Source organism: Chrysemys picta, chromosome 23 (assembly GCF_011386835.1).
Source record: "Chrysemys picta bellii isolate R12L10 chromosome 23, ASM1138683v2, whole genome shotgun sequence".
Lineage (NCBI taxonomy): Eukaryota > Metazoa > Chordata > Testudines > Emydidae > Chrysemys > Chrysemys picta.
The window spans coordinates 14,680,048-14,823,173 of NC_088813.1; the positions used below are offsets into that span (position 1 = coordinate 14,680,048).

General features: G+C 50.3%; 2 protein-coding genes across 9 annotated transcripts in view; both read right to left on the minus strand.

Moving 5' to 3' along the window:
- Positions 1–1,061: 1,061 nt before the first annotated feature.
- Positions 1,062–77,391, minus strand: KCNQ4 (potassium voltage-gated channel subfamily Q member 4). 4 transcript variants are annotated; one of them, XM_065576794.1, is made up of 15 exons: positions 77,239–77,391; positions 35,965–36,055; positions 34,182–34,308; positions 32,313–32,488; positions 31,277–31,402; positions 31,057–31,167; positions 30,231–30,326; positions 28,230–28,318; positions 23,913–24,068; positions 16,935–16,991; positions 11,095–11,312; positions 10,356–10,458; positions 6,802–6,933; positions 5,206–5,338; positions 1,062–4,427 (listed from the first exon to the last, which is right to left on the minus strand). In XM_065576794.1, exons 3-15 carry the CDS (start codon positions 34,297–34,299, stop codon positions 4,209–4,211), a joined length of 1,734 nt encoding a protein of 577 aa, XP_065432866.1. In that variant the 5' UTR covers positions 34,300–34,308; positions 35,965–36,055; positions 77,239–77,391; the 3' UTR covers positions 1,062–4,208. The 4 variants fall into 4 exon arrangements, with proteins under 4 accessions (XP_065432866.1, XP_065432864.1, XP_065432865.1 ...); XM_065576792.1 differs by lacking the exon at positions 77,239–77,391 and adding an exon at positions 76,283–77,180; XM_065576793.1 differs by lacking the exons at positions 23,913–24,068; positions 77,239–77,391 and adding an exon at positions 76,283–77,179.
- An 18,904-nt stretch (positions 77,392–96,295) lies between these two features.
- The window catches only part of NFYC (nuclear transcription factor Y subunit gamma), a 60,608-nt gene continuing 13,777 nt past the window's right edge, over positions 96,296–143,126 (minus strand). For 2 of the 5 annotated variants that reach the window (XM_065576897.1, XM_005298411.5), the window contains exons 2-11: positions 140,868–140,969; positions 125,742–125,854; positions 120,869–120,940; positions 118,204–118,317; positions 113,681–113,776; positions 107,523–107,696; positions 105,150–105,308; positions 101,048–101,155; positions 98,561–98,620; positions 96,296–97,222 (exon numbers count right to left, since the gene is read on the minus strand). In XM_065576897.1, coding sequence (XP_065432969.1) covers positions 97,103–97,222; positions 98,561–98,620; positions 101,048–101,155; positions 105,150–105,308; positions 107,523–107,696; positions 113,681–113,776; positions 118,204–118,317; positions 120,869–120,940; positions 125,742–125,846 — 1,008 coding nt within the window. In that variant the 5' untranslated portion in view covers positions 125,847–125,854; positions 140,868–140,969 and the 3' untranslated portion in view covers positions 96,296–97,102. The remainder of the gene's footprint in view (positions 97,223–98,560; positions 98,621–101,047; positions 101,156–105,149; positions 105,309–107,522; positions 107,697–113,680; positions 113,777–118,203; positions 118,318–120,868; positions 120,941–125,741; positions 125,855–140,867; positions 140,970–143,126) is intronic. The other 3 variants (XM_005298412.5, XM_065576898.1, XM_065576899.1) reach the window with 2 other exon arrangements.

A 143,126-nucleotide genomic window follows, 5' to 3' on the forward strand; every position in this document is an offset into this window, starting at 1 on the left:
TAGCAGGAGGCGGCGGGGATGGGGTGGGGAGAATTGGTCCAGGTGCCTTTGCACCTGGCCTCCTGGGGAGGGGGGGGGGTTCACATTCTTGAGATTCCTCGGCCCAGCACAGCTCCCTTGTGGCTAGTAGCTCAGACGCCTGCAAGCCCCGGGGGATGGGTTTGGAGCCCTCCGTGCGCTGCACCAGGGGGCCGTGCTTCTGGGCTTCTGGCAGGGCAGGGGCTTGTCAAACAAGCCCGAGCAGCTCCGAGTTACGCCACCAGCTCCTCAGCCGGGCGCTGCCCCCCTACCACAGAGCCAACGGCGACGGTGTCCCAATCCCAGCAATGGTGAGTGTCCCCCCTGCGGGCGTCGCTGGCTTCATGTCTCCTCTCCCCTGCCAGTGCTAGAAATACCCTGACGGCGCGCCCGGCCGACCCCTCAACTCTGCCACCGGCTGCGTCGCCCCTAGGGAGAGAGGGTGGCCTACCAGAGCAAGACTCCTGGGTTCCATAACCAGCTCTAGGGCAGAGGAGGGTAATAGTTAGGGGTTAGAGCAGGGGCTGCTGGGCTCTATTCTACCGCTTTCTCGTGTGACTTTGGGTGAGTGACGCTCTGTGCCTCAGTTTCCCCATCTGTAGCTCAGGGGACTGATGCCCCACAGGGGAGGGGCTTGGGTGGTTAAACCAGCGTCGGCAAAGGGCTTTCAGCACCCCAGGCGGAAGGGGCTATCATCTAATAAATACAATGCCTACCGTGGTGACGGGGGCTGGGAGTAGCTCAAGACCGGGGGCCTGATTCTCCGCTGGCTCAGGCTACCTGTGACTTCCCTTGAGCTGATGACCGATACCCTGCGGGGGCGGGGTGGAACTGGCCTGGGACCCCGAAATGTTGCCCTCCAGGGTGGCTCCACTAGCATCATTCTGTCCAAAAGCAGTACACGGCCGCAGTGACTCTAGCGTGGGTCTGGGGTGCCACCTACTGGGGCAATGAAGAAGCGACTGAGGCGAGTCCACCCCAGGTCCCTTACGGTCCGGGGCCGCCTGTGGAGGGATCGAAGAGGAAGAAGGAGGCAGGCAAGCAGCCGTCTACGTAAAACTTTAATGAAACAAATAAGTTAATAAGTTAGTAAAGTGAGGTAACTATCTTCGTCTCGGAAACAAGGGTCGCTGGGAATCACCTGGAGGGGTTTCCTACTTCTTCTCCTTTGGCCGAAGCCTTGGCCCCCCCAACCCCGACCGCATCCCCATCCTGTACAGACACGAGACATGTCTGCCCCGGAGAGGGGGCCGGCGGCTGCCCTGCCCCGCCGCAGCGTGATGGGTGCCATGCTCGGGGCAGGGGCCCGGGGCGGAGGGTCTCGGTGCACAAGTCAAGACAATGCTGGAGCATGCAAGCAGGTTGGGATGAGACCAGCTCCGGGCAGGGGTCTCCGCGGGGGCGGGCGGCATGCACTACCTAGGCATGGAATGCAAGCAGGACGCAGCTGAACGGGGAGGCTGCCCCCCATGCCCTAGCTCCGGTGCACGGCCCTACAGCAGGAGCCTCTCCCACCCCGCCGCCGGTTGATCCGGGGAGTTGGCTGGGAGCTGGAAGGCGGGGGACAAGTTATATTGTACTCACATCCCCCTCATCCCTTTAGAGACCTGCTGGGGCGGGTGAAGGGAGAGGGAGGTCCTTTTGACCTGACCTGCACCCCCACCATCTCAAGAAGGTCAGGGAGCCCCCAAGGGTGGTGAAAGGAGGCATTGGTGGGGCCAGGGGAATGGAATGGCACAGCAGCACGCATGCGTGGGAGGGCACGTTCCAGAGCCAGGCTCTCTGCTCCGCACTTGCAGGCTGGACAATTGCCCAGCCATTCCCAAGAGCCATCCCTTGTACTAGCCTCCTTGCGGGACAGAGCTGGCCCTCGGCAGCCTCCCCGCCCCGCCCCACATCCCTCTCCAGTGGGGGTGGGGGGGTAGGATGCCAACCCTTCATGTCGAAGTTCAAGAGCTGCTCTTGGCCACCCCGGAAGGCTGGTGCCGGATGCAACTTAACTGCAGGACGGGGCAGCGCTGCCCGGCTCTGCAGGGGTTTGCCTCGGACCGAGGGGCAGGGGGACAGAGCGCGCACGGTGACCCTGGAAGACATTTAACTGCATAGAAGGGGTAACGCGCAGGCACAAGAAACACATCCCACCTCTCCTTCCAGGCAGAGATCCTGCGTTAGGGGAGATCTATCCCCCACCCACCCTCTCGGGAGCACCAGCAGATGTGGGGAAACGGTGGTGTTCAGCTTGGGAAGAGGGCTCCAGGGTCAAAGCCAAATCCGTTCCAAGATGGATTTGACGCCGCTGAAATCTCAGGGCTTTGGCTACCTTGGGCCAAAAATATCCCTCTTATGCCAGTGACCGTTCCTGTTGGATTTCAGTCACAGCCCCACCAGGAAACAGGCCGGGGAAGGGGTTCTGAGTCCAGGTCTGACCCAGACAGCTCCAACGGATACTGAATAGTCCTGACCGCAGAGGATGTGCAAGGGAAATCAGGGCTCTTTTGGGAGCCAGAGTGGGGGCTAAGGCCCCCATCCTGCAGTGAACTCCCTTATGGCGCCCACGGGGGATCGGGGCCCAGGGTTTGAAATGAATGGGCTATCAATGGGGGGGGGGGAGGATGAATGGGTAAAGCACCAAAGTGCTGAGACGCACTCGAGCTGGGTGACTAAGGGCAGCAGGTACCCAAGTGAAGCCCCGTGCCCAGCTCTGACGGGTGAGGCTGTAGAAGGGGGCAGGGGAGAGAAGCCATCCAGTTGGGGAACCACCTCTGGGAAAACGAGGTCTGGAGATATCTGGTACCCTAAGCTACCAGTGCCTCCCATGCCACTAGGAGATGTACGGAAGCCACAGCGGGCAAGCTGGGCCGCCTCAACTGGGCAGACTAGACATGGTGGGGGGAGGAAGAGCTAACGCTAAGCTACAACATCCTTACCCTCCTCCTGGCTGTGCCCACCCCCACGTATGCACCCCCCACCCCCACCCCCCAACAGCCACGTGCAACGGACCAGATCCAGGCCTGCTGTTAACTCCACGGACTCGTGCAACAGGGCTGCATTTGGTCCAATGGGCCAGTTACCCCCTTTCAAGTCAAGGGCTTGATCCAAAGTCTGTCCGAGTCTGTCCGCCAGGCTCCAAAGGAGCAGCGTTTGCCCCGTGAAACCCCACTGACTCGAGCAGCCCCGGATCCGGTCCCAGGGGCGTGGGGTAAACAGCTATTGCCTAGGCAGATGGGCCACTCATCCGCCCCGCCCGTCGGGATCGAAGGTTGCATATTGAAACGCTGCCGTGCAGACGGTTCCGCTGTGCCTACTGAATCACAGTCACGGCTGCCGGAATCGGAGCCCCCTGCTCGCTGGGAGACAGGAAACACCCCCCGGGCATTCCCCAACTCTTTCCTAGGTCCGCAAGAAACCACATTCAGTCGAGTCACAGTGCCCCTTGTCTAGCACTGGACAGTAAAGGGTTATCTAGCCTTGCATAGCTGTTAGTAAGAATCCTGCTCTGCCTCCCTGGAGGGGCAATGGCGTAGAGCCGCAGGGTGAAGAGATCAGAACCGCCAACCTTGGAGTTCAGAAGCTCTCCGTCATTCCATACCCTGTGTCAACGCTCATTCCGAGGACGGTTCCCGGAGAGGCGCCCAGAAGAAAGACCGAGTGACAAGGCGCGCTGGCCCGTTGCGTCCCTGGCCAACTCGCCCTCCCGCTGCCCTGGGGCAGCGCCACCCCAACCAGGGATGTGCCTGGAGAGGGGGATTTCCTCCGCAGAGAAGACTGCCTGCAGAGGACAAAGTCTAGAGAGGTTGATCCTATAAATAAAAGAGCTTCTTAGATACCAGGCATTTCTCTCGTCGGTTTTGTAGGTTTAACGCTTTAAGAAACTCTCACCGCTGCATCCCCCCGGGGGCCCGGCCCCAGCTGGCTCCCAGGTGCTGAATACTAGTTGCTTAATAGTTCCTGCTTGTGCACGGTCAGAAGGAAGACTTGTTCAAGTAAAATCAAGGTGAGGCTCATAGTGCATCAGGACGAGTTAGACGAGGCCACGTGGTCCCCAGCCCAGAACCTGGCTGGGTTCACGGGTCGGTCTTCTTGCCTGCTAGCTATCAGTGTGTCTGTCTACAAGAACGTTCACCACCAGGCTTACGACCGGTCCCCCCAGCTCTCCCCCGGGACCGCCCCACCTGTGCTGGGAACCCCTCTCAGTCCATGTTGGTGCTGGCCGACCTGGAGATGTTTAAGGTCTGCGCGGACACTGAGATGTCCTCGTGCTCTACGGGGCTGTGGTAGTCGGAGGTGATGTCCGGGTCAAAGCTGGGGATCTGCATGCCGGCCAGGGCAAAGGAGTTCGTGGAGCCTTTCCGCAGGCACTGGGAATAGAGGCCCAGTAACAAGTCCAGCTTGTGCTCTATGGATTGCACCTGGAGGGGACAGGGAAGAAGAGGAGGATTGAGCCAAGCCTGGTGTAATCGGAATGGGGATTCAGCATGTGGGGAAGCAGGGGCTCCCCAGATTAAGGGGGGAGCAGGTTGCATGGTGAGGCAGAAGAGGGGGCTGGAGGGCACAGTAGCTTTTCACTTCTAGCCAGTTTGGGTCCAAATCCCGGTCAAGTCACATGTGAAAGCATTTTACTAACATGATGAACTGAACCTGTGTAGGTAGAGATGGGGCCCATTTCATAGCTGGGTAAACAGAGAGATTAAGTGACTCTCCCAGGATCACCTGGTGAGTCTGTGACACAGGAAGAGGACCTGAGGGTTTTGCTCCATGTGAGCAACTTCTATGAAGAAGCTCCCTGTCCGCCCCAGGAGTCCCAACTCCCAGTCCTCTCATCTGTCCATTGGACCCCCCACTCCCCTTCCGGAGCTGGGCATAGAACCCAGGAGTCCAGGCTCCCAGCCCCCCTGCTCTAACCACTAGAGAACACTCCCCTCCTAGAGCTGGAGATAGCACCCAGGAATCCTGGCTCCCAGCCCCTCTGCTCTTACCACTAGATGGCTAAAGAAAAAGAAAGTAACGTGACCTATGGTCTAGCTTCTCTTTCAACCACAACAACCCCAGGATGTGGATGGCCAGACAGGCAGCCAGCTGGTTTCTCTCCAGCTGACACACACACATACAGGCATAGCAAGCGTAGGGGCCGGGCCGCGTGTTCGGGTGCGTGCACGGTGCTGCACGTGCCCCCGACTTCAGCCTTACTTGTTTCTCCACTTTGACCACTCGGCCCATCATGCTGAGCTCGTCCACCAGGTCGGCCTCCAGTGACTTTTCTCCCTTCTCCCGGGTCTTCTTATCGACAGTGATGGCTCCTCTTCCCACGATCTGGTCCACGCTGTGGGCGAGAAGAAAGGATGGAGAGGCGGAATGGGGGGGAGCAGAAGCTCAAGGCCTTATTGCCAGCAAGAATCAGGCCCGGAGACGTAAGGCCCAGCAATCAATGGGAGTTCCGCCTGTACGTACCTTGGAGGGTCTGGGCCGCCTGGCCTCCTAGTCACTGTCACTACAGGTTGGGGGGAACCCACCTTTTCAGCCCGAGGGCCAAACAAATCATTTCAAGCAAAATCAATAGGGAAGCCTATGTGGGCTCCCTGGAGTCTCTGCAGGTCTACCTTTTCAGGGTCAAAATTCTGCTTGACGCAGAGGGGTTGGTTTTGATTTTATCCTTTTTTGGGGGGGGGGGGTTGGGGTTTTAGGGGTTGAAGGGGTATCAGTGTAGGGGTTTGTTGGTCAGAGTAGGGGCTCAGGGTGGAAGGAGAGGGCAGTATTGGGTTTTGGGGTGTCAGTGTTTAGGGATACAAGGGGGTCAATGTCAGGGTTTAGGGGTGTCCGTGTTGGGTTTAGGGCAGAAGGGGTCACTGTCAGGGTTTAGGGGTGTTCGTGTTGGGTTTAGGGGTGAAAGGGGATCAATGTCAGGGTTTAGGGGGGTCAATGTCTGGGTTTAGGGGTGTTTGTGCTGGGTTTAGGGGTACAAGGGGGTCACTGTCAGGGTTTAGGGGGACAATGTCTGGGTTTAGGGGTGTCTGTGCTGGGTTTAGGGGTGCAAGGGGGTCACTGTCAGGGTTTAGAGGGTCAGTGTCTGGGTTTAGGGATACAAGGGGGTCAGTGTCTGGGTTTAGGGGTGTCTGCGTCGGGGTTTAGGGATACAAGGGATGCGAATGTGACCCTTCTCCAGCTGTCGCTGGCTCCCCAGATGGGCCATCTCCTCAGGGAAAGCACAAGCCTTCTCGGCCTTCAGTGAGGTTCGGACATGGGCCCTTCGCCTCTCAAAGCGCCAGCCTCTGCTGGTTATGCTAAAGGGCGAAGGCCCAGATTTTTAATGGTGCTTTGGCACTGCCTAAGTGATTTAGGCATCCACGTCTCACTTTCAACATGATTTAGGTACCAAGGAGCCTCAATCCCATGAGCTGTCAATGGGCTCTTGGCTCCTAACGGCCTACCCCACAATGCACATACCTTTCAACGGCTGGGCCTAAGGGCTCAATCCAAAGCTCACTGACAGTGGGTGGCCTTTTCCCACTGATTTCGAAGGGCTTTGGGCCAGCCCAGGCTGGGAGCAGAGTCAAAGTCAAACCTCTTCTCTGGCCCTGCCCTGCCCTGCATGGGGGGGGGGGTCACAGAGTCACTCTCCCAGCGTGCGTGACGTCAGCTACTGAATTATGCGGCACCGTGTCCCGCCTGGCTAGGGGCTGCGGAAGCAGCTATGGGACGGGTCCCTGTGGGCTGGGAGTCGCTGTCCCCTGCAGTGGCCCTGGGCAGCAGGAGCAGCTGGGCTGGGCCCTTCACGCGCCAGCTCACCGTGACTGGAGGCTCTTGATGCGGCCCAGCATGTCGAGGTGGCCGGCTGAGTACTGCTCGATGACGTCCTTGACATCGTAGGGCCGCAGGGTCTCCTTGAACTTCCTCTTCGCAACTAGGAACTTCAGGATCCTGCCAGGGCACAAGCGGTTGCCTCAGAGAGGGGCGGTGTGGGGACGGGTCTGAGCAACAGACGTGACACGGGTCACGGCCCAGCTATCTCAGAGGCCCTAGGACCCACCGGGACGGCTGAAGTCCAACAAGTCCCCAGCGCTCTCTTTAAGCCCTGGTCCCCAGGGATGGGACAGACTCTCACCTGTGGAACTCCCCACCACTGGAAGTCTGGATGACCCCCCAGGCCTTACCACCTTCAGTGTAAGGGCGACCTCTTGGCACAAGGGCTTTCCCCTTGGAGACCGTGACTACAGACTGGTCTGTCATCTGTTCCAGCTGCCTCAGGGTGCAAGTTACACTCCTTGAAGTGACACGATTGCACCCCTGACACCCAGAGGTTCGGTGTGCAGCCAGCCGTGTCTGTCCCAGCCGCACCATTTCCAGAGCCTGGGAACCAACAGGCACACTGCAGGTGTTGGGGGAGGAGTGGGGACGATCTCTCTGGCCTTTGCAAGATGCCGAGAGCAGTTACTGGATCTCCGCTCCCCTCTTGCCAGGGGAAATAACCTGCCTGCCTGTTTTCCATGACAGTGAAACCTGCTCTGGGAAGGAAGCAGAGGGGAAGAGAATAACCCAGCCTCTATCTAACAGGCTCCCCGCACCCTGACTCTTTAGTCCTTGTCAAACGACTAGCAGCAATGCTGCTAACGCAGCGGAGGGAGAGATGCCGGGGGAGAGGGCTCATTAGCAGGGCCGTGATGGAGGATTTCATAACTCCGCAGACGGGGGTGGGGAGGAACATCTCTTGTGCAAACAGGCATCGTGAGCCAGCGCAAGCCACTTGGGAACCTTGAGCTTGTGTTCTTCCAGCTTGTGTTAAGTGGTTTCAATTAGCTGGCGATGTTAGACATGCATACGCTGCAGGACCAAAGGCCAGCGCTGCGGGAAGGGATGGTGGCACGGACCGGCCAGGGCTAGGACATGTCCCAGCATGGAGGAGCGCCTGCTGCTAACTCAGGAAAAGGGAAAAGGCCAGGGTTAGATTTCTCCAAAGCTGCCCCCCGTTCAGTGCCAGCAAACTGCAGGCACAAGAATCCGGTCTGTGGGTGCAAAGGACTATTGGGATGGTCAGGTCAAAGCAGCTGATCTTGAAAAATGCACACAGAATTGCACCCGCAACTGTTTGCATCCATGATAGAACCCAGGACTCATGACTCCTGCCTCCTCCCCGCTCTAACCCTAGACCTCACTTGCCTTCCAGAGCTGGCAATAGAATCCAGGTGTCCAACCCTCTGCTCCGATCATTAATGATCTGGATGATGGGATGGATTGCACCCTCAGCAAGTTCGCAGATGACACTAAGCTGGGGGGAGAAGTAGACACACTGGAGGGTAGAGACAGGGTCCAGAGTGACCTAGACAAATTGGAGGATTGGGCCAAAAGAAATCTGATGAGGTTCAACAAGGACAAGTGCAGAGTCCTGCACTTAGGATGGAAGAATCTCATGCACTGCTACAGACTAGGAACCGAGTGGCTAGGCAGCAGTTCTGCAGAAAAGGACCTAGGGGTTACAGTGGATGAGAAGCTGGATATGAGTCAACAGTGTGCCCTTGTTGCCAAGAAGGCTAACAGCATTTTGGGCTGTATAAGTAGGAGCATTGCCAGCAGACTGAGGGACGCGATTATTCCCCTCTATTCGGCATTGGTGAGGCCTCATCTGGAGTACTGTGTCCAATTTTGGTCCCCCCACTACAGAAGGGATGTGGACAAATTGGAGAGAGTCCAGCGGAGGGCAACGAAAATGATTACGGGGCTGGGGCACATGACTTACGAGGAGAGGCTGAGGGAACTGGGGTTATTTAGCCTGCAGAAGAGAAGAGTGAGGGGGGATTTGATAGCAGCCTGCAACTACCTGAAGCGGGGTTCCAGAGAGGATGGAGCTCGGCTGTTCTCAGTGGTGGCAGATGACAGAACAAGGAGCAATGGTCTCAAGTTGCAGGGGGGAGGTCTAGGTTGGACATTAGGAAAGACTATTTCACTAGGAGGGTGGTGAAGCACTGGAATGGCTTACTGGTGGTGGAATCTCCATCCTTAGAGGTTTTTAAGGTCAGGCTTGACAAAGCCCTGGCTGGGATGATTTAGTTGGTGTTGGTCCTGCTTTGAGCAGGGGGTTGGACTAGATGACCTCCTGAGGTCCCTTCCAACCCTGATCTTCTATGATTCTATGATGTGTTCTGTTCTCACAGCATCTACTTCACTCCTCTTAATGCCCCACTTCACCTCCCCGTTAGAGAGCCAACATGTTGTATGGGGGATATTTCAACCTATCTTCCCCCACCCCTTCTCCCAGTCTCCCCCACCATGCTCTCCGCAGACAGGAGCATTGCTACAGCCTTGGTACCCCAATCCAGCCAGAAGAGGTGACTAGAGATAGCGAGGTCCCTGTTCCAGTGGCACTGCCGTTAGCAATGGCTTTATTCAGGACAGTCTCTTCAGATGGGTGGCGAGCGGCCAGGGAGGCCTGGCTTGTGTCTGCAGTATGGCACGTGCAGACCACAAAAAGAATTAACCCAGACACATGAAAGCAGGAAAGCTCCTGTGACCAAACCAGCGTCTCCACCCACCCTGCTCCCTGTCCGCCTGCCCCTTCCAGTCCCGGTGCTGGATAGCTCAGTTCCCCAGGCTCAGATGGCTACGCTGAAGCCAAAACGCACCTATTCAGCAGAGCCATTCATTTGTGTCGGGGACCCTTACCGCGGAACAAAACCGTTGGCAAATCACTGAGACAGAAAGAGGGGGCGAGACTGGCCAGTCCTCAGCGTGCACAGAAGCTGCCGCTCTGGCACGCAGGTGCAGGGAGTTCCGAAGATGGCAAAGCCCACCTGGGCAAGAACCTCAGCCCTCCCGTCCCTGCCAGAACCTTGACCCTCTGAGGCTCGGAAGGAGCAACGGTCGGGCTGGCACGGAGACGAGGGGAAATGCCATTTGCTGTCGGCACACATTGGACGCCACCCTGGCTCAAAATTCCCAGGGTCTGGCTCAAAAGGGGCCTGGGCTGGAGCACAAAGAGTTGGACGCTGCAGAGGGCTGGTGCATGGACTGTGGAACGGGCCACTCTATTGTTTGAGGGTTTCAGGGCAAATTGTTAGCACAGCCTCAGAGGCTGGGCACAGAGCTTGCCTGCTCTCCTCCCCCATCACCCTCCCCTCTTGCTGGCTACCCCGACCAGCCCGAGACCTAGTTTCCCCACCGCAGCAGCCAAAACCCTAATGAAGAACCTCCGAGAGCCCACCCAGGGGCAGCTGCCTGGGAGAGGCCCCAACCCAAACCTCCCGCAGGATGGAGGTGGCCAACGATTGCCAGGCCAGCTCCCTGCCATGGGCTGAGAACGGGTACCGGTGGGCGGGTGGGTGCAGGGATGGCTGGTGAGCTGGACTCACCTGACAGCCCGAATGAGCGTTTTCACAGCTGGCATGATGTCCTCGAAGGTCAGGTCGCACTGATAGCCCTTCTCCTCGGTGCTCTCCTCCACCAGGCCGTCAACTGAGGACAGAAAACAGGGACTTCCCATAAAGGGCTGGGGACGTGCTTCCCCCTTCCCAATTCAGGTGTGTTACATGGGGTGCAAATCTCCCTTTGAGCGATCCTCACCCTAGTCCTCTTTCCGCACATGCTTGGGTCTGGGTTTGAGGTCTCCTTCGGTTCACCATGAATAACATGGGCTCTACACAGTTCAGCTGCGGGTCCTGTGGCATTTGCCACCAGGCTCCTCTCTAGCTCCTCCCAACTGATGACCTCCCAGCATTTCAGCATCTTCACAGGCTCCCCATCCCCCTCTTGGGCAGGCCCGTCCCCAATCCACAGAGGGGGAAACTGAGGCACAGAGCGGCGGGTGACATTCCTGAAGTTGTGCAGTGGGTCAGTGGCCGAGAAGTCTGGCATAGAATCATAGAATATCAGGGTTGGAAGGGACCTCAAGAGGTCATCTAGTCCAACCCCCTGCTCAAAGCAGGACCAATTCCCAACTAAATCATCCCAGCCAGGCATCCTGGCTCCCACTCCTGTGCTCTAGCTACACAACTGCCCATGGAGGGGGGGAGAGTCCATTCTGCAGGGCAACTCACATTCGAAAGACTTGGGTGCAAAATAGAAATGGAGGGGGGAGAGAATGGGACTTACCCTCCACCGGTGGCCGAGGTTTGAGCCTCAGCGATGCCCGGAACCTGGTGCGGTCGTTGAAGCTCCAGCTCTTCTGCACCTTGGTGGGGCTGGAGGCCTCCTGCACGTTCTCGGTGCTGGGGGAGCGGCGCATGGGCGGGGCCAGGTGCTGCTTTCCCCGGCTGCCCTGCCTCTGCGAGTTGTTGAGGCGGATGCGGTCCTTGATGCCCATTTTGTTGCTGCGGGGCGGGGGGGAAGGACAGCCGGCATTAGCCCGGGGAGGGGGAGCTGCCGCGGAGGCCGGGAACCTGGAGGGGCACGTGCGGCTTCTTCCTACTGGACTGGGCCAGACCCTGAGCCCCTTGCTCTGGCCCTCTCCAGTGACGCCACATGGAAGAGCTCAGGCTGTGCGCTAGTGTTGGGGCTCGCCTGGAGCCGGCCCCGGCCACAACGGCACCACGAGCGCCTGGCACAAGTGACAAGTATCAGCGGGGTAGCCGTGTTAGTCTGAATCTGTAAAAAGCAACAGAGGGTCCTGTGGCACCTTTAAGACTATCAGAAGCATTGGGAGCATGAGCTTTCGTGGGTAAGAACCTCACTTCTTCAGATGCGACTTGCATCTGCGACTTGCATCTGAAGAAGTGAGGTTCTTACCCACGAAAGCTTATGCTCCCAGTACTTCTGTTAGTCTTAAAGGTGCCACAGGACCCTCTGTTGCTTGGCACAAGTGAGAATCCCTGGATTGGGCGGGGAAGTCGGATCCTTGGTGCAAACTTCGCAGCTCGGGTGCTGACTCCAGTAGCTGGTGCAATGAGCAGGGTGTGTGTGTGTGTGTGTGTGTGTGTGTGTGTGTGTGTGTGTGTGTGTGTGTGTGTGTGTGTGTGTGTGTGTGTGTTTATAGGAGCGTGATTCAGGAAAGCACTTTACCAAGCGCTTAAGTCCCATTGACTTTAATGGGCTAGAAGCCCCGTGCTTCAGTGCTGCTCTGGATAAGGGGCCTGTGTGAATGCGGATGCTTTATGGTGCCTGTATGCCCTGAACTGAAGGAATGATTGACCCTGATTATCCAATAGGGGAAGGGCGCCTGGGTATTTCAGTTGAAACATTTTTCTGACAGCAAAGAGAGCGCCAGTGGGGCGGGGACAGCGGATGGGGTGGAGGGTGGAGAGAGACACAGACAGAGCACATGGTAGCTGGGACAGAAACCACCTGGTATGAAATGAAGCTAGACGAGAGACAGCAGGGAGGGGAGGAGACAGACAAACCCCGAGCCGAGCCCCGAGGGCGCAGGGAAGATACTTGTGTCTTGGCTGCAAGCAGCTTGGGGAAGCAGTGGCATTGGGCTAACTCCAAGCGATCAGTAGTGACTCCCGCCCCGCCAATGCCCTGAAGCACGTCCAATGGAGTAAGTCACCTTCTCCATTGCCTCGCTCAACCAGGGCCTTGCAGCCTACAATATCCAGCTGATTCTCTTGGCTCCACCTTCCCACCTCTCACCCTGGACTAAGAGGCCGGGTCAAGCTCTCAGCAGAGGACTAGATAAAACGACGCCATGTGCCGATGGCTAAACTCTGCCCAGCCTGCGGAGGGGGAAAGAGACCCATTGGCAATTCTTTATTTAGGTGGGTCAGGCCCTGAATTCCCTCCACTGGAACTATCTTCCAAATTCTCAACTCTTTTGTAGTTGTTTTTTCAATCCGCCCCTCCGTGGAAGGTCTGTAATAAAAACAGACCTCCTTTATGTAGGACCTACACCAAAACAATGTTCTGTGCTCACCCCTTGTGGCTGGAGAGCCGCAGCAGTTAGCTCACCCTCACAATCCCAAAGGCCACGGACAAATGAGGAAATACAACAAGAGAGACTTATGCTTGTTGCCACGGAGATGGACAATTAATAAGGGCCAAAATGAGGGTTATAAAAGAGACACAAATCAATAAGGAAACACGGTCCAGAGAGGGTGTTGGCAGACAATGGAGGGCGAAGACAAGGAGTCTGATTCGTGTCTCTGACACGGGGTTAGATCAGCTGCTGAAGTCAGCCGAGTTCCCCCCCAGCGCACACAAGAAGAGAATCAGGGCCTAACTCTTTCTGGTTTTATTATTCGTCATCATTTGTACTGCGGTAGCCCTTAGGAGCCCAGGGCCCAACAGTGCCAGGCACTGTCTATGTCGAATGGCGGCCTTTATAATTCATTATGTGGACGATGTCTGGAATTGTCATCGTTCTGGTGGGTTTCCAGACCACAGTGGCATCCGCATAAAATCCAGCAGGGCCAGAAGGGTGGGTGGGGTAGTAAAGACAGCAGTGGAGGCAAGTATGGAGGGGAAGTCAACCAGGCCTCAGTTCAGCAAGGTACTTCAGCACGTGCTTACGTGCTTTGCTGAATCAGGGCCCGAGGATGGAGCGAGAGGAAAGCAGAGGGGCGGAGCCCACAAAGGCCATGTGAGCAGAATCTCAGAAAGGCTCATGTCTGGGGTTTGCTTATAAGACAAAAACGTCATCAGAATTGGGGAGGGGTAAGAACTTGAAGGTGCTAAGGGACAACGGGCGTTTGCAACACAGCTGGACCCTAAGCCCTGGACACAACCTTAGTACTTACTGCACAGGCTGAAAACAAAGGGAAGGATGAGAATGGCGACAGATGCACGTGACGTGGAACGGGACAGGCATGCCTGGCCACTGGAAACATGGCGAGGAGGTGTTTGGATGTGTCGGTTTGGAGGAGCGGGCCTGGCCCAGCCATAGAGGGCTCAAATCAAACAGATCTTCCCATGAGCAGCAGCAGGTTCTGACTCCAAGCAGCTGGCTCCCCGGCGCACAGAACATCCGTCACAGGGAGCAGTGTGCAGCAGCACGCCTGGATCCCAAGCCCATCTGGACCGCAGTGGGCTTGGGATCTGGCTCACAATGCAGAGCTTTAACCGAAGCTTGCATCCCTCTCCCACAAGCCGGTAGAGAAAGCTGCGTGGACGACCGACCGATACCCCGCAGGCATCATCTGCAGCTTCTGGAAGCCTGGTGGGCTCTAGAACGTGTGGCATTTTGTTAGGTTCCGAACCTAGAACCTTTTAGAACTTTGAGAGGCTCCGGTTCTGCGCTGGGATCGGGGAGCGGAGAGAGAGGTGGAGACACAAAGTTCTAGAAGTTCTCGCTGGGTCGTAAACCTCCAAAAGCTCTGCCCCGTTCTAGACCGTCTCTTGAATCCCTTTCCCCACCCACCCAAACCTGTCCGAGTTCTGCCATCGCGTCGCGGGCAGATCCCCAGCATGCCAGCAAGCACGACCGCCACATACCATGCAAAAATGGAGGCAGAGCCCTACAGCCCATGATCAATACTGAACAGGAGGGGCGGGGCCTGGTGGTTTGTCATCAGCGATCGGTTCGGTCTCTCGATCGGCCCTTTCGCTGTGGAGAGAACAACATGACCATTTCCGCTTCGGTCTCTTTCGAATGGAAAGGCAGGGGGAGGGACACTAAGTTTGAGCCAGAGATGGGAGACAACCCCCAAACATCCCCCAACCCCAGAACATGTCAGAGCGTGGCCCATTGCAGGATTCTGCAGCTCACAGAAAAACATTTTCAGGTTTTCATCTGGACCGGGGTCAGGGTGGAGGGTCCTGATCATTCTTGGGGAAAATAGATCACTTTGCACACACACACAAAAATAAAGTTTGCAACATTCACTGCCACTGTGCCCTCCCTTAGCACTTTTCATCCGGAGATCTCAAAGCACTCTACTGTTAATTTAACCTCATCTCTCCCCCTGGAGGTAGGGAAGATTTATTACAGCTGGAGAAACTGAGGCACAGAGCCATTAAACAGCCTGGTCAAGGTTATAGAACAAATCAGGGCTGGGAATAGAACCCAGGCGTCCGGACCCGCTCTTTACTCCACTAACCTTCTGAAAGGAGGGACAGTTGAGCCCTGGTGGTTGGAGCATCTGCTCCACCAAGTGCCCAGCAAACGGGAGTTAAGATAGAATACCAAGGTTGGGTCTCCAAGCCCTCTGCCCAAAGGCCCCAGAACTTCAGTTCTCCCCGACTCCTCAAGACCAGCTTGATCCCCAGATAGGAGTCTGGATCAAACACGGGACAGAGCACCCTTGGCCCGGCCCAGCGCAGCGGAGATTAACCACCCCTGTTCAGATTCATCATGGATTTGGCCACGGCTCGATGGGCAATTCACTAACCTTCCCAATGGCAGCATTTGGCCCCGGGGCGCGGGGTTCCCACTAGTGATGGCATGACCTCTGTCTGAGGCCAGACAACCCCCGAACAGGACGCCCCCCTCAGTGGCCAGGAGTGGGCCTATGGCCAGGCAGGCAAATTCATTGCACATACGCAGTTCAGTAGCTACTCCGCTAGCACGGAATAAGCCCGGCCAAAGAGACGCTGGTGGCCCAGGGCTTGGCAACCTCTCCCCCGGCTTCTCCACCGTCCTGGCAATAAGCTAACGTCGCCGTTATCCTCGGACGTGAGCTGACTCACCCTACGTTACACAGGGTGTAACAGGGAAAGGGGCTGGTTTTTGGCCCAGCGTCAGCTGGGGGGCTCAGCTCATACAGTAACTGGATAGGACAGCGCACACTCTTCTGGTCATTGGCTCCCAGCCGGGTGGGGAAGGGCAGAAACTGGGGTTAATACGGCTGCTCTGGGGAGCCTAAAACCTCACGAGCAGAGTTGGCTCCAAAGCAGAATTTCCATCCCTGGGAAATTCTGAGATTTGGAAATGTGCTTTCATCTCAACGCGGGATGAGAAGCTGAAATCTCGGAATTTTTCGCCCAAGAAAACGTTCCAAAATGTTTCATTTCCACCAGGCGAAAATGTTTCGTTGCCACTTCATTGTTTTGACTTTTCTCGCCGATCATGAATTATTAACATAAAAGCGCATACATCTAAATGAAAGGTCTGGAGACTTTCCTGCTGAAAGGTCAACGGAATCAATAACGTTCCCACAGAATGGGTCCGTTCCGCTGACCCAGCGTTTTCCAATGAAAACCGATTCCACTGGAAAATTTCCCACTGGCTGTGCTTCTGAGGGTCCATTTGCTAATCCACGAGGGGGTGTGATGGGAGCTGAAATTCAAGGAGCTGTAGTAGAGGGGCAGATTGCAGAGAGCGGGGGCTCCGGGTTCTCATTTCCTCCCCAAGCAGTTCAATGAAGCAATCTAGAATAGCTAAGAGTCATTCCAGAAACGGTTTGTATTCAGGCACTCACAGAACCGCCGCGGGGTAGATTTTCAGCACAGCATTTCATGGGGTTATAGGCAGAGATGGAGAACACACCCAGACAGGTTTGGAATTTGCAGAACTTCATCAGGTTTTGATCTTTTGCAGAACAAAACCCCAAGGTGGTTGGGGTGCAGATTTGGTTTTTATCCAGACGCCCAAGGTGTATTATGGGGGTTGGATAAACACTTGCACAGCGCTTCCAACACATTCAGCTTATCCACTGTCATGATGCCAGTAAGCAGCATCCCCATTTTACAGATGGGGAAACTGAGGCACAAAGCAGTGACGTGACTAGTCTAAGGCCACAGAAGGGGCCAGCATCAGAGCCTACTCTGTACTCTGATCACTAGAGCAGAAGCCTCTTCCATTATAATGCTGCAAGCTTTGATCCATCTCTACCCATACACTTAATTCCCCCATACAGCTGCACTGGAGATGCACCAGTCTACATACAGGAGAGCAGGCATATCTCCATTACCTCAGCCCTCGTTGCAAGGCACAGAGGGACCATCATGCACATCCCCGACAATCTGTTGCATTCCACACGGGCTCTGCCCCCAAAGCAAAAAGAGCCCCCAACACCTGGCCCCCAAACAAGTCATGGGAAGCGTATCCAAGCACGCGATACCTCTGTTTCCAGCCGGCGGGAATCCGAAAGAAATTCCGCTTACTACTAAAGATCTGGCTAGAGGGTGGAGAATAAAAGATACAGAAGAAAAGAAAGAGAAAGTTAGTGAGACAAAAAGGGGTGTGGTGCGGGGGGGTGGCCTCGGAGCCCGGCTCTGCTGAGGCCTGGAGCAGTGGCATTGGGTGTGGACATCGCCACCTTCCGGCTGGGAAAAGGAGAGCAGCGTCCAGCGAGGAACATCCCCCGGCAGTAAAGCCAGCAATGCGCGGTGTGGCAGGAAGACTACAAAAGTAAAGCTGGACCCTGAGAATCTTGTTCCACGCGGGCTCACGTGGCTAAGAAGAGCGTTGGGAGGCTGCTCTGTCGACGAGAGAGGGCTGTGTACATGGAAGGAGCTAGTTAACAGAGACGGTGCCAGCAGGTGGCACTCAGGACTACATGGCATCGTCTGATCCTACAGAGCCCAGGCAAACGGATTCTCCCCTCTGAGCTCTTCACCGTGGTATCAGTGGTGGGCTCTGAGCCCTCGAGGGCCCTGCCCATACCCTTGTCATGGTTTGATGCATCTCCCCTAAAGAGCCCCATTTATCGAAACAAAACGCTGCTGGTCAATTTGACTGGCGGGCAGAGCCCTGGGCCAGAGTTAAACACCATCCGAGGAGAGAGGGCCAAACAGCAGGCACCACCAGCTCGGGCACACCTCTCCTCACCCCCATGAGAGGACACGCAGAGACCTCTGGCCTTCCGAGGCAGGCGTGGCAAACCACCCGAACTGCAGCCAAGTGACCCACGGAGGCCGTGACCCCGAGGTGTTTGGGGCGGGAGTGACCCCACCGGTGATTGCGCCGAGGAGAGACAAAGGGCTTTCCCTTCTGACCTTACCCTGAAGGGGGCATCATGGCAGTTCCCTAGATTTTATTTCAAGCCAAGATCTTACTGATGGCGTCGCGCGACCAGGGCCCCCTAAGGTGCGCTGGGAAGGTCCTGTGGTACAGTTTGGAACCGGCTAAACTGCACCTGTTGCGTGTAAAAGGCAAGGAGCACAAAGCACTGTAGTTTGTGTAGGTCCTACATAAACACCACCACATTTCCCCCTCAGGAAGGAGGGGTGTGTGTGTCAAATTTCTTAGCAATGGAGCTCTCTGTAAAAACAGGTCGTTAGATGGATATTAAATAAAAACAAAAACATTTTGAATCTGAGCAACTCCCCTCCGCCCCCGACCTCCACCAGGCTACTGTAGCAATCTTAGGACAGATCAATATTTTGATCACAAGCTACTTGGCAGCATCTCTTTCAACACCACACAGGTTATTTTCCGCTCGTACCCCCCCAAATGGGTTCCCTGGCCCCGAGTACATTTCCTGGAGCAGCGGGTGAAGAATTTCAAAACACCTGGAGGGAACCTACCATATGGTGACTCTTTGGGTGGGGGAAAAAAATACAGACACTGTGGCTTTAAGAGGAAGGTTACCTGAGACGTAAACACCTTGGGGGCGGTGCGTCTTCCTCTTTCCAGCTTCTGGGAATGAATGGGGATGCAAGAGGAATGGCAGGGAGGTGGAGATGGGGAGGAGAGAAAAAGAAGATGATAATGTCATGAGAGGTGATGTTAGCACAGGAGACGAAAGGACCAGGTGGGGGGGATATATGGACCCTTCCAACAGCCTCTCACCTTAGGCCCAGTCCAATCAGGTGGCTGAATGCTATGTTGGACTGGCCCATCGAGATTGCAATACCTGCAGACTTCCAGACACCCTCTAACATGCCCCAGCCCGAGGCCCCACCGCTGGGCCAAGCACTGGGAACGCTGGTGTTATAGTGATGGGGCGATTCTCATCTCAGCGCCCGTGGGGTGGGCAGCAATTGACTCAGTGCCCCCTGGCCCCCTTTGATTCGGCAGCCCAGAGCACCCAGGCTTGTGGGACCGCAGTGCCATGCTCAGTTCCTGTGCATTGCCTCCAGGGAAGCAGGCCAGGAGTGGGGGAGGGCTGGATGGCTTCTTCTCTGGATGAGAACATGGACAAGGAGAGAGATTCATCCTGCATTTCGCCCTAGGGCCCAGGGAGCTGGCTCCATGAGAACAGGAACGGACTCGCAGCGTCTCCAGAGACTCGCAAACGAACCTTCTGGGAGGTTTGACCAAAGTTCCGTTTTTCAACGTTGAGTAATTGTTCATATTTGCCGCGTGTTCCCCGCCTGGTGAAGAGGGAGGGAGCGTCACCAGGTGCTGGAGAGGTTCTAACACAGGTATCTCCAGCCTGAACAGAAGCAGGGTGCAATGATCATCCCAGCACTCAGCCCTTTGCACCCCAAGATCTCGATGCTCTTCACAGATGTTGGGGGTCAGTGTCATTCCCCCTGTTTTCCAGATGGGGAAACTGAGGCTAAAGGCAATCCAGGAGCAGAATTCTTATTGTCCGACCCCCAGCCATGGGCTCTAACTACACCGGGCTGCCTCCCGGAAGCTTTCCGCGAAGGAAAAGCCAGTTCTTGTTAGGCGTCCGTCTAACTTTGCAGACCGCTCTGAATTCCAGGCGGCTAAGCCAGTTTGAACCACTGCTTTGGGGTTTGCCTGGGGCTATTTAGTTCTTTTTGTGTTCTTCCAAACACAGCCTTACTCTGGGACCGCAGGTTTCCTGGATGCTACCTTCAGACACTGCATCCGCTGCAAGTGAGCACATGGGCCAGAAGGCAAGGGCAAGCCCCGGCACGCAGACCTCATCCTGAGACCCCACTGTCTCCTCTACTGCAGCTCCTGGTCACAAAGTCCCAGGGTCATTACGTCACCGTTAGGGACTGATTCTGCATTCACCGCACACCCATGTCAGAAACGCAGGATTGGGCCCATTCGGTGTCACCACAAGGCAATTTCTGTCTTTGCAGGACACTTACCAGAAGGATCCTTCAGTGTTTTCCCCAATTCGGAACTGGAGGGCCGGTTACGAGGCGGTTGTGCTCGGATCCCTGCTAGGCACAGTTGACTGCTGCAGAAGCATGACACAACTACGGAGTAGCTGAAGGCGAAGCAGGGCCTTGTAATTATGGCTCATGGAAGAAACCGGAACAGAGTTAGCTGAGCCCATGAGCTCAGAAAGGTGAGAGGTCTGCGGGAGCTAAGCGGTTGGGATAGTCTCCTGGCATCATGCATCAGCTCTAATGAAAACTAGAGCAGTCCGGTGCTCCGAGAGCCAAGCCAGCTTCTCTTCATTTAACCGGTTCGCCCCCGTTCCTCGGAGTCCCACGAATCCCTCTGGGACATCATGATGCACTGGGGCAGAAATGGACGAGCACTTCGCACCATCCAGCCGACACATCCGCCAAGGGGCCGAACCCAAGAACCGGCTGGGATTTCACAGGCTGTTTGACACATACCTGGGTGCTTCACAAGCATCGTAGACTAGCTGTGTATTGACCAAAATAGTGCTCTGCTCTCAGAGGCCAGAGCCTCCTGCTCCATTCTCTCCCATCAAGCTGAGAAACCGCTGGCCAGCATCTTCCACGTTGCATCTCCCGGAACCTCCCGTTGCCCAGGAGAAAGTTCCAATATGGGCATTCTGGGGTGGGTTTCTTCCAGCTTCTTAACCCCCGGAGTGGAAGACAAGTCTCCAGGAAAATCTTCCATTCACCAGCTTTTACATTCATTTTCATCCTAGCTGGGGCTCTGTAGTGCTGGTATTTACTAGAGACGACCAGGGGACATTCTGGAAGCTCAGAGTGCCACCTAGCTGGGCCCCACAGCAAACGCACAAGTCTCCGTGATTAGCCTGATTCCACTTCATGACGCTAATGGAGTTAATAGACCTTCCAGCTCTCCGGTTCTCCACATCCCCGTCACGGTGGGGGCACCCCTTCTGTGGACTCTGGATTTATGCTCATCAAATGCCCCACTCCTAATGGTGCTTTCTAGAGAAAGGCACCTGCCCCCTTTAACCAAAGCCTGCCTCAGACGAGCAAAGGAAGAAGGCCTGGCAAAGAACACCCCCCCGCCTCCCCGCAGGTCAGCTGGAGTCGGGGAAGAAAACTAGGAGAGGAATTAGGACCCGGTAGGAGTAAAGCCCATGGGAGTGTGTATTACCCTGTGGGGACACGAGAGAACAGCAGGGGAATCACATGCTCGGGATCCGTGCGACCCTAACCCTCGTACCCAGCGTGTGGGGATGAAACACCCTCGCAGGCGACCTGCTCCCCCAAGACCAAACTAGCTCAGGACACTTGGGAGAAGCGATTTCCTTGTTCTCGGGGAACAGCACCTCCAGTCACACCGGGAGGGGCTCCCCAGAGCACTCAGCCCCGCCTTCCCAATTTCAATGGGAACAGAGTTAGGCTAATGCCGAGTGCTTCTGAAAACCCCTGCCGGCCTGTCCTCCAGCCTGCGTGCATAGCCTACCAACTCAGTGCTCTGAGCCCAGCAGGTCCCCTCCTCCTCCGTCCCGCGGAGCCACTGGTCATCATAGCTAGCTGCCTCTCACTCCGCAGAGCCAGCGTTAGCGCCTTCCTGCTGCGATTACCACAGCGCTTCGGGCCCTACCTCCGTATCCACGCGACTCCTAACCCAAGGAGAAGCCATGTCGCCAGAGGGGGCGAGCCTCCTTCCTTCCTTCCTAGCACCCCTCAAGAGACCACTCCTGCTCACGAATTAACCTCCACAGAGCATCCCTATGTACACACCATTACACAGTGTCTTAAGAATAATACATAAGCAACCAATTCATCCCAGACTGTAATTCCACTGGGGGGTCATGGAGACATCACAAACCACGAATACCTAGCACTTTTAATACCTAGCACTAATATCACCTAGCACTTTTAATCAGATCTCAGAGCGCTTCATAATCTTTCAATGTATTTATCCTCACGGCCCCCTGTGAGAGAGTCCTTCCCACTTAGCCCCATTTTCCAGATGGGAAACTGAGGCACAGAGAGACTATGTGACTTGCCCAAGATCACAAAGGAAGCCTGAGACATAGCAGGGACTTGAACCAGGTCTCCCAAGCCTTCCTCTAGTGCCCTAACCTCTGCACCACCCTTCCTCTCTGCTGGGAGTTTCAAATGCAGGGTTCCATTCTGCAGCACACTGGAGCTGACCTGCCTCGGCATCTGTCACTAGGAGCCTCTTTGAAGAGAGGCTGAAGAGACGTTTGGAAAGGAGACAAGCAAGAGGAGATACGTGAGCGGTAAAGAAAGTACAGAACAGCACAGTGCACAGGGCAGTCTAATTTACCCTTTCCCATAATGCCAAGGCAAAGAGGCACTCAGTGACACGGAAAGGCAATGTGTTTAAAAAAACAACAACAACACAGATGAAGGGAAATTCTTTTTTTTAAAACCCAGTATTTGGTTAACCTGGGGAACTCACTGCCACAAGACAAGCTTGAGGCAAATTCCTCAGTGAAATTCAAAACAGAATTAGGCATTTCTATGAATCAGATCACTAGCTAGGATTAAAGTGAGAGAGACCCGTCCGTTTCTCCTACTTCAGGGTTTTGCCATCTCGGGTGGTAGCTCATGAAGAAATTTACCAGCGAGATATCATCGCACAATTAGGGGCATGCTACAAAATTAGATGCACGTTGGGGCATTTGCTTTTTCACCTGCAGCATCGGCGTTGGCCATGGATAAGGGAGCAGAAGGGCCAGCTGTCTCTTACGCTGTGTTGACACATACAATTCCTGGAGTTAGCTAGGATACATCACATGTAATACACATTTATTCAGGGTGTGCACCTAGGCATATGCTCAGGTCACCAGTTTAAAATGTCCCGAGTGATGTTACTGCACAAGAGGTAGGTTTGACCGTTATGAGCGATTCTGAGCATATGACGCTGCACGGACTCTCAGAGTCCGTCTGCAGGGCAGTGTGAGGTGTGGCTGCAGCTGGAGCAGACAGACCTATGTTAGTTTTAATTGCAAGATGCACGGGCGTGGGCTTCAGCAGCACGAGTACCCATAGGTGCCGACTCCGTGGGTGCGGCGGGGTTGGAGCACCCATGGGGAAAATTTAGCAAGTGCTCCGCACCCAGTGGCAGCCAAGCTCCCCCCTCCTCGCCTCCTTCTCCCACCCCCCCTGAGCATGCCGTGTGCCCGCTCCTCCCCCGCCCTCCCAGCCCTTCCTGCCCCCCAACAGCTGTTTGGCGGCGCTTAGGACTTTCCGGGAGGGAGGGGGAGGAGCGAGGACGTGGGCGCGCTCAGGGGAGGAGGTGGAGATGAGGCGGGGACTTGGGGGAAGGGGATGGAATGGGGGCGGGAAGGGGGTGGGGACTTTCGGGAAGGGGTGGAATGGGGGTAGGGTGAGGGTAGTGCAGGGGTGGGAAGAGGCGGGGCAGGGGCAGAGCCAGGGGCGGGGGGGCATCGAGCACCCACTAGGCAGAGGGGAAGTCGGCACCTATGTAATTACTCAGGCTCCGGGTGCACTTGTACAGCCCAGGTTGCCACGTCAACATTACGATTTGTAGCTATGCCAGCCTGGGTGTGTCTATCTGAGCTGCAATCGCGGTAGTGTAGACGTACCCTAAGAGCACCGGCGCACTGGGAATCCTAGCATTGGGATCCTAGCACCTCGGGCATTGGCTTGGGATGCTGGATTCCCCCTGGGTGCTGGAGAGCCCCTGGGAACACAGAGCACAGCCAGGTGGATTAGGGGTGATCTGTGCACGAGGGTGTGTCACACCCCTGCGCGAGTTGTCTGTGGGGACTGAACCTGCCACCTTTGAGTCTGACAAGCAGAATCTCTAGTGCTTGTACTAAACGACTAGATCCATCAGCAGACACATAAACCTCTATACATGGTCCAGCCACTACAGGGAGACCAGGAGCCAGCCAGGGGTTACACCTGCCACCAACACGGACAAAAGCCAAACCACGCTCAGAAGACAGGAGGAGAGCAGCGCCAGCGACACACACACGCACAGGGCCAACACTGTGGGGAGGGGGGGGAGAGACAAAGGACACACCAAGGAGCGGTAGCTGGGGGCACCCTACCTTTCCCCAGAGCAAAAAGCAGGGGCGATGGTTTTCTGGCCAGAGGTGAAGGAGTGATATGGCGGTGGGGCTCCGTCAGGAAACCTTTTCACCTCTGAATTCCTAACTCCTCCGTTGCGGACTCGGTGCAAATGCTCAAACATAAGGACCAGCTCTCTGGGGGTGGGTTCAAATAAAAACATGGAGAAATTAAACCTTCCAAGGCAAAAAGAAATCACAGCCACATGAATGAACAAAGCAGGGATCCAGGCAGGCGTAAAACAACTCCCCCCCCCCAACTTTAAAGACAGTTTCTTAGCAGCTTTTATCAGGCATTTGTAGGGGTCGAACTGGGCCAGCTCATGATAGTTTGGGGGGGCTGAGGGGGGCTGGTACGTTCCTGTGCTCCACAATCTCCGCTTTCTTTTTTTTTTTTTTTTAAATAATTAAGCCTCTAGCCTTATGGCAGTGAAGATATCCTTCAAAATAGGACATGAAGGAATGACGTCTGTCTGAGTCTGCAGACAGCCTAAAACAATAGCTTTGAGGGAGCTTCCCCATTTAGCTCAATGAACTGTTTACTCTGAAGCCTAGTGATAGCAGTTTAAATGTCACCTTTGTTTGGTATATCACCAGGGGCGGCTCTAGCTTTTTTGCTGCCCCAAGCACAGCAGGCAGGCTGCCTTCGGCGGCATGTCTGCTGGAGCTCCCTGGTCCCGCGGATTCGGCGTACCCGCCGCCAAATTGCCGCTGAATCCGCAGGACCGGCAGACCTCCCGCAGACATGCTGCCGAAGGCTGCCTGACTGCCGCCCTCGCAGGGACCGGCAGGGTGCCCCCCATGGCTTGCCGCCCCAGGCATGAGCTTGGAGTACTGGTGCCCGGAGCTGCCGCTGTATATCACAAGAAAGAAGAGGAATGATCCAGTCACGAAGATTTTCACAATCTACAGTGAGTGGCGTCGCGTGTTGTCGCGAGTGGGCAGAGCTGGGAAAGTACCACCATGTTTTCAGGCAGTTTGATCGCTGGGATTGTTTACAAGGAGTTTGGCTGCAGGCAGACACAGTTGGGTCTGTCCCAATTTTTCAGTGCTCTGCACAAACTCAGATGATACAAGAGAGACCGTGACATGTTGCTCACGCTGTATGTCTGAGAAGACCCTTTGCATAGAGACGTAAATCGTGCAATGAAACAAACGGGCCCGATGCGCCTCTTGTTCCCCCCGGCTGTAAATCAGAAGCAGGGGCACTGCTGGAAAGCCAGTATCGGGGAGCGGAGGGGCAGCCCAGTTTCTAATCCTCTCTCCTGCAACTGACCCGATGCAGAATTCTGGCCCTGCTTATGCCAGTGGGGGGCACATCACGCACCTTAGAGCACAACACTGAGCTTGCAGGGCAAGGTCTCCTTTTAGCACGATACGGTTGATGTTACAGTCTCTAGCCTTGAGCCAAAGCCCATTGAAATCGATGGAATGACTCCCGTTGATTTCAGAAGGGCTTTGGGTCAGGCCCCCGGGTGTCTTAATGCCAGTCACTGAATGACTGGCAGACCCGGCAGCATTTTGCATCTTCCTTCTGAATATTTTACATCTGTGTGCTGTCTCTCCTAGGTACTTGAGTGCCTCTCAATCTTCCAGGTATTTATCCTCACCACACCACCGTGCTATGGTGGAGATGGGAAATTGAGGCACGGGGAAGCTAAGGAACATGCCAAAAGCTCACACAGGAAGTCTGTGGCAGAGCAGGGACTTGAACTATCATGTCACAGGGCCATCCTATCTCTCTCAAATTGTGGAATCGCATGAGAGCACAGGTATAGTTTGACTTCTATATCTGGGGGGGCAGCTCCAGTCAGGCCAATGGGGCCTCATGTTGGGGGGCAAATTCTGTGCCTGCCTGAAGCTTGCAGTTGTGGGGGACAACACCTCCCCTGGCCCCTTTAAACTACGCCTGTGTCTGAGAGCTGCTGAACTCTGGGGAAGTTTGGATCCAACTCTGGGCGCCACCTCTGTTGTTTATTTTAAAAACAACCCCCACACTAGACAGTCTTCTGAACGGGACGGGCTCAAAAGTGACAGAGAAGCGAATGGGGATTCTAACGTAGGGCAGTCCTTCGCAGTTTGGTACCTCGGGTTAATTTCTGTGCCGTGGTGCTGCTGGGAATTGAGGGATTTGTGTTTCAGGCTGCTAAGAATTCTGTCTTTGTAAAATAAAACCACGGGTCATGGCAAAGAAACACCCACTGTAGGACAAAGCAGACAAAACCTAAATCCATGGTCAGCAGCAGAAGGGGAGGGGAGGGGGGGTCAAGCTCTGGGGGGAGGGGCATGTTTCCTTCCCTGACTCAAGCATGCTGGTGTAAAGTGGGGCAATTTTATTATTTGCCTAATATCAGTGCGCTTGGCGCTGTACAATTGACAACACAGAGCCAGACTCTGCCCCGTGCAGACCAGCAACACAGATACGTGGTGGATGGACACAACTGGACAATCCAGAAGCAATGACGATTCCGGGTGTTGTCCCCCTATACAACGCTATTTCTTAGCATCAGAGGCCTTGGGAATTCCCCTTCCAACAATGTATTCCTAAAGGATCAGGGGGAAGAGCAAAGGAGGTGGGTTGATTTAACAGGGGAGGCAGCATCCATGGATACCCAAAGGGCCTTCGCCTCCTTCCTCCCTTACACAGACATTGTCTTTCCTACTCTGCCCTCCCACCTCCCCAGAGGCGACACATGGGGCTGGCCTGCAGCCCGTCAAGTCCAGGTCTCAGAGCGCCAAGCAATCCTCCCGGCTCCAGCTAATTTCAACAGCAGCCACCAGCGGAATCCGTCCACTTCGGTCCCATCAGCAGCAGGGCTCCAGCTTATCTGGGAAACGTTATGGGAGGGGGGAGAGAGACAGAGCGGGCAGGGCTGGAATGGATGCAGCGGCCGCGGGTCTCCGAAGGGAGCGGCCCCTGGGGGTGATGGAGGAGGATGGAGGAGGAAATCAGGAATTTTCGCAGCGGCTCCATTCCGCCCCTGCGCCCCATAGACACTAGCTCGGCAGGAGACAGAGGATGATGGGGGAGAGCAAAGTTGATTTTGCCCTTTATGGATGGGCTGGATAGAAAGTTCAGCTCCGCCTCCTTCTCCCAACCCACCTGGATGAGAAGGGGCGCCGTCCTGGGGAAGCTATTAACTGCAAAACCTTTGGCAACCCAAGCACCCCTATTCCTCCCCCGGTCCCGCCATTAAGTTAAGTTATTTCCACTGTCAAAAGGAATTCTGGTCCTCAGGGCTGTGTATATCGATTCAATGGACTGGCGGGCTGGGAAATGCCGGCACAGGAAGGGTTAACAGAAATCTCAGCCTGACTGCGTTTCAGGTCTCGGACCATCGAGCCAACATAGGGGCCTTGAGCCCGGTTCTGATCGCCCCTAACACCTGGTTTACCCCAGAGCAATGCCCGACTTCAGCGGGACGGCTCCCGTTTGACTCCAATGTAAATGGGGGAGAACAGACACTGGCTTGCAGCATTTGACATCTCAGCTCCAGGGGTGCCTCAAAGTCTGGAATCATAGACCAGGGTCCAGTCTGTGCCCCACTTTCCCGCCCTCCTCCCCAAAAAGGATGCTAGGAATTCTACCATTAGATGCCCACAGTACATGCCTGGGGTGAGCATGCGGAGTCTTGCCTCATTAAACCAAGTGGGCTGTGCATACGTGCCTGATGGCACCAGCGCTGATAAACTGCTCTCTCTGGAAGCGCATCTGAGCATCACGGTCACGTGAGCCCTTGTCAAGGTGCAAAGGTTTCGGCGTTCTCCCGCACGGAGAATGCATCTCCAGAGAGCGACCAGGGGGCACCGGCTCTGGAGTTTTGAACTGTCATGACGCTGAAAGGGTTAACTCCATCAGCTAACCCGGGACTCGTCCCTCTCCCTGCGTCAACGCCCGTGGGGCCAGGGGGGTAATTCTGCACCCTGCCTCGGTGACCCCCCCCCTTTTCTGGGGGGAACAATGGGACTCCAGCCTCTGCAGCCACACGAGGCATCTCCACCACCTCTGCTGTGCCCGACAGCCAGAGGGCTGGCAGGGAAGGTGGTGGTGAGCAACATCAGGCTACATACCCAGTTCCTGGGGCAAAGCTGCTCACATCCACGCTGCTCCTAAGCCCTGCGGGGTCGTCCAGTGGGCAGGGCCGAATCCTGCCCTCAACAGACACGGAGGCAATTGACCTTCAGAGCCCTGCATACGTCACTGCTCTCGGAGGAGGAGACTGCTAGATGGCAGGGACCACCCTTCCCCTTCCCCCCACAGCACCCAGTCTGTGGTCACCCGCGTGGCGTGGCGCCTACCTGAAGGATGGGAGAATGCTGTCATAGTAACACCAGGTGGCGGTCAGGTAGGCTCGGCTCACGTCTGTCGAATACAGGCGCCAGGCAGCCTGCACCAGAGAGAGAGGGATGGTGTGGTAGTGTCCACGGAGGAGACGCCAGGAACTGGCAGTGCAGGGAGAGGTGCTGTTGGCAGGACCGAGGGGCACTGGCAGGGTGGTGCCCAGGGATGCGAAGGGATTGGTGGGTGAGTGAACGGGGAGCCCAGGACTGGAATAATAGTGAATGCTGCAGGGTCAGGCCAGAGGTGGCTGGGCACAGCTGGGCACATGGGAGCTCGCAGTGCCCTGCTCTATGACTCGGGGTCTAGGTCGGATGCTGCAGGCAGGAGTTCTCATCCTGGCATCTCAAAACAGCTTGGCCCCCCTGAGGGCATCAAAATTCACTCCCAGTTCCACCCCCCTCCCTTGAACAGACAGCAAACAGCAGCCGCAGGCCGTGAGTCAGCACCTCCTGCTGCCACCTGGTGCCCATTGATCCACAGACCCCATTCCTGCTGGTGGTGCATCGGGTGCATTAGCACCCCGTCTTTGGACGGTGCAAATGCCTCTGCCCCAGCCGGACGCCCAGGCTGCGGGGTGGGAAACGGTCGAACTGGCTCAGATCAGACGGACCAAGCGCAGACCTGGAGGCCTTTTGGGGGTTCTGTGTCTGAGTCAATCAGAGGGGAGCACAGGAAAGAGGGGTATGTGGGGGGGGGATCCACTCCCTCCCCGGGGCACGGCGGGGACAGCTAGGAAAGCAGAGCTAGTGGGAAGCTCTCCTGGTGCTTCGCTGGGGATGAGGGGGGGACAGCACAGGGCCTAGCCCCCCCAGCAGCTCCGCCCACGCCAGACATGCTGACATGAAACTGGCGTAGCTGGAGTGGAGAACCAGGCCCCCTGTTCTTCTCACCCACCCCCCGCACCTGCCTGTTTCAAGCCGTTCTCCCCAGTCTAGCCTCTCGCTGAGGCTTCAGGTAACACTCCCAAGAAGCTGGTGCCATTAATTAAGGAGCGATCACAATGGAGGAGCCTTATCGGAGACCTCGCGGCTTCCCATCTGCACGCACGGCACATCAGCGCCTGATGAATGCCGGGCAGCGATGGCCAGAGTTATTGGGGCGGGGGGGTTGCCGCGTGTCCCGGTCCTTGCTTTGTATTGTGGGGCGACAGGCAGGTGGGGCCCTTTGTCTCGTCCCGTGCCCAGCTCCATTAATTAACGTCAGGTTTTTTCCTTCCCCGCCGCTGAGATGAAAGGAGGAGCAGGGCTGCATTCAGAGGGCCGGGGAGCTGTGAAAGCCGGGGCCAGCTGACTGGCTGGCAGCTGCAGATAGACGAGGGGCATCGGGGGCTTCCTTTTGTGCGCCTGTTCTCTGAAACTGGGGAGATAAGGAGGGATTCTAAAGTTTCACTTCTCTAGCAAGCTGATCTAGACAAGGGGACTGATTTGCCAGGGCCCCCCTCCGGCTCGGCTACAGGCACGGCGGACCCTCGCCAAGGGACATGTCAGATGTGCTGAAGCGTGCAAATGCGGACGGAGCTGCCCTGGCAGAGCTGTGTGCATGGAGAGCCCAAGGCTGGAAGAGCAGGGGGGCTGTATCTGCAGAGCCGCACCTGCCGGGGCAGAGGGGGGGAATGCAGGATTGGGATAGCTGTGGGACTGCAGACTGGACTGAGGGGTATCTGCAGAGTGGGGGTGCTGGGGCACCAGATTGGGACAGCAGGCAGTGCTGGGCTGGATGTTCAGATTGAGGGGCATTGGCAGAGTTATGTGTATATGGGGGAGAGGAAGTCTGGAACAGCAGAGGGGCCAGGCCGCTTGTGCGGATCGAGGGGCATCGGCAGAGCTGTACGGGGGGGGGGGGGACGCTGGGGGCGACCCACAGACTGAGCTCAGGGCCACCGGCAGAACTGGGTAGTGACTCCAGACCGAGGTGGAGGAGGGGTTTCCCCAGGGAGAGGCGCGGGTGTCCGACGGTACCTGGATCAGGTTCGCTGCCGGCGTCCGCCTCTTCTCAAAGTGTTTCTGGCGATGCTGCTCCTGGACTTTCAGGGCGAAGCCGGAGCCCAGAATCCCCTGCAGGAGAAAGGGGCCAGCATGCGTGAAACGGGATCCAGAACCTGCCTGGCCCGTGCGGCAGCTGGACAAACTGCCCCGACACAGTCTGAGCCCCACCGGCCTGCGGGGTCCTAAGGAAGCATCCCTCTGTCCCCCGGCATGAACACAGAGCGCTCAGAGCCCGGGGGAGGAGAAGGGCTCCAAACTCGCCAACGCCCCCCGTCTGGCTAGCAGGACGATCCACTCTTTGGGAGGGAGCAAACAGGGCCCCCCAAAGTAGGACTCTGTTGGCTCTGCCAGACCATCTCTCCTCCCACAGGGGTCTGGCAGCTCCAGAGGCCAGCTAGGAGCCGGCAGTCCCACTGGGGCAGGGTGGGGTATTGGGTGCCACCGTCCCTGCGGTGACGTGGTAGGGCATTGCTCTTCTCTTGAGGGAAGGAAGGGGGGAGGGGGGGAGAAGGAAAAAGGGGACAAAGAGAAAATAGAAAGGAAGAGAGGAAAGAAAAGAAGGAAAGTGAAAAGAAAACGAAGGAAGAGAATGACCAATGACATCTCTATGGCAGGGTCTATTCTGGAGTCTTAGACACTGGGCTGTGACCCTTTAAGCCGCACTGGGGAGGGGGGGTTTCTTCCAGCTGTCTGCCCTGTCCAGGGCAGCCCCGACTGCCAGCCTAGGGTCCCCGAGGCCTGGCTCTCCCTCCCCCTGGCAGCGCCGGGCGTTACCGGGATGCCGCAAGGGGCTACTCACAGCAGGCAGAGCGAAGAAGGAGATGCCCAGGAGCGCGAAGCCGGCCGCCAGCACCCTGCCCAGCCACGTATTGGGGGTCTTGTCCCCGTAGCCGATGGTGGTGAGCGTGATCTGCGGGGGGAGAGAACACAGAGAGGCCTTGACGGAGCTCTCCTCGCCCCCGCGCCCCCCAGCCCGCGCCGCCCCCTCAGTGGGAGGGGGGCTTTGCAGCCACACTTACTGTGCCCCACCAGAGCGAGTCAGCGTAGGTGGCGAACTCCGTGTTGGCGTCTTTCTCGGCCAGGTAGACGAGGAAGGAGGCGAAGATGAGCACCAGGAAGCCGATGTACCAGGCTGTGATCAGCTCCTGCCAAGGGCAGACGGGGAGGGGACCAAAGCCAAGATGGAGGGGGGGTGTGTGTGTGAAGGCCCAATACATGACACAACACAATGTAATGTCCCCTCTGCAGAGCGTCCCGGGCACCACCCCAGCCAGAACTGAGCACTCGCTACCGGCAAAGGGGCAGAGAGGCTCCAATGGCAGGGAGCACTGGAGGGGGGTGGGGGTACTTCCAGCTGTCTGCCCTCTGCGGGGCAGCCCCGACTGCCAGCCTGGGCTCCTAGGGACCAGGCACGTGGAGCTGATCCCACCCAGCAGCTGCAGAGGAGAAGACCCTTGCGCACGCGTTGGGCAGGCACAGAGAGGCCGCCGGCGCTAAGTGACTGGAGGGGAACGTTCTGCGTGGTTGACTGGGGCGAGGCCATGGTGGGGCTGGGTCCGTTTCGAAATGAAAGGGGAGACGTAGGCGGTTAACAGGGGAAGAGCGGAAGGACGGCTCAGTGGTGAGGGTGCCCTCCTAGGACTAGGGAGACCGCTGGGTTCAAGTCCCTGCTCTACTGTAGACGCCCCTGGGCAATCTTGGACAAGTCACTCTGTGCCTCAGTGTCCCCATCTGGACTGTGGGGATCATAGCCCTTCTGTGAGGTTAAATACATTCAAGCCCGTGAGATGCTCAGATACTAGTGATGGGGGCCATAGAAGGAGCCAGTCCAGACCTATCTGTGCAGGGGTGAAAGGGGCGCGCAGGGCGATGGGGAGTCCAGGCCTGGGTAGAGTAGGGGGCTCTCGGCCAGGATTGAGTGGCAGGGGCAAAGCTGGATGCACCAGTCCACCCTATGCCCGGCTCTGCCCTGTCTGTTTTACCACCGCCCGCCTCCCATGGCACCGACGCTGAAACCCAGCCCTGCCCCCGGGCCAGCGCCATCCTCCAGCTCACCTTGCTGTGGGCATAGACCACTGAGCCCAGTAGCTTCCAGGTGCCCCCCCTGCGGTCCATGCGCACCATCCGCAGGATCTGCAGGAAGCGCATACTGCGCAGCGCCGAGGTAGCGAAGATATTCCCCTGCGTGCCGGCGGCGATAACGGCCAGCGAGGCGATGAACACGATGAAATCTGTGACCCAGAGCACAGGGAGATGGGTGAGGGGTTAGCTGGCTAGCAGGGTGGCAGGGATAGCTCGGTGGTTTGAGCATTGGCCTGCTAAACCCAGGGCTGTGAGTTCAATCCTTGAGGGGGCCGTTTAGGAATCTGGGGCAAAAATCTGTCTGGGGATTGGTCCCCCTTTGAGCAGGGGGTTGGACTAGATACCTCCTGAGGTCCCTTCCAACCCTGATATTCTATGATCCTGGCTTTGCCCAGCATGGGATACATCCCAGCCCACCTGCCTAGGAGCTCGCATGGGTCTCATCCCCAGAGCATCACATCTCCCCGGACTGCTTCTGAGCGCTCCTGGAACAGGGTAGCGGGAGGGAGTGGGGGGAGTCTATCACTGGTTTCCCCCCCCCCACCGCATATGCCCTGAGGTTTCCATTCTCCCCAGACTGCCCCTGCACGGTCCTTTGAAAGTGGGTCAGTCTCCGAGAGCCCGGGGAAAGGCAAGTCCATCGAGAATATCCTCCTTGGCTAATCCCCTTGCCCCGGTCACTTATCATAGGAGCGTGCCAGCAGTGATGGTGGTGCTGCTACAACTCTCCAGTAGGAGGCAGTCAATGACTCGTTCTATTCTCTGGGCTGGAGGAGCTCTCTCCACCGGGTGTTTGGGGGAGGGGGACCATCCTGCTGCCCTCTTCAGAAGTTCTCCACTTTTGCATCTCCCTCCCTATCCAGATGTGACCCTGTGTCCCCGATCAAAGCCACCGACCCTTCCCTGCCTGCCCTGGGCTAGCCATCGCCCCCAAACGGTGACCAGCGCCACCCCAAAGGGGCACGGATGGGGCAGGAACGGGAACTCCCCTGCCTCAAGCCCACTTCAAATTGAAATCTTAGCCGCAGTCGGGTCCTAGAACCACTGCTCTTCTCTAGAACTCGGCCCGACCCAAAACCGCTGCCAGCTCCCGAAACACTGGGATAAGCCCCAGGAGCCCCAGAGAAAAGGCTCCACCCCACTCTCAGCTGGCCCTGTCAGTACTCACATCAGGTCCTTCCCCAAACGCGGCCTGGGTTCCAGCCGCTCTGAGGTCTCCCCGCACCCCATCACTGAGCAGGACACTCATACACAGCGTTTAACTAGGCTTGGGGAAAATGTGGACTTGAACTTGGACTTCCCAGAAGTTCTGGATCCAGGTGCCCTTGATGGGGACAACATTTGGATTCTGCTCCTTCTTGCTCTCCTCACCCCACCGCACCCCGATTTGAGGAGGTGGGGGTTGAATTTTGGGGCACTTTACTCTTACGGCAGGATTTTCCAAGGAGTCTAAGGCTCCCAAATTCAGCAGAGACCTGGGCACCTCCGTCCTTTAGAGTCCTTCCATAACTCCGGGAACAACCTATTCTGATCCCATCTCCTTTCAGCTTTGCTCCTGAGGGTGCCATGGGGCTGTCTGGCCTGGTAACCGTGAGCGCTTGCGAGGAGTTGGACGAGGGGGCTCTCCTGTGTGTCAAGGCTCTCCTGATGTGCCCATCCATTGCCTCCAAGTGGCCCCAAAGAGACCTAGGATGCCCTTCCCATCTCTAGTTCCTATGATAACCAGGGACAAGTGGGAGCCCTAGAGATGGGTGCAGAGAGCAATTCCCTGCGGTGCACCCCTGGGTGCCCCATGGGGAGGATCACAGGGTGCATCGGGCGGCTTTCCTTGCCCACACGTACCTATTATGCAGAAGGGTTTCCTGGCAAAGCGGAACCGCCCCTGCCAGCCCCGGTAACGGCAGCAACAGCCAGCTGCCCAGATGCGGATGATGTACTCCATGCCGAACACCACAATCATGACGAACTCCTGCCGGGGGCGGAGGGGGGGGGGGCGCAGAGAGAGAGAGAGAGAGACTGGGTTGGTTAATCTGGGAGGGCCCGGAGTGCGGCTGCCTGTAAAAGCCTCTAGAACTGTGTATGAACCTTCATTTAAGTCACGCCTGAGGGGGTTAGCTGGCTCCTCGCTCCCTTTGCAGAGAGGCATCCTCCAGGTGACCTGCCCGGCTAGACAAACCTGCCCAGACCTTGCAGCCAGAAACAGGGGCCTGCAGAGGGCAGAGAGACCCGGGGACCTGCCTCCTAAATATAAAATCCCTTCCCATAAATAATCGATCCCTCTCGGTGCTAGGCCCCGCCCGGCCGGCCCCACTGGTTCCATGTCTGCAGCAAAGGCTCTCTCAGGAGGAGGAGGACGTGGGTGTTTGCTGCAAGGCTCGGTGCTGGATTCAAGTCTCCCCCGCTCGGGCGGTTCTCAGGCACCCTCAGCACAAGCGTGGACTGAAATCAGCCGTAGAGCGCCGGGGCAAGTTGGCACGTATGGGCCTCAGTTCACATCCACTCCTGCTGGCCTCTCGGAGAAAGAGTGTGACTGGAACATGAAAGAATTCCCTAAGCCACTGTGGCTCTAGCCCTGGTGTGAGAAGAGGGGGAAACTGGGAGCACACGACTAACTAGGAGATAAGAATAGAGAGGTTTATAAAGTCCCCTCCTTACCAGGGCCCAACCTCAAACCCATGCCAATCAATGCAGAGATTCCCATGGACTTCACTGGGTTTTGGCTCAGGTCCTTAGGAAACCAGAGCTTCAATGCTGAGCAGCAAAGCAAACCTCTCCGCGCCTCCTTGTTCACCGGGAAAGTCAAGGAGACAAGCCAGGAGCCCTCAACTGTGGAGCCTTTCGGAGCCGCCCTGCTCCTCCTGCATGTGCCCAGCTTAAATATATATGGGTAATTTTCCTCCGCTGTCAGCATTGTACTGCTTTGCCTTCTACCTTTTGTACACACCAGCCCCTATTTTGCTTACTAGCGAGAAAGTCACAAGGACCTTCCTAATTTAGTCTCCATCACAGTCGGGAGAAATCCAGCGTCAGCTGTTTCTGACAGTTTGGGGGAAAGTTGCTTTTTTTAGGTTTCTTTCCCCCTCCCTTTCCAGTTGTTTTTTTGCATGTCCATACACTTGGCTATAGGCTTCCCAGACACATTCCACTAGAGCGTCTCCATTTCAAAATCCTCCAGGAGATTGTGCAGCTACGCTGTGCTGCTTTCGCCTCACTCCTGCAAACATCGCGCCGCCATGAGAGCCCTGGAGGAGGCTGCAGAGTGGGTTCTCTTGGGTTCGAGGCCCAGTCGTGCCACAGATCTTGGGCACACCACGTCACTTGGAATTCACACGTGCAAGTTACACCAGGAACGAAAGCCAGGTTAAAACCCATCAGGTAAGAACGTCCACGTGCAAAGTTGCACAGATTTAAAATCACTCCTGGAGCTAAACTGGTGCAATTGCTGCAGGTAGGAGAGACCGTAGTTCCCCTCCTGTATGCTGATGCTGGCCTCAGTTCACATCCACTCCTAATGGGACATGAAAGAATTCCCTAGGGCATCATGGTATAGCCCTGGTGTGAAAACTGGGAGCACACAGCTAGTTAGGAGATGGGGCTAGAGAGGTTTATAAAGTCCCCTCCTTACCAGGATGAACAGACATTGGTTGGCTAGTTTCTGATGCTCTGGGATGGTGGAGAACACGGACAGCACCAAGCAACTGAAGACTAGGAGGAATCTGAAATAACAAATGATTAGAACGGATTAGCAGGCATTGGTTCATCAACCTGGCGCTAGAGCAGGTGCAGTGAGCCCATCTGGATGGGGGAGACGGAATCCATTCCAGCCCCGGTGCCCACCATAGCTGCCAACTTCCCCGGATCAGCTGGAACGCAGCCATGGCCAGACCTTACCCTGCTCTGCATTGGGGCGACTGGATACTGCTGAGGGGATTCTGGCATTTCAGGCAGATGCAAACAGCCGAGCCACCCAACCTAATCACCAGTCCCACATGGGCACCAGCTATCCCAAATGCCCAGCTGGTACCAAGCATGCCAGAACCAGCTGCATCGTCCAGCCAGACTTTGGTAACACCTGCAAGACCAGGTCATCCCGAATTAGACCCAGGACAGCTGAGGCTGAATGAAATTACTAGCATGTAGCAGCCCCCACGTAAGACGGGCAGGGTCTTCGCCTGCCCACAGCACGGCTTCTGGAGCGGAGCACGGGCAAAACCAGCGGGGTGTAATCCGACATCTCGATTCCGGTTCAGAACCAACACATTGTTTCTTCCTGCCAGGTGCCCTGCTCAGGACCCCAGGGATCAAGAGACCCAACCCCTCACAGCTGACCCCTGGCCTGGCTTGCTCCAGTTCCAGCACATGGCAGCATCATTCTACCTTCTCACCCACAGTAAGGCGCCCGCCAAAGGCACGGGCCACCAGGGCTGGAATAAGGACCTCAAGGGCAAGCTACCAAAGCTGTCCATGTGAACAGCAGCTCTCCCACTCAGGGGGAAGGTGCCGAGGGAAAACAGCAAGGGACAGGTGCTGTAGGTGATTTGGGGGCTGGGGGGTGAATACTGGCTCAGAAGGGTTAAAGGCTTCACTTCTTTCGTACGACAGGGGGAGGGGAAGAAGGAGGGAATTTTGACACCAAACGCTAATCTGAGCCGCAAGGTTTTACCATCCTTAGATAAGATACTGTGACTGGAAGCTGTTTGGGGCTGGGACTCTTTCGCTCTGTGTTTGTGCAGCACCGAACATGGTCCATGACGGGAGCTGCTAGACACGACGATAATGCAAAAATGAAATCATCATCGGACGAGGCAGGTATCTCAGGCGGGTGAGCTGCATGTCTGCACTTAATTCAAGCTACCATGGAGAACGGGCCCCCCTCAGGCTCCCGCTTTGCTTTGATGGGCTTGTTAGCTCTTCGGCGATCCCACCAAGCTGCCTGCCGAACAGTGTCCCCAGCAAAACTTCTAAAAACCGGATTGACCTGCAGGGGCCACACGCGGCCCCGAGATGGCAGCAGAGAGCAGGGGAGCTGGTGGCCCAAGGCTGCTTCTGAAAGCTACAGCGGACGGATGAAGGGACCCAGGCCGGGGGCTTGGGGGGCTGCTGAGCAGTGGAACCAGAGCGCAAGTCAAGGGAGCATTAAGAGATTCAGTTTGGCCTCTTCCGAGGAACCTGGGCGGGGCGTGGGGCACCGAGACATGCGCCAGATGTTCTGTTCTTCGGGAACTCAACTGTGGCTTCTTTTCCAATGTGAAACGTGCCCTGGGCAAAACCCAGGAGGGCAAGGACCTAATGAAGACAGAAGTGGGAAAGGTCCATTCGCTCCCTTAGTCCTTCCTCAGGGCTAGCCCAGAATCATTCCCTGCAACACATTCTCCAGGCTAAAGGGTCTCAAGGGATGGCGGGGGGGGATTTTCCATCATTGCCTTTGGGACATTGCGCCCGGCAGATCTCACCGCCGGGAAGTTTGTAAACTGGATTCAGCCTGGATTTCCCCCTTCGGAACGTGTCAAACCCGCCGCCCCGGCTAGCCCTCCCTGGTCAGCTCTTCCACCCCCTACAAATTGTAGCAGGCAGTCCGATGCACGTATTACAGTCCGATGCACGTATTACAATACACCTATTACCATGGAGCCCGGGGGGCTGTGTTTGGGGGGAAACAAATCTGGTTTCCAAGCAATGATGCGGGGCCAAGTTCAGAGCAGATGTAAACTCACCAAAGGGAGAAGCACCTCGGTGTGGCCGATGAGCACTAGCAAAACCAGGGCCTGAAAGGCAGCGTAAGCCTGTGAAATGGATCAACTGGGGTTTGCCATTGCACGGCCCCAGCATTTCTGCTTTCCCTTTCCTGGCTGTGGGGACCAGAGCTCCAAATATCCTGAGCTGTAGGCAAGGAGAAGCTCAGCCCTTAACACTGGGGCCTGGGGGCCTTTTCATCCGAAACGTGGAGTCCTAGCCAGGTGGCACCCTTCAGCTGCCCCCTAGATCTCTATTTGCCTCCCGAGGACTCCTTCGCCCATGGGGCTACTGTGACACACACTGTCCCATGAGCGAGGGAGAGAACTTTAGCCGGGGGTGGGGGCGGAAGGGAGCTGGGGTACCCTCCCTTTCACTGTTTTAAAGCGTAGCATCTTTCCACTGGAATAACGCTTTGCATTTTCTAGAGCACTAATTGGTGGGGGAAGGGGTGCTTTATGAACATTAATTAAGCTCCACAAACTACCCTGCACTGCAGATAAACAATATCCTGGTTTTACAGAAGGGCCAAGGCATGGGCGGGGAGAGGACTTCCCCAGGATCACACAATAGATCCGCAGCACAGCACACAACCGAACTGAGCAGTCCTGACTCCCAGCTCCCTGCGCTAACCCCTAGACAACACTCCCTCCCCAGAGCTGAGGAAAACACAGGAGTCTCACCTCCCAGTCCCTTTCTCTTACCCCAAACCTGGGAAAAGAACCCAGGAGTCCGGAGTTCCTTGCCGTACCCACTAGACACCACTAGCTGTAAACAAAAAGTTCTCCAAAGTAGTTTATATTTAAAACAAAGCCAAATCCCACATTTTTTAACTCCCTGCAGCCACATTTGCCCTGCAGTCACTCACCCTGGATCTCAGGGGTCTCAGGAAGCCGGCCCCTGCAGTCCCACACTCTCTCAGCAGCCTACCACAAAACAGCCCAGGGAATCCCCAAGTCATTACCCCGAATGGCGGCCGAGGAAAGCGCTGAGCGCCAACAAAGAATGAAACCAGCCAATAATATTCCGGCTTCGGAAAACTGCCGGAGTTGGGCCAGTACGTTAAATATTTAATCACAAGAAAGACATTCCGACGTCCCCTGAGGAGGGCCCTAAGAATCCACCTGCACTGTGGCAATATGCGTCTCACGCCATTCCTGGGCGAACGAGAGCACGTGCTGGGGTCAGGAGGGCAAACCGAGCCCGTAGCAGAGAGGAAGAGAGGGTGTGAGGGGGGCGGCCCTATGGGCAGAGGGGAGTTAATCTTACCACAACCCTGGGATTCTCCCTTATCGTACAGTCTGGGACAAAAACAAATGCCTGCGTATGTGTGTAAGACAGTGCCCTGCACAGCAATACTGGGCTGTACTGTACAACCCCCATTTCCTGGGGCGGGGGGGGTCAGGGCAGGGGGAAGCAGAGAGGGCAGTCTGGGGCACGCCCAGGCTTGCAGGAGTGCGTGGATAGAATCCCTGGCCATGTTTGGGGGCAGTGCTACTTTGCCTTTCTATCGCTCTGTCACTGGAGGATTTCAAAGTGCCATCTGACCCCAGGTGAGTTTCACAGACCCAGGCACAGGGAGATCGAGCCACTTCCCCAGAGTCACAAGGGCCAAGTCAGCTACGGAGCTGGCCATGGAACCCAGGAGTCCTGACGAGCAGGCCTGGCCTCCAACCACTTCCTTCGTCTCCTCCCGCGCAGGAGGATGGGGGCGTTTCGGGTGAGGACAGAATTCCCCACGGGAGAGTCGGCGCAGACAGGCTGAACTACTCCACCCACCTTGAGCCTCTGCCCCCGCCTTGGCCTCGCACAGATGGTTCAGGCTCCGTCCTGCAGATCTGGGCCATGTAGGCAGCATTCGTGCGCACCGGAGCCATTCGACTGTTGGCTCGTTAGGGGTAAACGCTGGCAGTGCTTGCAAAGAAACCAACCAACCAACCAACCAACCAACCATGGTTTCAAACATGCAGAGAAAAGGTGCAAGTTAGGGGACTTGTGCCCCATACGAATCAGGACTGTGCTAGGAAAAATTGGGAAGGGCGACCAGAGGTCTCCACCGAGCATCTAGGAGTCAAGATGCCTGTGATGGGTATGAAGGAGAGGCAGAGACAGAAAGCACCTTTCTGCATTCACCTGCCTGGTCCCTGCAGGTGGAATTTCCCAACGCGTTTAACTCCTGTTGGCTTCGGTGAGAGCGGAGCGGAGGGCTCATGGGAATCTCCTCCTAAAGTGTTTGGGTTTGGTTGGGTTTCCTTTCCCTTTATGGAAAAGTCCGTGTTAGGCATGACACCACAGGGCTGTCTCTAGAAAGTAGCTGATTGCCTGAAGAAGCCAAGAGAGAAGGAGAGTCTCTCGGTGGGGTTCTGTTCGCACCCCCTATGGAATCGTGCCACTGGAGTGGGATTCTCTAGGACAACACGCTGATAGAAAGGGGAGCGGTTTCGATTCAGGAGCAGAGGACTTTTCCCTAAGGGCAGGAAGGTGAGGGCACTGGTCCCATATCACAGCCAAGGGGCTGCCAGGAGCCCTGCGGGCATTTCCTCTCCGGGACAGATGGGTTAAAAGACGGGGTTTATGAGCCTGAGTTACGGAGTGAGTCCAGCAGCAGGTTTTGAGAGAGACCGCCCTGAGATGGCTCTGCCAGGGGGTTAGATTCGGCTGCTGGCGCAGGGCTTCCGGCTTCTGCCCCAATACACCTTCTCCAGTCCACTTGAAGCACTACCAGGATCCAAACCTCACCCCGGGGCTCCCTGAGTCTGAAGTCGGCCGCCTCGGATCACTTCTAAAATAAACGGCTGGGTGAAGAGCGAGCGAGCGAGCTGGAGAAGGAGATATGCACCGAAGGCAGGTGGATCCTGCTGAGAGCTCGACTGGCCCTTGCAATCCGCTCGGAGGCGGCTGTGCTAACACAACAGCAGAGCAGGGGCTGAACTGCAGCGAACAAGCATAATCTGCTGCTCCCCGAGTCCTCTTGCTCGCTAGGGCACGCTGGCTATGCCCGCTCTCTCCCTGGGGCAGCTCGCTTCTCCCAGCCCCCTGCCTCACACGCTGGAGGGGAGGGGCACGCAGCAGCCCAGCTATAGCCCTTCTAAGGCAGTGTGGCCTAGCAGAGAGAGCACTGCCAGACGTCTGATGGAGACCTGGGTTCTAGTCCCAGCTATGGTAGGGACCGTGGGAGATTCACCTCCCTGAATCTCAGTTTCCCCCTCTGGGGCTAATGGTACCGAGGCAAAGTAGCACCAGTCTCCTTGTTATCTTTGAAGAGGAGCCAACACACAACCCATGCCCCTGCGCCCCAGACTGACCGGGGACTGGGCATTCCCGGCGGTGAGGACCAGCCCTCCTCTCCGCCTGTGGGTGGCGCTCTAGAGAAAGGCTGAATTGCAAGAACAGTCAAGAAGAGACGCATCAAGGGGATCTAACCTAGGCCACACTAGTGCCAGATTGTTTCCTATAGGCTAGTGATGGGGCTGCCGCTCCATGTTCCCATGCAAACGTTAAAACAGGGGAAGAGCTGGGTAACCCAGCACAAAAGCTGGAACGAATGTTTCACACGGCTCTTTAAATACACACACACTGCTTCCTAGGCAAGGGCCTTCCGTTGCAAGCGAAAGGAGTGGGGGACAGGGAACCAGCCGTGCCTGAGAACACCAGAGACTCGATCGCAACGGGGCCTGCCAAAGCGCTAGCACAGAAGCACTCACGGCTGCTTGGAGTCCGTTCGCCCAGGTGAGTTCTGGGCTCCGTTAAAACGAAAGGGGCTTTGGCACATTTAAAAGAAGAAGAAGAAGAAAAAAAAGCCCAGAATCTGGAGACGTAGCAAATGGAACTCTCCAAAAATACATTTTTTCCCCTGATCCAGCGATTCTAAATATGGAAAGTGGAAGGCTCGTGCCGCTGGTTCACGTGACCACGTACAAAGGGCCATCAATCTGCAGGAGCTGGCCTTGCGTAACAGCACAGGGAGGTCGACCGAGCTCCCCCCCCTCCCTCCCCGCCAGCTTGTCTTGGAGCGGGAAGCGCCACCCTGGAGACTGGAGTGTGCGAAGCACAGAAGTGACAGGAGCGGTACTGTGGGAGTTGGAAGTTTTTCTTCCCCCCACACCCTGGCCAAAATTCCCCAGAGCCAGATCCCCGGCCAGTTAATCCGCTGAACAGTCAAGAGAGCTGCATTGGGTTCACACCAGCTGTGGATTTGGTGCCAGCGTCGCTCCGGGCAGGGTGTCCGTCTTTCCCTGGTGGCCTCGTTACACCTGATCCTTCTCTACTGGCTCCAGAAGAAGGAAAACTTAAAGCCCTGCTGAGAACTCACTTGGTGTCCCAGCACGTCTGTAGGAGACCCGGGCTCCGCGTGCAGCTGACCGTGCGTGGAGCGAAGCCCCGTGGAAGGGACATGGGAGGGCAACGACCTCCCTACCCCTCCATTGGCACAACAGGTCTCGTTTTCTCACACTCGCCCCATCATCCCCATGAAGAGCTGAGTCCCGTAGTCCCCAAAACAGGGCCACACTGGTTCTTCCACGAGCTCCACTGGGATCCCGGCGCCACTATTCGCATGGTGCCGTGCCTCTCCCTGGGACACCAAACCCAGTGGAGGCTCCGGGGGCAGCCTGGGAACGGAAACGGTGTAACACTGCAAACCGCGAGCTCTCTGGGGCAGGGAGCATCCCTCCCCGGAGGACGTGCAGCTCCAAGCACGGGAGGGTCTTGCACGCCGTCGGGGTGTCCGGATGCTACTGCAAGCCAAACAACAAATTCATCATAACAGTAATGGAAACCAGCCGCTCTCTGCACGGCCCATGAGGCTCGGCACTCGCCCTGTGGGTCATTTAGGGGGCCCCCAACCTACACAGGCTCTTTCCCCAACTTTGGCTGAAACGGCACCAAAACCAGCTTCCCCGACAAAATAAAAATCCGCCAGGGCGAATCAATCAGTCTGCTAAAGATAGCGCCGGGGGGATTCGGTCTCAGCCCCTCTGCTGGGAGGGCAGGGGGAGGGCGAGCTGCTCCCTCACTGACACTGAGTCTCTGTAGCGTTTCTCGTCTCCTTTTGCTGCTGACTTGGGGCATTAAAGCCGAATCAGCTGTAACGAGTCTCTGGGGCCTGAAACCAAACCCAGGCGTTTTCTTCAGCAAGCTCGGCTCTAGGAAAAACAGGGGGGATCTTTTCCTTTAGCGCACCCTGCGGCGCTGTCTCAGCGGCACAGGTGCCAGCAGCGGGCACTCAAGCCAGGTCCCCCGGCCAGCTACAACACCGTTGGGTTTTTGGCCAGATGCTCACTTCTGCCTGGCCAGAAGGTGGTGGGTTTGTACCTCCCTGGGAAAGAGCAGCTAGGGATGAGGGCAAGAAGAACAGACCCCGGAAAGTGGGGGCGGGTGGCTGGGAATGCGAGGTATGTACCTGGGAGGCAAGCCCCTCCAGCTACGCTCCATTTCCAGCAAGCGGGCGCGGGTACATCTCCTCGAGCCAGGTGGGGCTGAACTTTGCCCATGAGAAGGCAGAAGCAAGGAGAACAGCTCCTTCCTTGCAGAGCCCTCCTCCCGAAATTTCTGGGAAAAGCTTGCCCGGCCCGTCAGCGTTGGAGCATCAACCTTCTCCCAGGCTCTTTCGGACTTGCAGCAAAATCACCATCGCCAGAAACCAAACCTTAACGGAGCTGCATCGACTTGAGCGCCAAGGAGGGGTGCATTGGGCAGAGGGGCACGCTCTCCTCTTTACTAAAGCCATATCCATGCTGGGATGAGAGCCCCTGGGGTGGCTCCCCCAGGGCAAACCCCTAACGTTAACGTGCTTTGTACAGCGCAGTGTGATTTGTACAGGTGCAACTTACCTGGGTTTGAAACCAGCGTTAATCTGCACAGGTGTAACTCAAGCCTGCACTAGGGGTTCTCACTGGTGCCAGATAAGCCCCACATTGCCCAAGGCCCCAGTTCCATGGTGACGACCCCACCTCCTCTGCCTTGCTGGGGGTTTGGGGTTTTTTTTGCAGAACTGCTGAGTGCCTGCGAAGGTCAAAGGAAGAACGGCAGCGCCTCGAATCCCCACTTTCCCAGCCTGTCAGCAGAACATGAAACCCAGCCTGGCCCCATGGCGGCTGAAACCCGCTAAAGAAGCTCTAAAAAGAGAAGGAAACAGCTGGGCAAGTTTAAAACATAAACGTGAGGGTTAGAGGGGGGACGATTCCCCTCCTTGCAATTGCTGCACATTGAAAGCAGAGACACCTGGCTGCTGACGGCGAAGAAACCAAAGCAAACAGGGCAGCGGCCGGGATCCAGCAGGGGATGAGGGGAGGGGCTGTAAGGAGCTGGTGGAGTTTGGGTGGAATCAGGCTCCTTCTGCAGGTGTTAGAGGGCTGAGAGAGCCCAGCGCTGGGGGTTGGCTGGGGTCCGAGGTCATCACGCTACTCACGCTCGGCATTTCCCAGCCACTGCTCGGGAATGTTAAGCCCCACAGTCTCAGTATCACCACTCCCATTTTCACAGACAGGGGAAACTGAGGCACAGAGCTGGCAAGCCACGTACCCAAGGTCACACCACACATCTGTGGCAGGACTGGGAATGGAGCCCAGGCGTTCTGAGCGCACAAGTCCCCTGCTCTAACCACTGGGGAGCACTTCACTCCCGCAACGGGGTGAGGGTGAGTCCTCGTGAGGTCAACGTACACTAAGCCAGATCGCCAGGGGCTGCCGCTGGGAGTGTGAATGGCACGTTATCTCCTGGGGTCTCTTCCCAGCCCGCAGTATTAATGCACAACCTAAAAGCAGGTACATCTCTACACACACACTTACCGAGAATCTCCCCTTTGCCTGGCCTCCTCCATTAAACTGTCATTACAGGCTGAACTAATCAAGGACTCCGGGCTTGACTTTCAAAGGCGCCAAGCATGATGCCAACACACACACACACACACACATCTGGGACTCCAGACTCACCCTTTCACTAGGGACACGCTTTGTCCCTACAGCACAGAACATCTCTCCCCCATTCCAGGGGCTCAGGGTGCTGTTGAAGATGGCAGTAGTAATAACAGGTGTGCAAATGTGTCACCGACGGAGCAGTGGCACAGGATGGTGCCAAGTGAGGGGATGGTCACGCTAGAGCATCAGAGTTCTGGGGTGGGTTAGGTGACTGTCAGCCCGGCCTGCAGTGTCACGTGACCGTCACACAGCCTGGTGCAGCGAGAACGGGGAGTCTGATCGGCAGCCTCTGGTCCCAGCCCAGAAAATTAATGTCTCAGGTTTGCAACGAGTGTGGTCACGCCGGGGCCCCAACGAGCTTCATGCAGGGTGTTGTACCAAGACAGATCGGAGCTTCAACTGTGGACAAACATCCCAGCAAGGGGATAACAGCAGAGACAACCCAGCTGCGGCCTTTGTCCCTGGAAGCTTTGCACTTAAATATCTGGGCTCTGGAGCTCGTTAGTGAACACTGTGAGTTAACACCCTGTTACTTACACTGGGAGAGAGATCTTAAAACTTTCCACTGCACACACGTGTACACACACACACACACACGAGGTTCCAAGACCCTCCCAGAAATTGCAAGGCCAAGGGCCACAGACAATCTTTCTCCCTATGAATTATGAACAAACCCCCTTCCTTCCCATGCAGCATTTACACAGTTAACTTTTTCAGCATAAAGGGGGCAAGTCCAGAAGCAGGCCGGAGGAAGCAGGAAGGAAGGATCTTTGCCCCTGGAAGCCCCTAATTCCCCACGGGGTCTGGCACAGACCCTCCAGCGCCTACCCAGTGGCGTGTGCAGCCTAGTAGCAAAGGCCACGTTAGGAATGCAGCAGGAGAATGAATGTCCTTTTTAAGAGCCCTCATACAAGTCCCATCTGGTTCCTTGATTATCCTCTCTGGGCAGTTTCCACAGAAAGCTGCCAACTTAGCCATTACTCCGTCAGGACAAACACGGGAGTCACAACAGAGAGGTTCCCGTCACGTCATGAACCTGCACTGGCACATCACGAGACCATGTTACCTCATGACCCTTGCCCAAAATCAGGACTTGGAGGGCACCAAATTGCCTGGGGCTGGTGGGGGGGGGGGAGGACAGGACAATAGGCCTCCCTACCATATACGATCAGTTTAAAAGGCAAAAGAAGATTTGTCTAAGAGGCTGACGCCGGATCCTTTCTGCTCGATGCATCGGCAATGGAGATTATACAATCAGAGTTTCACAAGCAATTACACGGGTAATGAGGCACGAAGCAGAGGAGAATGCAGAAATCTCTGGGCGAGGTCAGCTCTGTGCAAAGCTCTGAGCTTCTCGTTAACCTAAGGAGATGGGATTTGAGAGCCGCTCTGGGCTCCCTTTTACTTTCCAATCACAACCCAACGTTGGGGACAACCCCCGTCCCTGCAGACGTCTGCCAAGGATCCCAGAGAGGTGGCATTGGCCCCGGATGATCAGACGCAGGGTCGGTGGGGAGACTGTGACTGTGTCATGGGGAGAAGTCTCACACTGTGCCCGTGGTGTGGCAGCCAACCAGCAACGAGCTGCCCTGCTGGAGACATAGAGCTCATGGCCAGTAGGACCATCGGATCATTGCGTCTGACCTCCTGTAGATCACAGCCCGCTACCCCCACCCAGCTCCCCCCACGCCGAGCCCTTTAGACCCCAGAGTATTACAGCCCACAGGAGACTAAATTATTGTGTGCCGCAGGTTGCACCGATCCCCAAGGCCATTGCAATGGCCAGATAGGACCAACCCCCCCACAGACCCACAGAAAGACCCACCTTCCCTAATGCCGGGCTTATTGTGAAGGCAGGAAATGGTATCTCCCCTCCCCTGTTTCACGACTACAGAATCGAGTTTCTATAGGGTCAACTCAGGCATGGCTGCGGCTCGCTGGATATTGAGTTAGGGCATCAGACTTCGGGGCAGGAAGTGAACACACCTGCCTCTTTTGGGTTCACCCATCCCCACTCCGCGCACAGGGTGGTTCAGCTGCACGGCGTAAGGACAAGGAGCACTAACCCAGCCAGCGTGGATGTGCTTTGAACCCCGGCGGGCTGTAGTGCTGCAGGGCAGCGGTGCGAGAGGCCAGCCTCAGGCAGGTTGGAAACTTTCTGCTGCTCAAGTATGTTCCTGCATCATCTTCCCCTCCTACCCCAGCCCAGGGAATCCCATTCGATTCCCAGCCATTGCAGGCCCTTTCCCCAGGACGGCCAGGATGCTTCCAGCACTGGCTGGTGGAGGCCGAGATTGGAATGGAAAAGTTCTTCTGTGTTGCCACTTAGGCTCCTGCAAAATGAGTCTGTTGGCCTCGTGCCCAGGAAGCAGACAAAGGGACCATTTCAGATGGCTAAGGAGCACCTGAAGGCGGATTGCAGGAGTGTAATTGTTTAATACATGCACTAAGGGTGCATAAATTGTTTATACAAGCAACAACTCCAGAGCACTGAAAACAGAGAATCAAGGCGACACAAAGATGCTGGAATGGACCATCACCCTCTCTACAGACATCTGTGTTCCCCGGTCAGTCTGGTTCCAGGGGAAGCCATCTGGGTATGTTCATGGCAGCAAGGAAGAGGAGGAGAGGAAGGAAAAGGCGAGGGTGGGGGGTGTACCAATGGTAGAACAAGCCAAGAAGGGAAGGGGGGGAGGCAGGAAGAGGAGGAGAGATGGAAGGAGGAGGCCACGGCAGGAGAGTTGTGGGGAAAGGGGGAAGAGATTTAAAAAGGGAACAGAAAACAAATTCTGTCTCTCTCAGCAGGGCCCCACCCTAGCATCTAACTTGGAATCGGCTTCTCTGGAGTGGCGGGGAAGGAGCAGAAGGTCTAGGATGTCACCAGCTCCCCCCTCAACTCATCAGGCCCCTGGAAGTCTAAAATGCCGCCCCACTGTGCCCACCATTAAATGACGCTCAGCTTTGCACCCTCGAATCAGCAGCAGGAGACATAGGAGAGGCTGTTAGAAACTGGCGGGTGTGTTTGGTCAGCAAAATGAACGCCCCAGGAATGGGGATTTAAACCCATACAATTGCCTTTAGAGAGAGGGACTCTGGGACACCTGGCCATGGATATCCCTGGGGAATACGCTGGGCACACAGGACAAAACTCACGGTGCCATCTTCCAAGAGGAAGCCAGGCCTAGCTGGCGCCAGGGCCTGGCAGAGTTAGCTCACCATCGCAGCAGCTGTCACTGGGATGGGGAGGAAAGATCAAAGACAGCGCTGTCCTAGCATCAGTGCAGAGAACAGGGAGCACCTTAGCCAGACAGCTGGCTCCCGTTGTCAGCAGAGGGTCCCCTGGTCCTGTCCAAACTCATTGTCCCCTTTGGGGCAGCCTGTTCCCCACCTCACCCCACCCTGCCTCGCTCATCCGGCCCCCACACCGGCCCTGTAATCCGAAAATGGGATTAGCGTCCGGGAGCCGGGGAGGAGAGGCCCAGAAGGGGCCGACAGGAGAGGGAAGGGGCGGCAGCATTGGGAAAACTCTCCCCGAAGCCGTCACCCGCTAGGGCTTAACCTCGAAAGCCTGGCCAGTACCCAAACCTGGCTTTCTGGGAGCATCTAAGCTGCTTAGGGAGAGTCAGGTGGCTCGAGAAACGGCTTTGGGAAGGGGCCCGTTGCAGTGAGGAAAATGCAAACTGAAAAGATAAGGGAGGTGTCCGGGGGAGAGGGGGGATTTTCCAGTTCTGGCTGTCTCCCTGGCGGGCCCAGCGGGACACCGGCCCCCAGAGACTGAGCATGTTGCACCCAGGATGAGCTGCAGGACAGCAGCACAGTGTTGGGTGCAGGGAGGCTGCAGGACAGGTCTGAGGGACACTAGAGGAGCTGGGGGAGGCCAGGGCTGGGATAGCAGGGTGGGCTGAGGATCAGGAGTGACTGAGGACAGCTGTGAGCTGACTGCTGAGGGGAGGGGGGCAGAGGAAGCCGGGTCACCAGAGCAGGGCCAGGGCTTTCCTAGGAGTCACTCAGCCGCTGCGGGGCTCCCCCAAACTGGCACCAGGCCGCACGATGGCTGAGCTGACACCGGACAGGAGCCTTTGCAACAGGGAGAGGCTCAGAGCGACCCATCCGCAGCGGGGGCGAGGGGAGGAGATCAGGCTTGATGGGGGTGCAGGAGTGCAGAAGAAAGCCCCCAACACCTGGGGTACGGGAGAGGCGATTTGGGATGAGATGTCAGCACAGACCACACTGAGAACAGCCTCGCCCCCTCTCAAGGGCTTCCAGGAGTGGAACATAAACCCAGGCCAGCTGATTCTCCCCTCTGCTCAGAGAGTCTCTTCTGCTGCTGCTGTCCAGTCCAGCTCGCCTGCACTGCAAAAGTACAGGTACAAATCCAGAGATCCCAACCAGACAATATTCCCCCGCCCCCGCCCCCGACTCGGCCCTGCTGTGCATCGGGCAGAGCAGGATTTTCACCTTCCTAGCTGTCAGAGGGCGAGCACAGGAGCTCAAAGACAAGGCACCTCCGCGGCCTTTGGGGTTAATTCTACTTTTTCACGAGTGCTCCATCTCCACCAGGAGGGCGAAGAAAGAAGGGAGAGGCACCCTAAGACAGAGACACAGATTGTGAGCCAAAGGAGAAATGAAGCCAATAACCTCATCAGGGTCGATTGCACTTGCAGATTTCTGCACCCCAGGCCCTGAGCGTGTAAGAAAGAGTAGGCCCAAGATGCCATTGCACATGCATTAGCCAGCTGCAGGCCTCAGCATTCCTGAGCCCAAAGAGGAATTTCCTCCCGGCCAGGAATCAGCCACTCCCACCAACCTTGCACAGGAGCAGCAGTTTTTATTGATTGTAAAGGGGGCTGCCTTGATTTCAGACAGCGAGGAGCATGGGAGTTAGGTACCGAAATACCTTTGAGGGTCCGGGTTAGCATCTGAGCAGTGTTTGGAAGACATACCGGGCCAGTCTCCAGCTGGAGGGTGACTCGCTGGCGAACGGTAGCCATAGGATGGCGCTCACCGTTCTGCAACTTTGTCAGCTCTGTGATGGGCCGCAGGGAGTCCACGTGTGCGGAGAACCCTAGCAGCTCCCACATAACAGAGACCAGTGGCTAAGGCACTCGCCTGGGTGTTGGGAGACCTGGGTCCACCGGACTTACTTAGCCTCTGTGCCTCAGTTTCCCCACCTGTACAGCACTGCCATGGCTCACAGAGGTACTGGAAGGATAAATGCAGTAAAGAGTCTGACGCTACAGTGGTGGGAGTCATATAAGTGTCTTGGAATTCCCTTTCTGAGCCCAACCCCCTCACGATCAGAGGTCTTAGGCCCCACCGGCTCCCCCCTCCCCAAAAGGGGGTACTTCCCCCCCAAAATGAACAATTAAGACGGGAACAGACAGGTGGGGCCCGAGCTGGAAAGTTGCGACTCTCCCGGCTCATCCTCATTAGAGCAGCTGTCGCCAGATGCTCCCTGTCTGCATGGGCAGCGTGGGCAGCCGAAGGGCGGACTCGAAGCACAAGCGCCAGCATGGGAACAGGTGAGCCGGGGAGCTGTAAGCTGCTAAGTCAGGGGAAAAGGAGCTCGACGGGTGGTGGTCGTGGGCGGGAGGAATGGCACAAGCTGGCCAGTTGCGAGGAAGCGCTGAGTGAGGCTGGGATGAAGAGGAAGAGCTGTTCTTCCCCACCGCGCTCCGCTCACACGGTCACACCCCGTCCATCAGAGGCTCTGCAGGAGTGCTTGGTTTTTCCGGGTTCCTACCTCCTGTCTTGTCTCCAGTGACCCCAGCACTGAGCCCGTGGGTTTGTGTTAGCCCCACCATGCCCCCGGGCCTCTGACCTGCCCCTCTCCACAGCAGAGTGAGGGAGCCAATGGACTATCATCCCAGGGCCCCATTCACCATCCCGTCCCAGCTGGGACGGGAGGGGCTGAAAGGGAGATGGGCCCCAGGAGTGGCTGCCGGTCAGGAGCAAAGTGCATCAGCAAAGTGGTGGGAGCTCTGGGTGGGGAGAAGAAAAGAGTCAGGCTCAAGGTGCACCTACCCATAGAGTGGGCTGGGCAGGGGCCAAATGCGCTTGCAGTGAACACCAAATAGTTCTGCTAGCTAGAAGCTCTTCTATAGGCAGCGTGCAAGCCGGGATCGGGAGAGCGACGCCCAGCCCCAGCCCACCAAGCACTAGCTGTGGCAAATTCCCCAGAGCAGAGGGCACGGCCCGGGGCACCAGGGCACTATGGGCATTCTCTGGCAGGGCGAAATGCGCCAGCACCCTCCCCACCGTGCCTGCTGGGAGAGGGCTGCATTGCTGGCCATGGCACAGCGGTGCCCCCTCCGGCCACCGGTGCTGAGAACGGTTTCACTGCTAGCACTGATGGGACAACCTCACTTTCAGCCCCCGCACCGGACAAGGGACAGAGCTGGGTAAATGCAGGGGGGGTCTGGCCCGTCTGCCCTAGCCACAGACCCACTTTCAAAGCCAGATTGGAGGGGAGCAGTCGCGGCTGGTTGTTGGCAGCAAGGGGGCACTGCCCCACTGCAGAAGATGCCTCGGTGTAGGTGGGGCGGGGATGTGTGGGAGTAATCGTCACAGGGGCTAACCTACCACGGGCCTGGCACTGGGCAGAATGACCAATGCAGCTCTGAGTACAACTTCAGTGAGAGTTGCTGAGAACGTCCTCCCCAGAACCCCATCCCCACCCGCCAGCCCGTGGGTGCTGCTCCCTACCCTCGCTTTGGGAACCTCCTGTCCAGACAGATGGGGGCTGCATTGCCCGAGCACCTCCATGCTGCTGCAGTAAATGCCAGCCCCCCGGGGGGGGAAAACCCAAACCAAATTCACGTTCTAGCTCCCAAGTGTTGAGTCCGGAGGCTGGCCCGCTGCCCAGCAGTAGGGATGGAGTCGCAGGGGAAGCCAATAAACAGACTGGGGCCCGAAATTACTTTTCTCAACCCAAGAAGCCACAAAACAGGAAGTAGGGGCACCGGGGCCATGCGGCAGCTTCCAATCCAAGCCCCGCGCTCTGGGTAACAAGTCAGCCGAGGGAAAACACTTTGAGCCTGTCATACACAGCTCAGCAAAGGGACACCTCTCCCTTTCGGAATTGTCCTGTTTTCCCTCCCCTCCGAGCTACCCTAAGCTCACCCCGAAGCGCCTCCCCCGCTGATCCACGGCAGAGAATCTGCCTGGCTGAGAGCAGCTTCCTTCTGCTTTACCAGCATGCTCAGGACTTGATCTTAATAGATCTGGCACTGAGCCAGTGGTAACAGGCCATGCTCGGCTCTGCCCTGCCCTGTCGCACGCCACTCTTGTCCGATGGCTCCATCCATCCTGGCACCTCCGGGTCCACAGCCCTGCCTCACCGTTCTCGGCCTCGGAGCAGCACTGCCGAGCGATCTAGGAGCTCTGCTGCTTGCATCCACAGTCCTGTCTCCAGGCTGTGGAAGGCGGAGAGAAGTTGTTTTGGAAGGCCCCAGAGGATACAGTATGGGCGGCACTCCCTGCCAAGTCAGTGCTGACCCCACTAGCACCAGGCTTGGGGGGCGCTGTGCTGCAGGGGACAGCTCACTCACTCCAGGGGCTCCCCCCCCCGAAGTCAGCGCTGACCCTAATGCGGTGCTGTGCTTCAGGGAAACGGCCTTCCGCTGAGGTCCCGATCACCTGAGCGCCAAGCACTCCTGATACATTGCACAGGAACAGAGGGCATCCGATCCCAGCGTCCAGGCCCCTAGGGCTGTCAGACCTTCCGCACGGGGATTCAGCTCCCACGAGCACTGAGCCTTGTCTGCTCTTATATAAACAGCATGTCCTATAAATCCACTGTCCCTAGCTCTGCCGCCCTTTTAGGAGAGCAGGAGACGGCAGCCGATCTGCTCGGAGGGATATAAATAATCGGCTGTGGAGCAAGAGTGTTTTGGCCCGGTAACCATGGCGAGGGCTGCTGCCTTGTTTATCCTGCTCTGTGTTAGAGACTCCAGCCCTCATCCCTGCACTGGCAAAGCTCTCCCAGGCCGCCAAGCTCCCCGCTACCGGCACCCACCAGCAGTCAGGGGTCTCAGAGCCTGGAGGCCACCCTGCCACTTGGTGAGGGCTCCCGTTAACCCGCCTCCTCACGCTGGGCCTGAACCCTCTTCCTTCAGCAAACCTTGCCCGTCTGAGCTAACCGAGCAATGCCAGTAGCTGACAGCAGTAGTAGGCTGTTATCCTATGTGGACCTGCCCCCAGAGCTGGAGAATGTGACACTCAGTGTGTTACCTTGGCACTGCAATATCTGAACTCAGGGGACATGCTGGATTTCTGCCTCCGGCGATTTGGGTTCAAATCCTGGTGGTGCTAGGAGACCAACAGATTCACTTCTCTTTAGAAGGAAATTATGCACCATCCCCAACGGGCTTGGGACAGCAGCTGGGGTGGGGGCTCATGAGGGGAGGAGATTTCAGATCCCCATGGGCTCCACAAGAGGCAGGGTGCTGAGGGAGGCTTGGCTGGCAGGGCCTGCATATCTCCACCAGCCCCCTGCCCACAAAGGCGTAGGACTGCTGATCCGGGCCTTGGATGCTACTTCGCAGCCTGTGGGGGTAGAGACAGCCCTATGCACGCTGCATTGCGCCCCTGTGCCACGCTGCCAGGGACAGCTCTTCGGTTGCTGAGCAGAGAGAGAAATCTCTTCCCAGCTGAGTAGTAGAGCCTAGTATCCCCCAGAAGGGCCTGGCGTGCACAGACCGGACTGCTGGCGAAGTGCAATGCCAAGGAGCAGTGAGAACCCTCAGCCAGCACGCGGTGGGAGGCTGCCCACCTTAGCCACAAGCACTGGTTAAAAACAACAACGTCACACCTGCGGAAACCCGATACAGAACTCCCAGCATGCAACGCACCGGGAGCTGGGAGACACCCCAGCTCAGGCCTCCATGCCCAGCTCTGAATCAAAGCCGACGGCGATCGCATCTCTCTCCTTTTACTCTCCCTCTAAGCTGCTCTTCAGCCTCGCCAAACAGTCCTGGTCCTGGGGTTTGCTCAGCTCACGTCCCGCCGCATCAGGAGGGTCCGGGAGCTGTTAAATAAGGCGGGGACCTGCCCTGACCAGTTTATGGGGCTTGTGAGGTTCGGGTTTCACTGCAGTTTGGATGCAAGAGTCCCGAGGCTGGAGCGAGTTTTGCTTTGAGTTCATGCCAATCCAGGGACCCTCACCCAGATCAAACCCACCACCTGCTTCCCCAGACCGTGGAGCTGCTGAGATCAGTGCACAGCGCAGAGAGAGGGTCGGTCACCGTCACTGGAGCTACAGGCATGCTCTGCAGGATCGGGGCCAGAGCGTGCCGTGCTTCGCAGGATCAAGCCCTGAATGCACAGCTGGAGGCTCAGGATCATGGCCCCTGGTTACAGGGAGAATTGGCCATCGGATGAAACTGGGCCTCAGCCCTCTGCTCTCCCTCCTCCGGCCCCAGGGCAGCTGTTGCTTCCTTGCACCTGCTGTGGCCCTGAGCCCGCTCTGGTGTTTATTTTATCGTCTCATCTGCTAATATCGCCAAACAAACCCAGCCCTCCTTCGCAGGCAGCGAGATATGCAAAGCAGAGGCTCTGACGGATGCTGCGCTTGCAGGCTCACTGCAAGGAAGTTCTTCTTCACGCAGCGCACAGTCAGCTTGTGGAACTCCTTGCCGGAGGAGGTTGTGAAGGCTAGGACTATAACAGGGTTTAAAAGAGAACTGGATAAATTCATGGAGGTTAAGTCCATTAACGGCTATTAGCCAGGATGGGTAAGGAATGGTGTCCCTAGCCTCTGTTTGTCAGAGGGTGGAGATGGATGGCAGGAGAGAGATCACTCGATCATTGCCTGTTGGTCCACTCCCTCTGGGGCAACTGGCATTGGCCACTGTCGGCCGACAGGACACTGGGCTAGATGGACCTTTGGTCTGACCCGGTACGGCCGTTCTTATGTTCTTATGGCCTACTGAGGAATGGAATCGCTGGAGAGAAATTCCACTCCTAGCTTCCCCGGGCAAACCTGGCCCAACTCCAGCGGCGTCCGCAGCGTTATTGTGGACACACGGAATCCGGCCCACTGCACCCAACAGTGCTTGAGATATCTGTAAATCTTCCCAGCCACAGAGCTCAAAGTACTCTCCAAAGGAAGGCCAGTATCCTTATCCTCTATCTTAAAGAAAGAGGGGAGCGAAAACACAAAACCATCTCCCCAAGGTCAAACAGCAAGCCAGTGGCAGAGGCCCTTGTAGAACCCAGGAGTCCAGACGCCCTGGCCCATCACCAGTTCACTCATAGCTACATACCCCTACACAATTGCTAAAAGCTCCAGCACACCAGGCAAGGTGCATACTAATCGCATTAGTACGGACCTAGAAAAGGATGTAGAGGGGGTCTTTCAGGGGGTCTTCTCCATTCCCATCCTCCCTAGACCTCTCTCCGGGCCTGGAAAGCCTTAGAGCCTCGAGTTTGAGGAAGGTTTGAATAGAAGCTATTGCAAAAGACACCCAGAAGCATCTCAGAATCCTTGCTACTTTGCAGGGCTTGTCCAGGCTGCAGAGTGATATCATGTTGGAACATGGCCCAGAGGGAGTCATGGTTACTTACAGGACATTAAACATGACTTAGCATTCAGTTCAGGCATGGGCAGTCATGTTTAAAGTCAAGTACGCTGGTCAGGGTCCATCCTGGTGTCCAAATAGATACAGGCGGGATGGGTCCAAACAGAGAGAGACACACACACCAAAGTAAGTTAATACATTAAACTCAGCGTCAGCAAGAACTTCTGGGGCTACATTTTGCTCTCCGTTCCAAGAGCAAACCTGGATTAACTCCACCGACTTCGATGGATTTACCACTACGTAACAGAGATCAGAAGCTGGTCTTTTCGCTGGCTGGTTAGCAGAATTCCTAGCTGGCAGTTGCTAAACCTCCTGTAACTTTCCAACACACTGACTTAAAATAGCTTTACTGCCATGCCACCACCCGCACTGTCTTCTCCTTAGACTGCAACCTCTTCAGGGCAACGTCTCTCACTATGGGTTTATACAGCCCCTAGCACAACGAGGCCTTGATTTAGGTTGAGGCCTCCAGCCGCTACCGTGATGAAAGAGAAGCACATACCAGTAATACTAGGAGTGGATCCAAAGTATTTCTAATGCTCACGACACCCAAGGACGCAGGCATCAAAGATGAAACCAAAGCAGTGAACACTTAGGAGCAACGCCAGGGAAAGCTTCTCCGCTGGGAACTGCACTAAGCTATAGAACAGTTGTCAGGGACTGGGCGGTGGCCAGTCTGCTCTGGTGCTTAAAACCAGGAGCGGGGAGTCCGAGCCAGGAACTGGGAGACCTGCCAAGGGTCAGAGCTAGAGTCAAAAGCCAGGCCAGGCAAGAGGCAGGCCCAGGAGAGCACGCAGCTGTGGGCAAAAGCCCTGAGTAGCCAGTGAGCTGCACTCAGGAGATTCTGCAGCAGCCCAGCTGGGCCCGTTAACCGGCCGGAGGACTGAGCGGTCCAGCCCCGGGCTCGGCTGGGGCAACTCAACCCATCATTCCTGAGACTGGCTCCAAGGAAGCAGGGAAAGCCCCATCGCTTGGGACATTTAAGATTAGACAGGATGAGACCTTAGCAACCATCCTACAGTAGGGGAGGGATGCCTGGCTGGATCCTGACAGGTGTTGTCCATGACTCACTGCCACAGTGCGCAGCCAACCCCCCCGCTTTACTCGTGACGCCCGTCTCCACTAGCTGGAGAAGGATCACTGAGAGCCGGAGTTGGGGGGGTGAGGGGGGAGGAGACGTTCCCTGGCAAAGCTCCGTGGACAGTTGGCTGGATCTGCAAGGAGCTGGGGCCATCACTGCTCTAGCTGGTGCCGAGTGAGGAAAAGTTCATCCCCCGGTTCTACTTCCCAGCCCCTAGGAGGAGCAGGTTTTGCTCCCACTTCCAATGCACGAGGCGGAGCACGTCCCCACGTGCGAGTGGGGGAGGCCACCCTATGAGCTGCGGAGGAGCGCAGGTGTCTCTCGCAGTAACTGGCTCGCTCTCTTCCCCGACCTGCTTTCGCCAGCCTTTATTTCAATAGCTCTGCATAGAGGCAGGTGCTTTCCAGGCAGGGCAAGACCCAGCAGCGGCGGGGGGGGGGGGGGGGGGGGCAGCAGCAGAGATGGGGCTGCTAGCAGCTCCCTGGATTGCCCGGGAGAAAAGCCCTTGGCACCGTAAGAATCAGGCTCCTTCCCAGAAACAAAGGACCCGAGCCTGACGCGCAGAGACAGCTGCATCGCTCAGTGCAGCGAGAGCCCCGCTCTCCTCCCAAGCCGGCCCAAACCTGCCAAGGAAAATACATAAAAATAGGGTGAGCGTAAGCAGGCCTCGTGCTCCGCCAGGCAATCAACGCCAGGGCGTCTTGAGAGGGAAAGCGCAGGGGGTTAGTGCTTGGATCTGAGGGTGCCGCCTAGTGTCCTTCTGCTTCCATCCTGGGATGGTGACCGGCCACCGTGGGGACGGGTTGCTTTTTGCAATGGCCGTAACGGGATATAGAGCCTTTCGCTCCGGGGGGCTGGCACAGAACCAGCCCAAGCCGGGACCGGGAGTCGTGGCTGTGCCTCTGAGGCGGGGTTCTGTTCAATTGCATAGAACTGCAGACCCAAATCCAGAGGGACGTAGCCAGATTCCCTGGGGGCTCCAGTGGGGAGGAGCTCGGGCTGTGGCCTGTAGACAGAGGAGCAGACCTTGCTGCTCCTCTCAGGCAGGATAGCAGAAAAGGCACTGGCCAGGAAGGGCAATATGTAACCTTACGCTATCTTGGCACCTCTGGGATTCTGGCCTGCTCCGGGATAAAGCGACATCTCGCCTTCCCTGGCCTGTGCCCAGTGGACAAAGTGATCCCTGGGGAAAAGTAACATTGCAGAGGGCTCTTGCAAACGAAGTTACCCAGGTGAGGCTGGGCCCGGGAGAACCAGTGACAGACTGGTCTGAGAGGACAGCCACTTAGAAGCAGGGTTTGGTGGGGGCAGAAAGGAGCCGGTAGTGTGGCCATTTCCCACCGCCCTTTCCTCTTAATTGGGGGGGGAATATGCCACAGAGCAGGAACACGCTTGGCAAACTGCATACCCAAAATTCTACCCACACACATCAATCTTGACCTGCTGCTGTTCCAGTCCTGCTAACACACCTTCATTTGAAGCCGCAACATCCTCTGTCCCCATGCAGCTCTGCTGCTGTGTCTCAAACCCTAACCTGCCCCCCCGCCGCCCCCTGTTAAATCTCTCCCCCCACCCCAAGCCTGTGCACGGGGAAAGGATGGAGCAGAGAGACCTAACGTTCCCTTTGTCCTAGGGAATGGGCACAAGAACGCTGCCAAAACGCCGGCACCGTCGGGATGGAGGATTCGGGAGTAAAACGATCCGCGAGGCAGCTGCATTCAAAGGCTGAGAGGCTGCAGTTTCTGAAAGGCTGGCGAGCGTGAGAACGGAGAACAAGGCTGAGGGAGATGCCTGGAGCCTTTCAGAAAGGCAGTTGGGTTAATTGGCTAACGAAGCGTCTGAGGTGCAGGGAAAGGGTGTACCTCGGAATGGTTCTGGCATGGAAGGCTACGATCTGGCGGGTCTGAGAGCCAGCGAGCTCCCATTAGATGCAGCCCGATCTCACTGCCAACCTGGGCTGGATTTGAACTGGTGACCTAGAGGCAAAAGGCTGCCCTCGGGGTCCAGCCGCCTTCTGAACAATCCAGACCTCAACACAGAGGGACCCAATTACAGAAGAACAGGAAGCGAGAGAAAGCAGAGTCCTTGTGCTGACTCAGCCATTTTCCTTGCACTCGGTCCCAGGGGATCTCGGCTTAGCACTAAAATATAACTCTAAGTGTACCTAAGCGCCAAGCCTCTGCTGGGAATGGTAGGGGGGAATCAAATGGGAGATCTCCCCCCCCCCGCCGCCGTTGTAAACTGCAGTGTTCTCTTTGCCCTGCAAGAGCAATGCCAGTCGGGGCACCTGTTGCACATGGGGGGGGGGGGGGGGGAGGTGAGCCCTGGGGGGTTTCAGGCGAGAGGTAGCTGGCTGCAGTGGAGCTTAGCAAAGGCTGGGTGTGGAGAGTGGAATCTAGCAGCAGAAGGGCGGGGGGGGGGGGGGGGGAAATCAATCCACTGTTTCACTTTGTGGCTTAGTCACTTAATTTTACGCATTGGTGGCAATGCGTCAGGCCTGGGAAACTGCAGTATTGGCCTTTTTTGTTGTTGTTCCTTCCCCGTAATATTTTTCACTCCAAGATCCTAAGGAGGGGTGTGTGGGGGGGGGGGGGCAAACTCCAAGCAGATCATTATATTCTGCCTTCCTAAAATCCCCCTGAACTGTCAAATGGATAAGTTGTTCCTCTTCACTTCCCGGCCGGAATTGTTGGGTAGTGTTTTGTGGCTGTTAAACGGCTGTCAACTTCCACCCCAGAGGTGGCTGCAGCCCCGACGCTCAAATGTGGGTCAGTACACTTCTCTCTATTTCACAGATGGGGTGAGTGAGGCACAGAGAAGGTTACCGAAGGTACGTCGACCCAGCAAAAACCACCCAGGGCAGCAAGGCTCGGAGCCCAGGTCAGCTGACTCAGGCTGATGCTCCGGGGCTAAAAACAGCGGTGTAGGTGTTCTGATCGAGCTCTGAAACCCGGAGCGGCGGGGAGGGGCTCAGAGCCCAGGCTCCAGTCCGATCCGGAACATCTCCAAGGCTGTTTTTAGCCCTGTAGCGTGAGGCCAAGGCAGCTGGCCTGGGCTCTGAGACTCAGAGGGTTTCTCACTGTGCAGACACTCTGAGAAACTGTAACCGATCCCCAGAGCATCTCAAAGGGCAGATTTGAGCTGCTTGGGCACAAGGCTCCAGAGAAATGCAAAACCAAGGTACTTGTAGGATATTTCTACCCAGGCAGAGAGGCTGCTGCTGCTCCTGGCCACAGACCCTTGGAGAGAAGAGCTGAGATCTGGGGCCAACGGCTAGGGAACAAAGCAACGGTAAAAGGCTCCTGTGAGACTGGATGCCTGAGAGAGGGACTATTGCACCCAAAGCATCCCGGCCATTTGATAGGCAGGGGATTGACGGGACACCGGCCAGCTGTAATGGGAACCTTTCCTGGCAGAGTTCCTGTGAGCAAGAAAGACGGGTATTGGGCATGAGAGGCTTTCAGAGACACTCCCAATGACAACCATCCGATCCCAAATCACCTCCCCGCTCTGCATCCGTCTCTCCCACCAGCCCCCTGGGACTGGAAAGCAGAGCTGGAAAGCTCTCTCCCTTCCACCAGCATCCCCACCACTCCCTACCTCGTGGTAGGGTCCCCGTCACCCCATCCCTTTCTCAAGGCCACTGACCTGCCAGGACAGAGTGTCACAGGATGGCAGCCTGGCTCAGGGAGGCTTGGATTGGGAAGCTGTCAGTCTGTTCTCATAACGACCACCACCAGAGAATCGAAATGCCAGAGAGGGATCCTGGAGAACCACCCAATTTGGCGGGGTGATTATAATCAAGCTGAAATCTGGGGCCAGTTTAGTGAGGGGTGTGCAAACCACGGCCGAGTTTGGACAGAGAGACAGGTGCCCTGATCTGTGGGTTTGGGTGGAAACTGGATTTTTTAAACAAAGAAGGCTGGGGGCTAAGTTTTGACCTTTGGTTCATTCAGACTCCAAATGAAACAAACAAAACCTATTTTTTAAAATGTGAGTGAAACACACAAAGACGAGGGTCAGCACAAGCCCCCTTGAAGTGAAACTGCCACGGCTCCTACCCGCCGTATGGAGGGGCGTGGGGGGTGGCTCAGGGACGGGTCTCTGCCACTCACAATGCAAGACAAATCCACCACCTGGGAGCTGAGCTGCCCTGTAAGTGACCCTCACTGAATCACAGAAGTGTAGGACGGGAAGGGACCGCGAGAGGTCATCTAGTCCAGCCCCTCCCATGCTAAGGCAGGGGCTTGTCCAACCTAGTCTTAAAAACCTCTTCAAAACACCGTCTCCAGCTGCTTGGATTCTCTGGGACGTGTCTGCTATCAGGCAAGAGTTTCTTTACATTCTCCAAACACCCAGTGCTCTGTCACGGACCCACCCCCGGCACATGGAAACCACACTTGGCTGAGTACTCCTTTTAAATACACTTTGGGCCTATCCTTGCCCTGGAAAAACTGCCCAGCCAATGATGGAGGCAGTTAAGTCGGTGGGAATTGTGTCTGGGCAAGTAGTGTGGGATCAGGCCATTTGAGAGGGCTTTTTAAAAGACCCCCTTCTCTTGCAGGAATGAGCGGCTCTGGAGAGGACCCAATGCCCACACTCCTGGGCCGGTGGATGCCAGGTGGCCCGTTACAGAGAGACACGCTTGAGCTACAGAGGATGGAAACAGTCCCACGTGGTCTCTGCCAGATGATGCAAGAGACGCAGGTGCCAACCTCAAGCTGCCACTTCCCAGGTTCTTCTTACAAAACCGCAGGAGCCCGGGAGAGGTGGGAAGAAGCCGCAGAATGATCCAGGGTTAGGGGCTGCCAGCCCAGCAGGCACGGCCGTAAATAACCAGTAACATCCCTTCGGCCTATGAAACACCAAACCGGCAGCCAGTCGGCTCACCCACTGCCTCTCCAAAGAGCCACCTCTACAACTCCGTCTGCCTCCCCGCGCTAGAGAGCGTGACTGCACCCAGCGGCTTTCCCTCCCAAGGATACCAGAGTACTAGGCAAACCCTCCAGCTGCCTCCTGATCAGCTCAGTAGCCTCGCATTTTACAGATGAGGATGCCACAACATGGGAAGATTAAGTGACTTGATCAAGGTTTTGGAGCAAATCGGTGGCAGAGCTCAGCAGTCCTAAGTCCCAGGAATTGGTGAACAGGAACAACCTCCCCTCTCTCTACAGAGCAAGAAGCTAGAAGCCCTGCCCGGCACCTCTCGTGCATGTACCAAGTGCAGCGTTCTGACCTAGTGGCATTTCACATCTTCCCGGCACGGCTATGAGGGACCACCCAAGGTGTGGGGCCGGGGCAGGCAGCACAGGGGCTACTTAGGCAAGTGCAGTGCTTGTGCTGGGCTCTGTGATAGCAGCTGCGTGCGCAGCCTCTGACACTAGAGAGGGCGTATTGGCCACGCCCTGCCATCAGATGGGAACCCCTGCTCGCCACCAGAGTCCCTGTTGACACAAATCATCTCCTGGGGAGACTCCTGGCTTCCCCTAGGCCGTCCAGTCCACGCCCCATCCTTCTCCCCGTCCATACCCTTCAGTGGCAGAGCCCCAATCCGCAGAGTCCATCCATCATCTCAGCCCACGCACCCTGACGGTAATGCGCGGAGAGGGACTGCTGAAACTCAATCTGAGGAAGGACGCTCTAAATATTTCATGGCACACGTTTACTCCCGGTGCTCTCGCTCCCCTCGGCCCATTCATTATAGAGCAAGGCCCCCGGGACAGAGCGCATGCACTTCCTGGGGGAGGAGATGAGTGCCTCACTGCGATTTTTAAAACCTCAAGGTCTGTTCTTGCGGAGTCAGGAGGCCTGGGCTCCGGCCCACGGGAGGCCACGAACATCTCATCTGAGCTTGCCAAATCGTCAGACCAGGATCTGCAAGAGTGGCCACTGGTTTGGGGGGTCTTAGGTCCGCAACTGTAGGGTCTCACTTTCACAGGCACTGAGCAACCCCCGATGACCTCCGGAAATCAGGCCCTAGGGTGGGGGAGGGCACCCAATCACTGAGTAACCCCAAACCAGGGGGCCGTAAACTCTCTGCTCCTCAGCTTCTTAGGGACAATGTTCACAGGGGGTAGTGAGCCTTAATGAAGAGGAAGACAGCCTAACAGTTAGGTCACTACTCTAGGACTTGGGTTCACGTCCCTCCTCTGCCACAGACTTCCTGCATGATCTTGGGCAAGTCACGTAGTCGCTCTATGCCTCAGTTTCCCTTCTGTCTAGGGATAATAGCCCTGCTGCACAGGAGTGCGATGAGGCTAACGCATTAACAGGTGGGAGCCAGCACTCCGATACTACAGAGATGAATTTGTTGCATACGTGCTGTGCTTTGAGAGCGTCGGGGCTGACGGTGCTATTGGCCAGGCACCGTATAAAAGACAGTGCGCCAAGAGTTAGTTTGTCCATGAGTGTTAGTGAGCTAAATCAGGTGGAATGCGGCTGGCAAACCCTCTGCTTTCTCCCTCTTCCGTTCCCCATGCCTCCCCCCAAAATCAGATTTAAAAACGGGGGAATAAAGGGTACGTCTATACATACCTCCGGACCCGGAGGTAAGCAATCGATCTTCTGGGATCGATCCTGGAACTGCTCGTCTTCGACGCCGGTACCCCTGCTCGGCGAGAGGAGTACGCAGAGTCGACGGGGGAGCCTGCCTGCCGCGTGTGGACCCGCGGTAAGTTCGAACTAAGATAGTTCGACTTCAGCTACGTGAATAACGTAGCTGAAGTTGTGTATCTTAGTTCGAAGTGGGGGGTTAGTGTGGACCAGCCCAAAGACGCTGAATGGGCGTGTGCCGGTCCCATTAAATACACTCCCGAGAAAAGCATTGGCCTGGTTCAGTGGAGCCGCTGTGCCTGTGCATTAAGTGGTGGCTGGAGCTTATGCATGTTTAATCCCCCGCTCGCTCGCTTAAGAGAGAGTCTTCAGTACGGAACGGCAGCAGCGAGTGAAGGGAGAGTCCATCTGTTTGCCAACGTCCCGCGCCAATTTAGCGGAGCCATAGGGGGACTAACACACAGACGGCATCATTAAAAAACAGCAGTGCCTGACTTCTCATTAGTGTTACGGTAGCATCTGCGGGTACATCTCCATTGCACGCTAAACCCGGGCTCGGACTCAGGATTGAGCCCAACCCTCTTCCAACCACACCCGAATCAGTGTGACTCGGGTCAGCCAGCACTCAGGACCCAGGTCTTAGGCTCCTGCTGGGGAGGGAGACGGGATCGGAACCTGGGTCCTACTCTGACGAGGGTCCAAGCCCAGTCATTTTGCAGAGTGGCCCCAGGTCACACCGCAGACCCGAGTGAGAAGGACTGTGTGGTGTGGACACATTAGCAGGGCTGCAAGACCAGAGTCCAGCAACTGTAAATCCAGATTCGCCATGCAATGTGGACGCTCAACCACAGGCCCGGAACCACCAAGTCCAGGTCCCGTAGACCTGGGCTCAGTGGGAAGTGTAGACAAACCCTTACTGGTCCAGCTGTGCGAGGGGCTGCACAGCGCTATGCGATGCAGATGCAGCGAGAGACGGGCCCTGCCGCCGAGAGCTTGCAATCTAAAGAGACAAGTACTTTTATCCCCATTTCCCCGCTGGGGAAATAGAGACACAGAGAGATTAAGTGACTCCCACAGAGAGCCCATAGCAGAACCCCGATCTCCTGAGTCCCAGGCCAGTGCGTTAACCCCAAGGCTGTCCCTCCTCTGAGCTACCTCGTGGCGATGGACACAGGGCTGCCGCACGTTACGACAGACACACTGGCTTGGTCACTTTGATAACGCTCTGTTTCTGAAGGGGCTTGACTGGCTGTTTGCCACGTTTTGCCCGTTTCAGCAGCAGCCTCGCCAGGCCTGTTGCTCGTGCTGCGTGCGTACTGCCCAGCTGGCATCTCACTCGAGGTGCCTCTGAGGCAAGATTCCCCATCCACATCCCCCCCCAACTAATTCAGCCCCTGGTGCCTGGCTTGCATGGGAAAGTGAGCCGCTGGGGCAGAGGAAATCGGCTGCTGCTCTGCGCAAGTCTCTGTAGTAATAGGATGCAAGGGAATAATACTAAAAAGAACCACCAGAAAATATCGGCTGTCAGCAGCCTGGTTCCCAGCCAGTGTGTTACAGCGTTTGCTAGGAGGGATCAGAAACACGTAACATCGGTGCCTGCCTTGGTTTCATCCCCCATGTTCACCTAGGCTGCCTGAGCGGTTCCAGGGTCCAAAAAGGGACATACTGTACCTGCAAGAGACACACGATTGTGAAGCCGGCTAGCCCTGTAGATTCACACCCGGCTAGACCAGGCCCCAAGAGAATCAGCATGGCCCATGCACAGACAATTCTCCCACCGACATGGGAAGGTGTTTAGGGCTGGCTCTGGGCAATGCCCAGCAGGGCCGGCTCCAGGCACCAGCCCTCCAAGCATGTGCTTGAGGCGGCACCTGGAGGGGGGCGGCACTCACCTGGGGAGAGCGGGGCCGCGGCCGGGCTCGCCGCCCTCCCCCCCGGCGCTCCGGCCGGCCGGGGAGAGCGGGGCCCCAGCCGGGCTCTCCGCCCTCCTCCCGGCGCTCCGGCCAGTTGGGGAGAGCGGGGCCGCGGCCGGGCTCGGCGCCCTCCTCCCGGCGCTCCGGCCAGTTGGGGAGAGCGGGGCCGCGGCCAGGCTCGGCGCCCTCCCCTGCCACACTCCCCGCCGGGGGGCGGCGGGAGGCTTTTTTGCCTGGGGCGGCAAAAAAGCCAGAGCCGGCCCTGATGCCCAGCCAGGCTGAAATTGCAGCCTACAGGGGAAATGGTTCTTCGTTTCAGTGCAAGGAGTTGCAGAGGCAAAAGTTCCAATCAGCAAAGTTAAGAAAAACCTTTCGCTCGTTGCTAGCTGGCTTCATCTTCAAAGCGCTGGGCAGACACAGGCCTCGATTTATCCCCCGGTCCTGGCAGCTTCTGCCATGGGGGACACAGAAGTGGAGCCCCCCCCAGGGATGGAAAGTCCACCTGGGGGTTGGGGCAGTAGTAGGACAAGGTGTTTGCAACCTTAGCAGCTGCACAGTGGATGGGGCTGGATGGGGCTGATCCGTGAGGATGTATATGGCCAAAGTCTCTGATTCAGAGCATCTCCCAGGTGGCCTCATCTTGTGGAGCCGTGGCTGCAGAGTCAAACTCCAGGGTAAGCCACCCCTGCCTTCCCCCAGACCCAGGGGCGAATCCCTCACCGGGCTGGGGGCATGTGTGAAAACTGCCCTGCACCAGCAAGGGCATATCCAGCTAATTCCCCTTCAGGTCAATATTACCCCCATAATATAGCTGGGGAAACTGAGGCACAGAGCGGCTATGTGAGATTCCCAAGGGCCACACAGGAAGGCAGTGTCAGAATCAGGATTAGAACTCTGGACTCATGACTTGGAGGCGACCACCAGACTGGACTTGCCCAGCGGCTCCAGCTAAGGGAGAGAGAGAAATGCTCTGTTGCATATTCTTGATCTTCTTTGTTGAAGCTGAATTACTTTCAAAACCCTTCCTAGGTACACATGCAAGGAGACAGGACGGGGCCCCACAGATGCAACAGCTCTCTGGGGTGCCAGGCTTTCGTTAAGCAGCGTAAGAGATGCACAAACAATCCCTAGTAGGTTCCCATTTGCCTTCTCCCTCTGATCGCGTCCTGAACTCCAGACACACAGGTGAGATTTTAACAAGAAGGGCTGGAGGTAAAATGCATCAAATCAGCACTAACAAGGGAAGCAAAGCGAACAGGTCCGCGGACTGCAGCTGAGCCTGGGGGTGGGGGGAGAATTATAAATTTAAGGGGTTTTGTTTTGTTATTGGTTCAATCTTCTGTAATTTGCTCCTGGTCAAATTGCTCTTCTAATGAAACGCTCCTCTAGGAAAGCAAATTCTGCTGAGCCAAGTTTTCAGTGCCCGGCAGTTTCATAACCATTAATATAAGCTAGTAGGAACCCGGTTCTTTCAGAGCAGGAATATGGAAAGTGACGGTGAGCACCCTGAGGTAGGGCGTGTGTGTGTGTGTGTGTGTGTGTGTGTGTGTGTGTGTGTGTGTGTGTGTGTGTGTGTGTGTGTGTGCGCGTGCAGTGGCAGCTGCTGCTGAGAGGTGTTGTGGGAACGGAAAAGTTACAGGCGGTTTTTCCCCACCCCCCCAAAATACATTTAGAGTCCGGTTCTTATTTCAATGATAGTAGCAACTAAGAGCTGCAATGGAGCGTTCAGATCGTAAGCTCTTTGGGGCTCTTTTTGTTCTGTGGTTGTACAGCGCCTAGCACAGCGGGGCCCTAGTCCATACTGGAGCTCTTAGGTGCAACCTCAGTACATATAAACAGCCTCAACCAAGTTTGGGGCCCCACTGTGCTAGGCGCTGTACATACATCTAACAAGATACAGACAAGAGAAGGAATTTTGTCCCAATTTACAGAGACTATGGCCCAGATCCTCAGTTTACCAATGGAAAGAGACTCATATTTGAGACCTGGATTTGGGATCTTAAACCGGTTTTAACAGCGGGGAGCATTTCATTCCACAGTGTATAGTTCCATTTAATACCCTATTTCCACAGTCCTCCAAGATGACAGCGCCCAGGTCTATGTCACAAGCCGAGCGTCTGTCCTCAGCTCTCCCCCTGAGCCTGAGCAAGTCACTGTCTTTGCCTCAGCGCTGCCCTTTCGACGCGAGACGTTAACTCCCCCATCTTGACGATGCAATTATGAAAAGCAGGACAGACAGGACCAGCCTGCACAGTCCAGGTAGCAAAACGCATGTCTACACCGAGTGCTCGCTACAGTAACTTCCTGGAGATTTTATAGGGTCAGTACCATGGTAGACAGAGCTTAAATTAATCGCACCCTTTAAGTTACTGGCTTCAACATCCTGAACATAAAACACGTCCAAATCCACCCAAAAATGAAGGCTCTGATGCTTAAGATCCCAGCCCATCAGCAAACCCTATCAAGCTGTTGTGATTCTAGATACAGCTGTGCACCACGTTGCAACGCTGGGGCAGATGGGGAGAGCAACCAGACCTCCCAGCACCTATGCACCTGTCCAGGGCATCGCCAGACCCGTGTATGCAATCTGAGCATAGCCCCTAAGCAGAGAGTGGAGATCCGATTTAGCCCACAGCTCTCGGATTTTAAATATCTGGGGGACACGGAACAACTTTTAGGGTTTCTCTAAGTTCCAGTCTAAGGTTTCCCCTTTGAGGGCCACGGAGATTAGGCAGATCTGCGAGCGCACTCAGAACCACCGTCCCAAGAGAGCGCTCCAAAGCGTGGAGAGCTGCAGCATTGGGGTGAAGCCGTGTCAACTTCCTGTATCGATCGCCAAGTGGCGCTGGTATTTATAGAAAGAAGTCCACCAAAAGAGAGACCGGAGACTGCAGTTAATGTTGGGGGGTGAAGAAAGGGGCAGAAAGAGACACACTACGCTCCCCTCACCCTGCACACAGATTTCTGGCCAGCTCTAACAATATGTGAAGAGGGGCGGGATTGTACAGATTCAGACTGCAAGCTATTCAGGGCAGAGACTGCCTACTGCTCGGTGCACGTGCCGCACCTAGCACAGGGTGCCCCGCTCCTGGCTGGCCCAGAGGCACTACCTTAATCAACGGGATTCACAATTATTCAGGGCTTTGGAGACATGATCTGCCCCACACTACAAGAGCATCCCCTGCCTTCGACATCAGTCCCACTGCCTCCCCCAGCCCCCTTGAGAAGAAAAGTGGTATCTTGCCAGGTTTGCTAGTTATTAGTTCTTTGTACTCTAGTCACAGTCAGGGTCGGGGCTAGGAGCTGTACACACCTAGGGTAGTCGGTCCCTGCCCCGAAGAACTTGCAATCTAGAAGACAAGACGGCCAACAAGAAAAAAAACCTGGTAGCAGCACAGAACTAGTTTCCAAGGCAGGGCGTGTAATCCTTTCCCTGACTCCACATCACGGTCTCGAGGCCAAGTTTGTGACGCAACAACACATCTCACGGTAAAGGTCACAAACAGGGGTCCTACCTACGACTGACACAGCCACAGACCATTAGCCGTTGCTGGGGCAGGTATGGTGGGGACCTTGCTGCCTGTACGCACAGGTCCAGGGCAAACCCTGAACTCGGTGTCCTGGAGAGTTTCATTGTGGATCGCTACACTCTGCCCCCCACCCCCCCTTTGCGAGCTCATTCGACAGGAGTCCCCTGGCACTAATCCTTCCCAGCAAGGCCTGGCAGGGAAACAGAAGCTATTGCATAGGCATGGAAGTGGCGCAGATGAGCAAAGACAGAGAGAGAACGCAGTCCCTCTTCCAGCAGCTCGGAGTCTCGTTTGAAGGCTTCCAGAACCCCACGTGGGATGTGGCAGGAGGAGGATCCAGCTAGCGGGGAGCTCGTTCTCCAGCTTCCATGACAAAGTCTAAACGTGCCCGTCCTCAAGGCCCTAACGGGAATCGGGATGGGCAGGTGGGTAGCGCCCCTAGTACGGCGCCTTGCTTGGCAGCGCTGTACTAGGGGTGCTAGTGGATAGTCTTGTTCCACTGGAGTTATTTTTAGAGGGGGTGGGGCAGAAGGAGGGCCTGGATGGCGTGTGTGTGTGTGTGTGTGTGTGTGTGTATGTGTGTGTGTGTGTGTGTGTGTGCACCACTCTCATTACTCTCTGAAAGCAAGATTCTCCTTCCCTTTCTTCTTTCAGAGCACAGCAAAACCTGTGTAATACACAGCTACCAACCCTTCCGCACCAGCTGCCACCATTAATTCCTCGCAGGAGGATCTCTGTTTCTAGCCCAACATTTGCACACACAAAAAAAACCCCAACAACAAACAAACAAACAAAGAAAAAACCACCCCAGCGAATGACTTTGAGGGTCCCGAGAAGAGTTACAGATGGCAGGCCGGCTCCTGTCTGATCTCCCCCGGGAATGCAGATGCCCTGTTATCAAGTGACAAATCCATCCTGCCGTCTCACCAGGCTAGCTTAAATCAGACCCACTGTTTTCCCCTCTTAACAGGCTCTGACTCATACATTCTGTTCCCAGTGGTACGTTCTGTTCCCAGTTGGTACGTTCTGTTCCCACTGCTCCCCAAAACCAAGATGGGGCAGCACGGTGGTGACCTCCTGGTTGCTTGTGACGGCCCGGCACTAAATCGGCGTGGCTTGGGCTCTGGCAGCGAGAGCTAAACACAACCACACGCCAAAAGGCACGGGATGCACGCACAGCACGGACATGCTTAGCACATACATGTGCATAGACAGGTATACAGCAGCCTGGACACTCAGCCTTACCCTTTGTGCTATTTTTACGTGTGGTGTGTGTGTGTGGGAGGCGGGGGTCTCCCACTCGGATGCCAAACACCTCCTGTCCTCTCCCAATCATGCGGCTCAACCGCTCACCCCCCTCCACTCCAGTCTTCCATTCCCCACACCCAGCCCCACTACTTTGGCCCCCACAGCGGTACCTGCCAGCGGTGACTTATACAGGCTGCAATACACCTCGTGCCTGGTTAATGCTGTCTTGTGAAATGGGCCAGAGCAGGGAGAGCACAGATGCACCGGTGGCTGCCTGCTGTGCTTCCTCCTGTTCCCACAGGAATCGAGCGCATGGTACAGATTGAAGAACGTGCTCTGGGTCTGCAGAGAGAACAGCCAACTGCATGGCGCAGCGGGACCGGTGGTTAGCACAGGCACATCAGTGGGTGCATAACACTCAGCACTTCCACAAGGCTCTTCCAGCCAGAGAGCTCCGTGCGCTTTTAAAAAAAAAAGCATAGGGAAATACCATGCTTTCCATCTGTAAGATGGGGAAACTGAGGCCAGAGGAGGGGGGGAGGGAACTGACTTTGCCCAAGGTCACGGGTAGAGCTGGGATCAGAAGGCAGGTGTCCCGATTCCCAGTCTGATGTAGTTCCTCGTTTCCTGGAGATATTCTCACAGCAACAAGCAACTTCCTTTCCCTCTTCTCAGATTCAAATCCAGGGGCGTTTTCTCTCATCGCGTTCGATCACGACGGGTCTCCCGGGGAGATGACAGGCACTTTGGGACCAGAGTCCAATTGCTACCCACACGCCAATTTAGCCAAAGCTTCCCCAGGGGAGTTCAAATCGCTGCTCAAGCACCGCGTAAACCCTGGCTAGAAACATTCCTGCTTCTGAAGATCCAGCGGATGGGTCAGGTCAAACGCTGGTTGGTCTGGGAGAAGTTTCCTGCAGCTTCAACTCTCCTGGCTGGGTCTCATGAGACACCACGCGGGTTAATGGCACTACAGGCCAAACTACGGGTCCCCCCGACCCAAAATTAGCCAGGCACAGAATAAAGAGCATCTTTGGGAGCTTCCCCTCCGCTCTCCCCATTCCACCTCCATGAAAACACCTGGAGCAAATTAAGAGAGAAGCGGAAGGAGGAAAAAATGAAATAAAATGAAGCCAACCGCAGCTCAGGACGTTGGCACTGTTCTGGGAGCAGAGTGATCTCCCTGGAGACCGCTCAGCAGGGTTTTCCCACAAGGCCTCAGTAGGCCTTCAATAGCGACTAGAGGAGACAAGCCCAGCGCTTCCGCTTGCCCCACCTGTGGCTGAATCCAGCGATAGACCTGGACACAGCCCCAAGGGCATCCCAAGGGGCTGCATTGGACTCCGCCGCTATCGGAGGAGGCCAGAGGAGCAGGCTAGCTTCTCCCCACTCAACTCTCTCCTAAGGGCAGAGTAATGCCGCAACACCCCCCCACTAAGAGCAGATCTAGGTAGTCATTATCCCCCAGCCCTTCTCCCACTCACACACACAGCACAAGAGACAGTCCCTGCCACGAAGTGCTGACAATCTAAATAGAGCAGACAAAGGGGGGAAGGGAGAGAGAGAGACACAGGTTTACCCTAGCTCATACAGGAGGTCAGTCTTAGACCTGGGACTAGAATCCTGGTCTCCCCAGCCCCGCTGCACTACCCACTAGCCCACACTGCCTCAGCAAACCTTCGGGTGCTTTGGAAGCTCATTCATGCTGCAGCACGGAGAATCTACGGCCCCTCCTAAGACATTCAGACTCTGTGAGCTTTAAATCAGAATACGGCGGGGGGAGAAATCCTCATACGCCTTGCATCGCGAAAAACGAAACAGGAAGGGACCTGCCGTCAGAAAGGCTCTAAATAGATATTTATTTACATGTGCAAACTTGCGGCTCGGAATCCTCTGTCTGAGGCACTCTGCACTTCACACACTTCGCTCAGATTTCCAGGGGGTGTAAGAATCGGCCCCCGTAGTGCCCCATTCAGCCGAAGAGTTCCACACCCTTTACAGGGATGAATGAGGTAGGCTGCTGCCCTCTCTTCCAGGCCCTGGTGGTAGCGCCCGGGTTGTGCTTCTGGGGAAAACAGTGGCACAGAGATGCAGCTCCCCTGCAACTTGCACAGAGCCAACCTAGAAGAGGATCTAGCCGTGCTTCCACCCAGTCATGCACTCTCACCGCTTAACCACACTTCCCCTTCTGTGCACACGTTCATCGCTCAGCGGCGTTTTTCGGCTCTCTTGCTTTGCAGATCAAGGGCTAGATCCGCAAGGGGAATTAGGAACCTAAATGCCTCTTCAGGCGCCCAAGCCCAAAATGTGGAGCCTCAAAGCCTCCCCCCAGCTGCTGCCTAACCCCATGGGCACCTACACCCCTTAGACATCAAACTCGCCCCCCCCTCCCCCCGTAAAGTCCCCGGGGTGACTACATTTCTGCCGCCGGGCATGTGGAATGCCACATAAACCTTGACACCCAGCTCACTCTGACTCCAGCCGCATCCTCCCACTCGGCATTGCCCGACATATTTCACCGGTGGGGCCTGACCCCAGAGACATTTTCAGTGGCCACCCAGCAGATAGGACCTTGCAGAGAGCAAGGAGGAGGCGGTGCAAGCTGCGAGAGGAGGAGATGTGGTGTGGTGTGGAGCATCCAGTCACCAGGATATACAGTAGATCTCTCTCTGGCCCAAGGAATATAGACTGTTTATGCATGGAGAGAGACCTGCCCCAGAGCTCCTTACGCCCAGTGGCTGGGGCGCTCACTTGGAAGGTGGGATAGCCAAGTCCCTGCTCCACACAAGGCTGGGGGTGGGGTGGATTTGATTCTGGGTCGCTCCACTTCCTGGGCGAGTGTTCGAACTGCTGAGCTAAATGTGGCAAGGGGAACTCCTCCTCCTTCTGTAACCCCTCCAGTCCCTCCCCCTGGGGAGAAAGGGTGTAGGTGCCCAGCATGGCTGCAAATCCCAAACAGATGGAGGCATCTTCCCTCCAGCCCCGATGCCTAACTCCCTTTGGCTTCTGCTCTATCCCTCTCCTTGGCATTTCCTCTTGGCTAGCTTAGGCAGGTCCCCACTCAGCCACTGACTTTTGTGGGTCCTTTTTTAGGCACTTAACACTCCCCTGGCATGGAACAGGGAGACCGGGTGACCCTCGCCTGGCAGCAAGGCACGTAGAGTTGGCGTTGCAATGACTGGTGTTTGAGTCACCCTTACAGATCTAGCCCCGGATTCCGATCTGCGTAATTCCAATGGCGTTCCACACAGGGAGAGGACGGAAAGGCCCTTTCATGGGGAAGAGGTTGGTTCCTAATTCATTCTACCTACGCAAAGAGGTTCCCAACACTTCTGCCAAGGGGGCTAGCACTCTAGGATCAGGGCAGGGAGTTTGCCTACTGCCTTTTCTTCCTTTGCCTTTGTACAACTAAAGAGAAATACGGTAAGAGCGCGCTGGCTGAAATAACCCACTTAAAAGAGGAAAAAATGTGCCTCTGGGACACAGAACACCTGCTCTTTGATTTATGGACCTCCTATTTACCCAGAGCACCATTGCAACTGTTTTAAGCACAAAGAAATCACAAGCTATCTAATTAGGCAGAAAGACAACTCGCTAATTTTCTGTGTCCAAGCCCCATTCCTCCCAAATTAACACCACCTGACGCTGCAGCGACGCAAGGTTCGGAGGCCTCCTGGTCCCCCTTTCGTTCTGCAATAATTACCCTTTCTGCTGAACCAAGAAATGCCTGCACAGCACTGGTACGCACTGATCATTAAGGCCTTGCATTCTATACAAAACCAATTATGTCACAGCCAGTGCTGAGCTGGTGTCCTCTAACGCAATCACTCTTCATTCCGTGTCTCCCCAGCGCACGCACACACAAGTCCGTTCCTTCTAAGTCACCGTTTGATAAATGACGCTGTCTTCCCTTTGCCATCCCTGAGAAGGGGAGTTTGTTAATGAAATTAACGGACTCATGTACATACCAGGTAGCTCACCCACCAGAGATCCGTTACGTGATTATTATGTTTTTCTAGCGCCCATCCCTGTAGAACCAAGGCATCACTGCTCCTGCCTTTCTGAAAGGAAGAGTTCTTTCTAGACAGAACCTTGGTTTGAATTTTAAGAAAAATAAACAGAAATAGTCAGACAAATGAAGGTATTTCTTGTTTTCTCGCCAAGTGAGAATGGAGGGCAACTCATCCCATTTCTAGGTCTTTATTAATTATTATTATTATGTTTAAGCTGCTTTGGTTTTTAAATTTTAAAATTCCAAATAGTCAATGAAAACTTTAGGGACAAAGTCCGAAGGGGGATTAACACAAATCTTTTGTTTCTTCAGAAACAAGCTAAACTAAGCAACCAATATCCCTTTGGCCACAATACCATGCTGGGAAAGGTGTTTTTTTTTCCAGGGGTTCCATTTGCTTTCCTGGATTATCACAGCTACACTATAGTTCATGACAGCAACAGAACCTTTGGCCCAATTGATATCTAGGGAAGGCAGACCCAGAAAGCGAGCTGTGTTTATGTTCTGGGTCCATTCCAGGGCTTGAAGCTACTAAACTGTCAACATTGTTGTTTAACACTAAAAAAACCCCACCTTTTTATTTGAAGTCATGCAAAGCAGAAACTACCATCTCAAATTTGAAAAAGAAACAAACTGAGAGGAAGTGATCTGGGAGGTATTCTCACCTCATCTGTTCAAACAATGGAGCGCTTTTTTTTTTAAAGCCACAGAAGTTTGTAACCCAACCCCCCTCCTCCCAAAATAAGATGTTAGTAGAAAACGCAACACACTAGTCAATGGAGTGGAACGTAGCCTAGGCTGTTAACAATATGTACCCGGATTTGAAAGGTGTGAACTGAATTCATAGGAAACTAGTGCAAACTTTGGAAGAGTTTGGAAGCTGTGTGCAAGCAGGTGTGGATTCTTTACATTCACATGGGGACAAGACAGAGGAACTTGGACCCCTGGGGACTCTCCCAGCAGGTTCTGCTGGTAGTTCAGAACTCTTTAGAGGGGGTTGGGATTAAGGTGGAAAGGAGATTGACAAGAGAGGCATCTGGGAGGAAGAGACTGATTGTGAAAGGTGGGCTGAAATGGTGGAAGGGGATCAGGACTAGAAGCTAGTGGATAATGGATCAAGAAAGGACTTTGGGGTTAGGATGGCATTGGCGGAAGAGGTGTGGAGCAGAGGAAGGACTGGAAAGAAGCCGGGGCAGGAATCAGCCCTGAGAGAAAGGAAGTGGGCAAGGAGAAACAGGGGGACTGGTGGAAAGGAGTGGAGATGAAACCTGGGACTGGGGACTAAAAGGAGCCCCATGGGACCAGCATTGGGAGACAGGTACCACTGTGGAGACTGGAGTGGTGCAGTGAGGACTGGGATGGGGACCAGGGATGCTCCCCTATCCAGAACTCAGACAAGAGCCTGGTAGTTGTGGGGTGTGGACCGCGGCGTTATGCGGGAGCCACACAAATGCATGACCCCTGGGGAAGGAGGATGAGGGACCTCCTGGGGATTAGATTGGTGGGCTGGTCCTTCGGGGAATAGGGGTCAGGATGGAGATGGGGGGCTAATTGATGGGACCCCTATAGATGAGCAAGCCTGGCCCAGTACTGGGATTAAGGTGTGTAGATGGGGGCAGGGCTGGGGGGCTCTGAGGTTGGGGTTTTCCTGAAGGGTCAGGCTGGGACCCCACTCGCATGTTGGACCCTGCCACCCCAGGGATGTGGGCAGTTGGGGACCTAGGGGTCAGACAGGGCCACATGAAGGTGGGTGGGTGTCAGGCTGGGGGCACCCCAAGGAATGGCAGCCAGGAGGCACCCAGGGGTCAGGGGGCAAGGACAGGTTGGGGGGCCCACAGATGGGAACTCATCCCAGGCAGGTAGCTGGGTGTCAGGCTGGAGGGGACGGGGATGGGCGCCCCCCGGGCGGGGGCGGGCGGGGGCCCGGCGGACTCACATGAAGGCGGGTAGCTGGGTGTCAGGCTGGAGGGGACGGGGATGGGCGCCCCCCGGGCGGGGGCGGGCGGGCGCCCCCCGGACTCACATGAAGGCGGGTAGGGTAGCTGGGTGTCAGGCTGGAGGGGACGGGGATGGGCGCCCCCCGGGCGGGGGCGGGCGGGGGCCCCCCGGACTCACATGAAGGCGGGTAGCTGGGTGTCAGGCTGGAGGGGACGGGGATGGGCGCCCCTGGGCGGGGACAGGGATGGGTGCCCCCCGGACTCACATGAAGGCGGGTAGCTGGGTGTCAGGCTGGAGGGGACGGGGATGGGCGCCCCCCGGGCGGGGGCGGGCGGGGGCCCGGCGGACTCACATGAAGGCGGGTAGCTGGGTGTCAGGCTGGAGGGGACGGGGATGGGCGCCCCCCGGGCGGGGGCGGGCGGGGGCCCGGCGGACTCACATGAACGCGTGGTAGATGAACGCCCAGCCGCGGGGTCTCTCCAGCACGTTGTACAGACTGTTCTGCAGGCGCCGGTAACGCTTGTGGGCGGCGGAGCGGGCGGCTGCCCCGCCGGGCGGCGCTGGCAGCGGGGTCCCCAACAGCCCCAGGCGCCGGGGGCTGCCCGCGGGCGGCTCGTTCCTCTCCGTCTGCACCTCGGTCAGGGCGACGAACTCCACCCGCCGGGGGTCGCCGGGGACCGGGGGCGGCGAGAGCATGGAGAGGTCCCCCTCGCCGGGCGGCTGCAGCCCGGCCATGGCGCGCTCACGGCACGGAGGGGGGCCCCGGGACGGGACGGCCCCGCATGGCCCGAGCTCCAGGCGAGTCCGGGCCCCGGGCTGGGACGGAGGGAGGGGAGCTCTCCGCGCGCCCCCTGGCTCCCCAAAGGGGCCCTTTCCTGGCGCGCCTGCCCCGGGCAGCGAGGGGACCGCGCGCCCCTGCAAGTTGGACCGGCTCCGAGCCCGGCTCCGTCCGGTACGCTCCCCGCAGGAGGCCGGGAAAGGAGCCCGGGACGCCTCGCAGGTTCAGCCCATTCGATGTCGTTGGAGGGGGACACGCAGCTTCCCTCCCCGAGCCGCGGGGAGACCCCCCCCCCCAGCTCCCCGGCTCGGCGGCGGGGGGCGGACGCGTCCCGAGGCTCCTGCGCCGAAGCCTGGAGAGGAGCCGAAGTTTCCAAGAGTTGCAGTTTACATGGCACTGGGGGGCTGGTTAGTGTCAAAGCGCAGCGAATCGCGCAGGACTCGGAGCCGCCGCCGCCGCCCTCCCAGCCCCGGGCGCTCCCCGGCCCCTCTCCATGCCGCTCGATTTTCCACCTGCCTTTTGCTTAAACTCACATGTCACCTCTCCTCCTCCCGGGCCCTTTCTCTCCTCCCCCAGCCCCTCCCTGCCCGCAGCCCGGCCTTTTCCCAACGACTTACTGGGCCGGAGGGGGTGGGGACTCCGCCCGCTGGGCTCTCAGGCGCTTCCCAGCTTCCCCCACCTGTCCGGGGCTTGCCCGACCCGGGCCCAGCTACATCACCCTGCGGTAGGAGTTCTCCGGCGGCATCTCGCAGCCCAGCGCTGTGGTTTCCCCCCCTCCCCCCCATCCTACAGCCAAACCACTGTGAGCTTGTTACGCAGTAAAGGGCCAGGCATTTCTGGGGCTGAGCGGCCTCCAGCCAGATCCCGGAGGGGAGGTAAAGAATGAACAGGGTTAGACAACCTCATGCTTCAGGGCGCAAAGCAAACTCCATGCGGTCAGGAAGGAACCTCCCCTGGAGAGCTTGGTCTATAATCCAGCGTTTTAAGATCTAGGGCATCTTCCTGGGAAGTGCTGGCCAGTGTCAGAGAAGGGGCTGGACGCTCTGATCTGGCCATTGGGACGGAGTCTTTTTCATATTCTGATGCCCAAATACATTTGTTAGTCTCTAAGGTGCCACGGGGACGCCTGGTTGTTTTTGCTGATAGGGACTAACCCGGCTTCTCTTTGAGGTTCAAGAAACTCTCTCAAAAAAGAAAAAGAAAAAAAAAAGTGAAATTCGGTCAAAACCCACTAAATTCCACCACCTTGCCCCGAAAGCCAAACGCCGTCCTATCCCGGCAGCTCCCTCCCAGCGAGACCGAGGCTGGCTGGAAAGAGTTGGGATAGTGCAGAAGATCTGGTCTCAACTTGCCCTGAGCCCTGAAACCAGCTGAGCACCCATGTCAGAGCCATGCAAGGCTTAGAAAAACATAAACACGGTCCATCCTGGCCGACACTGGGGACCTCCGGAGCTAAAAGCATCAGGCTCTCCACTGGAGCTAAAGGATTGTGTCCTACGGCCGGGAGCTGGAATAGACTCCGTCCTCTGCATGAGGCCCAGCAGAGGAGATACGCGCACTGGACCATGGGGTAACTTACATATAACGGTGCTTTCGGCCAAGTTTTACTTTGCCTTTCGGGCAGCCTGTTCTAATCCGACTCCCAGAGAGAGACCCCACGTCGCCTGTAGCCGAAGGAAACCGACTCCCTGATGGCTCACTGGGCTCTGGGGAATGCATCATCTGCCACTGGTCCCAGACATCAGCCATCTGTGATTGTTTAACTTCAGCATCTCTGAGGGCCAGCTGGGACAAGCCAGGCAGGGAGCGCGGGGTCTGAATGCTCCACACAGGCTCTGGGGGCACCAGCTACGTTTGGAGAACTGGGACCCCCAATAAACAGGGAATCAGCAGAGCAGGGAGACATGGCTGCAGCTTGTTTGAAAGGGATCTTGGATAATCTGGACTCTGTTGTAAACCAGTCCTGGTGTGTGCTGTGGGCAGATTCACCAGGCAGGCCGGCCAAGCAAAGGCCGGGTGCTCAAGTGTCAATCTGTGGGCAGCAAATTATCTTGATGTCCTTACACCTTCTGCAGCCACAGCTGGTGGAGGCCACTCTCTGAGAGAGGCAACTGGCCTAGAGGGACCACGGTCTGGTGCATTCTGGCAATCCCTATGGGTGTGTTTGTTAATCAACAGAAGATACAAAGACACTGCAATAAAACCACCGCAGCACCAAGTCTCAGAGCCTGGGTCAATTGACGGGGGCTCATGGTGCTAAACATGGCAGGGGAAGACGTTGGGGCTCAGACTGGAGTCTAGGCGCTGAGACCCACCCCCCCATCCCTGGGTTTCAGAGCCCAGGCTCTAGCCTGAGCCACAATATCTACCCTGCAGTTTTCTAGTCCCCCAACCCAAACCCCGCAAGCCTGAATCAGCTGACCTGGGCCAGCCGCGCCCGTGCTGTGGGTCTTTTATTGCAGTGGACAGAGACTTCCCCGCTTTCCCCCAGCTGGGAAGGAGAGATGATGGATGCTTCCTGGCTACTGTTGAGAATCTCTCCCCGTCCCTGCCCGGCCCTACAGGTCTCCCACTATTAAATCTAGGCGGTGTCTGCTTCTAGCGACCACTGTTTGCCTCCTGCAGCCATGTGGCCCGTGTCATGTGCGCCCTGAACGCAGACAGTCTCAGAGTTCAAGGGCTGAGCCGCGGGGCCAGGGCCCTGTGTACGTGCCCCAGGACCAGCACTCGGCCACACCCGGCTTATTTCTGATTGGTTTAGTTCCTGGGCAGCCTCTAAACGTAACATTCACCTGCAGATCTCCCAGCACTTTGGATCTGTATGAGCTAAGCCTCGCAGTCCCCTGACGCTGAGGGGCAGGTACGATCACCGAGTTAGATGGGGAAACTGAGGCACAGGGCAATTAAACAATTTACCCTACGTGACCTGAGGAGGGGAGGGTCAGCAGCATGTGCCACAGGCCTAGCGCCTCTCCCCTGCCCCAGCCGCACTTCCTCTCCAAGGGGTTAAAGAAGCTGGTTTTATTTTCAAAGCCAGTTTCCCCAAGTGCACCCCAGGGCCCACGCTGCTGAAAGCGAAGTAGCGTGAGTGAAAATTAAAGGCTTAGATTAGTGAATTATTTATCAGGGTGGTTGAGGATCCTGGCCCAAGCGCCCGGCCCCACGGAGCGTCGCTGCATGTGTTGGGTGCTTCGGAAACCCGTGCAATAAATAAATGACTAGATAATTCATTTGCCACCTAATACGTCTCCCCGCAAAGGATTTGCCCGCACGCCCGAGCTGCTTGCACACTCGGGAAAGCTGCAACATGGAGAGTGAAGCAGAATGAATCTCTTCCCGTCCAGGAAAGGCAGGAGAAGGGGTGAAACCCAGATCTAGGAAGGTATTTAGGCTCCTAACTTGCATTGCTATTAATGGAAGGAAGGAGCTTGGTGGATCTGGGTCTCACTGCCTAAGGCTTGGGGAGGAACCAATGGGCCAGGTTAAATTTAACAGTTGGACAGGTGCATCCCAGTGCAGAGAGTTACTGTAGGCTGGAGAATTCATGGGTAACCAGCCAGTCTCCTCGTGTATTCATAGACTCATAGAAATCTGGAAGGGACCTGAAGAGGCGCTGAGGCAGGACCAAATAAACCTAGACAGCCCTGACAGGGGTTTGTCCCACCTGTTCTTAAAATCCTCCAATGACGGAGATTCCACAACCTCCCTTGGAAGCCTGTCCCAGAGCTGAGAGTTAGAAAGGTTTTTTTCCTACTAGTTAACGCAAAAGTCCCTTGCTGAAGATAAAGCCAATTACTTCTTGTCCTACTTTCAGGGGACACGGAGAACAATTGATCACCGTCCTCTTTATAACAGCCCTTCGCATATTTGAAAGACTTATCAGGACTCCCCTCGGTCTTCTTTTCTCAAGGTTAAATGTGCCCAGTGCTTTTAACCTTTCCTTGTTGGTCCGATTTTCTAAAGCTTTTAGCATTTTTGTTGCTCTGCTCCGGACTCTCTCCAGTTTACCCAGGTTTCCTAAAGCGTGGCCCCCAGAACGGGATACAGGACTCCAGCTGAGGCCTCATCAGGGTTGAGCAGAGTGGGACAATTGCTCTCCACGTCGTCCGTACGCCACTCCTGTTAATACATCCCAGAATGATATTAGCCTTTTTCGCAACCACATCCCATTGTTGGCCCCTATTCAGGAGCGGCGCCAGGGTTTTTGCCGCCCTAGGCGGCAACACTCCTTCTCTGAGCATTCGGCGGCGGGGGGTCCCAGAATGAGTGAAGGACCCGCCGAATTTCCGCCGAAGACCTGGAGTGGAAGGAGCCCCTGCTGCCAAATTTCCGCCAAGGGCGGCAAAATGCCGTCCCCCAAATCCTGCCATCCTAGGCGACCGCCTAGGGTCGCCTAGTGGAAGCGCCGGCCCTGCCCCTATTCAATTTGCGATCCTCTGTAACCCCCAGCCCCTGTTCCACAGTGGTGCTTCCCCCGCACCCACCCCGAGCCAGTTACTCCCCATGTGGTAGCTGACTAGGTGGTAGCACTGTGGAACAGGAGCTGGAAAAGGAGTCTTTGGGGTTAAAGGGTAAAAAATAGAGATTTTTCTAGGGGCAGATTTCATCCTGACCCCTTGTTACAACATGACATGAGTCATACAAAGACTAAAGTTGCCAAGAAGAATTGGGGCATGAGGGGTGGATGGGTAATTAAAGGACAGAGCGGAGTCACGCTCTAAGCCCCTATTATCCGGACATTTCGTCTGTCCCACACACCTCTCCCACAGACACGCTGGAAATGGTCATGCAAACACTACCGGGCATGACGATGTGCCGGTGAGGAGACACTTCCTTCTTAGCAGCTGGCTGTTATTCCCCAGGAACTGATTCAGTCTCTGCAGATCTTCCCCCAAGAATCTAATTCTTCTCTCCAGCTGCTGCTCTGTGACGGAGCCACCCTGCCCCAGGAGGATGTAACTGTGGAACTCCTGATGGCTGTCGTCTCTTTATGAATGCTACAGCTATGACATAATTCTGGAATTCCTTGCCTGCTGTAAGGCGTATGGGCGGAGGACGCTCTGGCAGATAAAGTACGTTGCTGTTCATCACTGGTATAAAATGAGACGGATCTGCTTCAGCAATCTGAGGGGTACGGCTAGCTCGAACCTCGGAGGCTTGTGTCCTAGGAATGCAAAGATCCACCAGTGAAATGCTCTTCCTATGTGGCAAGGACTGACCCTGTGCCCAATATAGTGTATGTGTGTGTGTGGGGGGGGCATTTTACAGCAGCCTACCCTCAAAGCCGCTGTTGTTCATTCAGTGCACTCACTAGAGCCAGATTTATGTTTCTAGTGGAACTGATGAAAGCAGATTGCAGGAGGGATGAGGGGTTATGGAGGTAGAGTTAAAGGTGACCTGCAAAGGACTTTTAATCAAGTTGGGTGTTATCTTTATAATGTAAAAATAAGGCTTGAAGGATTGGGTTTTGTTTGTTTATTCTTCTTGTTTTTCCCCCTGAGATCTAGATCAGGAGTGGCCAGCCTGGTTTTCCCAGAGAAACATTGGCAGGGAGGATTGTTAACAAAGGCCTCATTTCTCCAAACTTCTCACAAAATAGCTGTTACTACGTTAAAAAAAAGAGAGAGAGAGAGGGCTTCTAACAATCTGACTAAAATGACCTCCATCGTTCCTCTTTCAGGCGCTCGCCTCTTCCAATCTCGTCTCTAAAAACCAGGCCCCAAATCTCCTTTCGTATGTTAACCAAAACTGATTACTAAAAGGGAAATACTTTTTTAAAAATTAATCTACTTCTCACCCTTTATTTACAGAGCTGCTGAAAGAAGAACCAACTCGTCAATTTCACTTCAGTTTCAGATCCAGTTCCTCTGGCTGGCTCCAGGCACTAGCACCAGACTGCAATAGTTAGGTTGCAGACATCACAAAGGGTGTGAGAGCGCCCAAGCCAGGCCCATTTCTATTTTGGGTTCATTTGTATTGATCCTGGGCTATTCAAAGTCTTATTTATCAAACATACATCTGGGGTTTAAACTCCCCTGGCAGCATCTATTTAAGGTATATTTTCAATCTTAGCTCTCTCCTCAGGGTTCTTTTCTCTGGAAATCAATCCTATGTTTGTTTACCCGGGTTACTAAGCTAATGGAGATGCGCTGCTCTTGCAGGTGTTTTCCTGGTCAGTGTGTGTGTAATCACTGTGGAGACGCACCTCTCTGGGGGCCCGGACTGGTGAAACCGGGAGTTGGCATTGCTTGAAGAAGGGCTGGCTCTCTCCAAACATCTGTGTCTTTGCCTCGGCTGTTAGAGCTTGGTGTGTTCCCCTCGTCCGAACGTGGAAACTCCTCGTGGATTCTAGAGCGAAGGGTTTGTTGGTTGTGTCTTTGAGAAAGAGCCAGGGAGTCGCAATCAATATCGCACTGACCTATCCATCAGAACTGTCAAAGGTTTCGGGAAGCTAGCCCACGCCACCGGCTGTTTCACCACCGTCTCCCCCCCAGCCCTGTCTGGCTGCACCCCCTTTTCTCTCTCTCTCCCCCCACCCACCCCATGATGAAACTTTAAAGAGGGACTCCAAGGCCTGGTAGATTAAGTGCGGGGAGGCCTGCATGCTTTGAGCCCATTTGCCTCTTGGGACTGCAGTGTAATTCCTGGCACTGCAGAGAGGACAGAATTTGCATGCACAGGATTTCCAGTAAGTTTTTTCAGATCCTGTATGTGGTAGAAGCTGCTGGGCTGGGGCGGGGGTGGGAGTAGAAAGCAGAGAGGAGCCGCAGGGTGACTATGGGGTGACTTCTTGCCGAATCTAATAGGGGACAGCTATGTTCCAGCCCTGAGCTCGGGGGCCGGGGGTGGGGGGGAAGCTCACAGGAGCTCTGGCTTTGTGCAGAGGGTGCAGGATGCCAGCCCGGTGCTTGGGATCCTGGCACCAAACTGCGAGCGTGGTTAGATCAAAGGGAAAATCCAAACAGACCTGGGGTTTCAGAAAGCCCTGGGCAGCGAGTCGAGCTGGGGTAGTGAGCTGACGTTGCAGCTTGTCACCTGCACAGCCCTGGGCCCATCCTGCTCACGTCGCATGTGAAAGTGAGTTCCGAGGGTTCCACCCGCCTCCGGTTCTTGCACCCCATCAAAAAAGTCACCGCGTTTGGCCTGTGGGTGACTGTCTGCTAGGGGCCCGAGCCTGGGAGGGCAGAGGCAGCTGCAGCCAGGGGCGCTGACGATGGAAACCACGTCGTTGGTGTTTGTTATTACTACTCCGAGCCAGCGCCCCTAGTTCCAGAGACACTGGCTGCAGCCTGGGAGTGAGATGCATTGAGAGCGCTTTGGAAGGGGTCAGGCCGTGAATACTGGAAGGGAAGTACAGGCCAGAGCTGCGTGAGCAGACAGTCTGGATTTGCAATGGGGCGGGGGCTGCATGTCAGGTGTGAGGGGTGTTGGCAGAGCTGTGTGAGGAGCCCCCGTTTGGAATAGCATGACGGGCTGCAGGGGGGGGGGGATTGAGGTGCATGGGGGGCGGGGGTCCCAAGAACAGAGGAGCAGGAGCTGCTGCCGGAGCGGGATGCCTGCGGAGCACCTGCCTGCCCATACTTGGCCCCAGCCCAGGGCCATTAGTTCCTGGCTCTCAAGCTCACACGCACTTGAACGCACTAAACAAAAGTCTTAGGCGGAGGCCGTCCCCTGGTGACAGCAGCTCCTGACAACTAGCAACAGGGATGGATTCCAACAACGTCGGTCTTTAGCCCCGGCCCATCTGCACCTTCCCAGCCTCCTGGGCACGGGACAGCTCAGAGGGAAAAGGGAAATAGGCACGCCTGCAGCCTGCTGAGTCAGCAAAGCTCGTGCGCCCCCAGGAGCCCAGCATGGCGGGTGCTCTGAGAATGGGGCTGCCCTGACAAAGGACCGAGACCCAGGGGCTGACTTATAGTGGGAGCTGGGGCAGACAGGGCTCCCTGCTTGCTGCAGGATTGGCCACTTGCCTGGCTCTGGAACTAGAAAGAAACCAGGATTTTTCCTGAGTCAGGGGTGAATTCCAGGCATGTGAAGAAAGAGCGAAGTTCTCCTATTTCTTCATCTCCTTCTTCCTCCCTTCACTGGAGCGTGGCGGAAGAGTTAAATCCAAGGAGCTGAGGGTCAGGGCCGCTGGGTTCTTTCCCCAGCTCTGTGTGAGCAGGGAACGGGACGTAGCCATTTAAGAAGGGGACTCCAAGTCAGGACTCCTGGGTTCTCTTCCTGGCCCTGACAAAGTGTGTGACCTTGGGTGAGTCACTTAACCGCTCTGCACCATCTGGTAAATGGGGATCATGGAACAACTCGCCCACAAGGCTTAACTAATCTGTAAAGTGCTTTGAAATCCTCAGGTGGAAGGTGCTGTCAGATCAGCAGAGCGGTTAGGGAGAACTCCAGATGGCACCCGCCTCAGCATGGAGGGGAGGAAAGAGACCCACCTGCAGAGCACTGGCCCTGCAGCCAGAAGGAAAGCAGCAGAGAGACACCCCAGGGAACAAACAGAGCGCCCTCCTCCTCACGGCCCATCCCGCCCTGAGCTGGGGAGGAACGGATCTGCTGAGAGCGGCGAGTTCTGGCTGAGACGTGACACGTTGTGAGCTCGTGGCCTTCAGCAACCTCAAGCATCTAAACTCAGACGCCGACGTGGCCAGGCTTCTTTTGGGGAGGGCCGGAACCCAACAGGCTGATTTGGTGCCTCATTGGTGTAAGTCCTAGGGCCACCCTGCCCGCAGCGGTGCCCACGCAGCGCCGCGCCGGTCGTTGGGATTGCACGTGGGCCACAGACAAGCTCCAGCCTGGCTGCTAAGAAGCTAAGCAGCCCAGGCTGAGTGGTTCCTTGCTGGGGGGTTCAACAGCCTCCACCCTCAAAACAAGCCCCACGTGGCGCTCACTTAACCGCAGGCTCCTTTGAAGGCGGAAGCAGCCCACCTGCTCTCTGGGCCTTCAGCTTGCAAGCGTCACGTACGCCGGCTGGCGGTTGTGGTTTGGTGGAGAACCAACTGCTGTAAATGAAGCAGAAATCCTCGTGCGCGCCCGGCTTAGCTCATCAACCCTGGCTGAGCAACACAACGTCTCGGCGAGGGACGAGAGCACAGGTTGCCCTGGCTGTGTCTAGGAGAAATCTTGCAATGGTATTTTTTTAGACTCGGGTTTAGTATTGGGGGGTGGGGTGGGGTGCGGGGACCTTGCTTCTTAGAGCTCCTTAAATCAATCCTTAAAATAATGAGCTCAAGCCCCTACAGCACTTGTCATCCATTGATCCAGAAGGCAGAGAAATGCTATCCCCATCCTACCAAAGGGGAAAGTGAGGCACAGAGCAGACGAGTGACTTGCCCCAGGTCAGTGGCAGAGCTGGGAATAGAATCCAGATCTTCCAAATCCCGGTTGTCCTATTCTGAAGGCCACACTGCCTGAAACACAAGAGGGAGGGGTGTCACAACCATGAGGTTCACAGGGATTTGGGGGAAATCAGGTGACGCTCTTGGCTTCTCTTTAAGAAGGGGCAAAGCTGGGATACGGGAAAGCTGAATTTAGCACCTGGTCAGCACTGAGGAGTAACATGTTTCCAAGCGCAAAGGGCAGCAAGGGGGGGTTGGCAGGTGCTCGTGCATGTGGGATAATCTCTCGACACCCAGACATACGCACGCAGAGCACAAGCACAGTAGGCCCGGTGCGGCAAAGGACAGAGGGATCTCGGGAACGCCGGTGTAAATCTGGATTAGCCGAAGGCAATAGGTTTACACCAGCATAACCAAGCTCAGAATCTGGCCCTGAGCCTCTAGCCCATTGATCATTCATGTCTGGCTCTCCGAGGCCTCCAGCCACTGAAACAGCATTCGCTTGCTGCCTGGGGGCCAATGTCCTCCTCTGACTTCATGAAGAGGGCAGACTGCCTCGTGCAGCTCAACTGAAACCGGGAGTTTGAGTTCAGACACCGGAGTGGTCAACGGGGTTTTCTCTTGAGCTCTTCTCCCTAAGGAACATGCCTTGACCTCCACCTTCTTCTCTCCTGGGAGGGCTTGGACAGGGCTGCCTATAGACACAGAGGCTTGCTAGCACTTATTAACTGATGGCAGCCAGGCCTAATATTCTCATCTCCAGCTCGTCTGCTGCACTCACCCCTGCATCTTATTTTTCAGGCCCAGCAGAAAGGGGCCCTAGGTTTGAAATGGTGCCAGCCCAAGGCCCCGAGCCTGCAAAGACTTAAAGTTAAACACGTGCACAAGTGTACGAGCAGGACCAAAGCCCTCCGTGCTCTGTGCTGTGGGGTTCGCTGGGGCTGCATAGTGCTTCAAGAGAAGCAGGGGTCTTTGCCAGATCTGGGCCAGTCACGGGAATGCCATCAGTGGCCACAATGGCACGGTTACAAAGCTCCGTCACAAACCAAGCGGCAGACCACAGAGCGGGTTAGCGTGTGGTCAGTTCTGGTCTGATGCAGAATGAAAACCAAAAGCCAAACTCTTGACCTTTTTCACGCAATGGAATTCTTGTTTTCCAGCCAGCCCTTTAAAAAAATAAAATAATCAGACCCAGGGTTTGTCCAGGGAGGGGGGAAGCCACCATGCCCCCCCAAAGCTGGGAGGGATCTGTAAAACGGCCCGTCAACACTTTTTTCCATGGAAAATGGGGTGTTTGACTAAATGAGAATTTTTGTAGAAAGCTGCTAACTTTCCTCAAAAGTTGATTTGGGGATTTTTTCCCCCCAGCAGTTTATGGCCAAAATTATTTGGCTTCTGATGAAATGTTGACATTTTCCACTGCTCCCCCCCCCCTTTTCGTACCAGCTCTAATCTGTCGCACGGATCTGGCTCACACCCCAGGGAAGCACTGTCAGGCACAGTCATTCCCAGCTCCCATGTGGCCAGCAGACCTCTCCCCCCCACCCCATGTTTTCGCAGAAAGCTCAGACTTTCAGAAAGTTCCAAAGTCGCCATGAACCATAGGCCCCAACTCCCTGGGTGCTCTGCAGCTGGAGCACCCACACAAAAAAATATAATGGGTACTCAGCACCCACCAGCCCGCAGCGCCCGCTGTTTGGTGGTGTGCCAGTCAGCTAATCTGAGGCACCACCAAATAGCTGATCAAGGACGCCGCCAAACAGGGAGGGCGGAGAGCAGCGAGCAGTGGGGGCCACGGGGAAGGGGCAGAGTGGGGGCAAGGGTGAGGCCTCAGGGGAAGGGGTGGAATGGGGTGAGGCCTTGGGGTGGAGCAGGGGTGGAGCGCCCCCAGGGAAAAGAAAGTGGGTGCCTCGGTCATGAACTCCCATCGTGCGTTTCACGGATGGTTCTTTCTCTCTCAGCACTGCCCCGTGGCGACACTCCCCCGGACGGGTGAGAGAGGTGCAGTGACTTACCCAAGGTCCCACAGGGAGTCTGTGGCAGAGCTGGAAAGACACCCCCCCCCCCCCGGGCGATAGGATCCCCGTGCTCAGCGCTTTCCTAACCCTGGCCTGGGTGCGGTTCAGGTATCAGATGTTACCGTATCACAGGGTAGCAGTCAGCACAAAGGACGGGAGCTTGGGCCTTTGCCAGAGCCGAGTGGCTTTTCTCCTCTCCCCTTTTCTAATCAATACAGCCTGGCCCCCACCGAGCGAGGCCCAGCAAAGCCCCCAGCAGGTCATATCCACCTGTGGGATGCCATTTCACACCAGAGCAAAGTTTTGGTTATGCTGCTGAAACGTCACCTGGGAGAAAGGGGATGAGACAAACCATGCGGCGGGATGGACATGGTGACAGCGCAGCAGGGCCCAGGGGAGCAAAAAGCCTCCTCTTAACGTCTTCGCCGGCTGCCTGCATAGGACCCGCAAACCGCTGTCCAAGCCCTGAGCGCAGGCGAGCAGGGCCAGTCGCTTTACGGCCTGGTGCCCGGCTCCGAGTAGCAGCCACTGCCCCAGGGTCAGTCGGAGTCCAAAGCAGGCAGGGAGGGGGTTGGGTGTGTGGGGCGGGCTGCAGGCTGCCGGCTGCCGTGGGGATGGAATCTGACAGTGGATGGAGGTTGGGCAGGTGGCATGGAGGGGTGGGAGAGATGGGGTGGGGTGGGGGGAGGATATTGGCTCAACTATAGGTTTGGTTCAGTTGAGGTCCTTGGCCCAGTTCGCCACAGGTAGAAGCCCCTGTTAGGGCAAGCGTTGACCGTGACCCTCCCTTACTGCAGCTGGAACAAGGGACCACCCAACCGGCTCACGAGGAGCCCTGCCTCCTGCAGATCAGACACCTCGCCTGGCACGCAGACCTGGTCCTGGGAGCAGCCATTTGCCATTCTCCTCCTTGGGGTTTTTTCCTTCTCGCCCCCCCCATGATGAGAAGGGCAAGACCCCCACACTGGGTATCAGCACTCCTCCACACGGCTGCTTTTCAGAGCTTGCCTCCCAAGCCCCAGGGAAGATCACAAGCCTTGCAACTCAAATGGTGACTGCTGGGTGTCCCTCCCTGCGTTGGGGCTGGACTGGTGTAAAAGCTCTTAGCTGCACGACTTCTTTTCAATGCGACGTGGTTGCGGCTCTGAGCACGGAGCACCTGCTACTGCACCAGCCTGAAATCAGAGGAGGGGGAAGTCGAGTTTCGCACATTTGCTGCCCCTGCTGCATTGTGATATATTTCCCCAAGGGGAAGTAGGTTATTTCCCTTGTGTTTTACAACTGCAATTAAAAGAATCAGCCGCTAACACCCTGGGGGGAGGGATAATATACATTAGAAAAAGGAAACAAAATATTTTGAAGAAAAGTCCCAAAATGGTCTTTTTTTTTTTAAATTAAAAAAAGGCTAATTTTTTGTTTTCCATTTTTTCCCAATTAAACTTGAAATTGAAACATTTTCATCCCCCCCCTTCCTCCCATCTTCTAGGGACAAAATGGGGGGTTGGGGGGATTTGAATAGATTGAAAATGTCAAAAAATGTGGATGGAAAAAAATTCATGAAATTTAGTTTTCAAAAGTTTTCCTATTTTTGAGCGGCTCTAGAAGGGGGGGGGGGAAGGAGTGAAATGGGGAACCTTCCCCCCCCTGGAACATTTTCATTGGTAACAATTTCTAAATAACGAGAAAATAATTTCTTTTTGAAACCTGCCAAATACAATTTGAAAGCTTCCCATGAAGTTTCTTGACCGTTTTCCCACCAGATGTAGCGAAGTTCCCAAGGATCGTGGTGGATTCTCCATGCCTGACGCTTTTTAAATCAAGATTGGACGTTTTTCTAACAGATCTGCTCTAGGAGATATTGTGGGGAAGTTCTCTAGCTTGGGTTATCCAGGGGGTCAGAGTAGATGATCCCTTCTGGCCTTGAAATCTATGAACGGGGTCATTTTTCTCCCTCTCCCCACCTCCAGGGAATCCCTATCCAGGGCAGAATTGACCCAGGCTGGGAGGGTGACAGTGATCCACTAGAATAACAAAGATTAATAAGAGCCTGAGTGCGCGTGCATCTCTAGGGCTTTGGCTGAGACATTAAGGGGTCGTTCCTTGATTGAAAGAAGGTGGAAAAGTAGTGTTGCTTGTCGGATGGATTTTCTTATGTCCCTCTGCAGACTCCCTGATAAGCAACGTGCAAAACAAACTAGCCACCTGTTTGCATTCTAGACACATTGGTGCAGCTCAATCGTTTCTTATGGAGAGTTAAGCGGAGGGACAGCTGTGAGATGTCCGTTAGACTCAGCTGTTCCTGCCCAAAGGCCCCTGGGCCTGGCTGGCATCCTGCCCCCAGTCACCACGCCGAGCGCTGTAAAAGGAGTCTTCCTCCCAAGACACCCCCAGAGGTTTCTGTTGCCCAAGAACAGCCTGGGCTTTTTTTGTAACATGCTAGGCGCCTCCGCACCACATTGCTGGGCGCTCGGATGCCTGCAGTAGTGAAATGAAACAGGCATCAAAGCATGTGTGAGTCGAACCAGTTGGAGGTCAGAGGTGGGCTGAGAGAGTTGTGGTGACACAGGTTCAAATCCTGGCAATCTCAATTCAAGCATTTCATCCCTCCCCAGCCAGATACACCAAGTCCTGGGCAATTTAGCACACGGGCACCTTTCACACAAGGGCTTAAATATATACTGACTCTTGGTGCTAAGTGAATGCTAAGATCCCATGGCACTTTTATAAAAACTAATGGTTTGTCCTAGCCCAGTTATTACCATTAACTTTCTGTTGTGTGTGTTGCCTGCTGTCCTCCACCCCAGAGACAGCTGCATTTCAGTGGTGCTGATCCTGCAAAAGCAGTGGTGCTGATCCTGGCAATCCCTGTCACCCCCTGACGGGTTCAGTGAGGCTCTGCCCAGACAGAGCTCACTGCAGGATTGGGGCTGTAGTTTTCAAAGCACTTGGGTGGGAAAGGCTCTACAGAAAGCATCAGACTCATTATTTCACCCATAATATCCCAACGCCCAAGCGCCTGGGGTGCACCACTCGAGTTTTCCACTCTAGGATGGCTCTCGTTTTTTTCTCCCAGTACAAGAGGGAGGCTATCGGGGTTACTTCAGGATACAAAATACCATCACTCAGACAAGTTCAGCCAACCAGCAATACCTCCGTTCACCTTCAGTACCCTCAGCTGTGGGGGCGAGGCTTACAGCTTGTGAAACTAGCCCGGTGGAAATATTATTCTGATTCATCATCATCATCCTCTACAAATGTTTTAAAAACTTAAACACTGACTGTAAACATTCAAGAGGGCCTTCTTTTATGAAGAAAAACCCCCCTGCTGTCCGACCTGCGTGGGTTCCTCGGGGAAGTGCATTTCCAAACAGCCAGCTGCCATAAATCAGCATCGATCTGCTGACAAACAGCAGCTGAGGATCTGGACCTTTCGAGCCAGAAGGTGGGGAAGACCGGGAACGATTGCCCAACGTTTTCTGGAACACAGGGTCAGAATTCCCGGGCAGGCCTTAAGGGGGGGATCAAACCACAACTGCAAATGCCAGGGGCAAGTTCTGTTCCCAGGTGCACGTCTGCCGCAGACACGAGCCACATTCAAATGAGAAATTAGGCACAATTTTTTTTAAATCGTGCGGGCGAGCAGCCATGGGAACAAACGACCAAGGGAAGAGGGGACTCGTCAGCTCTCGACATCTTGTCGGCATTTTTGGAAGCAGCTTTTGTCAAATACAAGTTACTGGACTCAGCACAGGGGTGAAATTTAACAGCCTATGTTATGCAGAGTCAGACTAGATGATCTAATGGCCCTTTTGGTAACTAACTCTCCCTCACCCCCCAACTTTCAACAGAGCTAGGTGGGTGTACAAGAGCCGCGCCTGCCCTTTTAACGCTATCTATATGCTTTAGACATACACAATCCAGCCATGCTACAAGTACTACAATGACACAATGGGCCTGACTGTTCACTGCCCTGAATGTCAGTTATTTTGCACCCCTATGAAGTGTGACCAGTCTGACTCAATAGTGTTTTCACAGCCCTTTGCACAGGTGCAAGGGAGCAGAACCAGGGCTTGTTTTTTTCCAAACACACCACACAATATGTTTTTATACAGATCAATCCCCTAATAACCTACTCAGCTTTGCTCGTGTGCTTTATAACTCCTCAGAAACAAGCAAGCGCATGTGGCCTTATCCCATGGGATTGTTAGAGTTTATTTCTTACACAGCAGTAAGTTATGCTCTTTGTATATCTCCAATTGCTTTGCAGGCTGTTGAAGCAATTCCCACACAGTGATCGTCCTTATCCCAGAGGGTGACCTTAGCACCAGACTTTTGCTTGGGGAGGGTCACATAACCTGTGCTGACGACTTGCAAACCTCAGAACAAGGGCAGTTGTCGTAACAAACTGCCCACTGAGAAGAGAACGCTGATTCCCAAGTGTCGGCGACAGTGGCACGTTCTCTCGCTGTGTGGTTTGTGCTTAGCTAATCACTCCTGAGGAGGAAGAAAAGCCTAAATTGATCCTACAGACTCCTTGTAAAGAAAGAACCCAGCTAATGGTCATCTTTCAGCCAAGTGTGAGCACGAACGCTGAGATCAGAGGTAAAAGCATACATCACAAACCCTTCTCCCCTCCCCCCCCCCCCCCAGTGATTAAATCAGAAATTATGGCCGACTCAGAAGTCTAAATGCTAAGTGCTTTCTTTTCCCTAGCAGGAGAGGCAGAAATAGCATTGGTCATCTTCTGCCAAACCCCGAGATCACATTCTTTTCTTCCTCCTCAACAGGAGGGACGGAGTGGTGCCATCTTGAAACCGATCAGTGTGTTCAGCTAATCAAATTACCCAATGCCTTGGCAATGTGCAATGCCAGGTGCAAAAAGGCAGCTACATCTCTTCACTGTGGCCACAGCCATTAGCGTGCAAGGCAGACATTCTTCTATGATCCAGCCCGGCCATCATTTTAGGTCTTGCTGTAACATTTAAAGTCATCCTCTCTTAGTTCCCAAGGCCAGAAGAGACCACTAGATCATCTAGTCCAGTGGCTAGTATATCGAACAGTATAGACACTTCATTGTATGAAATTTAATTTGTACTGACTTTGCTAGTGCTTTTCATGTAGCCTGTTGTAAAATTAGACAAATATCTAGATGAGTTGAGTATCCTCTGGAAGACTTCTGCGTACCCCCAGGGGAATGCGTTTCCCTGGTTGAGAACGACTAATCTAGTCTGATCTCCTGTACAGCCCAGACCAGAGAATTTCATGCAGATATTCCTGTACTGAGCTTATTGTCTTGCTTCGCAGAGCTACCAAACCCAGTGTTGGATGAAATCCAGGCAGGCTGTGTCCTAACGACCTCCTGAAGCAGCTAATTCCACACGTGGACTGACTAGAGGGGTGTTTCCTGTGATGGGCTCTAAACATACCACCCTTCCATTTACGGGAGCGGTCCCACGTTTTCTCGTGAGGATGAGGGAAGGCAGCTGTTTTCAAGTCTCCTCTAACTCTCCTTTCCAGCTAGATAACCTCACCTTTTGCCACCTCTGGCTTTACCCAAACCCCACCTTGTCGCTGCTTTAAAGTTGCCCTTGTTTGGGTTATTTTCGAGGTGTAGTTTTGCAGGTGGGATGATGTTTTTCAGGCACAAGTTCCCAGCAGGACTTAACGTTGTGCAATTTCTAAAGCACCTTTTTCTTCCACTGGAGTTCATACCGGCTCCTGTGCAATGGGGTAACATTTTCACTGAGCTGTCCGGGCAGAGTCCTACATCTTTCCCCAGAGGATGCTGCAGTTCACAGTGCAGAGATTATTTTTGGTAGTATACGTTTCCTTAGGTTTCTCCCGGTTCAATTTCATTTGCCATTGTGCTTTCTTAATCCTCCCTGCCCCCCAGCCAATGTCATTTGCCTGGAATCTCAAACTTCCTAGGCTTGTACTGCCCAAGAGAGTCGTATGTTGCAGCTAAACCTCAGAACCGGCTCTCCACTGCTCAAGTCACTAAAGGTGAGATCTCAGTAGCACTCAGCATTGACCTAGCTCAGATCATTGACTCCAACGGGAGCAGAGTTAGGACAAGGCTGAGTGCTTCTGAAAACCCCAACTCAATGTATCACCAATGGGGGACCTCAGCATTCATGGTCCTCCACTTCAAGGAGCTTGTTTCCTATAATTTAACCCTCTTTAATCCAGGCTCAGACTGTGCTATTTACCCCAATCATTCTTGTCCTTTATTGGTTTTAAGAGGCCGTCTCAAAAGCCTTTTTGAAAAAAATCCAGTAAACTAGACCCCTTGAGTCAGCTCTTCACTTTTACAAGGCGCTGGGACACTTCAGCGAGGCACCATTTCCTCTTATAGACGTTGTTTGACCTGAAGTGCTGGGCTACAGTATCCTTAATTACATGCTAATTCTCCAGCTGGGCTTCTTGGCATAAACTAAATGCTGCTCCTTTGTTTTGCCAACTGAACTGCTTATGAAGCAATTAACTTCTTTTTGCCGTCATCCCAAACACTTCACTTTCACGCTTAGCTGGGCTTATAAAGGCCAGGATTGGAACAGCCACGTTGCTTGGGTCAGTTGCTCATGGTCACCAAGTTAACCAGGATGCTACCAATTTCCAGCAGCTTTCTTGGTGCAAAGATTATTGCCTGAAGAACACACCTGGCCCGTGAGGGAGTGAGAATGGAGGAGGAACCCTCTGATGTGTCGTATGTTGAGTACGGGCAGAACTGCCATCCACATACTTGCTGAATGAAGTTCATCTATGGAATTATATAGAGCACAGTACATCCACACACACACGTACCAGGTTAACTTCCAATACTTCCACATCTCCTTAAGCAGGACACAGACCCATGCAAAATGTGCACAGTTGTGTGGTGCCCTCTAGTGGCCATCTTTGGACATGAAGCATTTGTTCAGCTCAAAACAGTGTATGTGTGGAATTATTTGCTCCCACCTATTTTCAGGTGATTCTTCTAACAAAGGCAAATTTTTAAGACAGCTAAAGTTGATCCTGGATTCTTCAATCAAGAACACGGATCCAAGTCATGCTTCAGCTGAGAAAGCTGTGACAGGTTACAATAAAAAGCACCAATTTTAAGGAAGGCTTCAGCCCCGAAATGTTTAATTATCTACACATTTAAACTTAATCAGAGGAAAGTCCTGGTTTGTAAGGCCCAGAATGTTTGGACATGCACCAAACCTCCTCTGACTCTCTAGGTCAGATCAGATCGGTCTTCAGGCCTATTAATTTGTAGAAGTCAAGCATTGAAACAACTGGAATTTTCTTTCTTTGGAGGCGGTTATCTCTGAAATTCCCATACGTTCAGGGCTATGCCTGAAGGCAGATGTCTACTCTTAAAGTTCTACATGCTAACTCTGCTCGCTGCACAGCTGAGTTTGAGATTGTGAGGAAGAAACAGATGGTCTCACTGATGTTATTGAATTATAATTGGCCACAGTCCATTACAATCCAAGTGTTCCATCACCTAAACTGTTCAGATTACCTGCTGAGCACAGTTTTAGCCACAGTTCTCTTATTTTAAAAACTGGGTGAATCTGATGCTTTTAAAAATAAGAAATTTAACAATTAGCTACAGCCAGACAGTGCAAGGGAGAGATTCCTTCACACAGCTCTGCTCAGGCACCTCACACCAACCTGAGGCCTCTTCTGAGCAGAGTCTGCCAGCTGTACCATGCTGTTAGCTGTGCCAACATCTAACAAGGGACCTGGTTAGGATAATCAAAATTGCGTCCATCTTTTGGACAAGATATAAACAGAAGTCCTGACCGCATTTGAGCATAAGGTTGTATTTAATAAAAATGGAGCTTCTAGCCGAATTCAAACACCGACAATTACATCTGTCTCCCTAAGTCCCACCCGCCCCGTAGCTTCTACTGGACAAAGGGCATTCTTAACCTCTTGTACTGAACTGTCATGCAGTGTTGCTATGCACAGTTAAATAGCTGTGTTCTACCCAACTGCATTTCAGTGGTGGATGATATGATCACGGTGTATAGTTTGTACTCTAATTTATGGAGTGTGTGGCCATCTTTTGATGTGAAAGGCATGATACAGAAGAAGAGTCATTATCAGTTATGTCTCGCATTTGAACCACACCTCCAGGAAGCAAGATCCCATCTAGCCCTCCCCACCCACTGAATCCCTTTTCCTGCAGTTTCATTTCTCATGGCATTTTGTAACATTTTTACAGGACCAGCCCTTAAGAACTTTAGTAGGAGGCTATCACCTGGTTGGGTTTGTGCTGGTTACTTTTGGTACTCATACATATGCTCAGACACTGAGTAAAAGAAATGTAGATTATCTAAAAAGAAATTTATTGCATTTCATGCAGCTTATAATACATGCATTGACTGAGACTAGCGCAATGGTTAACAACTCCCCCCCCGCCCTCACCCCCCAGATTTCCTTTAGTGTTTCTGGAATAGACTGGGACAAGTTAGAGCCTCTACTGTCCTTAGAAAATATGTTCATTGTAACACAAGGAATGTTTTATTCCTCCAGAAGCTGCAAATATCCAATGCCTAGGCTTACCAAAAACAGGGTGGGGGGGCGCGGGGAGGAAAATCTCCCAATACACTCAAGTGCACACACGCGCGCGCGCACACACACACACACACACACACACACACTCACACATACCCCTACTGAACTACCAAGTTGAGAAACCTTAGTCTAGCTCTATTCAGAGTAGAATACAAACAGAAACCTGGGAATAAAGCTGTTATGGGAAACAAGATGCAGGGCCTTTTTACAAATCTGACCAAAGAAAAATGTTCTACATCATTTAATAAGCTGCTATCGATTTCATTTTGTTTAATTATTTTCAGTTTTATAGAGATGAACAAGCAGCTAAGTATGTTGACATATTGATTTCTGAAAAAAATAAAAATATTGCATCTTTGTCAGTTTCTGTTGGATATTTGCTCATACCCACCAGAGGCGGTGTCTAGTGCACCAGAGATCAGAGCCTACTATAGGCTTCATATCAAGTACAGATACACAGAGGGAGACGTCTTCATCAGAGCCGGTCGGAATGGCAGAAGTCAAGCTGGTGTGTGTCAATTTCCATGCTGACAGAATACTCACTACGGTGGGCTAATTCAGTCCCCTGCCACCTGAGGCGCTTGTCCATCAGAAGTCTGATTGGTGGACTGAATAAACATGGGCTGGGTGATGTCCTGACCTGCAGGCATGGTCACCTGCTGAATCTGATAGAGTTGCTGAAAGAGGTTGAAAGGGGATGGGAAAAAAAGGTAATCGAGTGTCAGCAAGACGTTCAACTATTAATAGCATGCAGCCTGTGTAGCCCTCAGATTTGACCAATGGTATAAATCAACACACAACAAGTAAAATATGCTCAAAAAGTTGGAGCATGAATTACTCTAGGCCTTAAATACCAAAATGTGACCGTATAATGAAGTAATTTTATGAACTTCTGATGCCCAGTTGGAACCTGACAGACTTTGTTTTATATGTATAATGTTATGAGAGCTTGATCCCGGAACAGATTAGGACTGAAAAAGCTCCTACTGATGATTTAACCTTTTATAGGTACCAGAGTCGGTTTGTCAGGTTACTTCTAATCCCCTTCATTTGGCACTCTGTATTCAATTATTGCTCAACCACTTAGACTTGAAATCCTATTACATATTCCAAGCAGACAGAACTAACTTTTGTTCTCACACTGGATACTATTTTCACAACTTGTCTGAACAGAGAGAGACCGTGTCCTCCAACCCAGTTCCCCAGCTTATGTCTCTGTTTGATTTATTGAGCCTTTCCTGCAACCTGGTTTGTATAAATAGGCAATTCAAGATATAGTTACTCCCAGTTTGCTCAATACCAATTTAGTCGTGATTTCTATGTTCTGTTAGTCTACACTCTGAAGTTTGATCAAGCTGCATTTCAGATTAGCCCTATCTTCAACAAATTGTATTACAGAGTTTATTTATGGCAAATCAATCCCTCACTGGATCCAGTCTGATGTGTCCATTCAAAGAACTTAAAGAAATTATTCCATCTACTTCATGTGCAGCATTACGACAAATGAATACAAAGAGTGTGCTAAACTATCATTAAACACTTCCTTCACACAGACAAATTGAGAATACACCGCCCTCAAGTTGTTCTACTTCAAAAAGCTTTCCAGAGACACACTGAGAGGTTACACACCAAGTGTCTATCCTTGTTTATTGGCTTAAACATTTCCTAGGATGCTATCTTAATAAGACACAACATCTTATTTCTAGTAGCACCTGGGATGAGACTGATAGGGCAAAAGTTAAATAGCTGATCTGCCATATTCTCAAAGAGTAGGGTTAATTTGGAGTAAATATAGCAAGATAATAAAAGGACTTCACATGAACTACAAGTTTGTCACAGTTCTCATGAATCCTGGTTGCTAGGTCCATTTTGGGAGTGGTAGTGACTTTCTAATCTCACTATCCCACTTCTTGTTAGACACCTAGTCCTAAAGACCAAGAGCTTTCTTAGCTCTGACTTCATGGACACTGGCTCCTTACTGATCGGTCAATCGTCCTGAGTTCTGAGATAGGTACCTGTCCATCTGTGAACTGGCTGAACTGCTGCTGTCCTTGCTGGACTTCTGTTTGTGTAATCTACAATACAGAAATGACATGGGTGATCAGTGAGGTAACATACCTGCTGGGTCAACAAGAAATTAACAATATTTTACCCTCCCACAGCACCTTTCACTGGTGAATCAGCATGCACTTTACAGGTTTTTTTTGTTTGAAATTAAGCTTCATAACATCCCTGTGTGGTAAAGCAAGACAGATTAAGGTCCTTGCCTGGAGTCATATCAGTGAGTCGGTGGCAGAGCTGGGAACAGAACCCACGAGTCCCATCTCTCGGTACTTACCTCTGCGCTAAATTAGTCTCCAGTACAAGCTCACAGAAATGTCAATTTTAAACAAAACATATATGAAACCACACACAAAGTAGCATGGCAATGAATGCTAGTTGAGAACAAAGGACACTGTTGGATTCAATAATTTAAAAGCAATGCAAAGCAACCTCCCATTACTTTCATAAGCAGTACATGGACACTCAGATTACAGACAGGAAGATGAGCAGTTCTTTCAGTTTTTGAGGGTGGATAAAATTAGGTTTAGTGACAGTTGTCTGACAAGAATATGAAGCATCTTAGCAGTTGTGTTGATCTGAGCTGTGCTGCTCTCATTGAAAACCTTATTGCCCCATCTCTGGAGCAGTTCTAGCTCTGAGGAGAGTTACTGCCCTGTCCTCCTAGTCAAAAGGAATTGAAGGAAGAGAAGAGCATAACAGATGAAGCGTGAGAAGCATTAAGCTCTATCCCACAACCAGTGCAGGCTGATAACCAAGTCAATGGCTGAATTGTAAAAGCTCCTCATTTAAAAAGTGGTGAACGTTTTCAGGAGTTCCAAGAGGTATCTTACATAACAAAAACAGAGATTTCTGGTATGACACTGGAGACTTCTGTCCAATGCACCAGGTCAACTATCCATTTAACATGGACATGCCTGAACGTATTGGAGGCAACAGAATGAAAAACACATCTACTGACCCCTAATCTGGCTAGACAGTTGAGAACTCTGTCACGTACTCATGTTAAGTTGGTCGACTTCAAGTTGATTCCCTTTGTGAGTTTTTGATATTTAAAGAGATTTCTTTGAGCGTATCTCCAAACTAAGGCTATGTCTACACTAGAGACCTTACACTGAACTCTCTGTCAACATACTTAAAACCACCCCCAATGAGGGGCAGTGGCTATGTTGGCGGGAGAGTGTCTCACACTGTCCACACTGGCTCTTTCTGTCAGTGTAACTCATGTCGCTCAAGGGGTTTTTTCCACACCCGAGCGACATACGTTATTCCGACAAAAGTGCTCGTGTAGACAAAGTCTAAATCTTTTACGATTGAAACTTGAATCCTAACTCTGACACTGCTACAAAGAAGCACACACGTGTGTGTCAGGTAGGTTCTGCCCTTAAAGACGAAAGGGAGAGATGAGAAATTGAGGGGAGCTGTTTGGTGCCCTTTTGCTCCTTCAGCTCACACTCCTAGTGGAGATATATTCGACATATTTCTCTTCTTCTACACAGCATTAAAACGGATTGGTTTATGTGGCACCCAGAAGTGCATGGTATTTTGCAATGCAGGTAAAGGCAATATGTCTTGCTTCAGAGAGTTTTTAAGAAAACAACACAGGGATAGGTAGAAGAAAGGAAGGATGTGGGATCGGAAAATGGGATCATTAGGAAGCTAATTGTAGCTAGAGGGTAATGAAGCAGGGCAGCTATCTTAATTTTTCAGATTACTAACATGATTCGTTTTATTTCTTTTGACTACAGGTGACTGGGCGAGGGTGAGAAGATAAAACATCATGTCTTATGACAGCCATATGCAGTCCTAGCAAGAGGCACTTGATCATTTGTAGTGCACTGGGAAAAAATCCAGGTGCTTACATTTTGAAAAATTTAAGAGCCATTCCTGAATGATCTGCCACTTCTCCCATATCTGCTTAGGAGCGCACACTCACCCACCCTCAGGGATGAAGAGTCTTTCTGCTAAGAGCCTGAAGCACTGATGTCAATAGACCTTCAATGCAAGAGACGTGCTTCTAACATTAAGATTGCTCCAAAGGACACAAAGAGATCACACTCGTGTCTTTCACTCTCTGCTTTGTACCTTGTCTTTTACCCTATGCCCACACAGCTTGCCAGCCCTCTCCTTTCATGAATCCTCCTTATACTAGTGATCTTTCCACAAGGCCTGAACTGTTTGTATCTTGTGGCATTAAATGGGCAGCGCCTGGGCCTCACCATAGGCCTTGTACAAGTGCTGTGAACATTTACATCACTACCCACATTTACATGAACGAGATGGTTACTCCAGACTTCCACTGTGCTGTTTTGTTTTATTTTTATTTATTTTTTATGAATGCAGTAAGGCATAAAAATCAGGAATGCTGGAAATTGGAATCTCAACACATGGGAAGAATAGTTTAATAGTTAATGACAAGTTTTTGGTATTACAGTACATACCTGCTGTGCGTTGGCTGCAAGCGTCTGGATCTGTCCCTGGACTACCTGGGTGCCTGATACCGGCTGAGCTAAGCGGATATACTGCAGCTGGCCAGCATTCAGTTGAACCTAGAAACAAGGTAGGGAAAGAAAAATAAAACAGTGGACTGTGTAGTATGAAACACATAAACTTGCCTTCTTGTTTCCCCAACAGAAACCAAAGTAACACATGATACTTGGAGGACTGAACAGATGCAGTGTTGAAATTAATAGTTACATGGATTCTGTCAAAGAAAATACAAAGAACACTTTACCACTGCAAATTCTTAACTAAAACTTGAAAGAGCCACCTTAGCATCTCTCTTTCTACAAAGGGAAAGTAATTAGAAAGTAGCACGCTGAAGGTTTTGATCAAGTGTTAGAGAGCCCTTATATTTCCTTTGCAAATACAAAGAGTGATCAGGTTAGTTCTTCTGTCATACAAGTCATTCGTACACATAAGAAAACTACTTTACCAGTGAGCAAGCTGCAAATAATGACATTCCTATTATGTTCTTCCCATCATTTTCCTTTAGATGTTTGGTAACTTTTCACCTTCTTAAAAATGAGGGAACAGCAGCACTGGCTAGAACCAGGAATACTGCAAAGGCTTCCAACACAATTCTGCCAGTGTACTTCAGTCCTGACATGACAAAGGCTGTAATATTATCATGCCAATGTTTTGTGCTTTATATTAAAATACAAAACCTTCAGTTTAATATAACACAAGGTGAAAAGTTTAAATGTTGGCAAGTCAGAAAAAAAGTTACCATAGTAACATTAGTTCTGCTCTCTTACACATTCTGCATTTTTAACTATATTAACAAACATTGGAAAAGCAACACAAACGAAGCAAAACATGGAACACGGCTGAATTAATGTTACTACCAGAACTGCAACTTTTTCCATTAACCTACTTTTGAACATTTAATTCAGAATCTTAAGGTTAAATCGTTATATGCAGCTTGCATTTTAATTTACTTTTAAACAAGGGAGTGAGGGGGGGGGGGAAATCAAGAGCCATTACAAGTAAAGAGCATAAAAACTCCTTTGCTTCGCCAGTGACGCTGGGAAGCTCTTGGAACAGAAATTATTGGGCTTGCAGTTTTCACAAGCTCTGCTGACTTCACCAGTTGTGTCCAGAAGCCCCGATCTTGCTCTTGAAACAACAGCCTCTGCCGCAGTTCTAAACTCCATACGAACATAAACATTTCAATACACAATCTGTTTCATTAAAATTTGCCTGCAGAGAAGGTTCTTTCTATTGAAGGCTTCCCACTTCGATTTTTAACCGCAATATTAATTTAATGGGTGAAATAGATTTGAAATACTTATGAAAAAAAACCCACTTATTTTTGGTTCTGCAGAGAACAAAAAGGGTCTAGAGCTCATGGACATCTAGCTAATGTGAAAATTTCAAATAGTAAAATTCAGCTATTTTTGAGATATGAGCAAAACATTAACATTTACTTAAAACGTACATCTCCCACCTTTTCTCAAAGTTTAAGAAAAAAAAAAAAATGAGCTGAGATCAACGATGGAAAATTATAGCCAGAACAACATTTTCAGAAGTTATAAGCAGGTGCAAACCAATGGGGTTATAAGGAACATTCTGATATCAAGCTTTTAATTACAGTGGGCCCGACCAGTTTTATGACACCTTACATCAGAAATGTAAGTTTTTGTGCATATGCAGTGAGAGACCAGAAGAGACTTTCAGTGGAGCCCTGAACATGAGGAGCCATTAAAGGGAGATACTGATGATGCCACCAACAGGATAGGAGAGGGCTCCAGAAAAGCAGCATAGCGAAAGTGGAAGAGGATAGAATAACAGTGCTGACGGCAACATAGACTAATGTCCTATTAAAAACCATCTGAAGAGAGTGCATTTGTTGCTGCACTTTGTATTCCTACACTGTGGCCTGATAGATTATCTATCTGAAATATAGAATGGGTCTCTCTGTACAGTAACCGGTGCTTCAAGTCAGTGTGGATCCCCTAGAAGGTGTTCAGGAGCCTCACGTGCACAAGGCAGAGTTTTTTGGAATAGCAATGTTTGTCAGGGCCATGATGCACCCTATCTTTCCTTATGCTCCTCTGTGAGGGTAGAACCGTGACAATCCCTCAGGTTCCTCACAGGTCAACGTGCACATTTCTGTGGACTCAAATGCAAGGATGGATGGCAGGGCATGGGGTCCACAACCACACTTACTGTAGAGTAACCACTCTCCCTCCTTTGAGTATGTGTCAATGTGGATCCCACTGTAGGGGATTAGCAAACAGTATCCTCCCTGGAAGGCAGCAGTGGGATTTTGGCAGTGCTAGTCAAACAGCAACTGCAGTACTGCTCTTCCAAAATCAGCATCTGACCTGGCTGCCATGTCAAGGGCATAACATTTAACAAAAGTCAGTGAGTTGCTCTACCTTGCAGACCTGAGTCTGGAACATTCCTGAAGCAAACAGAAGATGCTGCCTGGGCCCTGGGGGACTGTGTCTTGATGTTTGGCGGAAGAGGCTTGCCAGCCATCTGATAGCTAGTGGAACTGCTCTGTGTGATCCTCTTGGAGATTCTTTGAGACGAGATGGCTTGGCCTTTAGATGGGCCAGAAATGCCCACAAAGTGGCAGGGATGCAGCCAGAAAGGTTTGGTTCCATTAAGGTAATAGAGCAAAGCTCTGGACACATCCAAAATATGTAACTTCTTTTCTCCCGGTGTCAAGTGCAGCTTCAGGAAGAAGACTGGCAAAGTGATCAACTGGTTCAGGAGGAAGTCTCAGACCACCTCAGGAATGAACTTGGGGTACGGTCTCAACAGTATCATGACCTATGGAAAGAGGTTAGGCAATCTGGCCATGAGAGCGTGGAACTCGCTGACTCTCTGATGAGCTGATGGCCACCAGAAAGACCGTCCCGATGGTCAGGTGGTGTACTGAGCACTCTGACAGTGGCTCAGAGAGGGAGGTTCCATCAGTTTTAGGAGGACAATGTTGAAATCCCATGTGGAAGTCAGGTCCTTAACTGGAGAGGAGAGAGAATGGAACCCCCTTTCTGTATGCTCATTGGGTCTAGCCACCACATGAGCTCTTACAGTTCTTGAGGGAGGACTGTGACTCTTCTGTTCTTGTGATGCCTGGATAGGGAGTATGCAGGCCTCAGCTGTAGCTTAGGACCAAAAGTGAAGCCTGGCAAGCAGTATCTTGTATGTGCATACCCATATGTAGCCACAAGTACACCCCACTGTCACTGGGTTTGATTTTAGGTTGTTTTCCAGCAACTGAAAAAATCGGAATTTGTCCTCTGGCAGGTAGGCGCTGGACAATCAGGAGTTGATCACGGCTCTTATGGATTCTATCATTCATGATGATGTAAGGGATGACTTCTTATAGCTCACAAGGAGTCCCAGTTGACGGTACAGGGAAAAGGCTGTTACAGTCTCCTGTGGGGTTCTGCCTCTGATCAACCAATTGTACAAATAGAGATAGATGTGGATTCCATGCTGCCTCAAAATGCACTACCACTACTTGCTAAGCATTACTCTCATTGCCATGGAGAAGGGCTGAACTCTCTATTGGTAAAGGCTGAGATCTCTGGGAGTATCAGGCACTTGATGGATAGCTATATGGAAGTATGCATTGTGATGGGGAAGCCTAATAATAATTAAAATAAATATTTTCTTCTTCTGTAGAGCCTTTCCTCCAGCAATCTCAAAGTGTTTCATAAAAATGCTTTATAAAATAAGGAAATATTATTATACCTATTTCACAGATGGCAAACAGACACAGAGATACTAAGTGACTTGTTTAAGGTTGCAAAATCAGACTCAAACAGAATTGAAATGACACGTTTTGCTGAAGTATAGGTAGTAAAAGACCTAAGGTTTAGGCAAGAAGTGTTATATTAACAGTTTCCTAAGCATACCTAATTATTTTTTCTCCCAAGTCAAAATTCAGGCAGTGGTAGGTCGGTAAGTAAGCAAGTAAATAAATAAATAAATGTATGTGTGTATGTATGTGAAAGAGCTGATGTAACAGAGTTTGATACAAGACCATGAGAGTGTTACACATTCCCCCTGGTGGAGTCTTACCGGAATTTGCTGGATTTCTCCTGTGTTGGTGATTATCTGCTGCATGACTTGCATGGTCTGCCCAGTTCCACTCTGAGCCTGCTGCGTTTGTCCTTGTGGCTGTGCTTGGACGATCTGTACCTGTTGACCCTCACCAACCTGCATCGTCACTGGGGTGGTCTGAATTCCAACACAAAAAGGAGCACTGATTGACTTGTCTGAAAGGAAGTGGAATCTCAGAGATTTACAGCCAGTAACCAGAGGCTCTTTACAGACCTGCTTTCAGCTTGTTGATATTTCAAACTCGACCTACTTCAGCATTGTGACAACCTGGAAAAAGCATATTCTCCTGATTCTAAGTCTACTGCCACCAAGAAATAGAGAGAGTTAATTTTAGTTTTCAACAAAATCTGTATTGTTCAGTTTTAAACAAGATGAACTTCTGCAAATAAGGTTATGTGCATTTTTGCCAGCAGAGATCTATCTATCTTACATACTTAACTGGCCCTACTACCATAGCATCTGAGCACCTCAATGCTTTATCCTCAGCCCCCATGAGGAAGAGAAATAATATTCTCCCCATTTTACAGATGGGGAACTGAAGCACAGAGAGGCTAAGTGACTTGCTCAAGGTCATGCAGGAAGTCTGCAACAGAACAGGGATTTGAAAAGAGGTCTCATGAGATCTAGGTTAATGCCCTAGCCACTGGACAATCCTTCCTCTACGAAAGGGGCCCTTCCAAAGAAGTGAACAAAAAAGAGCCACGATGGCACCTATATACCACCAGAAACACAGCAATATTAAATGTTTGCAAACGCAAGAACAAAACTGTCTGGAAAAGTAAGGTTCCTGAGGCAGGCCCCATGCTAGCTCTTAAAATGCCCGTACTATGCCGTATATACTATACTGATGGGACTTTTAAAATAACATTTTCCAGCCTCAATGGGAGAGAAACAAGGATAAGAAAAAAGCTCGTACAAACTGTAAGATTTATGTAGTTAACAGCATCCATATAAGCACAAAAATGCATTACAGCTTCACTTCTGTCATGCAGCTGCCATCGCTCACTTCAGAATAACGGTCCAATTTAGTCCCATGAATCAACAAGTCGTACATTTGCTTTTGAAAATACAGGGACATCACTTCCCTAGTAGGTAGGCCTATGCAATTCAGTATTTCAGCACAAAGTACTTTAGTTGCAATCCATGTAGTTCCTTGTTCCTCTGAGCATTTTACAGAGAGCAGGGGAGATGTCAAGGTGCTACACAATATGGAGTTATGACATCAGAAGAGGTTACTAACATCCTAGTGTGTAGCATCAATGCTGTTTTCCCCAAAGTCTTTCAGACACATCAAAAATTTAATTTCCTCAAACATTTTGGATAAGGGAGAGGAGGATGCTACAAGATTTATTGGGAGCTTTGGTTGAGCGGCGACTGGATAGACAAGGTAAACACAATCCTCCACCCTAAATTATACAACACCCAAGACTGTTCAGCTAATCAAATAAACTAAGTGGCTTATTTTAAGACCTCAGAGGCATAGCCTCATACAAATAAAGCCCATGTATAAAGATCTAATGTCAAGTGCTTATAAGTCCACACAGCAGGTACACCAGGCAATGTACAGTCATTAGCCGTTAGGATAAAATCCTGCACTGACAAGTGGATGATTAAATGACCAAATAAGTCCCTCTCCATCTCCATACACTATGGAAAAAAATGCCACTATTTCAAATGAAATGGAAACCTTCTGTCAATAGTCCTCTTGGTCTCTTTCAAAACAGTTACATAATGACACTGAAATTAATTTAAACTGTTATATAGGTTGTAAAACCAATTTACTTAGTGCAGAAAAAACCTTTCTAGCAAATCACCAGAAAGACATTAAGTTTTTCCCTCCTTCAGAGTGTTCATGGTAAGGTCAATACAGCAATTGCCCACTTGTTAAGTTTTCAAACAAGCATTTATGTGCTTTCTCCTGTTCTGCCCAATACTTGGGAGGAGCACCCTGTGCAAAGCTACCTCATTATCCTCCTTCAAAACTCTCCTGTTCTGTGAGGCCTACAAAAAACTTGGCAACAATCACACTGCTGGTGTGCTGAGACCACAGCCTGTCATGCTGACCATATTGTCTTGCTTTTTATTTGCATCCCCATCTATATCCACCTTGTCTTATACTTTACTTGTAGGCTCTTTGGAGCAGGGACCACCTTTCTGTTCTGTGTTTGTACAGCACCTAGCACAGCGGGGTCCTGGTCTTTGACTAGGGCTCCTAAGTGCTAAGGTAACACTAGTTACTACGGGTAACCTCCAGATGTGGCTTTTCATCCCCAGGGTCCAGCGAGGCCTTGGCTGGCTCTGTAAGCCCTCGGGCTGGGCCTGTTCACTGACCTGTCCTTGCTGAGGCTGGGCAATGATGATCTGTCCTGGCTGGATGGTGGTAGTGGATGTGGTGGTCTGTTGGCCTTGTTGTTGCCCCTGGACCTGTACTGCGGCAGGCTGTTGAGCAAGCGTGAAATAGTACTGGACAGGCTCAGCGGGAGTCACAGCCTGGCGCACCTCTTCCTAGAATACAGGAGGGGGAAAAAAAAGACTATGCATCTTGGCTGAAATCCACTTCCCTAAACAATGCTCAGTACAATGGATTCTTTAATGCTAGGTTCTAAACCGTTTAAGCCAAAGGAAAGTAAATTCAAACTGCCCTGTAAGGACAAATCAGATTGAAAATAATGGGTTTCCACAGACTTTTACTGAGCTACACAAATCAAAGCATTTCAAATTTCTAAGGTACAACGTGATCACCCATTTCATTATGAAAAGCAAATGAGCAAACAATTATCATAATTAAAACCCTTGCAATTACAGTGCTTGGCAGTAAATTCCAGCAAGGCCTGTTATCTTAGCACAGTGCTAACTGGAAGTGCCCCACGAAGAGACATACAAAAGCATCGCATGCCACTGAAGCCTGCTCCTTACCCTACGTGCTGAACACAAACCTCAATCTACCTCTTGCTGTGACACCACTGGGAGTTTTAAAAAGACAATCTGATTTTATAACCAAACCATTCCAGAATTAAGCTATGTCCACACTGCATTTTCATCTGTAAAATTTTTGTCAGTCAGGGGCGTGAAAAAAACCACCCCTCTGACCGACAAAAGTTTTACCGACGAAAAGCGCCAGTGTGGACACTCTCATTGGGGGTGTTGAGAGCTCTCTCTTGCCGACAAAGAGTGGCGACTATGCGAACCTTACAGGGGCACGGCGTAGCAGCACAGCTGTGCCCCTGTAAGCTGCGCAGTGTAGACATAGCCTTAGAACGGTAGGACAAGTGATGTGGTTTTGCACGGTCTGCTTCTGCTGACAATTGAGATATCTCAGCTTTTGTCAAAGAACTGAAGATCCTGCTCTGGCCTTTTTGTTTCAAGTAAAGGAAATGCTGTACCTTTTCCCAGTTCTAGTTTATCTAAACATGGCCTTGGGAATATAGAAACAATGGATTTCAGGAACAGAAGTAGGAATACTGGATATTATACAAGCCAGAAATGAGCTAACCCTTTAAAAAAAAAACCCCACACATTTTAGCTCTTCGGAAATAAAGATTGCTCCTACACTTAGAATTAAATGTGGTTCCCCAGATGTTCAGTCCATGGCAGAAGGAGTAAACAACCCTCTCCCAGCTACCTTGAGTCCACAGCTGAGAGTGTAGGATGTTTACACATGCTACAGCATGGCAGATTCCACATTACTAAAGCCTGTTGGACTCCCTGATATTAAATAAGGGCTGCCCACAGATCAGTATCAATTACACCTACTTGAGATGCCAATTAAAACAAAACAAAAACACCCAAGTGAAACAAGATCAAAGTGTATGTAGTCTGAACGGCTGAGGGCTTAATAATGGCATACAGAGTCTTTCATCTCTAAATTGCCTGGTCACAGTGATAATGACTGAAAGTTGTTACTATTGGATGGATTCTTAGAGACCTATGTAAAATGAGCCCAGTTCCTAATAAACATCACAGGGCTACAACTCACACTAAGTGGCACCTTTTTTTGGTCAGTTTCAAGCAGGAGGAAAGGTTGAACAGACCACGGAAAATAAACTGTCTTCTTCCATCACTGAAGTAGATTTCCTTCAGGTCAAAGCTGAGATACAGATTGGCAAAGAATGACATGGAGGAAGCATGCAATATTACTGACTCTAGTACCCTTACTGTGGATAGAGACAGAATCAGAGAGACAAGGGTGTGTGTGTGAGGTAGTATCTTTTATTGGACCAACTTCTGCTGGTGAGAGACATGAGATAAAGACAGAATTGTCAATCCTGCACTAAATAATATATATATATATATATATATTTGATTGAACTCTATAAAATGCAAGTGTACTGTATTATCAAGCCCTTTCCTTAAATACACACACTCTTTTCCCAACCAAAACTAAAACATTACACAGCCTGTTGTAGCTAGGAAGGAAAGATCTGCTGAGTTTGAATCTTGGTGTGAACAGTAATGTCAGCGTCACCCAATGGTAATGCAGACAAAACACCCCACTGATTTAGTTTTACAGTTCCTCTTTCATGAGTGGATTCACTGGAGTATTTTAACTTGGCTTCCTCAAGCTCTTTGTGAGCAGTGTGAGGATCTGTGGAAGCAGAGAAAACTGTCATGCATTGCATCCCCTTCCTGTCAGTTCTTTCTCTGCTTCCACAGATCTTTGCTCTAAAGTTAGAACATATTCCATTTTGTTGTTGAAATCAAGTCTGTCCTGATCCAGTCATGAAAAATCCATGCACGGGGGAGGACAGCTGTAGCAGTTTCTTTACAGCAAGCTACTTAGATCTCCTATTCCAAGGACTGCAACACTCAAATTCCTAACTGAGCTCTTGAACAACATTTAAATCAACTTTGCACCTCAATAAAGCCTGCATTCTAGGTTAATGTTTTATAGTGCTCCAGGCAGAAACTGATTTAAATCTGAACTTGTTTAAACCAGGTTATGTCTTGCTTAAACCAGGCTGTCTCTTTAGCTATGTCCACACTTAAGGCAGCATTGTAGAGTACAGGCACTACGCACATGGCTACATGCTGCAGCGAAAGGCTCTAGTGGGGTGGCATAGTGGAGACAGGCTCTGGCAATGGGGAGCTGCTGAAGCCTTTCCCCACTGCCAGAGCCCGTCACTGTGTCAGGGAAAGTCTCCAGCATCAGGACGCTACACTGCTAACAATATACACCCTGGGCATATATACCCTGGGGATTCAGGTGTGTAGGGCACTCTACTCGCCTAAACCTTGCCTCGCTGTCTACACTGCTAAATCTATCCAAGCCAGCTGGGCATGCAGTGTTTGTACTCTACACACTACCACAAATGTAGTCATACTTTTTCTTTTAAATCCGTAACTTCAGGTACCACAGCAACACAACAGTGACAGTTTCTCCCCCAACTCTCTGATGTCATGAACAATAACTTGTCAGATAGTCTTAGCTGTGGCAGAGATAAACTACCAGTTTTAGCCTTAGCAATAAATAAATCAATGCAAGCCCTTCAGCCTACAGGCAGCTACTCTTCAAAGTTGTTGAACTTGATGTGTTTTTTTCTCCACTGAAAATTCCTTCCCTACTTTGTCAATGATATCATCCACCAAAGCTCTCCCGCCCCTGAACATGTATTGCTAGTCATCCAGCAGTGTTCACAGAGGCAGGGAATATACAGGTGTTAGGCTTTGAGAAATTGCCACCTATTTCAAAACAAATATTGATGTAGTTTCAGTTATTTATGCTGTGCAACCCGGATGGGAAAGCTGATCGCAAAGAAGAATTACCATGGATTATACAGTAACGATGTTATTGGCATTTGGTGAGATAATGTACTATTGAAGTGACTTCATATTTTGGACTTAGGCAGATTACAAATATGACGTCTACAGAGGCTTCTTTTTCACGGTGAAGTGAAAGGTCAAATGAGTGAACAATGCTGTGTACATATTTTGGGTGTTTTCACTATGCTATCTGGATAGGGCCATAAAGGCACCACTGTGTAGAATCACAGAGTAGGGGAATTGAACATGAACTCTTAGGAATCTTGATTGGCTTTTGTTATCTCAGGCTGTTACTCACTGCTTTTAGTTTCAACATGTTTATGCTGAACCAATTTTCCTGATTTTGCCAAGTTTCCTGAGAAGCAGGCCCCCCATCCTCCAAACTGGCATGCACAGATTTTTCTTTGCTAGATGGCTCTTGTTGAGGGTGCATCTTTGAAAACCTGTTCTTTACATACCACAGTAGCAAACAAATTTGCTTCAGAGGAATCATTACTTTGCTATATTGTATAAGGATGAGCAGGCAGCTCTGTGGGAAGGGACTGAAGGAACCTGTGCAACGTTCTCCTATGGGACATTCACCATGTGAACAAATATATACAGAACATGGTCCCATCAAATATGTACAGAAATCATGGGAGGTTGCTGAATTTTTTCCTATAGCAGATAATCTTCTAGGTCTTTCCTGAGTGAATACTTTCTAATAAGTGATGTTCTGCTACCACTCTCAAATACTAGTATATATAATGGGATGAAGTTGGCAGCAGACCTTTTTCTGTTCTGTTCACAAGAAAACCATGCTTTTCCAAGAAATGACAGGGAACGTGGTTGGGCCCAGCTGACAGGAGGTCATCAAGAAAAGGGTAAATATGCAAGCCCAAAGGTTAAGGCTCTGTGTTGAATGTGCTGCTCTTTGTATCCAAAGTGAAGGAATTTTCTGTATAGTACTCGCATTGGCATGTGAAGGTAAGCCTCCTTGGAATCAATGGATGACGGAAAATCTCCTAGTGATACATCTGCTGGGATCTACGTCAAAGAAAGCAGGCTGTTTTATAGCACTTCGGGGAAGTGTGAGAATAAGTTGGAGCAGAGAATTATAAGGGTTATCATGGACTTGCCACAAAGCTTTAGGCAATCTCAAACCTTCAGAAGTTGCAGTTCCAGATAAGTAAATCATTTGCTCCAGCACCTACAAAACATTGGACCTAATTATCCAGAAAGAAAGGAGTGACAAACTCCACACAATTTAAAAGAAAGTCAAGCAATGATTCCAGGAGCTACTGAACAAGGTACTGAATGAAGCATCATCTGTAAATCTAAGAATTACTTAGAAAGCTTTATGGCACTGGGTGTTAATCTAGCTGTTTAGTCTACCAGGCAGTTTGTAGAGAAGGGAGGTTCAGTAGTCTGACCGCTGGACCTAGATGAACAGCTACATATAGCTAAAGCTTGGTACAACTGTGGAGGAAAATAAGCCTTTTAGACAAAAGGTGATAAACTGGTCTAGCAGAACGTTGGATTTCTGAAGCAGCAAAAGAGAAACCAGTGCTTCTTAAATACAAACCTGTTACGTTTCAAAGCAGGCCTGGTGCTCAGGATGACTGTGGCAGCCTGCCGCTGTAAACATCCGACTGAAAGCTCCCTTCTAGCACCTTACAGCTTCCAGTCAAGGATGTTTACAGTAGCAACAACTGCCCAGAAAAATGCAGAATGTGGTACTTCTACGAGAAGCAACATGTTTCCTTCTTCTCCAACAGCCTGGAAGTGTTAGCTCAACAGGTTTCTAGATGTTTAAGCATTCTTAATGTTAGCAACTTTTGTTATTTGTAACCTCTATTAGCAGCCTTGTCAACCAGCAATTACGTAGATCAGTCTCATACCCGTTTTCACTTTTAAATCAGTTACCAGTAGGTGCACAAGTTTTGTTTTCATCCCATTACCTGCTCAAGCGACAACTGGACACTTGAAAGTGACAAAATGAGGAAATGCAAAAATGAAAAAAAAAGCTTCAATCTTTTTAATAACACCCCGCTCTTATATGGGGGTTTCATCAGTAAATCTCAAAGATTAAAAAAAAAAAAAAAAAATTACCAGGAAATATCATTACCCCATTTTACAGTTGGGAAACTGAGGTAAATGGCTTGTTAAGATCATCTAGCAGGCTAGCAGCAGAGCAAGTGCTTTACCCACTAGGTTGTGCTGCCTCCCCATGGACATTTCTTTGTAATAATTTCTATACAGGCAGTCATTTGGCCCCTCTAAAGTAAAGCCAATTACAAACTTTTAAGGAGAAACGTTTACAAAAAGACAACACGTTTGTGGACTTCAGTGGTTGAAGGAATGTGGATCTTGAGCTCAGATTTCAATCAACGGGAGGAAGTATCTGGTGTAACCACACACAGACACAACTGTGCCTACTGAGAGGATAACCAACGTTCCATTTTATACAATCCCCACTGGAGTGTTCAGTACACGTTAGATTTCAGATTTCTAAAATGTACCAAATTACATCTCTGAGGCACTGGCAACAGCAACGTTCACATTGAGAATACAGAAAAAACGAAATGTCTAAGAGATTGAAAGAAATATTGAACACAAACATACAATAAACTGTACTTGCCTTATGTTTGAACCTCACTCTATATTACTATTTAATATCAGAAGTATGTAAATAGTGGAAAAATCAAACTTATATGTAAAGAATAGTAGTAGCTGTCTTCCCAACTCACCTGACGTTTTGGAGGTTTAAGTTCATCCCTTGGAACAATATCGATGAGAAAGTCAAATTGATCAAACTTTGTAATTGCCATGGCAATATCATTCCTCTGTAACAATTCAAAAACAATGGAAATAATCTGTCAGTTTTAAAACTGTTTGGTTGCTGAGTAAAATAAAAGTTGGGAATGCCCATCATATGGGACTGAATTCTCATCCTTGAAGCCCCAAATGGTCCCATTCACATAACTAGTTCTATTAATTCAGAAACAGCAGAGGGCAGGCAAGCAGAATGAGAGAATCATGCAAACCGTGAACCACCACAAGCAATAAGATGATCTGTAATGGCAAAATTATCTCCTCACATCTCAGAGAGGAGCTCTCCCATCGACCTAGGTAATCCTCCCCCCGAAAGGCAGTAGCTAGGTCAATTGAAGAATTTTTCCGGGGCTTAGGTCTGCTTCACTACATCACTTCATGGCGTGGATTTTTCACAACCCAAGTGACAGGTTTTCTTAGAGTACACCAGACCTCACTGGGTTAAGTTTTTAGGGGAAGAACCATTGATAAACATTTTTGAACATTTTAAAATCAAGAGTAAATCAAGACCGGATGTTTTTCTAAAAGATCCACCAAAATAATTCCTAGAGTGTAAGCTCTATGGTTTATAACAGTGGTTCTCAAACTTTAGCAACCCGAGGACCCCCATTTTGATTTAAATTTTTCCGCAGACCCCCCAAGCCTACTGACGTTTATTTACATTTGAAGAAAAAAAATTCCATCTCCCACTCCACCCCTTCCCCAAGTCCCCACCCCACCTCTTCCTGCTCCATCACCCAAGCGCATCCTGTCTCCGCTCCTCGCCCTCCCTCCCAGCGCCTCCTGCATGCCGCAGAACAGTGTGCAGGAGGCACTGGGAGGGAGGGGGAGGAGTTGATCAGCAGGGCCGGCGGCCCCGGACATGACTCGCAGACCCCCTGGAGTATCCTCGCAGACCCCAGTTTGAGAAACGCTGGTCTATGTTATATAGGAGGTCAGTTGAGATGATCACAATGATTCCCTTCTGGCCTTACAATCTATGATACCATAAATAATTGTGTCTTGCAACAGTTGGTTCTAAAGCACATAAGGGGGAAAGGAGTTCAGTAGAGCTGGCTTATTTTAAAGAATCCTTATTGAAGTTGCAGGAACAAACCATCCTGATGTGTAGAAAGAATAATAAATATGGCAGGCAACCAGCTTGGCTTAACAATTAAATCCTTGCTGATCTTAAACACAAAAAAAACAGCTTACAAGAACTGGAAGACTGGACAAATGACCAGGGAGGAGTATAAAAATACTGGCATGCAGGAGTGAAATCAGGAAGGCCAAATCACACTTGGAGTTACTCTTAACATCCCTTGTTAGCTGCAACAAGAAGGGTTTCTACAGGTATGTTAGCAACAAGAAGGTGGTCAGGGAAAGTGTGGGCCCCTTACTGAATGGGGGAGGCAACCTAGTGACAGAGGATGTGGAAAAAGCTAATGTACTCAATGCTTTTTTTTGCCTCTGTCTTCACAAACAAGGTCAGGTCCCAGACTACTGCACTGGGCAGCACAGTATGGGGAGGAGGTGACCAGCCCTCTGTGGAGAAAGAAGTGGTTCAGGACTATTTAGAAAAGCTGGACGAGCACAAGTCCATGGGGCTGGATGCACTGCATCCGAGGGTGCTAAAGGAGTTGGCGGATGTGATTGCAGAGCCATTGGCCATTATCTTTGAAAACTCACAGCGATCGGGGGAGGTCCCGAATGACTGGAAAAAGACTAATGTAGTGCTCATCTTTAAAAAAACTAAAGGAGGAGGATCCGGGGAACTACAGGCCAGTCAGCCTCACCTCAGTCCCTGAAAAAATCATGGAGCAGGTCCTCAAGGAATCAATTCTGAAGCACTTAGAGGAGAGGAAAGTGATCAGGAACAGTCAGCATGGATTCACCAAGGGCAAGTCATGCCTGACTAACCTAATTGCCTTTTTTGATGAGATAACTGGCTCCGTGGATGAGGGAAAAGCAGTGGACATGTTATTCCTTGACTTTAGCAAAGCTTTTGATACGGTCTCCCACAGTATTCTTGCCAGCAAGTTAAAGAAGTATGGGCTGGATGAATGGACTATAAGGTGGATAGAAAGCTGGCTAGATTGTTGGGCTCAACGGGTAGTGATCAATGGCTCCATGTCTAGTTGGCAGCCGGTATCAAGCGGAGTGCCCCCAGGGTCGGTCCTGGGGCCGGTTTTGTTCAATATCTTCATTAATGATCTGGAGGATGACGTGGACTGCACCCTCAGCAAGTTTGCAGATAACACTAAACTGGGAGGAGTGGTAGATATGCTGAAGGGTAGAGATAGGATACAGAAGGACTTAGACAAATTAGAGGATTGGGCCAAAAGAAATCTGATGAGGTTCAACAAGGATGAGTGCAGAGTCCTGCATTTAGGATGGAAGAATCCCATGCACTGCTACAGACTAGGGACCGAGTGGCTAGGCATCAGTTCCGCAGAAAAAGACCTAGGGATTACAGTGGACGAGAAGCTGGATACGAGTCAACAGTGTGCCCTTGTTGCCAAGAAGGCCAACAACATTTTGGGCTGTATAAGTAGAAGCAGTGCCAGCAGATCAAGGGACGTGATCATTCCCCTCTATTCGGCATTGGTGAGGCCTCATCTGGAATACTGCGTCCAGTTTTGGGCCCCACGCTACAAGAAGGATGTGGAAATACTGGAGTCCAGCGGAGAAGCAACAAAAATGATTAGGGGGCTGGAGCACATGCCTTATGAGGAGAGGCTGAGGGAACTGGGATTGTTTAGTCTGCAGAAGAGAAGAATGGGGGCGGGATTTGATAGCTCCTGAAAGGGGGTTCCAAAGAGGATGGATCTAGACTGTTCTCAGTGGTACCAGATGACAGAACAAGGAGTAATGGTCTCAAATTGCAGTGGGGGAGGTTTAGGTTGGATATTAGGAAAACCTTTTTCACTAGGAGGGTGGTGAAGCACTGGAATGGGTTACCTAGGGAGGTGGTGGAATCTCCTTCCTTAGAGGTTTTTAAGGTCAGGCTTGACAAAGCCCTGGCTGGGATGATTTAGTTGGGGATTGGTCCTGCTTTGAGCAGTGGGTTGAACTAGATGACCTCCTGAGGTCCCTTCCAACTCTGATATTCTATGATAAGAGAAGAGGCTGTTCTTGATTTAGTCACAGTTACACAGGAACTGGCTCAGGAAGTAAGTGCATGGAGCCACCAATTCACAGTGAACTTAACATAATACGTTCAATATCCTCTCAAAAGGATAATTACAAGAGGTAGTGCTATGACACTGAACTTCAACAAGGGGACTTTTCTTTAGAATAGTCAGAAACAACCTGAAGGAAAAGTGACAATATTACAGTGTACCACCAGAGACACTGTTTAAGAACATTTTAGGGTTGCAAAGTGAGCATAACCAAGCAGAGGGAGGGAGGGAAGGAGTTAACTCGGAGTTCTTAGGAGCATATTTGAGAAAAATGGTATCCCAAGTGATGTTAAGAGATCAAAGTTTATGATGTAAGATGGCAATTAAGAGGACTAAGAGGAAGCGTGAAGAGCAAAGAGTTAAAAGATACAGGTGGACTGCAAAGTATATTAGAAGAAGGAAAGCCCACAGGAGAGTTAGTGAGCCTACCAAGATGAGAGGGGGGCATTGGAGACCAGGGATACTAAAATCCCTCCCCAAACTACTTATGGACTCGGAGGGTGATGCAGATATACATACCCTGGAGTTACTCTCTTCAGACATAGTGTCAGATAGAGGTTTTTCAAAACAAAGGCAAAACAAAAAAAAAGGAACTAAAAAAGAGTGAAATTGTGTAAGTCGCCATTACTGGACAGCATTTGTCCAAGTTCTGAAGATACTCAACGACAAAGCAGCTGACAAACAAGGTAATTTGTCATTAAAAACTACTTCTACAATAGACGACCATATGAGGACCAAAGCCGTAAGACAGCTTTAAAAATCCTGGGTCTGGTTCCAGGAATCACAGAAAAAGGAAGGGTCTTATTTGGTATTAGGAAAAAATCACTGAAGCTAGTATACGTGAGCACAACAGGATTGAGATATTTGCCCTTTCTGATGTTACCTAGGATTAAAATTAGAAGGGCTATCAATCCTCACACTTCAACTTATCTGAGGCATTTGAGGGCATGTATCACCTTGGCATCTAAGTGCCAACAGTAGCCATGAAGAAAGTAAGGGAAAAAAAGCATTTTCATCTCTGTTCCACAGGTATAGTATATTTTAAAGGGGCACTGTTACAGCTGCAGGGGATTGCACCTGTATCCCCTCCTCTGTGGTACACCCCAGGAGTTCCTAGTCAGGTATCCGGTCTCTAGCCATCACCTGTCTCTGGTCAGGGACCCCTGTCTCACTCCCTTCTGACAGGGAGCTGCATAAGGTTCATATTTAGAAAGTAAAAGGGGTCAGAAAACACGGACATGGCAGTTCAAGGTTTCATGGAAATAGCTCTCCATTACCTGCAGAGTCCTCCGCTTGTTATCTTCAGTGTGTATCCATGCCCGTAGCGTCAATTCTGTTATGAATATTTGAGCAGCCTTGGCAAACAGCACAGGGGCTTCAGCACTAATCATCTGTAATGAAAAATGTGCATTTCATTCACTCATCAATCAATGTACCACACTTGATTCTATCATAGAAGCTTGGTATCATATTAACAGATAAATAGTCCAGGGATGAATAAGATGGTAGTTTGGGAGATTAGGGGATTTCCACATTACATCTGAAGGCCATCTTGCTGCAAGATGTGGAAGTACAAAGGGCTACCAGTTTTCAATCAAGCACTGCACAGGAATACTGGTCAGTTACAATTTTCCTGATAAGTTTATTTATTGAAATATGAAGGTTATCAGATTTTAATTTTGCATAGCTCACTGGCTTATCCTATGCTAACACAAAGTTTTGGTCAGTCTTACTCTTTAACAACAGAAGTGAAACTCCACTAACAATTCACATGATAGACAGGCCTTCCATTCACAGGTTAATAGTTTCTTCTTTCACTCTGATGGAGGATAATCTATCCCAGCAGCTCTCACTACTTTTCAAGCTAACTTATCGTAGATGATATAATATGTATTGTGGAAGTTTAGGTTACAATTAACATTTTAGGGCCATGTTTTCAGCACCTGTTTCAACTTTATGCTCACAAAACCCCCAACTTGCAGGAGCATATGGCATCAGTATGTGTGAAACTGGGTAGTCAGTAATCTACTAAGCTTGCACATGAATCATTTTTATATGTGCAAATTTTGATTGTGCAACGAGGGCACAAATTTAGAGGCCAGGTTGAGGCCTCATTTAAAAATCTAGTCCTTACAGTCAGAAGCTATCAATAGTTATTTACAAAGTGACTTACATACTAGGGTAAAGAATACAGGTAGAGTAAAAACGGATTGTAAAGATTTAAAATAAATAAATAAATGAATGAATAAATCACAAGTCTCACCAAATTTTGTTTTCTTAACAGAATCTGGCTTTAATTCTCTATTAGAACTGTTTCACTTTAGCTACCTTTGTAATAGGCTTATTTCCCTGGATAATCTCCTTCCTGTTAAAAAATGGCTACCCGGAAACAATATTATTTACTTTCCATCTCCCTTTTCCCATCATTACAGGGAATTTGGCATTAAATTTAGTTAAGGCACTGAACTGAGACTCAAGAGGCTTGGATTCAATCTGGTTCAAAGTTTAAAAAATGTCGACGTTAACAAACGGAGCCAAAGAACACACCTTTTTCACTGAGCTTATTTAAATGTTAAAGTCTCCCAACCTCCGGGTGGTATTCACAAAAAAAAGGATGGAAGTCATTGGCTCCATGAACTCTCTTGGAAATTGGCATCCCATAAAATCTTCTAATTTAAGGCAAAAAGATCATTGGATAAGGAACAAAATATATATATATAGATATAGATAGATATATCTATATATCTCCCTGATATTTACAGTAGGTTTTTTTGTTTTTCCTGTTATATGAGTAGATGTGCCAGATTTCCCCTTAGACCTATGCATGCCCTTATCCCCATATGGATGACGACTGTAGAACTTGCCTCCATCACATGCCAAATAAATACTGATTTCTTAGTTTGCTTGTTTCAAGGGTTCAGATCTAAAATTTATGAAATATCAAAGGCCACACTTCTGTGATAAAATGTAAAATATGATGTTTTGTACTAATATTTGAAATACCTTTGTAGGGCGGTTGTTTTTTTAAATGTCACTATGTTTATATTAAATGATTTTGCAGTTCTGTGAACGCAAAAGCCACAGAAATAAGGAGGAGATATGAAATCAGAGACAGAAGCTAGTCATTACTAGAACTGGGAAAAGACTGAAAGTCATCTGGAAATGCTTTATTCAAGACATGTCAGGAAATTTGTTTTTAATGCAAAATGTACAACTTATGGGCCCTGCTATACAAGCTAGTTAAGTAAGGAAAACAGTTGTCCAACAATGTATCTGAAAAATACTGTGAAATCTATCAAGCTGCTAACAGCTGCAGCCGCCACAATGGTGCAGTCAACTAATCTCCGTGAGGCATCCTGAGCACCTCTTCTCTATAGGTCAATAAATCATCTCCAGACTTTACTGTGTTGGGAGGAAGGATGATACTGTGGGTAAGGAACTGATTTGGGACTCAAGAGTCCGATTCAACTCCTGGCTTTCCTACAGCCTTCCTGTCTGACCTTTAGCATGTCAACTCTCTGTGCCTCGGTTCCCTATATGTAAAATGGAGATATTACTTCCATTCCTCTCAGGGTTAACTCATTAATTTTTGTGACGCATTTAGATACTACGGTGGCAGTGGTCATATAAGTACCTAGACAGAGAAGGCTGTATGAGGCACCTAACTTGGCCTACTTCATTTGACACACACATTTATCATTTTAGAGCACTCCTCAAAAAGAAACGATCACTCCAGTTTCTAGGGGGCTTTTCACAGCACGAACTGTGAAATTGTTCTGATAGCTGATGGGGTATTTTAATTCTTCTACAGATTTCAAGAACAATAAGGTTGTTTTTCTTACATACACTGCAACCCAGAGAAATGACATGTATAGTGCTCATCAACAGGGTTCATAACCGTATGTTTTGTTTCACAGCGTAAAAGACCAAACATGAATTTACCTTCACATCTTCATCCAGTTTCATAATCTTCTTAATACGAGCCAGTGGGAGTTCCTGCACTCTAAAGTCTTTCTGCAGAGAGCAAAAAAAGAAGACTTCATAAACTGTTCAACTATACATAATTCAAAACAAAAGTAAGAGATAAGTGATGTTCAGAAGAATTCAAAATTGGCCCTTTCTGCTTAAACAGTGTATCTGTCTCCTGTAAGAGGCAACAATTTTTATTCTCCAAGGTAATGTAACTACAAACACTTGATGTTTACCCTCTTATCCACTTTTCCTAGCCATTCCAATTGTTACATACTAGATCATTTCCCCCTCCATCTGCAGAATGGATGTGCAATAGACAGCATAGCTGCTGCCTGCAGTACAGGCAGTGGGCCCTGGAGCAGGCCGCACTCCAAGCTCAACCTCAAAGATCTTGCTCATTTCTCCCCCACCTACCCCCACGACACAGACTGTGCAGAAAAAGGATAGCTCATGGAGGCAAGAGGCCAGGGGAAGACCTCTCCCCTGCAGGCTGGCGACTAGGGGGCAGCTGCTGGAGTTTGCTAGATGACTAGGAACTAGGAGGTTGTGAAAGTGGAGAGGGAGGACTGCACAAACCTGCCAGTGGGAAGCGAGAGAGAAGCGAGGTCTCTGGGCAATGTGTGTCAAGGGGAGAAGAAATGGGGATCAAGCAAAGGAAACCAGAACCTGCATTTCTGTGCACGCACATTTGAGGTGCATTTAAAGTTGAATTTTTAGCACACATTCGGCATTAATGGGAAGGGTTATTAAAAAAAAACACAAAGACAAATAAAAACATGATTTGTTCTTTAAAAACATGATTTTTATGCAAATGTCATGATTTTTTTGAGTTTTGACTCAATTTTTGAACTCTTGGGGTTGGCAAAACTACTAATTGACTTGGTACCGCATGCCATAAAATATAAAATTAACATGGCACACATTAAATGGTTAAAAACTGCTCACGTGACAGACCTCAATCTAAATGTCAACAAACAATCATCATCAAAGAGGTCCCACAGGGATCAGTTCTTGGCCGTATGATAGTTAACATTTTTATCAACAATCCGGAAGAAAACAAAGCCGTTACCAATAAAGTTGGGGAAGAGGACAGGTCATTGATACACAGCGATCCAGGTTGCTCAGTAAGTTTGGCACAAGCAAACAAAATGCATTTTAATAGGGCCAAATGTAAAGTTGCACATATAGGAACAAAGAACATAGGCTATACTCACAAGATGTGGAACTCTGTCCTGTGAAGCACTGATTCTAAAAAAGACTTGGAAGCTTTGGTGGATAATCAGCTGAACGTGAGCTCCCAGTTCAAAGCTGTGGCCAAAGGGGCTAATGTAATTTTTACATGTATAACTAGGGGAATATCGAGTAGGAGCAGAGAAGTTGTATCACCGCTGTATTTGGCACTATGCGACTGCTACCTGAAAATTGTATCTAGTTCTGGTATCCACAATTGAAGAAGAATGTAAATAAATTGGAAAAAGAGTTCAAAGAGCCATGAAATATGCCTTAGAAGAATGAAAGATTCGAGGAGCTCAATCTATTTAGCCTAACAAGAGAGGGTTCAGAGGTGACTAGACCACGGTTTACAAATACCTACATGGGGAATAAAAAATTGACAATGGGCTCTTCAGTCTAGCAGACAAATGTCTAACTCACAAGATCCAATGGCTGGAAGTTGAAGCCAGACAAATTCAGATTGGAAATAAGGTACAATTTTTTTTTTTTTTAAACAGAAAGGGTAATTAACCACTGGAACAACTTCTGCATCACTGGCAATTTAAATCAAGATTGGATGTTTTTCTAAAAGATATGCGCTAGTTCAAACAGGAATTAATTTAGGAAAGTCCAGTGGTCTATGTTATGTGGGAGGTCAAACTAGATAGTCTACAGTGGTCCCTTCCAGCCTTATTATCTAGAATCTTTGAATTAGTTGTGACTTCTGTGCAGATCTGTGAATCCTTTCCAGGAAATCTCATAGTGATACAATTCTTCTCCAGGTCCTGCCACAGTTGAATAACACCTTATAATTGGTTATTTTTAGGGGGGAAATCTATTTTATTCCTGTAAATAAGTACTATGGCTATTAGACATTGCATATATTGTGTATTTATTTTGGTTTAAGAGAAGCATGGCATGTTGTCTGGCTACTACCCAGCTAAACAAGATTTAGGAGATCGATTCTTGACCTTTTCTTTTTCCAAATTAAGCATCAACATTTTCACCAAGCCTCTTCAAATTTAATTCTGAAGCTGTAATGTATCATTAGTACTATTTTCTACAGTTTCTCCAAGATTAGGCTGCATTTCTCTGTGTTTTATGGGGAAAAAAAATCATTCTTAACTGTTCCCCTTTTCCCCAGAATTCTAGCTAAAGTGTGCACACCACAAAAGCACAAGAACAGAAATAAAGATTGTCTCAAAGAGCAGTCAACCAGAACAGTTTGTACCTCAGGTAACTGCTTTGACCACCCACTACACAATACACGTAAATGAATTCTCAAATTTGCCCCGGTCCACATATGCTGCAGCACTCAGTGTGTTGGCTTTACTAGACATAATAATTTCAGTGCCTGATTACGTGCAGGGTGGCTAGATAGGACTGTTTTATAATTGTTTTTCCCCTACAGTCCTTATTAAAATTTTCATTCAGGCAGAAGCTTACAACTCGGCATTCAACATTTTTTTAACTTGCAATGCAATAAATAGATTCACATGACAGCAGTCTTAGAAATTAAATTGCCCATACTAGGTGAGCTGTAGACTAAACCCTTACCACATGCAGATGAAGACAAACGATAGCTCTTGCACATAAGAGCTCAGTGCACAAAGGGATCAAAGTAATTAATTCTGGTCTCTGCATACAGATTGCTACATCTGTTTCTTGAGCTGAGACTGTATAAACATGCTGAAAGGGGAAGCTTATCTTTAGACTACTGTATCAGGACAGGGTTCTTCATTTCAAATGGACCATCTTCAAATTGAGCCCTTTTGTTTTCAGCTAATTTAAATTAAAACCAGAAAAGTCGGCATTTAGGACAGACTACTGTAATGTCATAGTAGAGATGTCAGTTGTTCTTGAAAAGGCATTTTTGTTATATGCCCTTATTCTCAGAGGCTTATCTTTTAAGTGGAAAAAAATCGGGCGGTGAAATCTTTATTGTTCATTCTCAGCCTAAAGATGAAATTTTTAAAAATAAATCTGACAAAATTCTGTTCAGCTCTGCGTTATTTAAGCATTTGAAAAGTGTAGGGTTTTTTTGTGTGTGTGTTTGTTAAATATTGTGCACTTTGTGTTCAGGTTATTTTTAAAACTTCACACTTGCCAAATTAATTCTTAAAGTGGGTATAATACCTTTGAAAGGAAACTTTATCAAAATTCCACCCTCAGAATCACATCCATAATACCTGCTAACTTCAATAGGAATACGCTTATATAATAATGTAGGCTAGAAAATCATGAACATATCTTATTTGAAAAATAGAAGATAACACACCAAGATGCACTGGTCTAGCTATGCACAAGCGAGTGCATGGGTATACTGAGCCCTAAACTGCCTATTACATTGATATTGGTGCTTAGATATCAAAGTGATAAGTGTGTAGAAAGATCATCGATTAAACTAAATTGGTCTAGATAACATTGAATATTCTGAAATAAGTAATGACTGTAGAAGCCATAACTAAATATCCTGAAATTTGTGCATTTAAATTCTAACCAATAATGTTGCACAAGTGTACTTCTTCCTCAGTGGATTTCACAACTGTACAGGAAAACTGGTAGGGGAAAGGCAGAGGCCCTACTACCAGTCTGTTTCAAAGTGATGTAAGCAGGTGAAGGAAGAAGCTAATGGATTTCCACTAAGTACTGAGGAAACACCTAGCCCTGATCCCCCCAGATATACTTTGCAACAGAAATTTTTTTTTAGCCCTGGCGCTAAAGCTTTAAGTTTCACTAGTAGCAACACTTATAAGATATAAAATATGATTTTTTGAATGTACCAAGTCAGCAAGCAAGTTTCAAATAAAATATGACAAAATGTAAGCCCTATTCTGGAAACAGAAAATAAAAATCAATCTTCCATCTACAGATTTTCCTTAATTCTGGGAAACATCTTAACAGTGATATATATTGTTTGCTAGAATGTGGCAACTATGGAGCAAAAGTGTATACAAATTTAGAAGCTCTGTCGCCATTTTACATTATGGAATTCCAACAGCAGTAAGTACATTCTGTAACACATATTCCCAATCACTTGACCGTCAGTTAATCAAAGGCAGCCAGTATCCTGATAGAATCCACAACCATTCATCTACATTTGTTTCAAAACTGTTTTTTTTTCCAAAGGTTTTGAATACCTTTGAAACCTTCTAGGAAATTAAGTTACAACTCTCTATATGAAACCGTTTTTGATTCCATTTTTCTCTCCCCTAAAAGATTTTGGTTTAATCTGGAAAACTATTTATAATGGAGGACTATTGTGTCTCCATAAACTATGAAATATGTAAATTTGATTTCATTATCGCTGAGCTACATCCCAAATGTTGGTAAAAGCGTACATTTAGACAAATCAGCTCACTTCAGCTACATGGTGATCATTTTCTAACCCCGCAGCTGAGCTAGGAAGCTTCTTCTTGCATGGGGCCAAGTTCTGCCTTGAGATACTTATGCACTAATTCGACTGTTGACTCCAAAGGGACTTATCTGTACATATCTGAAAGAAGAATTTGGCCAAATGTAGTTGGTTTTTGAAAATATTTTACTATAAGACACTGAAGTAGCAGGTAACTTCTGTTGTACTAAACGTTTTCTTAAGGTTTTATCACATTGTCAAAGGACACTCTCTTACCACTGTTAGATTTCGAATCTCCTCCATGACCCGAGGCCAGAAAGACTGCAGGCTTTGCTGAGCATCACTACTGCCAGTGGCGCCAAAGCCACCATCTGTGGACATGGTGATAACTGGGGGAGGAGGACGGGGGGAAAAAAAAGAAACATTAGTAGAGATGGAGGAGACAATAGATTCAAAAAGTCCTAGAGTTTTTCCTGAATCATTTTGCAAAAGTCTCCAAACAAGACAAGACTATCAAGTTCACACAACAGTGTGTGAAACTACCTGTTCTCTCCGAAAAAAGACTCCAACATAGTTTCAAAGATCTGAAGGTTGGCAAGAAGTTAGTCACTCCCTTTTATTATTGGAATGCACACACTATAGTTCTATTAAATGTCTAGTCCAAAAAGGCTATTATGATGTCCACTGAAGAATTAAAAGACCACCAATATCTTATCAGATCTGAAAGGCTTGCAAACTTACTAGAGTAAACACCAATCAAGAAGAGGGTGAGCAAACAGGAGGTCATCTCTATTTTGGCTTCCATCCACTATGAGTTATCTACACTAGTACTGTTTTTTAAAAATTAGAATCAACTTAATTCAACAAAATCAAAGAAATTGTTATGCAGCTACTACTCTGCATTAGCCCACACTATTGTAAATCACAAATTTTAAACTGAAGGTGTCTACTTACCCTTTTTTGTATTTTATTAAACTATGCTTGTCATTTGGCACTCTAGAACTGACGTTTGGGAAGCAAATTCTGTTAGACTTTAGAACTATTCAGAATCTATTTCATGGATACCTTATAACCTGTACCTTGATAAGAGACCAAACTTAAGATGTATGCGAACACTTGTAATTGTGATCAACAAATTTACAAAATATACAGCAACTGAATTACAACCACAGTGGAGAAGAATAGGACTGACAGGCAGATAGCTATACAAAGTTAAAAAAAATAATCGAACTTGGGTTTACATGCCACTGAAACACTGAGCCAATCCTGTACCCTTCACATGCAAATACCTCCTGGAATAAACTGCAAGATCAAACCCTGTATGTGCGACCAAAAAAAATGTAAAAACAATGAGGAGTACATGTGGCACCTTAGCCCACGAAAGCTTATGCCCAAATAAATGTGTTAGTCTCTAAGGTACCACAAGTACTCCTTGTTGTTTTTGCTGATACAGACTAACACGGCTATCACTTTGAAACCTAAAAAATGTATAACATTTAAGCCAGAAGTGGCTAATGCTGGACAAGCCCAAATATGCTCTTAAAAAGCACTTTAATTGCAAAGAAATAGCTTTATAGTGGGGGAAAAAGGGACTCAGGATGAAGTGTGATTCCTTTAGAATTTCTGACAATCTAACAATCTTTAACACTCTAGCAAAAGAATGCTTAAGTCGTGCTGTGTTTACACACTAGAATCATTCCAATTCTGACGGCATGTATGAATTACAGAAATGTAGAACACTGCAAGACAGAACTTGTTATTCCCCAGGCATAAGAAGTGTTTCAGGGAATGCCAAAAGAGTCACTGCTCACTTCCCAAATGAACAAAGAAATTAAATGTTATGCTAAATGTTCTCTTGGGTCATCCAAAGCTGCTTTGATGTTTCCATTTAAAAAAAGCCACTCCTAAAAGTTCAGTGGGTTGTGGGGAGAGAAACTATGCGCTGCTTTTCAAAAGACAAATCTCAACATGTGTGTGTGTGTGTGTGTTGATATAATCGGAAAAGGCGTGGGGCAAAATTTAGAGCTGGCATATTAGGCACAATTCCCATTCACTTCTGATCCAATGCATATAATGGTTTATTTATGCCTCTTCAAGCTGAAGGAGGAGCAAAGTAATTTTGAAGTTTTATGCGACGTGGTTTAGCCCATCTCCTAGAACTGGAAGGGACCTTGAAAGGTCATCGAGTCCAGCCCCCTGCCTTCACTAGCAGGACCAAGTACTGATTTTGCCCCAGATCCCTAAGTGGCCCCCTCAAGGATTGAACTCACAACCCTGGGTTTAGCAGGCCAATGCTCAAACCACTGAGCTATCCCTGTTGTCTGGGGGAGATTACTGTGGGCTTTAGACCTGTTGTGCCAAATACAATAATTACTCTTCATAAAAGAATATTGTTAGATTAGCCTACAGTAGAACATTCATGGCTAGTTAGGTACAAACTAACTAAACTGTAGGCTCATAAATTCAGGACATATTGAAAGAAGTGCTGTGAATGGTTACATTTAATTTTTTAAATTTGTTGGGGTAGTTTGACAGGGTATAAATATCTACAAAAATGAGATTAACCTATAAATATTTGGCTAGTATCCACAAACTGTTGCAATAATGGTAAAAATCAAGGCAAAAGCAGTTACAAAATTTCTCTGGAAACAGAAATGACCAGCGGGTTATTCAGTAATTCTAACTGCAGCCAATTTTCATAATTAAGCCACCTATGAAAGAAAAATCTTCAAATATTTAAAAGGAAAATAAAAGTAGATAAAATATTTTAACTAAATCTTGTAACTGAATTCTGAATTTGTGCATCTCTGCTTTGTCACATGAACAGAAATATAGATTTAGGAATGCACAAGCTAATCCTTGAAATCTGCTCTATGATGGCAATATGCTCTATGTAACTGAACTCGCATACCAATAACACTAAGACGGGACAGGGACTTTCCCTCAACTCATGATGCAATTTACTCAAAAGGCAAACCAACAGTTATTCAAGCTTATGCTTCAAAGATGATTTGCATTCAAATCCATTTAATACCACAGTGAATTACAAACAGCAAGAAACAGAAAAGCAAAATAAAGCAAACCAAGAAAAAAAAATACCAGCCACTAGGAAAATATTTCTAAAACCTACATGGATATTACTCAATTGTTTTATCGAATGCTGACTAAGCCTTACAGAAATACTATGCAGTAGCTAGGGTGACCAGACAGCAAGTGTGAAAAATCGGTACGGGGGTGGGGGAGTAATAGGCACCTATATAAAGCAAAGCCCCAAATATCAGAATTGTCCCTATAAAATAGGCTACTGCTAGGGTGACTAGATAGCCCGATGACCAAAATATGGATTTAAAAAAAAAAAACCAAACAGTAAAGTTCTCACAAACACTAAAATCAAACCAGAAATGTTTTCATGATTTGCATTAATGAAAATACTTTAAAACACTGCAGCATTGTTTTTGTGCATGAGAATAAAAACGTTAGTAATAACAGAAAGTGAAACTGACAATCTAATTAGACTGTCCAATCTCAGCAAAATTCTGAAAGTAAGTAAAGCGCAAGATAAGTAATACACCCAAGATAAGTAACACACATACAAATTTTTAACACCCTTCCCCCATTTTTATTCAAGGTGGCATTTGCAAAAAAGGTAAAGAATAGATTAATATCTTGAAAGTATCCTTTTAAAATTGCTACTGCCATATGAAATACAGTAGAACCTCAGAGTTTTGAACTGACCGGTTAACCACACACCTCATTTGGAACCGAAAGTATGCAATAAGACATCAGCAGAGACAACCCACCCCCCCACGCACAAATACTGTATAATACTGTGTTAAATGTAAACTACATAAAGGGAAAGTTTAAAAAAAGATTTGACAGAGTAAGGAAGTGATTTCTGTGCTTGTTTCATTTAAATCAAGATGGTTAAAAGCAGCATTTTTCTTCTGCATAGTAAGGTTTCAAAGCTGACTTAAGTCAACGTTCAGTTGTAAACTTTTGAAAGAACAACCATAACCTTTTGTGCAGAGTTACGAACAACCTCCATTCCTGAGGTATCGTAATTGAGGTTCTACTGTATGGACTTGCTTTTATGACTCATCATTTCCGAAAGTGAAAGCTGTACCACATGAAGAAAAGTTGAGATTCCTGAATCTTTTCCTCTCAAAATAGAAACGACAGCTTTTGATGCAGAAAGCATTGAACATGACTGTATCAAACTGTATATCATCGCTCATATCAGTAATGAAAAGTAGTGCAGTTGTTTGTTTTTGATTGAGAATCCACTCCAACTAGATTGTTCAAAATGACAACGAATTGGTGAATAAATTACTACATATTAGACAGGAAGGACAAGGAAATGTTAAAGTTACACTAATGAAAAGCTTTATCCTCTATTGTCTGTATCTGCTAAAGCAAGTTTTCCCTTGTATTCCATATATACCTATTGTACAAATTAGCACAAGATATTGGAAGAGCTCAAAACCAGTTTAATCTAGTCATCTAGAATTTAAAAAAACCCTTAAATTAAAATCATATCTTCGAAGTAAATAAATACAAGACCAATATTTCAGAATGCAGAATCAACAGCCTGGTGGTTGACTCAAAGATAATTGCTACTTTAAATAACTGCTTAAGATAATTATTAGGAAACTGCAAAGAGAAGGCAGTTTGAGGTTACTACAGAGCTATTAATAATTATCTCCAGTAAAAAACATGCAGCCGGAAACGTGATGCACCAATGGCTGATGGGTCTGTGAAGGAATGCTATGCTGATAGAAACTATTTAAAACAAACTTGGATGTCTGTGTCTTCTAGGCAGGTTAGAACATCTTGAAACATTAATACAAGCAGTCATTGGCATAAGAAAAAAAATAAAAATCATGTTTGACTTCGAAAGTCGGGCTGCAAAAGTAAAAAGACGAAAGCAGGGGGATTACACCAACCTAACCAGTTTCCTTCAGTTTAATTAGACCAAGAAAAAAAGAAAAAGAAAAAAAAGATCAGTGGGGAGAAAACTGTCATTTTTCAAAATACACAACATTTTATCAAACAGATGAGTTTTGTACAATCTGCAGAACACAGATAGTTTACAAATCAGGCTTGTAAGTGCTGGAGAGAGAGATATGGTTCTACTTCAAAGGATACAACATCTGCCTATGTCAGAGAAAGGATCAAGAAAAATATATTGATTTAGCTAAACTGCTATACAGAAACTGATTTAGTTAATTTTGTCCACACAAGAAAAGGATTGCACATACTGATTTCAATTTACAAATTCCTTATGTCAGACTTGATTTAAAGTAAATCGATATAAAGTAAACAAACCAAAATTAAAATGCCCACACAAGAAGACAGTTGCACTGATTTAACTACGTCAGTTTCTAGATCAATTTAGTTTTAACTGATACAAATTTATTGTGCTGACAAGGCCTAGGATTTCATTACATTTTGCCTCACTTCCCTTGAAAACTCCTCTCTCTGGGATGTACTGCGAACCCTTGGGATCCTCATATTCCCTACTTTAAGCGCCTCTCTGCATTATCATTGTCACTATCCTTTTAGCCCAGGACATGAGTGCACAAAAATGTCCAACAATACTGCTCTTTAATGTGGCCAGCAGAATCACTGCTGAAAAATACAAGGCCAAAACCAACCTCTGTATCATCAGGTTACCATAATAAACAACATTTTGCATTTATATCGCACTTTTTCATCTAATGAACTCAAAGACTTGATCACCTTTACAAACATTATTAAATCTTACAACCAACCCTACGAGGCACAGAAGTTCTACTTATTCTCCAATTTATAAAATTGGGGTTATTTTGGAAAACGGCCATAGCTACTCAATGCTTCATTTTTTTTGCCCCAATTTTATAAAGGAAAAAATAATGAAGCATTGAGTAGCTAAGGCCGTTTTCCAAAACGTTCTCCAATTTTCGGTACCCAAATTTAGCACTACTGTAAGAGGGGTTAAAAAAAAAAAAAAATCAGGCCAAAGATATCTGCAGTTGAGCACCCAAGAGTTGAGCACCCAAATCACAAGCTACTTTTAAAGATTTTGACTTAAGTACTTCAACCCAAGTTGCACAGCAAGCCAATATCAGAGCCTGGAATAGAACTTGATCTTTCTGGCAGCTGGAGCGTGCTCTGACTTCTAGACCAAATGTTTGAATTAAAACCAACATAAGATGACCCAAAATAGTAAAAGGACACACGCTTCCACAGGGAAAAGGTTATAGTCTTGCAGCAGAAGAGGACTGTAATTTAATTAGAAGCTCTCAGTGTGAAAAAGACCCTTAAATTCAAAAGCAGTGTCAACAAGAACCACACGCCTCTGCTGACTAGCATCAACAGCATCAAGAGAAATAAAGAACACAGCATAATTAAAATAAATCACTAGAGTTTATGGGGGATGATAGGATTTTTATGATGCTATACTACATGAAACTAGAAACTTATTATCCCATCCCATGTTTTTGAAGGGGGATAAACTCGGACTGGGATGATCAAATTTCAGAAGACTAGAGGAAATTAAACAAAATTGCTTGCCCACTGGCTAATAGCTTCATCTACAGATCTCTATATTGCATCTCATTCCTGTGTGAAAGGTTTGTTTTTTTCCATTTTGCATTTTAAAGCTGTATGTGAAAAACACCTGACACCTTAGAGACTAAAATTTATTTGGGCATAAGCTTTCGTGGCTAAAACCCACTTCATCAGATGCAGTATATATAATACAGCACATGCAAAGATGGGAGTTGCCTTACAAATAGGCCACTTCCACCTGAATTGGCCTCATTAGCACTGACCCCCCTACTTGGTAAGGCAACTCCCATCTTTTCATGTGCTGTATTATATATACTGCTTACTGTATTTTTCACTCCATGCATCTGATGAAGTGGGTTTTAGCCACGAAAGCTTATGCCCAAATAAATTTGTTAGTCTCTAAGGTGCCACAAGGACTCCTCATTGTTTTTTGCTGATACATGCTAACACGGCTACCACTCTCAAGTCGGATATACAGTAGCTCTTCTATTCATGAAGAAGACAAAACGTAGTGTTATAGTGAAACTCAATCTACTGAATAGTCACTGGAGTTTTTGTATGTCTGAATAGCTGTTTACGGTTCTGCTTTCACTCTTTATGGAAGCTTCATGTATATAACTGTGGTATGTATCCAATCATTCAAATCAGCTTCTATACCAGATGACTGGAGGATAGCTGATGTAGTTACAGGCCAGTAAGCCTAACTTCAGTACCAAGCAAAATGGTTGAAACTATAGTAAAGAACAGAATTATCAGACATACAGATGAACACAATTTGTTGGGGAAGAGTCAACATGACTTTTGTAAAGGGAAATCATACCTCACCAATCTATTAGAATTCTTTGAGGGGGTCAACAAACACGTTGACAAGGGTGATCCAGTGGATTGAGTGTACTTGGAATTTCAGAAAGTCTTGACAAGGTCCTTCGCCAAAGGCTCTTAAGCAAAGTAAGCAGTTAAGGAATAAGAGGGAAGGTCCTCTCGTGGATGAGTTATTGGTTAAAAGACAGGAAACAAAGAGTAGAAATAAATGGTCAGTTTTCTGAATGGAGAGAGGTAAATAACAGTGTCCCCCTGGGGTCTGTACAGGGACCATTGCTGTTCAACATATTCATATATGATCTGGAAAAAAGGGGTAAACAGTGAGGTGGCAAAATTTGCCAACAATACTAAATTATTCAAGATAGTTAAGTCCAAAGCAGACTGCGAAGAGTTACAAAGGGATCTCACAACTCTGGGTGACTGGACAACAAAATGGCAGATAAATTCAATGTTGATAAATGCAAAGTAATACACATTGGAAAACATAATTCCAATGACACATACAAAATGATGGGGTTTAAATTAGCTGTTACCACTCAAAGATCTTGGAGTCATTGTGGATAGATCTCTGAAAACATCTGCTCAATGTGCAGTGGCAGTTCAACACACAACAAAAAACAAGCTAACAATGTTAAGAACCATTAGGAAAGGGATAGATAATAAAACAGAAAATATCATAGTGCCACTATATAAATCCATCGTAAGGCCACATTGTGAATACTGTGTATAGACCTGGTCGCTCATCTCAAAAAAAGATATAAGAATTGGAAAAGGTACAGAGAAGGGCAACAAAAAATGATTAGGGTTATGGAACAGCTTCTGCCCGAGGAGAGATTAAGACTGGGACTTTTCAGTTTGGAAAAGAGACGACTAAAAGGAGATATGACAGAGCTCTAACATCTTGATTGGTGTGGAGAAAGTGATTAAGGAAATGTTATTTAATCCTTTCTCATAACACAAAAACTAGGGGTCACCCAATGAAATTAATAGGCAACAGTTTTAAAAAACAAACAAAAAGAAAGTACTTCTTCACACATCGCACGGTCAACCCGTGGAACTCATTTCCCAGGGGATGTTCTGAAGGCAAAAACTATAATGGGGTTCAACAAAGAATTAGGTAAATTGATTGACGATAGGTCCATCAATGGCTATTAGCCAAGATGGTCAGGGATGCAGCACCATGCTCTGAATGGCCCTAGCCTGTGTTTGCCAGAAGCTGGGAGTGGACAACGGGATAGATCAGTCAATGACTGCCTGTTCTGTTCATTCCCTCTGAAGCACCTAGCATTGGCCACTGTCGGAAGACAGGATACCGGGCTAGATGGACCACTGGTCTGATCCCCAGCATGGTCATTCTTCTGAATCTCTAAAATCATATATGGAGACAATAATCTCACCATTTCAAACTCAACCTGGGATTCCTTGGCCTCATTTCTGCTGAGAAAGTTATATAAACCGGACAGTCCTGTGCTCCCCTACCTGCAGGATCTGGGTGCTTGCTTATGGGTCCTGGAACATCTCCCACTTTATCTAGCCTCCTCCTAATAGGCAGTACGAGTACTTAGCATATATACAGCACTATAAATCTTCAAATCACTGTACAAAACTCACCAGTTAATTTTCATCAGACTCCAATACAATAAGATTTTTCCATTTCACAGATAGGAAAATATGAAAGAGAGGTTAGGCACCTTGCCCAAGGCTATAAAGTGAATTAATGGCAGAGCCAGGATTGGCCATCAGGAGTTCTTGGCTTGTAGTCTCATGTTTAATATGCTACTAGGCCAGGCTTTGAACTTTTCCATTCTTATTTTCTCACTTTTTTTCTATTTACATTAATGTTCAGTATCTTCATATAAGATTTCCTTTGTCATCTAATGTATCCAATGAGTTTTACTTTCTGAATGCACTGTTTTTGCATTTTGAATTGTGCTACTGTATTTTTGCCTTTATGTTGTGAAGCATTAATGAAATGCTACAAATAAATATTCTAGTACACATATATATTGCATGATTTCAATGAAAGCAGCTTCAGGAATACAAGATTACTTTTATAACTGCATTTTGTTGTTGTCCTGTCACATTCTAGTATATCATTCCCAAGTACAAAAGGAACAGGAGAAACATGCCTGAGCTGAAAATGGTTAGTGCTCCAACAAGAAAGATCATTTTGCCTCAGGATGCTGTTGGTGTTACAAAATCCACTACTCACAAAAGGTCTTTCTATCAGGAAGCTCAGTTGCAGAAAAGGAAAAACAATGTAGAGCCCATATTTCATGCTATTGAAGAATAGTACCTAAAAAGGAAGAATAAAGAGCATCTCGCCTACCACACAACACAAGAAACTGGAAGCCAACAGAATCAAAAACATATTTGCAGTATCAGAAAGTGAGCATATATTTGTTTTGTCAACATTCATAATTATCTTTCTGATAAATATATTTTAAAAATGCGTCAGACTAAAAGTCCTCAGACTACAAACGTCAAAATAGATTGCTGCAGTCTCCACAATTCAAGGGACAGATTCTGATATTAGATATGCAGAGCTCAAACTCGTGTATCAAAAAATCTGCTCTCCATAGTAATAAATTATGTCGTCACAGGCACTTGAGCATGCCAGCATCAAGAAGAGGAACAATCTAGCAAGCAAGAAATATCCTCACAAAAGGGTACATGTATTTTAACAAAGTTTTAGTAAAGCACGTTTCTTTAAAGTTGGTCTGAGCATGACAATTGCTTTCTACATATGAACTGGGGAAGCAGCACATTACCCATAGCCAGATACTGCAGCAATTATATTTTAATTGCAAAGGCCACATGCCCTACCTTTAACAAGTCACATTCAACCCATTGACTGCAGAATATAAACTGCGAGCTTGAAAATGAACGGCATGAGATGACATTTTACAGTCTCAGCAACAATAAGAATGTCTTAGCTGTACTGAAAGCTAGTTTCTGGGCCACTGATCAATAGCATTTGTTCTTCTACATGTGCGTTTGCCCTGCTCCAGTCCCAAGGGCTGACTGTGATCTTGCTTTGAAATCATCCTTTGAGAAGCCATACCAATGGTCTGATAACTGCTTCCCAAAGTGCCTGAACCCGCCGTACATTTCTCTGCTTCAAGGCCTACTCAAGAGGACATATAAACTTTCAGCCTGGCAGCTGACCCACCTATCAAGAAATACTATCAAAGCCTCAAATGTATTCCATTTACCATTCCAAATAACTATTTTTAGGACAGAGGCCAAATAATATAGCTGCCGCAAGCTGACAGCATAAAGATACAAGAACTACAGTCACAGAAAGAAAATGAATCCTATGTGCTTGGGGGGAAAAAAAAAGCTCCGATTTTTAACCGGCTTTCATGGTGAGAGACTGTTCTCGTCACCACCCAAACACATTCAGTCCCTGTCCAAGCTGGAGCACCATGCCGTCAAATGGTTGTAAAGCAAGGTTCTGGATAGCATTACAGAACTATTCTAACAACAGTTTTTAAACAATGGCGTAGATCGCAAGGTTAGTGCTGCAATGTGGACAGATTTGCTTCCAAACTAACGATGCTACAGTATCAGTTCCATCCCTTTCTCCACTTTCCACTTAGTTGGGTCCTAGCTTGGACTTGGAACATGTTAGTAACTGCCCGGCCTTGCCTAACACTAGATTTTTGGGGAAAGTTCTCCCTATTGCTAACACTGATGCAGATCCACAAGCAGCAACAGAGGGACCATTAGTGTAGACAAGGGCTCCAGGAGGCCACTGGCATTTTTAATACTGTGCTGTCTAACCTTGAGTGCTGTAGTAGTAGTGTGCTCTCCCTCTCTAGTCTCACATACTGAAGCAACCAGCATGACAGACTAAGAGGAGGCACTGATAAGAACCAGAGACCTGCATCCAGCTCTCCTGAAATGGAAAGATGGTCAAGCAAAAGACAGTACATGAAGACGGGGAGGTATTACCTGAAAGAGTCTTAGGGGCTCAGTGTTTCAGAGTATTCCATAAAAAGAATAATGAATGTGCAGCTTGGGTATCTGATTTGTAATGAACTAGGCCCCAATATATACAGTCATAGCTATGCATGACAAATGCTTTCCAACAGAAAGTAATTTGAATTGGTACAGAGGTTTGTTTCCACTTTTGATATATCCACAACAGGAAACAAAAAAAGGTCTGGTACAGAAAAAATATTTTTAACAACAAGTGGGGAAAAACATGTATTTAATGTTTATATATAATTTAAAAATAATTTTGTGGCACTGTAGAACCGCTTATTAATTTTGGAAACAAGAAGAATCTAATTTCAACTAAGGCAGTGAAAACTTATAAACAGGAAACTACAATAAAGAAACACCAGTCTTGACTCCGCATAATTGTCAACATTAGTGGATATCTAGTCTCTTTGGACCTTTTATAATAAACACTAACTCTATACATCAACACCTTGTTTTCCAGCAAGGCAGTGCTTTAACGGAAATCAATAAATGAGGGTCAACATTTGCATAGCTGATAACATCAATAAGTGATCACATGAGGAAAACATACTTCTTATTTTATCTAGATTTCCTATATAGAAAGAAAGAATTCCCTGAATAAGCAGAGTTAGGTCTCTTCAGGCTCTATTAGGTCACATCTGAGCCAGTGTGCAGGAAAAGATCCTTAGTCTACTTTTAAAAGAATTCTCCAATTGTGTTTTAAATGCTTCTTATATCTTGATCCACATGAATTCAAGAAAAAAAGGACCAACATTTCTGTGATTTAAACATGCAGCAATATAAATATACTAGTGTAAGCAAGTAGAAACCTCACTCTACTATGAGCACAGCACACACACACACACACACACACACACCCCACAAAGCCCGTGCTTACCATTTTCCAGGGGTCTGACTTTACTGACAACTCAAACAACAACAGAATTAAACCTCAACCTAAGATTTCTCTTTAAGCACGACTGTTCTTAGGGTTTTCCCTGCAGGACCGCTATCTATCTCTTTCCAATTGGCTCTGATAGGCTCTGCAACTATGTTTATACTCCTTGATAGGAGCTAACCAGACACTCCTGATCTAACTTCAGAGAGTGACTCAGTTACTGCTTTCCATACAGGCTTCTGGCACAGGAGCTTAGGGTGGCTCAGATGTACCCCAAATTCCTGTACAGAATCCTGTTACAACTAGCTTTTCGGAATATGACCAATTCATCCAAAAATGAAGAAATCTTCTGGGAAAGTGGAATAGCATGCTTTCCTATACAATCAATGAAAAAAAATATTGTCAGCAAACCTTAAGGTTCATATCAAGCTGCAGGGTATTAATTAATCTACCAGCTTTTAAATATCCACCAGAAATCTTGATATGTCCTTGGAAAGGATGCAATTAAGCTACAGTGTTTACAAAGGCCTCATTAGAAAGGTGGGTTGTCAGACCCCTAGGGATTTTTAAGTTTCCTTTCTAAACACATTTTACTTCTTAAAGGTTATTTGCACAATAGTTCCTAGAGACCCCAACTTGCTTGACCATGATTCAGTGACATGACCCAAAAATGGGATTCCCGTTCCGCAAAATCTTTACAGCAAAATACAACAGAATGTTTTATATTAATGCTTATTATAATTATTATTATTATGGTAGCACCTAAAGATCCAATCAAGATTGAGACCCCATGGTGCTGTACATGGCACAAACTGTCATTTCAAATTGTGAAAAGTAGCAATTTCTTAAGCTTTTCAAAATACTGAAGACTGTCTGAAGGAAACCTATCTACGTTGCCCAGGATTTAGCCACATTATTTCTATAAATATTAATCAGAATCACATCCAAAAAATGTGCACTGGACTGAAAATTTACACTCTAGATTTTGCATATGGTTGCAGCAATTCTGCATTGCACCTCTACCCCGATATAATGCTGTCCGCGGGAGCCAAAAAATCTTGCTGCGTTATAGGTGAAACCGCATTATATCAAACTTGCTTTGATCTGCCGGAGTGCGCGGCCCTGCCCCCCCCGGAGCACTGCTTTACCGCGTTATATCCGAATTTGCGTTATACCGGGTCACGTTATATCAGGGTAGAGGTGTATTTGAATCATACTGTATGCCAACAAACCAGCTGCCATAAAAACAGGGTCTTCTTCTCTTAGCACTGGATTGGGAGTCAGGGATCCACAAGTTCTAATCACAGCTGATATGACCTCGAGTCCATAGACAAGTTACAATCTATTTGCCTCAGTTCCTCCATAAAATGGAAATTCCAGTAGTGTTGTAAAGCACTTTAAAGACAAAAAGTGCTAGTAAGTGCTAAATACAATTATTCTGGCATACACAGCAGCAGCAACAATGCAGTGATCCGTAAAGCACAGTAATTCTTATCTTGATGCACAGGAAATAAGTTATGCATAAATTAGGGCAAGAATATCAACCAGAATCAAGAGATTTAGGCACATCTTTCTATAAATGGCTATAGAGGAATTTAATTTACAGGATAATTTTGAAGCTATCTCCATAAAACAGTGCTGCAAAGATAAGAACGTTTCCTCAGATGAACATGAACATATCCCACTGACTTCAATGAGGGCTTAATGTACATATTCAAGGAGATAGCTTTTTCAAATAAAAAAGAGCACCTGCAAATATTTAACTGCTTCGCACAAACCAACATACAGTATTTAAAAATACATGTTTCCTTCGAATACCTTTACATCAAGAAACTTCTATAATTCCTCAGTTTCATTTTAAACTTTCCCCCTTTTCAAAAAGTTTTAGATGCTTAAGTTGCTTGGATAATAAATACCTAGCACGATATATTTCTTTTTAGCTTCAAAACACTATGCAAACATTAGTTCCCGCGGCACCCCTGTGATGTATTTTACATATTTCCATTTTGGTGAACTGTGGCACAAGACTTGCCCAAGGTCATAGTGAGCTGCAGAGCCATGATTAGAAGCGAGGAATGACTAGCTTGCAGTGCCATGTGTAACCCATTAAATGACAGTGGAGTGACTGATAGTGCACATGGGAAGCAGAACTTAATTTGGCCATGTGACTCCTTCTGAAGTGCAAACTCTGGGATGAAGACCTGATCCTGAAAAGAATTATGCATATGATTAACTTTAACGTGTCAGTAATCCCATTAAATTTAATGGAAATACTGATGCTTAAAGTTAGGCATGTGCTTACGTCTTTGCAGGATCAGGGACCAAGACTCCACATTTGTTGTAGTAACCTGCAAAAGGAAGCAATTATTCTTTAAACATTCTGGCAAGCACTTAAGTATTTGTCATATAGACCATAAACATAAGTAAAGTTACATTATGCGAAGAGATGTGTGCATCAATACCCAGATATCCAATGTGTGTTGAATTTTGCATGTGAATTAATACACTTAGGGCAGCATTGTCTAGTTGTTAAGAGTAGGGGCCAGGACTCTATTGCCAACTCAGGCAATAACTTACTGTATGACCATGGGTGAGTCAGAATTGCTATGCCTCAGTTTCCCCATCTGTAAAACTGGGATAATACTTTTCTTTATAGAGCATTTTGAGCTCCCCATTTGAAATGCACTACAGGCAAAGTACTTCTATTACATAATATCACAGAACTCATGTTAAAGAACTCCACTGTCTTATCCATGTGACTTTGAAAACAAAATAACTGCATGTATTATTTGTTATGCAAACTTATTTCTCTAATTTTAATCCGAGGGATGGTTCTCAGTTTTATTTACAAATTAGACAAACACACACACCATAGGGTTTATTCCATGATAGGACCACCAGACACCTTCAGTGCACTGAAAGGCATGAAACTGAATGCAAGAGACTCAATAACTGACCTTTTCTTAGTGCAGCACACAACTAAAGTGTCATAGTGACTGTAAAATGCTCAATTTTAATGTTTTTAAAGGGTGATCCATTTAAAAAGTAAGCAAAACTAATCTGAATTGCTGTTTGTGTCAGTTATTTTAGTTTCCTTTCTTCCTTTGAACCAGAGAGCACAAGGTCACAGTTAAGATTTGGTACTTAAAAAGTTAAACATTTACCAAGATTTTTTGTGTTTTCGCTTTGCACTCAGTCCTTCCCAGGTTTGGTTTCAATGTTGGCAAGATTTTTCCCCATACAGAATAAAAATGGATTCAAAGGGCCTTTAGATAGATAAAAAAAAACAAGTGTTAAGATATACCTTGTATATATAAATTTCGATATCAAATGCTGAAAAAAGATGTAAAGGACTCTAATAATCTGAACACTTTTTGAATAAGGTCTATTTCACATGGTAAAATACTAGGTACTTTGTATACATTAGAACAACATCCCAAATGGTGCAACTTGTCTCCTAACTTTAATCTCATTCACTCAGGGAATCTAGTATGAAATATGTGTATATATTGTAGTTTTATAAATTTAAATTGTTGTATGTAGCAACAAAGCTTTGCAAACCATGAGTTTGCCAGCCCAGACACAACAAAAATTTACTCACTTGCTGTTATTCATGATCATGAGGTGGATAATAAGTGAATGATATTTAACTTACCTATCAAAAAAAAAAAAAAGTTACTTGGCCCAAGGAATAGAACTGTGAAAGGCTGATGTAGCGTGGTTTTAAATTTAACTTAAAAAAGCACTCCCGAAATAAATGTGACAACTTCTCACTCCTCAGAGACATGATGTATCTTATTCAGATTTGTACAGAATATGCTGATGAAATTTCAGGGCTGTTATTTGGCATCAGTGAGATACAAATTAAGTGGATTTGTCACGTCTAAAAATATATTAAATAGTTTATCTAATTTCAAGGACTGAAGATGATGAGTTTTGGCACATAAATATATTCTCAGGATCAAATATGTGGCAGCAATAAATGTCAGCATACATTTCAAACTATACTTATTTAGAATGTGCCCTGGGCTGGAACATTAGTAACCTCAATACTCAACGGTATTTTTAGGAATTTTGTGATTTATACCTACATTATGCACTATTTTCTACATAACTTCAGGCTACTATCTGGTAAGTGTCCAAGAAGCATATAAGTGAAAATGAGTGTCCTTCAAGTACTAATATTTTCAGAAACATGGTTAAAACTGTTAAAAAAATGAACAGAATTAAAAGTTAGTTAATGAAGCCCTTGTAACTACCAAAATAATAGTGTACAATTTAACAACATCAACAAAAAGCAGCATTTCATAAGATCTTGGAAAATCCAAAAGAATAATTCTCTTAGCCCTGGAAGATTCCTGAAACCAATTCTACATCTAAGAAAAAAATAAAAAAAGTTAACTTGGGCTTCCTGAACACACTTTAGTTCCTCTCTCTTTAAAACATCAAAGAACAGAGAAGATACCCTCCTGCCTCCACTCAAAAATTAATAGTGGCTCTGTGAACCCTACCCTAACTTCCTTGAGGAAATCTTTTTAGACTGTCAATAGGAAACACTTCCATGTGAAAGCCAGCAACACAGCTCTCATTTGTGGGGCACCTTTGGAACTTGCTGTCTCTTGACAGTCCAAGAAAGCCTGTTACTGGGTGATATCTGGCCATGACCCAAGAAGTTTATTTAGCGTTTGGTTAAAGTTTTGACTTTATTTTTGCTGCATTTTGTATTTTAAACTGCAGGGATGACTGAGCATTATATATAGATTTCTCACATGTAGTCCTTACTCAGGCAAAATACTCTTAAAACAATGTAGGATTAGACCATATGCTTTTTTTTGGTGGGGAGGAGGTTAGGGAGGGGGGTTGTGTGTGTGTTTTTTAATGTTAGCCCTCACATACTAGAGTTATTGATACACAACACATATGAATATAGACAGGTTTTTGAATAAACAAATCACATATACTCACATACACTTAACTACCATTAGACAGCCAAACAATGTAACTGGCTGAAAGACCTAAGCCAGTTAAGTGCTATTAACCAACTATTTAGTAGTTGCACTAGACAGGGTTCATATAGGACACTGAGCTCAAACACAGATGCTGCAGCAATTTTGGGGCCAAGTTGTGATTTAATCTTAATGCAGCACTAAGTGCTACATATTTCTTTGCTCTTCTGTTGCATTTGTAGGACCAACCATCAAACTGCAAATAGGGGGAAAAGGCAGAAAGAACAATTCAAAATAGCACCAAACTATCAGCAGACACCACGTATAAAAATAAGTCATAGAAAGCAAAAAGTCTCCTTGTAACTATTTAATGCATGCATAATTATGGATTTGAAATTTTTATTCTTTTTCAGATAGAAAAGAAAAAATAATATTTGCATGCTTTTTGTTGTACAACAGCTGTGATTTTTTTGGACA

Excerpts from the sequence above, each read along its gene's own strand:
- KCNQ4 (XM_065576792.1), bottom strand. The coding sequence starts at position 76,578 with ATGGCCGGGCTGCAGCCGCCCGGCGAGGGGGACCTCTCCATGCTCTCG. Across the intron at positions 31,403-32,312 it reads TGGTCTATGCCCACAGCAAG|GAGCTGATCACAGCCTGGTA; the intron begins GTGAGCTGGAGG and ends TGCCCTTGGCAG. Across the intron at positions 28,319-30,230 it reads CGGCAGCGAACCTGATCCAG|GCTGCCTGGCGCCTGTATTC; the intron begins GTACCGTCGGAC and ends TCTCTGGTGCAG.